Source organism: Sparus aurata, chromosome 10 (assembly GCF_900880675.1).
Source record: "Sparus aurata chromosome 10, fSpaAur1.1, whole genome shotgun sequence".
NCBI lineage: Eukaryota > Metazoa > Chordata > Actinopteri > Spariformes > Sparidae > Sparus > Sparus aurata.
The window spans coordinates 12,206,384-12,350,252 of NC_044196.1; the positions used below are offsets into that span (position 1 = coordinate 12,206,384).

At 39.9% G+C, this 143,869-nt stretch overlaps 9 protein-coding genes across 18 annotated transcripts in view; all 9 read right to left on the minus strand.

Moving 5' to 3' along the window:
• Positions 1 to 1,181: 1,181 nt before the first annotated feature.
• Positions 1,182 to 4,665, minus strand: LOC115589183 (mucin-5AC-like). Of its 5 annotated transcripts, none has more exons than XM_030429933.1 (2): positions 3,999 to 4,665; positions 1,182 to 3,935 (listed from the first exon to the last, which is right to left on the minus strand). In XM_030429933.1, the coding sequence occupies exons 1-2, from the start codon at positions 4,605 to 4,607 to the stop codon at positions 1,362 to 1,364; spliced, it is 3,183 nt and encodes a 1,060-aa protein (XP_030285793.1). In that variant the 5' UTR covers positions 4,608 to 4,665; the 3' UTR covers positions 1,182 to 1,361. The 5 variants fall into 5 exon arrangements, with proteins under 5 accessions (XP_030285793.1, XP_030285797.1, XP_030285796.1 ...); XM_030429937.1 differs by having other exon boundaries at positions 1,182 to 3,620; positions 3,957 to 4,665; XM_030429936.1 differs by having other exon boundaries at positions 1,182 to 3,788; positions 3,936 to 4,665.
• A 9,032-nt stretch (positions 4,666 to 13,697) lies between these two features.
• LOC115590482 (uncharacterized) lies at positions 13,698 to 97,675 on the minus strand. Of its 4 annotated transcripts, XM_030431850.1 has the most exons (11): positions 59,529 to 59,819; positions 59,195 to 59,395; positions 57,591 to 57,938; positions 57,025 to 57,093; positions 55,751 to 55,860; positions 54,866 to 55,618; positions 15,784 to 15,836; positions 14,825 to 15,175; positions 14,645 to 14,728; positions 14,051 to 14,206; positions 13,698 to 13,957 (listed from the first exon to the last, which is right to left on the minus strand). In XM_030431850.1, the coding sequence occupies exons 7-11, from the start codon at positions 15,827 to 15,829 to the stop codon at positions 13,950 to 13,952; spliced, it is 645 nt and encodes a 214-aa protein (XP_030287710.1). In that variant the 5' UTR covers positions 15,830 to 15,836; positions 54,866 to 55,618; positions 55,751 to 55,860; positions 57,025 to 57,093; positions 57,591 to 57,938; positions 59,195 to 59,395; positions 59,529 to 59,819; the 3' UTR covers positions 13,698 to 13,949. The 4 variants fall into 4 exon arrangements, with proteins under 4 accessions (XP_030287710.1, XP_030287709.1, XP_030287712.1 ...); XM_030431849.1 differs by lacking the exons at positions 54,866 to 55,618; positions 55,751 to 55,860; positions 57,025 to 57,093; ... (1 more) ...; positions 59,195 to 59,395; positions 59,529 to 59,819 and adding exons at positions 19,427 to 19,616; positions 20,470 to 20,635; XM_030431852.1 differs by lacking the exons at positions 54,866 to 55,618; positions 55,751 to 55,860; positions 57,025 to 57,093; ... (1 more) ...; positions 59,195 to 59,395; positions 59,529 to 59,819 and adding exons at positions 19,427 to 19,616; positions 20,470 to 20,635 and having other exon boundaries at positions 14,825 to 15,405.
• On the minus strand, positions 24,173 to 38,577 carry LOC115590480 (deoxyribonuclease-2-beta-like). Its single transcript, XM_030431846.1, has 6 exons — positions 38,465 to 38,577; positions 28,067 to 28,205; positions 27,738 to 27,825; positions 27,314 to 27,481; positions 27,044 to 27,226; positions 24,173 to 24,986 (listed from the first exon to the last, which is right to left on the minus strand). The coding sequence occupies exons 1-6, from the start codon at positions 38,557 to 38,559 to the stop codon at positions 24,661 to 24,663; spliced, it is 999 nt and encodes a 332-aa protein (XP_030287706.1). The 5' UTR covers positions 38,560 to 38,577; the 3' UTR covers positions 24,173 to 24,660.
• Positions 64,205 to 65,388, minus strand: LOC115589358 (uncharacterized). The gene is made up of 4 exons (XM_030430201.1): positions 65,037 to 65,388; positions 64,858 to 64,941; positions 64,470 to 64,622; positions 64,205 to 64,376 (listed from the first exon to the last, which is right to left on the minus strand). Exons 1-4 carry the CDS (start codon positions 65,386 to 65,388, stop codon positions 64,345 to 64,347), a joined length of 621 nt encoding a protein of 206 aa, XP_030286061.1. The 3' UTR covers positions 64,205 to 64,344.
• On the minus strand, positions 89,576 to 109,274 carry LOC115590481 (myelin-oligodendrocyte glycoprotein-like). 3 transcript variants are annotated; one of them, XR_003985748.1, is made up of 8 exons: positions 108,352 to 108,491; positions 107,054 to 107,254; positions 104,875 to 105,252; positions 104,455 to 104,523; positions 103,188 to 103,300; positions 102,478 to 103,055; positions 99,960 to 100,940; positions 89,576 to 89,899 (listed from the first exon to the last, which is right to left on the minus strand). XR_003985748.1 is itself a non-coding variant. In XM_030431848.1 (6 exons), exons 2-6 carry the CDS (start codon positions 107,139 to 107,141, stop codon positions 102,999 to 103,001), a joined length of 705 nt encoding a protein of 234 aa, XP_030287708.1. In that variant the 5' UTR covers positions 107,142 to 107,254; positions 109,024 to 109,274; the 3' UTR covers positions 101,526 to 102,998. The 3 variants fall into 3 exon arrangements, 2 of the variants coding, with proteins under 2 accessions (XP_030287708.1, XP_030287707.1); XM_030431848.1 differs by lacking the exons at positions 89,576 to 89,899; positions 99,960 to 100,940; positions 108,352 to 108,491 and adding an exon at positions 109,024 to 109,274 and having other exon boundaries at positions 101,526 to 103,055; XM_030431847.1 differs by lacking the exons at positions 89,576 to 89,899; positions 99,960 to 100,940 and having other exon boundaries at positions 101,526 to 103,055.
• A 5,762-nt stretch (positions 109,275 to 115,036) lies between these two features.
• LOC115589359 (endonuclease domain-containing 1 protein-like) lies at positions 115,037 to 116,897 on the minus strand. Its single transcript, XM_030430202.1, has 4 exons — positions 116,652 to 116,897; positions 116,005 to 116,523; positions 115,146 to 115,268; positions 115,037 to 115,063 (listed from the first exon to the last, which is right to left on the minus strand). The coding sequence occupies exons 1-4, from the start codon at positions 116,895 to 116,897 to the stop codon at positions 115,037 to 115,039; spliced, it is 915 nt and encodes a 304-aa protein (XP_030286062.1).
• A 10,054-nt stretch (positions 116,898 to 126,951) lies between these two features.
• On the minus strand, positions 126,952 to 128,076 carry LOC115589362 (uncharacterized). Its single transcript, XM_030430203.1, has 2 exons — positions 127,843 to 128,076; positions 126,952 to 127,776 (listed from the first exon to the last, which is right to left on the minus strand). The coding sequence occupies exons 1-2, from the start codon at positions 128,074 to 128,076 to the stop codon at positions 127,102 to 127,104; spliced, it is 909 nt and encodes a 302-aa protein (XP_030286063.1). The 3' UTR covers positions 126,952 to 127,101.
• An 8,164-nt stretch (positions 128,077 to 136,240) lies between these two features.
• Positions 136,241 to 137,637, minus strand: LOC115590199 (chitinase 3-like; the record flags this gene model as incomplete). Its single annotated transcript, XM_030431470.1, has 3 exons — positions 137,592 to 137,637; positions 137,346 to 137,424; positions 136,241 to 137,254 (listed from the first exon to the last, which is right to left on the minus strand). Coding segments are annotated over exons 2-3 (1,035 nt in total), but the record flags the coding sequence as incomplete, so codon positions are not given.
• A 4,189-nt stretch (positions 137,638 to 141,826) lies between these two features.
• The window catches only part of LOC115589180 (butyrophilin subfamily 3 member A2-like), a 6,509-nt gene continuing 4,466 nt past the window's right edge, over positions 141,827 to 143,869 (minus strand). Inside the window, exon 6 of the mRNA XM_030429924.1 lies at positions 141,827 to 143,597. Coding sequence (XP_030285784.1) covers positions 142,969 to 143,597 — 629 coding nt within the window. The 3' untranslated portion in view covers positions 141,827 to 142,968. The remainder of the gene's footprint in view (positions 143,598 to 143,869) is intronic.

Genomic DNA, 143,869 nt, shown 5'->3' on the forward strand with positions numbered 1-143,869 from the left:
ACATACAGTTACAGTTTTTCTCGATTGTTTACACACATTTTCAGAAAGCATGCCTCATGCTCTCAGAACTCTACACACAAATCAAAAATCACACACACAACGAGCAAAACCCCTCAATTCTCCTGCAAAATGAAACTTTACATTCAAAACAATATTATTTCTTCTCAAAATGGTGTTTTGTTTTCAAATGACACACACAAACCATCAAATGAATAGACATTTATAAGAACCAGTTGAACACTGATGTGCTCAGTGTAAAACACTATGATGAATGGAAAACACTTCTTCTTCATTCATCATGACTTAGGTCTGTTTTGTTCAGTTACACTTACTACAGTCAGTACATACATAAGTGTGTTGTAAAATATCTGAGAATATTGTTTTTATACTCAGAACACACAAATACACGGTAACAGATATATTTTATTTTTCCCACAAACACAATGTACACAGTGTACATCCCAACCAACACAAAGTGCATATACAACAATATACGGTCTACCTACAAAACAACAGAAGAATTTACTGTACACAGTTACAGTAAAAAACAAAACAAACTATGCTCCATCCTCTCTTCTGTTCCGGTCTGGCCACAGCACCTCATCCACATCACAAGCCATGTTTTCCCTGGCCAAGCAGCAAGAGAAACATCACCTAGCATGGTGAATCCAGCCATGAAAAGCACCAACTGCTATATATCCACATGCGTCTTCCATAGCTTGGAGAAGGGGTATATGCATTTGTGGATTTGTGGATTTGGGTCATACACTTTACAAAAAATTCTCAATAGTATTGAGGAATGGAGAATATGAAGGGAGATAAACAACTATAAAGTGTGGGTGGGCAGTGAACCAGTTACGAACCAGAGCAGCTCAGTGGAAACTTACATTGTCCCAAATGACAACGTACCTGAGCTGATCTGGTGGAATGAGTGTGTTGTGTAGGGTGTCCAGGTGTTTGCCCATGTGATGAGTCAGTGTGCATAGTAGGGCAATTGACATAGAATTTTGAATGACAGTGTGTTCCTTGTGAAAACAAGAGATTGTCTTTATGGAAATTGTGCCAAATGCAGAGAATTGTGTGTAGTGTTTTGAAAAAAGTGTGTTTTAGAACTGCAATTTAAGTGTAAAGCAGGAATTGTGCCTGTAGTTGAGCAGAATTGGTTCAGGGGGTTGGTGCATGAGTTACATGTTGTGGTCATTGTGTCTCAAGTACCAGTTTTTGTGTGAAAACAATTGAGAAAAACTGTTATACAAGCAAAATACAAAAGGACCCTTAGCCCCTAAAGACACCTCAGAATAAAGAGAATATAGGAGAGATTCGGGAGAGGAAACTATGAATATGTCAGCACAAAACACCTCTTAGTTATTAATCTGGTATTGGTATAATGATTGGTAGTAGGCAATGACATTCTGGTAATGGTGAAAAACAGATATGTGTGTAAGAGGCGGACACACAATCGAGGAATTTGAAGTAGGAATAGGGCAGACAGATGGAGAAGTGGTAGTAAAAGGAGAAGATGTGGTACTGACAGGGGAAGATGTGGTACTGACAGGGGCAGATGTGGTAGAAACAGGGGCAGATGTGGTACTGACAGGGGCAGATGTGGTAGTAAATGGAGAAGATGTGGTAGAAACAGGGGCAGATGTGGTACTGACAGGGGCAGATGTGGTAGTAAATGGAGAAGATGTGGTAGAAACAGGGGCAGATGTGGTACTGACAGGGGCAGATGTTGTAGTAAATGGAGAAGATGTGGTACTGACAGGGGCGGATGTGGTACTGGCAGGGGTGGATGTGGTACTTACAGGGGCAGATGTGGTACTGACAGGGGGAGATGTTGTAGTAAATGGAGAAGATGTGGTACTGACAGGGGCAGATGTTGCAGTAAATGGAGAAGATGTGGTACTGACAGGGGAAGATGTGGAACTGACAGGGGCAGATGTGGTAGAAACAGGGGCAGATGTGGTACTGACAGGGGCAGATGTGGTAGTAAATGGAGAAGATGTGGTAGAAACAGGGGCAGATGTGGTACTGACAGGGGCAGATGTTGTAGTAAATGGAGAAGATGTGGTAGAAACAGGGGCAGATGTGGTAGTGAAAGGAGCAGATGTGGTAGTTGAAGCAGTAGTAATGTCAGTGAAAGTGATGGTGGCAGATTTAGGGATGGCAGAAACTGTCGCAGTGACTGGAGAAGGTTTGGTGGAAGTGTGTTCCTTGGAAATCACAGTTTGAGTTGATGCTGTTTGGGTTGACGTCACAGTCACAGCAGACTTGGCATGGTTTGATGTTGTTTCAGGTGTTGCAGGAATAGCCGATGATTGCTGGGTAGTAGTTGCTGGAAGAATAGTAATGTCATTTTCTGGAGTGGTGGTTTTGTTAAGGCTTGTGGGTACAACAGGCATATTGTCTGGCAGAACTGTGGAGGTGCTAGCAGTGACGGCAACAGTACTAGCAGGAATAGTAGGAGGAGTTATAACAGACATAATGGTTGTGGTAGGATACACCTTTGGATGAGGAGTAGTTTCAGTTTTAGGAGCGACAATAACAGGAGGCGGATTGATTGGAAGGACATTTTTTGCCAAATGTGTTGCTCCTGCCACTCCTGCTAAAGCACCACCTGTTGCACCAAAAACACTTCCGAAGAAAGATCCCAGACCTCCAAAAAATGCCGATCCAGCACCTAAGAAAAAGAAAGGTGGAGCTAGATCTCCTATGTTTGGTCGTCCTTCATTTATGTCCTGCTCATTTTCCTCTCCCTCCTCCTCATCGTTCTTCTTTGTAGTTGTAGTTGTGGTTGTGGTAGTCAAGGAAGTTGTAGCAGTAGTAGTTTTGGTGGTTGTTGTTTGGACTGTGGTTGTTGGTGGAGTGGTTGCAGTCTGGGGTCTTGTGGTTGTAGGAAAAGTTGTGGTTGTATGAATGCCAGTGGTTGTGAGTGGAACAGGAGTTGTTGGAGTCTCTGTAGTTATGGGTGTAGTGGCAGTAGTTGAGGGAGAACTGGTAGTTGTAGCATGACCAGTTGTAGTTGTTGGAGATGCAGATGTGGTAGTAAATGGAGCAGATGTGGTAGTAAAAGAAGCAGATGTGGTACTGACAGGGGTAGATGTGGTAGTAAAAGGAGCAGATGTGGTACTGACAGGGGCAGATGTGGTACTGACAGGGGCAGAAGTGGTACTGACAGGGGCAGATGTGGTACTGACAGGGGCAGATGTGGTACTGACAAGGGCAGATGTTGTAGTAAATGCAGAAGATGTGGTACTGACAGGGGCAGATGTTGTAGTAAATAGAGAAGATGTGGTACTGACAGGGGCAGACGTAGTAAATGGAGAAGATGTGGTACTAACAGGGGCAGATGTGGTACTGACAGGGGCAGACGTAGTAAATGGAGAAGATGTGGTACAAACAGGGGCAGATGTGGTACTGACAGGGGTGGATGTGGTACTGACAGGGGCAGATGTTGTAGTAAATGGAGAAGATGTGGTACTGACAGGGTGGATGTGGTACTGACAGGGGCAGATGTTGTAGTAAATGGAGAAGATGTGGTACTGACAGGGGCGGATGTGGTACTGGCAGGGGTGGATGTGGTACTGACAGGGGCAGATGTGGTACTGACAGGGGGAGATGTTGTAGTAAATGGAGAAGATGTGGTACTGACAGGGGCAGATGTGGTACTGACAGGGGTAGATGTGGTAGTAAAAGGAGCAGATGTGGTACTGACAGGGGCAGATGTGGTACTGACAGGGGCAGATGTTGTAGTAAATGGAGAAGATGTGGTACTGACAGGGGTGGATGTGGTACTGACAGGGGCAGATGTTGTAGTAAATGGAGAAGATGTGGTACTGACAGGGGCGGATGTGGTACTGGCAGGGGTGGATGTGGTACTGACAGGGGCAGATGTGGCACTGACAGGGGGAGATGTTGTAGTAAATGGAGAAGATGTGGTACTGACAGGGGCAGATGTTGTAGTAAATGGAGAAGATGTGGTACTGACAGGGGCGGATGTGGTACTGACAGGGGCGGATGTGGTACTGGCAGGGGTGGATGTGGTACTGACAGGGGCAGATGTGGTACTGACAGGGGGAGATGTTGTAGTAAATGGAGAAGATGTGGTACTGACAGGGACAGATGTGGTACTGACAGGGGTAGATGTGGTAGTAAAAGGAGCAGATGTGGTACTGGCAGGCGCGGATGTGGTACTGACAGGGGTAAACGCTGTAGTAAAAGGAGAAGATGTGGTACTGGCAGGGAAAGATGTGGTACTGACAGGGGTGGATGTGGTACTGACAGGGGCAGATGTTGTAGTAAATGGAGAAGATGTGGTACTGACAGGGACAGATGTGGTACTGACAGGGGTAGATGTGGTAGTAAAAGGAGCAGATGTGGTACTGGCAGGGGTGGATGTGGTACTGACAGGGCCAGATGTGGTAGTAAAAGGAGCAGATGTGGTACTGACATGGGCAGAAGTGGTACTGACAGGAGCAGATGTGGTACTGACAGGGGCAGATGTTGTAGTAAATGGAGAAGATGTGGTACTGACAGGGGCGGATGTGGTACTGACAGGGGCAGATGTGGTACTGACAGGAGCACATGTGGTACTGACAGGAGCACATGTGGTACTGTAAGGGGCAGATGTTGTAGTAAATGGAAAAGATGTGGTACTGACAGGCGCGGATGTGGTACTGACAGGGGCAGATGTGGTACTGACAGGGCAGATGTGGTAGAAACAGGGGTAGATGTGGTAGTAAAAGGAGCAGATGTGGTACTGACAGGTGCGGATGTGGTACTGACAAGGGCAGATGTGGTACTGACAGGGGTAGATGTGGTAGTAAAAGGAGCAGATGTGGTACTGGCAGGGGTGGATGTGGCACTGACAGGGCCAGATGTGGTAGTAAAAGGAGCAGATGTGGTACTGACATGGGCAGAAGTGGTACTGACATGGGCAGAAGTGGTACTGACAGGAGCACATGTGGTACTGACAGGAGCAGATGTGGTACTGACAGGGGCAGATGTTGTAGTAAATGGAGAAGATGTGGTACTGACAGGGGCGGATGTGGTACTGACAGGGGCAGATGTGGTACTGACAGGAGCAGATGTGGTACTGACAGGGGTAGATGTTGTAGTAAATGGAGAAGATGTGGTACTGACAGGCGCGGATGTGGTACTGACACGGGCAGATGTGGTACTGACAGGGGCAGATGTGGTAGAAACATGGGTAGATGTGGTAGTAAAAGGAGCAGATGTGGTACTGACAGGCGCGGATGTGGTACTGACAGGGGCAGATGTGGTACTGACAGGGGTAAACGCTGTAGTAAAAGGAGAAGATGTGGTACTGGCAGGGAAAGATGTGGTACTGATAGGGGCAGATGTGGTACTGACAGGGGTAGATGTGGTAGTAAAAGGAGCAGATGTGGTACTGGCAGGGGTGGATGTGGTACTGACAGGGCCAGATGTGGTGGTAAAAGGAGCAGATGTGGTACTGACATGGGCAGAAGTGGTACTGACATGGGCAGAAGTGGTACTGACAGGAGCAGAAGTGGTACTGACAGGAGCAGATGTGGTACTGACAGGGGAAGATGTTGTAGTAAATGGAGAAGATGTGGTACTGACAAGGGCGGATGTGGTACTGACAGGGGCAGATGTGGTACTGACAGGAGCAGATGTGGTAATGTAAGGGGCAGATGTTGTAGTAAATGGAGAAGATGTGGTACTGACAGGCGCGGATGTGGTACTGACAGGGGCAGATGTGGTACTGACAGGGGCAGATGTGGTAGAAACAGGGGTAGATGTGGTAGTAAAAGGAGCAGATGTGGTACTGACAGGCGCGGATGTGGTACTGACAGGGGCAGATGTGGTACTGACAGGGGCAGATGTGGTAGAAACAGGGGTAGATGTGGTAGTAAAAGGAGCAGATGTGGTACTGACAGGGGCAGATGTGGTACTGACAGGGGTAAACGCTGTAGTAAAAGGAGAAGATGTGGTACTGGCAGGGAGAGATGTGGTACTGACAGGGAGAGATGTGGCAGTAAAAGGAGAAGATGTGGTACTGACAGGGGCAGATGTGGTAGTAAAAGAAGCAGATGTGGTACTGACTGGGGCAGATGTGGTACTAAGAGGGCCAGACGTGGTGGAATGTGGGACATATGTGGAACTAGGCAGGGAACATGTGGTAATGAAAGGTGCAGTTGTTGAGACTGGAGGGGTTGAGGCAGTTGTTGGAGCGGCAGAAGTAGTTGAAATGAGTGGTGGACAATTGCATCTGCCCTCAGACTTAGAATTAACTTCTGGGTAAAACTGAGTGACGGTTGTGTGGAGAGGACACTGTGTCCCAGGAAAAGCTTCAAATACTGAGCCTGTGGTTGTCAGTTTATTGTGCAGTTCTTCCAGGGTCTTCGTCGGCAGATATTCATCGCCATTTCGAATGTTCTGGCCCCAGTGGGCACTTGCTAGCCATCCCTTACTGCAACTGTAGCAGCAGAAAGCTGACCAGAGCATGGAGGGAATATTAACCCTATTGTTGAGGGTGTTGATGCCTGGCTGTGCTCCAATTATTAAAAAGCCTTCCACCTGACCATTGTTGTTGATGCAGTAGTCATCCATAACACATTTGATGCACTGCTCCATTTTACTCCAGCTTCCCTGGTTGAATTGGTCTACTTGTGGAACAACATTGGTCAGGGTAAATGTAGATATCCTATCATTTTCAGTATGTCCATAAGAGCTTGGAAATAAATGCCCTCTATCGAGGCGTTGGGGATTATTTCTGTAATCACATTGCCCAGCCTGCTTGATGTAGAGCTTGTCTCTGTGTGATCGCTGCATGTTCTTGTTGCCCCTTGGGTTATCAAGCTGTAATAATTTGAAAACCAAGTTAATGATGCAGACAAGTCAGTTACAAAGTAGGTTAAAAAAAAGAAAACAAGCCTACCTGCGGTTCTATATTCCAGCTGTTCTGAGGTCTCCCACCCTGGCTTCCATTGTATTTGGAAGCAGAAAACACTGGAATCCTGTTTGTGGTGTCATAGAGCGTCACAAAACTTTTCAAGTTCTTCAAAGTCTGGCAAATGGGTTTGTATCTGTTCTGGTCTAGGATATTGCCCCTCTCCAGGATTCCTGGAACACGTGGTGGAGTTTCCTGAAGAAGAAACCCGGTACAGTCCAACATCGACCTCACCACTTCAGCTGTTGTGGGAATGATGGATAGGAGGAGGAGGGCGGCAAAGGGTAGGAGGCACCACATCTTCAGTAATGCCATTGCCAAACACTATTATCAGGTCAGAGGACAGAACAAGAAAAATTAGCAAATATTACAGTGAAATGTGAAACTTCCTGCTCCTAAATTCGGAAAAAAACGAGATGCTGGTCATCGCTCCTGCCAGACAGGGACACCATGTTAATCAGGTGACTGTAACTCTCGACAACTGCGTCATTTCTCAAAGCTCAACCGTCAAGAATCTAGGTGTTACTTTTGATTCTACACTCTCTTTTGATCAGCACATCAAAGAAATTACCAAGATCGCCTTCTACCACCTGCGCAATATAGCTAAAATTAGGTCTGGCCTAAATTAGGTAGGCTGGATTACTGCAATGCCTTATTTTCAGGTCTTCCACGTGAGAACACTAAAAGTCTTCAGATGGTTCAGAATGCTGCAGCCAGAGTCTTAACACGTACAAGAAAATTTGATCATATTACACCAATCTTAGCATCTCTGCAATGGCTCCCAGTGCATCTAAGATCAGACTTTAAGGTGCTGCTGATGACATACAAAACTGTACACGGCCTTGCCCCGTCGTACATGTCAGATCTCATTACACCATATATTCCAACTCGGGCATTACGCTCTCAAAATTCAAGGCTCCTGATGGTTCCCAGGATTAAGAAGAAGTAAGCTGGCTGCAGGACATATTCCTATTGGACTCCTTTCCTCTGGAATAACCTCCCAGCTGACATCAGACAATCTGGCTCTGTTGACGCCTTTAAATCTAAACTCAAAACTCACGTCTTCGATTTAGCCTTTAATTAGCCTTCGATATCAATTGTAAGCTTCTTCAGTGGGTCGGTGTCAGTCTCAATGAGTTCCTATAGTACTAGATTTACAATGTGTTGCCGACGAGAAACAATCTGTTTATTCTGATCAATATCGCATTTCTCTAACCTTTGTTTTTGTTTTCTGTTCTCACAAGCTGCAAGCTGTGTCACTCTCTACACTCTCTATAGCTTCCTCCTCCCCTCCTCCCCCTGCTCCTCTTCTCTCTCCTCCTTCTCTTTCTCCTCCTTCCCTCTTTCTTTCAGGCTCCCTTCTGATGGACCCTGGGACCATCTACCGTTTCCGGGCTCCTGCTGCCTTGAAATACTGACTGATCTGGATCGTCACACCCCGGGCTCTGCTGGATCATTGCTCTCCTCTGCTTCACTATCTCCTCATATCTATATTTCTGTTAATCTTGATGCCTCTTTCTGTCTATTACTAATTATCTCGTGTGGCCTGCCCTCTTCTTCCAGGTCACCATGGTGGACAGGAGGTTGTGTGGCTTGGGCACCACTTGGTGATGCCTCATCCTGCACGGTCGTCTCCTGGATCCACTCACTTTACATAACTTGTATCAGACTTTCTGTTAATGTAACTTGTAAACTGTGATTTGTTGCTCTTTTCTGTACACGCGACATCTATTGCATGTCTGTCCATCCTAGAAGGGGGATCCCTCCTCTGTGGCTCTTCCTGAGGTTTCTTCCATTGTTTTTTTTTTACTCTGTTAAAAGGGTTTTTTTTTCCATCAACATGTGAAGTTTTTCCTCACTCGAATCGAGGGTCTAAGGACAGAGGATGTTGTTCACTGTACAGATTGTAAAGCCCATTGAGGCAATGTGATTGTGATTTTGGGCTATATAAATAAAATTGATTTGAAAATAAAATAAAATTGATTTTAAATGTACAATATGTGACTTCTTTCACAAGAAATGTTTAAAAGTTTTATTAACCTTTAGTCTAGTTCATCCACTTCCTTCCTCACTCTCCCGGAAGTCAACAGTCAACCTAATGAAAGGCACTGTTGCCTTGAGCTACCTACATTGTTAGAAACATTTGTGATAATGTTAGCACACAAATCAACAAAATATATTACAAAAGGTTTTATGTCTAAATTTCAGCATCAAAGTGGAATTTAATTACTTATTCACTGTAACAAGGATCATAAAATGAAATTACTGTTGATGCCTTTAGTTGGTACTCTGTGGTTTCAACAGATCAACAGACCAAAATAATGTAATGCAGGACAACCATTGCAAAGTTATGAAGACGATTAGGGCCACTAGAATGTTTTAGGGGGGATAACAAATAGCCTGAGTCATTCAAGACTAGGTCGATGGTATGAATAAATGAAAATAGTTGCTTTTTAAAAAAATGCATTGTAATCTTAATTTCTGTTTTAAATTACTTACAAATTAATTAATTGCCATATCGTGCAGTATTAACACTACTATATTTATTTTTTTTAAATATATGACATTGAAATTGTGGGATCACTTAAATCTGTTTCAACATGACTGTACACACACACTGGTTCTTAATTTGGCCACTGTGTCACTGTAGCTTCCATTGGATGTTTAGAAAAATGTTTTAACCCAATCCAGTGGAAAAAAGCGATTGATGAGGTTTGGAAGTCAGGAATCACTAAAATGCAGAAATTTAGCTTAGAGGACAAAACTTTAAAAATTCATAAATTCAAATATGTATTTGGAGTACAGCTTGAAGATTTTACAAGCTGAATTAGAAAAAAGTTTCAACACGAATACGTGTGTGTGTGTGTGTGTGTGTGTGTGTTTGTTACTGCAACATTCACAGTGAATTTTGTAAAAGTTCTATAAAAGCTTTTGTTCATTTGTTAAAATATAAATGTAATGCTCTGATAAATATCAGTTGTATTTATTTGGATTTGTGTCCTGGGAAGTTAAACTTTGCATAAATAATACTTTGAGACTAATAAGATGTTGAAATGTACAAATGATTTTTTGGTTCAGATGTTCGGTTTGAAATATGATTTCATGTTGTCTGAATGCATTTAAAGTTAAAAGGTCATTCTCATCACGTGTGAAAGTTCATGAACTTTGAGAGTTTTTTTGCACTTCCGGGTTCCCGGTAAAGAAGGAGAGAGCGGAGCCTCGTGGGCTAACCGGGGAGAAGCTAGCGGACGAGGGTTTGTTGTTGCTGGAGAGAGAGACAGAGCTTCTTGCTGCTACCGAGAGAGACAGAGCTTCTTGCTGCTGCTGAGGGTGACGGAGTTCTTTCGCCGCTGCTGAGTGAGACGGAGTTCTTGCTGCTGCTGCCGTAGGGGACCGGAGTTTCTCGCTGAGAGCTGCTGGGTGCGGAGACGGCCGCCAACGCGACGAGGGAGCGAGTCATCAGCCGCAACCCGGTCCGGCTAACTGCACAGATACACGGAGGTACTGCTAGCAAGAAGGGTTTCTTTCATGAGCTCCAATTAAGCGCGCCAACGAACTAATTAAGAGTGCACTCAAACAAAATAGACAGTTGAGATATAAGAAAACTTATTATTACCTGGGTCTTTCCCCCCCCCCCCCCCCCCCCTTTTTTTTATGTTTCTCTGGTTCATACCTAAGATGTATGTGTTATCATGCACATGTTTAATACATTGTCTGAAATCGCTAATCTGAGTTTGTGTGATTCAATTGTGTTAATTATTTGAGTATTTGAGTCTGTATTGAGTGTTTTCAGGTCAAGGTGTGTTCCCACTTGTCTACACATAGTTGCTATTGAGAGTGAGGATCATACGTCACCCTAGACAGTTATTTACTATTGAAATGTCTCTTTTACCATAAGATATTGAAGAAGAGTGATGCTTCATCTTACAGTAAGGTGGGTTTCTTAATACATGAGCCGGTGGTAAAAGGGTTACATAAATATATCCGTTGGTAAATATCAGAATATGTGTGATAATAAATCTTAAAAATGAAAAAAAGAAAATCAACAGTGGTAGCCATGATGTTTTGCTTTAATGCAAACTAGTCCAAACACTACATAACACACTAACTATACACTCCAAACATGCTAAATGTCACAAATCTCTCAACTCTCAATATCGCTGTCTCTACAAAGACCGTCGCTGCCTGTCAATCATCCGCCTACGTCCCTCCCACAACTTTCTGTTCCTCAACAACCAAACTTGCTGCTTGGACACTTTTGTGACAAAAGCCCGTTTTTACCATTTCTTCTGCACCAGACACAAAGCAAACGTGACGGCAATGTTCGCGAAAAAGCATGGCGGACATTATTTACCCTAAGTCCGGTTTAGGATGTGCCGGTGTGTCCGGTCTGTCGACTCGGGAGGTGGGCCGTGTGGGTTGGCTAGCGGCTAGCAGCTAGCTACAGATGAACATCCACAGATTCCAATTCCACTTTGTTGTCCACACGTCTCCGGATCTCCTCAGACCCAAACAGACTCGGTCAAGACTCGTTTAGTCTCATTAATCCACAACAGTCAGTTTAGATGCACAGAACAGAACGGGACCGAACCGCCGGCAAAATCCCGGTCCAGCTCGCGCCTCTGCAGGTATAAATCCACTTGTTTCTTACCGTATGTTGTGGGCTTGAGCTCTGCAGTGATTGGCTCTGGTGTGCATGTGAGTGTAGTGGCTCTGGTGGACAATGCTCGCAGAATTTGTAAAGCATTTATGAAATAATTTATTCACGATATCATTGCAGTCCAAACAAATGCAAAGTTGCACACCCTTGAACCAAGCAGCAGCCATGTTGAAACTCTCAGGTCAGTCTGATCCTGATCCGCAGAGATATTTGAGGAACACACACACACACAGACAGACAGACAGACAGACAGAGATTCCTTGCTTTTATAGAGAGATTTGTATACACTAAAATGACAAACACGAAGAAGAAAATACATTTTCAAAAAGTAATTACAAAAAAAGCTTACCGCCCCTCAGGTCTCTGGACAATCAGCTGAGCTGGTGTCCTGTGGTTCACAGTGGTAGAAACCAGAAAGTCTTCTTCGAATTTCAACTGAGCCTTTGGAGGAAGTCTGATTTTTATAAACTGCAGTGACTGTGGGTGTGCTCTTACCATCAGTGATGTGTTTCCTCTCCATGAAAAATCATGTATCTGGTAAGAAAGAAGCTGATAGAGAAAAAAAGACCCATCAAAACCAGCAGCACTAAATTTAAAATATAACTGTATAATCGTTTTAACAGGGAAGTTCTGAAGAAATACTGTATAGATAAAGAAGAAATATACAAATGTGGGATCTGTGAGGTTACAGTATATCAGCATGGTAGTTGTTCAGGGTGTATAAGTGAAGAGAAGTGGAGATGTATCATGACAGCAGAGCAAATGGACACAGTGTCAACAGTGTCTAAAGTTGCAATTTAGTTAAAATCGTTTCAGAAAATGACTGAACATGCACCTTATATTCAATGCCTTCAAGTTAGTAATTTAGCTGTACATGACCAACATCAGCAGAGACAGTTTTGTGCAACAAATGTCATGGTAATATGCGATTGTCGAATTGAAACTGTTGTTTTGATTGACTGTTTGAAGAGAAGAAGGACGTGCATGGCCATAGAAGCGTAGCTATTCTATGATGGTGTGGTAATGAAACACATAATTCTCGTACAAGTTACTTCCAGTTGTCCTAAACAATAACTACATTATATGGTTCTATAATGTTAAGACCAGTGTTTAAGACACGTTTAAGACCAGTAAATGCAGACATGGAGTTTCAATTCTGTAATTGTCACCCAATCCAGTTAAAGTGTCAATCTTGTGCATTTCTGGAAAGCAGCTTTCATAGAATCCTCATGTTCCTCTTTCACATGACGACCCGCTTTTAGGGTCATGGCAAAGTATCGACTCAAAGTGCTTAGAAGTTCAGAATGTAATATGCTATATATCTCCTGCATGTATATACATTGAATCGATTTGAATAAATAACAAATTATGTAAAATTGGTAATTGTGCCCTCTATAATAATACTACAACACTGTGCAAAAAGTCAAACCTAATTAGCAGAATAATGTTAGCAAGGCTAACAATGTGCTTTGTGCTCATGTTGAATTACATTTGCAGTAAAAATTCAAATATAAGTGTCAAGCATGAGAATAACCACTGCCAGAATTAATTATTAATACTCAGACACTTTTGAGACACTGTTTTTGTATTTCCATTTTCTGCTACTTTAAACATTCACTCAGAACCAAAGTTGCGCATTTATACATCACTTTATTTGAACTAGCTTTTCACAATAAGGACTAATAAGACTGTTCCCTCAGAATTCTGACCTTTTCTGACTTTAAGGGCATATTTGCAATTAAACTCAGAGTAAAGAACAAAACAGTTCTGACGGATACTTCTCAGAATAGCCATGGAAGTGAAAGATTATGCTGAGGCTGCATCAAGACACAGAAGCAACAAATATCTGCATTTTAGAGAAATGAAACTATATTTTTCAACATCAGATCCTATGTAAAAAGTGTAAATTGCTACACAAACAGTTTTTCATTCACTACCTAGAATCACCCCTGTCTTCTGGAAACTCTGTAATACTGATCTGTTGGTAAATGTAAGACCTGTCTGAATTAAGTTTAGACATTTTCTTCAAATGAAAGAAGCACTGTGTTTTTGTACTGCGCACAATTCACAGGGAGGTGACTTTAAATCAACTCAAGGACTCTGTTTAAGGTTAGGGAAAGACTGGTTTTAGTTAAATATTAATAAAGCAGCATTACAGTGATGTCATTTTCTGAACTTACTACGTTGTTACAATACTTTACCCACAAAGTCAATGTATTCTCATCAATGACGAGTATTGATCAGAAAGCATTGTGTTAGGGTCTTGTGCTCATATTGGAACAGCTTTGGATGAAAGTTGCTCAGACGATGAACTGTATTGATCTCCATTATGAACTCAATGATGGCACGTCAGTCCTATTGATCTGTGTGATTGACGAGAGAGAAAAGTAAGTTCAAACAAAGCACTGACACAAACATAATAGTTCCATTCAGAACAATATGAAGAACAAACACACCTTTATTATATCGGTGAATGAGAGCTGACAGACAACTAAGTAATACACCGATGATAAATAGGATAGCTACAATTATAATAGCTGCACCAGCTGCAACTTCAATAAAATCTACTGACGTCACTTCCTTCTTCAGCCCTCCTGCTGTGAGTTCAGCATCTGCATGAAGACAGAAAACCAGTGTTAGTATCTGATATCAGGAGCATCAACTCATCAGAGTCAAACCAACACATCAACAACATTTATTCTAACTCAGCAAACGTAGAAATGAGACAATAAGTGACTAAATGAACGGGAAACTACAAATAATCATCCGTCTGACAACCAGCTGCTGGTAACACAACAGAAGTTACACTACATGGCCACACGGTGTCACTGTAGCAATGTATTGACTTATTTACCAAAACCTGCTGAACACAAACAAACTTTGTTCTTCTGAATTTTACCTTAGGTGAGATTTATTTCAGCGTGTTCATATTGAATTCTCCAACACGTTGTGCTTCATGTAATGTTCCTGCTTCCTCAGGTTTTTACCACGTGTTTGGCACCAGTTTCCCATGATGCATTATTTCTCTATGAGTAACCATGGTGACCTACCTTCAGTTGATGCTGTTGTGATGACGTTGTGTTCCTCATGTCCTCTGTTTTCTCCACGAGAGGTCACATTCAAGACAAAATGTTCTGTGGGTGTAAATCAGGAGGCTGTTAGATTCTGATGTCTGACCTCGTGTGGCAGTAACATGTTTCCATCCTGCACTGCAGCAGAGTTCAGCTCACCTGTGGTCTGCAGCATCCATCTCCTCGTTATCTTGTTATAATTAGCAGCCAGATCACACCAGTAGTTTCCAGAGTCTTCAGTCCTGAGTCTGGACACATGAAGTCTGATCCGTCTGTCTCTGAGGGCGTCTTTGTCACACTGGACTCGTCCTGCAAACTGTGGATCCTGAGACTCTGGGACATCAACGCTGTTAACCATTTGATACAAAAGCTTCACAGGGTTTGACTGGAGAAAACAAAGCATGTTGGTGAGAGACATGTTGGTTTTGATGGTACTGTCCCATCTGATGGTGATGTCATCGTCCTCCTCTGCCTGATAGAAGGTCGGTGTCTTTTTCCCAGCAGACATCACTGCAGACAAGAGAGAGGACAAAGAGAGACATCATGTGGACTAACATCAAACCTCACCTCATTTCATCCTGAAACACTTTTATCAATGAACTGAGAGATCCTGGAGCCGCCTGAGTGTTCAGTCCGAAAGCAGCAACCTAGATGTTGTCCTCATCGTGTCAAGAAAGTGATAACACCCGACTAGGTGTCCATTATCAGGAATTAAAGGGCCACTTATACCATGTCACTTGCTAAACAAACAAAAAACAAACAAAAAAAACAAACATTATTTTATATTTTCAGACATTTTGGAATCAAAATCTGAAGTTTTTTAACAAACAATAACCTCCTGCAGCACCTGAGGGTTGACTAATAGCTGTAACAATGTATTATATGTATGTAGTTTCACAGGTGTTCATCAGAGGTTAATTGACGCCCTGCAGCCAATCAGAATTAAGAATTACCCCAGACCATGATATAAATGTTCTTAACTTTTAACCAGCAGCCAGAACTGCAACAATTAAGAGATGAGTCAACAAAGGAATATTAATCGTCAACTATTTTGATAATCGATCTACAAAATATCTCTTTCTTTTAATATAATTAAATCAAGTAGCAGGACTACTGACCACAGACAGAGGAGGTCAGAACGACGAGCAGAACCATCAAGATCATCTTCTTCCTGTCAGAGAGGAGACAGTTTTATTACAGGAACAAGATATGACTTCATCAAACATGACAGGTTTTATGATAAACTGGTTTGATCTATTAAACTTAAACTTCTGGCAGATCAATGGACACATTATTACTATAAGTAAGTAAATATACATTATTAACAGGCTCGTTCATGAAATTAACACTTTGTCTCAGTGTCACATGTTGTCATGACTCGAGATTTAATTTAACTTAAATAAAATTTCTGCTGAAAGAAGAGAAATAATTTCGCCCTTAATGTCACATTTTTTTTTTTACAAATAAATAATTGTCTAGATTTATTTCAATGTAATTTGGGTGATTTTAATTAATGGAATATAAAACATGGTTTTGAGACACTTTTCTATTTTTTTATTCCTGCAGTCTTCCATAATTACAACCAATATCGTGCTCACATGCTAATTGTTACACTGTACATACAACTACAGTTGCATACAAATCATACTTAATGCTCATTGTGATCATTTCTGATGACGTCTTTCTATTCTAAACAAAATGGTTACATTAAAATAACAACAACTACCTTTTCTCATTCATAACAAGTCTGTTCAACAACTGATTAAATTTGAACACATGCAATACAAATATAGCAATGCAATATAGTAACAGAAACAGAAGACAAAGCTGCAGCTCCAGAGGAAATCAGACTCAGCTCATCATGGAAGCTCCACCTCCCAAACACCAGACTCCCTTTAAAAGACGCTACATTTTGAGACTCATTGCGTTAGGAGACACTTTATAATCGTCCTGTTAATTCACAACATACTGTGACTTTTAAACTGACAAACATTATGTGTGATTCATGACACAAATGAACCGGGATCAGAACATTATTTGTCTCTCTTCATTCACTAACATACAAAGTTTTCCTGAAATAAGGTCCCATGAGGGAAACTGAAGGGCTGTGACTTCTGCTCTCTACGAATATAGAAAACACTTTTAAAGCAGTTGTGCAACACTGATAATCTAAATTGTCTTTGGACCAAGGCTGCAGATACTACATGGGCTTGTCAGTCTGCACCGCTCCAAACCGGTCTGTGCCTCAAACTGCAGCTAAGCTAAGGAAGGAGGTTATTTTGAATGAAACAAAACAAAGAAAGAGGTACAGACGTTAAAACTTGTCTGTCTTATCTCACACAGCATTTAGAACAAGCTGCTGCATACAGACCAAACGATGAACTGATTAATGAAGAAAATAAATTAAAGTTAATGATTCTTATCTTCAGTCGGAGCTCCAAACTAACCATTTCATTAAGAAGCACCCAATAATACATTCGAAATTAATTTCTTAACACCTTATTTAAGTTACTGTAGAACAACAAACAATGTTTTTCTTCATGTAAATCACAGCTCATACAACAAGAAACTGCGATGACCTTGACTACTTAAACACAGTCAAGTTTGAATCAACAGAACTTGTTATACCTGTGTACACACCCTGTGGATGTTTGTTTAAAAGTATTGTTTGAGATCTTGTCAATCTGACCTGCTTGTGTCTATGACACTCTTTGTTCTGCAGCTTATCATGTGTGTTGAAGCTGCAACAGGGAACTATTCTCTGAGAAAGTACCTCCATTAAAGATTTTGGAGAAGAAATTCAAACTCAGGAGTTCAATGTTTACAATATTCATGAGACTATTCACATGATTTTTTTTTTTTCCATAACTGAATAAAACAAGCTGTTCTCGGTGGAAAATAAGCTCCCCAGAACACTGCTTGAAGCTGGAAAGGTGGCAGGGTCCGCCAGGGGTGGACTGGGACAAAAGTTTGGCCCTGGACTTTTTGGTCCAGACCGGCCCACAATCTGCGCGCAGATATTGTGCCAACTCGCCCCCACTATACTAAACAATATCCCTTTATATTCTGAAGCCTTGAATAAAATAAATGATAACTACACAGTGTGTTGCTGACTTGCTCAAGGGTGTCTGGGTTGGGAAGGGTGAAATAATCTATGGGTGGGCTCACTGGGCTGCTTGGGGTCTCTGGTGAGATCATCTCCACAGGATATGATGTACTGGGCCTGTCGCCTATCACAAACCTGGACATGAATAATAGAGTCCTAGTGTGGAATAGGTTAAGTTTGAACAAGATTACATGCACATAATGAGTCTGCATGCAATCAGAACTTTGGCTAGTTGGCAAACAATAGTATAATGATCTGAAAAATGTACAACTCGTCTAGTACAACTAGACAATGAAGCATGACATAAGAGGAAATACTTGTAATTTGTGTACTGCATCATGAGTAATATGTATGCAGATGTTTTATTGTAACAGTAGTTAATCAGTGTTTTATTCATTTTAACTGTATAATGCTGTAAAACTGTTGAAAGGACAATAAACCATAAACACTGACTGAAATAAATATGTAAAGCATACATATTTGTTAAGTTGTTAGCTCAACATCCTTCATGACCAAATTGGAGTGTGGGCACGAAGAAAGGTGCATGTTGGCACTTTAAACACTTTAACTCTGGTGACCTGATTTGGGGGATGTCATTATAGGTAGAAAGGATCAAAAACTGTGAAAATAGCAGATCTACATGCTCAAAACACATCACATTGCAACATGTGAGTTGTAAGCTTGTAGATCTGCAATTTTGTGTGGCATCCTTTAATGAAGGTATGAAATAGGGCGGTTAAGTGGTTAATAAAAGCAACTAATCAATTAATCATTGTAGTAGGCTATATGAATATGGTTATTGTTTTCCAATACTTTAGATAACTAGATTTAGTTGTAACACACAACACCATCCAGAGTTTGCTATTTATTATGTCAAGTAAAGTTCATAGACAGTTAAGCAACCGTTCTGAACCATTTATTGTGCTGTGAGAGCTTTTTTTTTCTTTCCCTCAATTTTTCCGCACCGCCTTTGCGTTTTTTACTTTCCTTCTCCATTTTTGTTTTGAATTACGGAGCCCTCCGTAGGTTTTTCATGTGTTGGTGTGTAGTTTTTTTTTTTCTCTTGCTCTCTCTCATCATCGACTCCTCATCATTAAAAGTGATTGGACGGGGGGGTCTAGAACATGTGTGGGTGGGACTCCTGGGCCTCTGTAGCCTCTCATAGGGCCATTGGGCCAAGTATTCTTTAGACAGACAAGCCACTGGGCCAATCGTCACCTCTCTGCTGTGTCTGCAGCTGAGCACTGTGGGCCGAGCCGATGCATGTCTCTCTCCCCGGGCCGGGAGAGTTACAATAGTTACCAAGGCAAGCAAGGCATGGCAAGTTAAATAAATGAATAAAAAAATTAATTAAATAAAAAACGGTCGTCCATCGGCCCATTAGTGACCGACCCACCGGGAAAAGTCCCGGTACTCCCGATGGCCAATCCACCCCTGGGGTCCGCCACATATAAGCAAAGTAAAAAGTATGGAATTGAGTTTGTTTGTTTACTCAGTTTGTTCAGTCATGAAAACTAAAATTAGTCACTGAAGATCTTCTTCAAAACTACATAGTGTCTTTTTCGAGAACATATAAGAATTAGTGGACAACATGCAGCTACATGATAACAGACAGTATGAGAATAAAAATAATACTCAGTTTTAGTTGAGTTTACCTTCAGCAGAAAATCAGCAGGAGGACGACGAGAGTTACAGAAGACAGAGACAAGATGTGATTGAGCTCCAGGTCCATTTAAACGAGTCGGTTTAACGAACACAGACAGAAGACTGAAGACAAAACTGCTGCTGCAGAGGATCAGTGTCGACTCATCACAGGAACTCTAGTAATCAAAGTTTTCCCAAAAACTGTGGAAGACATGTTGAGACACGAATCAGACTCCATCACCAGACTCCCTTTAAAAAACACTAAATTCTGAGAGTTATCGTGCCAGGAGACATTTTATAATGACCCTGAAACCCTGTCTATAAAATATCTACAAAATATTGTTACCTCTTTATGTTTACTTGTCAATCCGGCAAACATTATACACGACAATATTTCTTTCTTTGTTGCATCTTGAGCTGCTGTAACAAGTGAATTTCCCTGTTGTGGGATAAATTAAGACCATGTAATCTAATCTAATCTAATCTAATCTAATCTAATCTAATCTAATATTAGTTAGAGTTGATGGTTTTACAGAGACGATGACTAGAACCCTGCTGCTTTCTTTGTATTCTTCCAGTATACTTTAAGTGAAGTGACTCAACTGGCTCAATAAAAACAATACAAACGCTTAAACCTGCCTACATTGTATCACTCAGGAGGCGGTTTTATAAGCTTTTTCCCTTTCTGGATGTAATTTTTTGCCAATATAATAATGAAACCACTCATGTACATGTTCGGTAGAGAATTTGGACTTGTTATAAAAGAGAGACATCTTTATCGAGCATATCCGAAAGGTGCTTCTGTAAATCATAAGGCAATATAGAGTATAGTGACAATCTGTAGAAACATGTCCCCTAGTTTCCCCTCATGAATCGCGTACAAATGATCTCGTGTGATTTCGGAAATTATGCGGAATTTAAGTGTCAGTTATCATATATCAGTGAAGTGACATTTCAAACCAGGTGCAGGTCGCCTCTTGCAGTTACAATCGTTATTATCCAGGAAATAGAAATAGAAGTTACTGACAGCAGACAAGTGGGAAACAAGGCTCACCTGTTGGTCAATGATTGGAGGAGATATATGGAGAAAATATAAAACATCCACACGGAGGCTCCGTTACAGACAGAATACATTTAAAACTGTCTTAAAAAAACAGAAGAGGAACTTAAATAAATCCAGACCATCGTGGTTAAAGTCACATTATTATTAAAAACTCCTTTCTCGCACTGCGACTTCCGTGAAGTCTCGCATCTTATTCACGCGTGCGCGCGCGTGTGTGTGTGTGAGAGAGAGAGACCTCCCATCAACATCCGTCCTCTTTAAATTTGATTTTAATTGACAGCTGACAGTGAAAGTGGAGATAATTAATCGCCAGGGAGATGCTTGGATGCGGGAACTGCAGCACTTAAAACGAGGCTGTAACATATGCCGAATTGCTCTCCCTCTTCATCTCCCTGCTGGTGTTGACTGAACTTGATGTAGCAGAGTGATAAACATTCTCAAAATGTTGCAAATTAATTCCTAACAATGATACATGTTATCCTGGACATTCAAATTAATTCAAAAACCTTCATGTGATTGGTGTGTTAAAATGATACATAGAATATATCTTTGTAAGATAAAGGAGTGAAACTAAAAACAAATTAATTAGAGCTGTGTCTTTAGTCTCCGCCTCTTTATTCCCCTCCAACTGTCAAACTGAGAGCATCATCAAACCAGGAGTCTGTGCAACTTCATTAAACATAACGTGACTTTAAATGTGTTTAAACTCTGGATGAACTTTCTATGAAAATTACGAAAATAAATCAAAAATAAGTGACACACTAGAGCAACACATGTTTATCAATCCACCAATAAAAATAGTCCCCAACAAATGCAAATGTTCCTTTGAGTAGAAGAAAAAGGTTCAAAGCTGGATACGCAACTATGAGGTAAAGAGCTTCTACGTTGAGAAAATGTAGTGCCAAAGAAAGGCCGGACTGACAGCGATGTAAAGCGGTGTGATATTTCCCTATACAACGTACACTTGAACTGATATAGATTTTTTTAGGTGAGCCTTGTTTTAGGTGGTTAATTTCTCTTTTTCTCTGGACCCCGTTCACTGCAGTACAAAGCTGAGCGTCTGGGCTGGAGCAGCTCTCTACTTCTCCAAACTGAGGCTGCGCTGAGCGGTGATTATGGTAGGAAACAGATCGACTATAGATATGTACTTTATATGACCCCACTTCAAAAAACACGAACTATCCCTTTAAGTGTTTGTAATGAGCACTGACCAGTTTTGAGGCACCCTGTCAGGTGCAAAGTCCTTTTTTTAGACCACAGAGTATCTTGTCTTACTATAGATAGACTCAGGTGTGCCTACTTCCTCATTCATGAAGGATTCATTTCATACCTCCTGGTATTTTCCCACTGAGCTGAGACGACGCTCTCATCAGTTTTTGTTTATTTCTGCAGAAACACGTGAGGACAGCCCGGAGGACAGGTACAACCAGTTTCTGTAAGTTTATACAAATGTGGCGAAGCAGCAAGGGTCTACGTTTTAAGTTGATTAAGTTAGCTTAAAAGTTATTTAAATCCAACAATGCCACCCAGGGGAATTTCTGCCCCAGGAAATATTTTAGGTGGACACAACCACTTTGGTATAACACAAAGAAAATCACTCAGCAGAGACGTGCTTCCAAAATATACAAGTTTATTTAATATTTCTCTTTTTAATGAACACAATTCTTTAAAAGTATTATATACGGTCTGGTGCAGATTATTATGTAAATTTTATTGCACAGTTACCGTTTTGGCCCCATAACCTTCACTCGAAAGTATAATCAAAATTAAAGGTGTAGTACACAGGGCTGTGGGCCTCCCAGCGAAGGTGACTAGCTGAAGGAGAGGGGAATGGGTCCAATGAGACACACCAAACATGAAAACCCACACACCGTCAGATCACACCAAGTTACACGAGAAAGCAATGGCTGCAGCCTGCGGGAAGGCTGCAAGTCCAATTCTGCCCACAATACCATTTTAGGATCAGTATGCCGGCTGACTCTGAGGGACACAGAGTCCAACTTCGTCGCTGATTTTCCTCCAAGCTCTCTCCTGTTTTGTTCAAGTCTCTGTGTATCTGTTTCTGTCCCAGAGCTCCCGAGCTCCGGTCTCTGTATGCGTAGTGTGGTAGTATAGTACGGAGCTAACGAGCTCCGGGGCCCGAGCATGGCGCATTGGCCACAGTTAGCACAACAATTGAACAGCTAGCTTTTCTCGCTTGTTGTGTCGTTCCGAGCCGGGGCTGCAGCGCTCCGGGTCTGCTCTCTGAGCTCTGTACCACCATACCGCTGTACATGGAGTGTGGTAGTATAGTACGGGGCTAACGAGCTCCGGGGCCCGAGCACGGAGCATTAGCCACAGTTAGCACAGCAATAGAACAGCTGGCTGTGTATGGAGTGCATACAGAGAGCGGACAATAAAGGAGAGTGCTTGGAGAAAAGTCAGAGAGGAAGTTGGACTACCTGCTAAGTTATGAAAATGTGTGTCTGTAACTTGATTACAGCGGTCTGTTGTACTTTACTATGAACCACAGTAGCACAATCACAGCTGATTTTCCCTCATACTGTCTTGTTGAGTTTACTCGCTTCGACTCAAAGGAGTCATTGTAGGAATAGTGATATATTATTCACATGAACTGAGTTTTCAGGGGAGACAGTGAGTGTAAGAATTACATTCATGTGTCCTTCATTTCCATAACTCTGCCTCATATAGAATCATACAGAATGTAGTAATAACATATTGCATCTTTTAAGATAGCCTACATTGGCTTTAGGTTATGAACAAGATTTGTAAACCATATTCACAGTATAAACTACAACTTCTTGATGGAGTTTTACCTGAAAGATATTCTTTTGTAGAAGTGCACCATTGGGATATTTCAGAATAGCAAAAATCATGTATATAAATATATATGTTATATATTGCTATAAAGTGGTCCTTATTGGATTAAGTAATTTTAATTTGCCTAATACAATCAGATACTGTATTAAAATGATAGATAATGCAGTAGGCATTTAAATGCTGTTGACCTAAGTAGAGAGGCAGGCTTATATATATTACAAAATATAAATGCATTTCTCTTTTTTTTGGCTGATTTAATTATAGATTTTCCTTTTAGTTTTATATATGACAACATTTATCTACATTAAAAAGAAAATTACTAAGTCCTGCAGTTTGCAGGTGTCATAAATGCAGCAAGTTTCATAGAAGTCGGAAATCCCCACTGTCATGAACGAAGCACGATTAAAAGACTGGATGTAGGCGGGGTTGGACATTCCTGCAGACTGCAGCCATCGGTACTTGTTAACTCTATCACTCTGGTACTTGGGGGTGTAACGCAAGTCCTAACCCAACTAACTCCCAGCTCAGGACTACACCAACTTCCGTGTTAAATTCCCTCCACAGGAAGTGACGCAACCCGATGGTCCTTACAAATTAAAAGTCAGTAAACATTTTGTCACAAAGAATGTATATATATTAAAAATTGTCACCACTGAGAACACTATAACAACTCAACCTTAAGACATCATCACCAAACCAATGGTCAATTTTACTGTCCAGTGTGTCAGAAAAGGAACACAAGTTAAAATCTGATAAAATTATATTTGATTTCTGCTGAAGACTGAATGAACTCTGATGGCGGATCAGTTATAAAACCAGTTTACACTTGATGCTAGTGTTACTGGGAATCAAAAGGAGACAGACGGACGTCGGCTCAGTTCACTGACCTTTAATGTGATTGATTATTGATTGGTTGACATGTCATCATCACACAGTGGAATATGTAGGCAAACACATCAGCTCTTTGTTTCCTCTAACAGACTGGTTCTGATCCATTCTGACTTCTCATCAATTAAATTCATCAATACATCCCCAGAACTAACTGACTCATCAGTTATAATGTTTTTTAAAGACAGCTTCACATTTCATCATCATATCCTGTCAAACTCTTCTAAAAAGACATCATCAAACATTTGTTCCATTATAATTATAATGGAACAAATGTTTGATGATGTTTCAATAATTTAGACATTTTACACAAATGTTACTGATGATTTTGTTAGTTTACACCTCGTGAGCTGATTCATTTTCAGCAGGATTCATCAGAGACTCACAAATGTACAACTGATTTAAACAGAACTTTTCAAAGTTGGTCAAAGAAAAAAACAGAACAGAACCACCAGGAGTTACAGGATAACCAGGTCAGAATGATTTCAATGTTATGGTGAGTGTTTGCGCTTTAGAACAATCAATGAAACTCCTGAATATGTTTTTCACTCCCTTGTTGTTGATGCACAGTGCCCCCCCTCGTCTTTCTTGATCTCTATTTAAATCAGCAAAACACGTCCAGTCATTTTCTCTAGACACGCACCACTTGGAATGATCTTTCGTAGGCCCCCAGGATCTCCCCGGAACAATACTGATGCACTTCACATTTTCGACCTCTGTGTCATGTGATGTCTTAGAACACCAGGTCTGAGCATCCACGGTACCGATGTTCTTTCCAATGGTGACGTACAGATCTCCTGCTGCAGGACACAGAATGAAAACACACAAAACCAGCAAACAGCAGTCAGTAATGCGATATCCAGCGAATGAAGAACATTCAACCAGCTGATACCTGAAAATAACATCAGGGAGACATCAACATTCCTGTTCTGTCTTTGGCTGCATGTTTTATGGTTGTACTAATGTCCTGTCCTGTCAAAGTCACATATCTCAGGCTTTGTGCAACAGCGGCTGGTGCTAACTAAACTTGAGTTTGAAGCAGGACCTTGTGTCCCTGCTGCAGGCAGCATCGCTCAGGAGCCTGGTGACATTTTTCTACCAGCACGTCTGGCTTTGCCGAGTCAAACCGAGCTGCAGCAATTAGCTTTTTTCCATTGCTGCTTTTATTGCGCCGAGTTAAGCCGAGCCAGCGAAGGCCCTGCTCTGGAGTAGGGCAAAGCTGCAGCTGCCCCACCTTCAAGCACACGAGCTGACGTCTTGATACTGTGGCGACAAACAAACACCGTCTCCCCCTCAAATCAATACTGAACTCATGTCTGTGCAGGAAACCTGAGAGAAAGAGGTTTACTGTTTACTGATGGTGATTATGATGTAATTTAGAGTGAAACATGTAACTTTGTCACTTTCCAGGATGTTTGGTGGGTCAGTATCTCAATCACTACACATTATAACAGCATCCATATGATTATAAACACCAGCTGGTACAGGTTTCCATTAACAGGAGGACACACCACCAAAAACACAGAGCTGATGATGTGTACCTTCACGCCTCTTTTGGTGCGGCGTGCTGTATGAACTGACCCACTGGTGCAGCTTAAAGCCGGCGCTACTTGGTTCAGTGTGAACAATCAAAGGCGGAGAAATGGCGAGCCTTCACTGCAGATTTAATGTGGTGTCTCTGTGTGAGAAGGGCTGGAGTGAACACAGAGCAGCAGACTGAGTTCAGGCTGCCTTTGTTACCGAACTAATGGACATGACGTCTCATTAACAGACTACAGGTCAAATCCCATAAACAAATTCAATTGTGGATCTTCACCCATTGATGGCAGATCGAAGGGTAAATCTTGTTTTGCTGAAGAGAAAAGAGATAGAAGACGGTGGTTTCGCTGCCTTAAATGGTAAAGTCCACTAGAGTTTTTATATGAACGTTCATCATACAATGAAATCCTGTCCCCCACAAATGTTTACATGCTACAATGGAAAACATGTTGTGATACAAACACAATTCCCCAGAAAAATGTTTTTATTTCAGCCCAAAGAGGAATTTATGTTTATTAACAAATCTTGTAACAACTGTTCAAGCAGTCCACTGCACCTGAGTACAGGCCCAGACAGATGTTAGATCAGTTACTCAACCATAACTTGACGCTTCAGATGGTTTGTTACACAGAACTGAGATCTGAGAAGAAACAGTCTCGAAGAGGACGGGCACTTTCAAACGATGCCTGGCAGGTGACTGGACAAACTATCTGTTTATCAGCGGCTAGCATTAGCTAATTTCAACCAGTGTTACCTCATGCCAATAAAGCCAATTGAATTGAACTGAACTGACACATCATTCCTGTGAGGACAACAATGTGAACATGTTGTCCAGAGAAGACAGATGGTGTGAAAGAGGAGTAAAAGAATCCATCTATGACAAACCGGAACGGCTGTCTTTGAACATAGGAGGTGGACTAAAACATCACTGATGACCACCTAAAATACAGAACTGAGTTCTCTCCACAGACAGCTGAACAACATTCACACCTGGGCTCACCTGAACCCAACGACTCACATGTGACTTTAACAACTCTGTGAGGGTGAATGCTTTCCCACAGGGTTGAAAGTCAGCGACGCACCACCAGCCAGTCAGAACCGAGGGTGTTAGTTATGTTTTTTTGGCCTTTCATGGCTTAATCCCATATGACAGCTGAGAGATGACAGGAAACAGGATGAACGAGAAGAGCAAATGGCCACAGGTCAGACTTGGACCTGGGCAGCTGCAGTGGACCAGGGTTAACTGAAGGAGCCTCTTGAATGAAGCGTTTGTGTTTTTTTTTTTGTTTTACATGTATTCCAAATATATTAATCTCACCTTCATTCTGGTCTTGCACAAAACTTCTGAAGTCATTTCCACTTTTTGATTTCAAGTTCCTGAACGTTGTTTTTGGGACTTCTGGCTCACGGAACATATCTGCAGCTTTGCGGAGCTTGTGATGAACCCAAGGTGGGAGGTAATGATCAAATGAGTGAATGTTGATATCCTGAAGGTGTTCACCTGAAAACAGAAAAACATTTCAGCTCAAACTGTGAAGACTTTGATTATGATGTAAATACAGGATAAAGACTTGACCTGGTACATTACCTATGGCTTGGAACGTGGCATAAGGGAATGTTACACAGATGAATGTCTGCCCATTTGTTTCCCCACTGTCAGGGTAAAAACTGTTGCTTTCTTTTTTGTAGGGAAATCTTGGTGTGCTGTGTAAGAGCCAGATTCCATAGTTTTTGTCTTTGTCAATCATGACGAAACCTGGGAAACATCAACAGTGAGTTCGCTTTAGCAAGTTTAGTTGGTTTCATTTGGAGGGAGTGACTTTACTGTTAGTCTACAAACATGAGCTCATGCCAGCAGCTGAAGAACACAGCGAGTGTCCTCTTCAACAGAAACTGAGCTACAGGACAGTTTCCTGACCACAATGTATGTTTGTGTCTTTAACTAAAGACATGAGAAGGAAAATCTGCCTGTTTTAACATGAAGTAATAATAAAGACGTTATTTCCACCAACCTTTGCTGTGGCCATATTTGTTCAATGCATTACATGTAGGAGGTTGATCATTGTAGGCAATATATCCAACATCTTCAGTACCTGGTTTCTACAGAGCATACAGAGGGAGATGGACACAAAGACTCGTGTTAACACAGACTCTCCTGACTGGTCGAGACCTGCTCATGAGATCACTTTGGTTATGAACTGGTGCTTATAAATAAACTGAGTTGACAGGTGTGATAGTGATTTACATGTTTCAGAATGACCTCATCATCAGCACCAGAACCTCCTACGAGTCAGTGTGAGGATTTAATGCCAAATCGATCAGATCAGAAAAAGGCTCTTACCAGATTGAAGTACGGTGCCAGAGTTTGAGCCAGGACACTATTCTGATGGTTAATGGGATTCTTGCTCAGTTCTGCTTTTTTTGTAGCTGGATCAATGTAATAATAATCAAAACTATCAGGCAGCTTGTACAAAATGAACCTGTTAGAATCAATGAAGAGAAGAAAATAATCAGTCTGTGCAGATCAGAAGACACCGTGACAACCAAACTGTGAAGACCAAACTATCAATAATTAAACACCTGATAAAACATTTAATGGTTCAAATGTTTGCGTTGGTCCGGTTAGGAACAGGACAGACCGGGTCAGGTAGGGTCAAGTCAGGTGAGATTGGGTTGAGTCAGGTCGGGTGGGGTGGGATCGGGTACAGTCAAGACAGGTCTGGCTGGTGGAGTCAGGTCAGCCCCCTTTTAGATTGGGTCTGGAGGAGTCTGGTTGGGTCAGGTTGGTTCCGAAAAACAGATAAAATGTAGATATTTTGTATTTCTAATATTCATGTCATCAAGTTTTCTTGCTATGTTTCTTGATTTTTGCAGAACTCGTTTATAATTTATCTGTTTAGTGGAATCTTAAATATCTAATCATAAACTGAGTAATTATAGATAATGATGCACCGAGAGGAGATCTGCGTTTCTCACACTTCACTTCTGTTCACATTTGACCAGTGGCGTGCACAGGTAGACACTAGGTGGTGCTAAAGCACCTGCCCTTTGCCCTCTGGACCAAGCAAGTGCCCTTTTGAAAGTTTTTTTTTTTTGTGGCCCATGCTTACATGATCATCAATAAGTGCTCGTCGATTAAAAGCGTGTGATAATATTGCCCCAATTAATATTACCTCCACCCCACCCCGCGCACACCTCTGTCAACGTGAACGCGCAGAGCGGACACAAACGGAGGCGCGTTGTAGCAGCAGACAGTGCACAGTAGAGATGGGAACGGCAGTTCTTTTTACTGTACTGAATCTCTAGAATCCGTTCATTAAAATGATTCGTTCAAAAGATTCGTTCACCGAATCGTTCAGTGCTCTCCAACTCCCTGAACTGATAAGCAGCCAAACGATCCATCATTCAGTTCATTAATCAGCCCTGAGGTTCACGTTCACTTACTGAGGGACGGTGCGTTCACGGACTATAGTACACGATTATTCGCGGGAGACGCAGTGCTGCTTTGAGTGGTATACATGCACTAAAACTAAAGTGAAAGTGTCCTTTGTGCACAGTAAAATCACTTAACATGATGCTACACAGATGTTAGCAACACAGCGCTAGTTTTAGCAGTACGGTTACTGAACGTGAATCAACTCCTCTGCCCTGAGTGAGTGAGTGACACAGCACCACTTTCGGCACAGTACGTGAACGAGAATCACGTCCTCAGCGACGCGAATCATGAGTGAGTGAATCACGTTCACCAACGTGAGGGACTTTTACTGTGCAGTTAGATTTATATGATAACAAGTTATTTCTTTGTTACAAGACTTGCAGTAATCTTGTATTTACCTTAATAGGCTATATTCAACCTTAAAAAATAGGCTATTACTAAAACTATTATTATTTTATTCTAGGCAGCTACAGCAGGGAAGCAGTAGGCCATCTACCAGCAAAGAAGTTGAGATAGATGAATCTCCAGATGCTATAATAAGGCAGCCGTCAGTTCTACATGCCGCATAAAGTGCCCTTATTTTTCACTGAGCACCTGCCCCCGAAAATGATTTTTCACATTTTGTACATGTAAACACCACATCCGACAATATCGAAACCAAACAAAGCCACACTAGAAAACAAAAATAAAATACAGTCCTGTTGGGAGTTGCATTCCTTCTTGTTCATTCATTAGTTCTCTCAGTTTCATCCTCTGTATCTAATGTTCTTTCAGTACTCTTTGTCGCTGTTCAAGGTCCTGAAAAATTTCCATTTCAGCCATTTGTCCTCCGGCTGTGTTTCTTGCAATCTTAAGCGACGTGTCAATTTTTCCATTACTTAGATTTCCTCTATTATCTCCATCCATTGTTCCTGAGTCAGAGGATCCACTCTACCTCATTTCCTTGTGATAGCTTTTTTACCAGCTATTAACAGTATTTTTACCAGGTACCTCCCCTGCATGTATGTATGTACAATGTACATTTTCCTCTGTGAGATTACACAAATAGAGATCCTTGCAGCTCAGAGGGATCTCATATCTTAACACCTCTTGCAGAGTTGTATGTACCGTCCTCCAAAGCAGTTGGACCTTATCTCATTTCCAAAATACATGTGCATGATCTGAGCTTAATGCTCCACATTCTCTCCAGCATGATAGATTCACACTCAAATATTTACTCTTGACCTTGGGCATGATAAAGAATCTGACCAAATTTCTCCAAGGGAACTCTCCGTATCCTCGAATTGGTGGATGTTTGATGTATTTTCCACATATTTAGCAAATCTTTGTCTGAAATTTCTATGTTGAACTCTGATTCCCTTTTCTTTTATATAATGAGTTGTATTCTTGTTTATTGTCAATTTTTGGTACAGTGCTGATATCAACCTAATTTTGGTGTACTTGTAAATACTAATTATTGTTTGTATCACACCATTCACTTCCATGGAGGGGTCCGTCTTGATTTCTTTATTGTTATAATCTCTTAGTTGTAAGTACCTGTAGAATTCATGTTTACTCAGATCCTATTTGACCCTCATGTTCTGAAAACTCTCCAGCCCCCCATCTTTTTCTCTAGAGTGCACCATGCCGTAATTCCTTTAATTTCCCACTGTTTGAATCCCTTGTCATAACTGGCTGGTTTGATTGATTTCATTTTTAATAATTCTATACCATAATTCCAGAGCAAACAATGTAATGGAGTCAATTTTATTTTTAATTTCATTGTATGTTTCTTTATCTCTGATCACATTCTGAATTGGGTATCCTCCAAACGCTTTCTCCATTTCTTTCCACTTTGCTGTCTGGTTTTCACCAGCAGAGTGAATATCTCAGCTGGGCTGCAAAGTAATATTCTTTCAGTCTTGGTAGACCCATATCCCCTCTGTCTTTTGGCAGCTGGAGAGTTTCAAACCTTATTCTAGGTTTTTTACCTGCCCAGATAAACGTTGATGTTATTCTGTTCCAGGTCACAAACTGGGTTTGAGGAACCTCTACTGGTAGAGAGGGAAATAAATAGAGGAGCCTAGGTATCACATTCGTTTGGATTATTTCAATTCTCGAGTTAAAATCTAGCAACAGAGTGGCCCATTTTCCAGTGTTTTCTTTTTTGTATCTCTTGGCTAATATTGTCATAAGTTTCTTTATATAGTTTAGATAATCCTTTAGTGATGGAGACCCCCAGATATTTTATTTTCTTTAGGTTCCAATTAAGATGATATAAATCCTGAATCTCTTCATCCTGAGAGGTGCCTGTACGTTTCTAAAAGTCCGATCAGTACAGGGAGTGATTTGTTCGGTTGTTCTAAGAAGGCTATGACATCATCAGCAAAAAGTCCCATTTTGTGTTCTGTTCCGTTCACCATTACTCCCTCCAGTTCTTCATTCTGACAGACTGATTCTGCCAGCGCAGTTCTATGAAAAGAGCGAACAAAGTGGGTGATAGGCAAAAACCCTGTCTGGTAGATCTTTGCAAATTAATTTTGTCAGTCAGACTTCCATTTATTTTAATTTTGGTGGTGGCCTGTTGTTGATATAGAGTCTTTATGCATTGCACTGATTTACTGTTAAATCCAAATTGTTCTAGCACTTGATACAAAAATTGATGCTTACTAATATAATGTTTTGTTTTTACTGTTGTGCTTCATCTACGATATGCAAAGTTCTTCTGATATTGTCCTGCGATTGCCTTCCGCTTATAAATCCTGTTTGATCTTCCTCTATAATTTCTGTTATGAAAGTATTCAATCGTTTTGAAATAATTGTTGTGTTTATTTTATAATCCACATTTAGCAACGAGATTGGTCTGTACTTTCCACAAGTGCTCTTTGTCTCTTCCTTGTTTGTTGATGACTGTAATGATTGCTTCAGTCCAGGATGGAGGTATTTTATTGTTTTGGAGTGTCCAATTAAAAGAAGCCAAGAGCAGTGGTGTGAGCTCATCTTTGAACATTTTATACCGCTCTGCGGGGTAGCCATCACTGCCCAGAGATTTATTATTCTTTTAATGTACTAATTGCATCATTTACCTCTTCCTTTGTAATATCGGCCGTTAGCCTATCATTTTGAATACTACCGATCGATGGCAGGTCCAATGAATTTAGAAACACTCATACAATAATGACATAAAATAAAATAATGACTGTAAAAGTATCGTAATGTTCACGGCAGGGACGTGCACATGATTGTAGAGGGGCAGGGGCTCAAAGTCAGAAACGGGCAGTACGTGCACACGCGTTGCGCACGCCAACATTTTTTTTCAGGCCTTTATAACACAATATGTAGATTAACTTAAAATTAGTAAACAAAGTACTTATAGAAAGCTAACTTATTAACTGTGTATCCTGTGTAGCTGTGACTGATATGTAACTGCCATTTCATTTGTGTCAACATATTATTGTCAACATGAGTTTATTAACATCATCAAAATACTGAGGTTTAGAAGACATGTAATTCAGCTGCGGTTCTTAAAAAGTATTAAAACACTGGTTTATTATTAGGTTATTTATTGGAGGGCAAGTGCAAACTAGAAATACAGGCTACACATCTAAAAATGTGACAAAACCAAGAAATAACTACTGTGACTGTTAGTAGGAACAACAATGTTTAAAACAGCAAAGTCACAGTAAACTCAATATCTGGAACAAGTTTAAGATTTGTGGCAAGATAAACAGCCACACAGACAGCTGTCAGATTATTATTAACTCTCATTAACAAGCAGTTAGCTTAACAAATGGACATTCTTCTGAAATATGACTCTTATTTAAGCACGGTGGAAGGCGACTTGTTAGCCCCGACAAGGAAGTTATGTTGATGGTTTATAATTGACAAAGGTTCAAGTCGCTCCACTGTCACGTCTCATCTACGTGTGTGGTGAAGTTCTGATGAGACAGCTCTCTCCCTACTCCCTATGGTCAGAATATTTGATCATTTCGTTTAGGATGCTGTCGACTCCACAGGCCTTTTTAGCTTTCAGGGATTGGATGCTTTCCGTCAGTTCCTGCTCTGTTATTGAAGCATCTAGAGGGTTTAAGTTGTCTTTGATTACTAATTCTAAAGTTTTCCACTTGGCATGTGTTTTGTTTTGGTCACTGTTCTTTGCAAAATTGCTGTATAATTCAGTGAAATAATTCATCCAAATGCTGCCATTCTGTATTGCCATTTGATCTCGTTGTGTTTTGTTTAGTGTGTTCCACTGCTGCCAGAACTGGTTTGACTCTAAAGTTTCTTCTATTTCAGAGAGCTGGGTTCTGCTGTGTTTGTCTTTCTTTGCTCTCAGTGTGTGTTTATATTGTTTTAAGGTGTCGTGGTAATGAAGGCGAATATTTTGGTTATTTGGATCTCTATGTTTTTCGTTTGATAACTTCCTTATATTTTTGCAGTCGTTGTCAAACCATTTGTTATTGTGTGTTTGTTTTGGTTTATGATTAGATGATTTCAAGTGTGATAACTTAAAAAAAAAAATTGCGTTAATTTTGCCCACAGCAGTGTTTACACCATCATTATCATGGGGAAATATTTCAGAAAGAAATAAATCGATTGAATATTGGATTTTGGAATTTTCAAATGCCTCTGGGTAGCTCTCCATGCTGTCTGGTTTCCATCTGTATGAATGTGGGGTGTTGTACAGTTCACTGGGTTTAGAGGCCTCATAGTTACTGTGTTCCCTCTTCAGATGATCTTGCTGTGGTCTGAGAGGGGTGTGAGTGGGTAGACTGTGAAAGCTCTGACAGACATTGGGTCCAGATCTGTTATTGCATAGTCTACCGTACTACTGCCAAGAGCTGAACTAAATGTGTAACGGCCCAGAGAGTCTCCTCGTAACCTACCATTGACTATATACAGACCCAGCGTGCGGCAGAGCTGTAAAAGCTGGGTACCGCTTGTGTCTTGGGGGGAGTTCGGGGAGAGGAAAGCAGGTTTCTCCAGGTAGGCCTGAGTGCTGATCTCCCTGGATGTTTATAGTTTCAGCTTTCTCTCCAGTTCTAGCATTCAGGTCCCCACAGAGCACATTTCCTAAAGTTTTAAATTGGTTTATTTTCCCCTCTAGAGTGGAAAAAATATCTTCGTTGTAGTATGGAGATTCTGAGGGGGGTATGTAAATAGCAAATAGGTAGACATGTTGGTCTGCACATTTTATTTCTTTGTTAATTTTCAGCCAAATATAGGATTCTACTTTTTTGATAATTTGAATTGAATGGGTTAGTTCTGATCTATACCAATAATCATGCCTCCTGAGTCCCTACCCTGGGCTACTGTTTGGAGTTTAATTGATGGAATAATAATCTCGACGAAACCGTAAGGACAACCAGTGGAACTGTCTCCTCTGTACCATGTCTCTTGTAAGACGGTCATATCAGAGTCTTTTACTTCTCTAATAAAATCTGGATTTTGGCTTTTTAATCCAAAAGCAGATGATCTAAGGCCTTGAATGTTCCAACATGTTATTTGAAATGATTTCATTTTTGAATGTGTTCTGTTTTAAAAATAAGATAAACACTAAAACAAATAATAAATTACCAAAAACAAGAAATAAACAATTAAATTCGATTAAATAAGAGATGTGGGGGGATAGTTTAGAGTGTGTGATGTATGATGTATGTATGTATGTATGTATATGAGTTTATCGCAAACATTTCACGATTCTGTCTCTGCTCATCTATTACTTAGCTATGAGGTTCGAGCAGAGCAGGTGTAGCATGTACTGTATCTCCCTGAGGTCACCAGTGGGGGGTGGGGGTGCCGCTCCTCTCACAACCTCAGCATAGTTCTGTCCAGTAGGCTGGGGTGCCTGTAGAGCTGGCTGTACTGCTGGAAGTAGGCGGGGGGGAGGGGGTCTAGGTTGTGGGGGTCTGTGTTGACTTGGTTGCGGGGTGTGTTGGTGATGCTGGTGATCTTGCGAGGGCCGGGGTGTTCTGGGTATCCTTGCTGCTAATCTGGGCTGGTGGTGTCTAGGAGCTATGGGAGGTCTCTTCTTGGCAGGAGGGTGGAGATGATGATTTTGCTGGTTGGGAAGGTGGTGGAGGCTTTTTCAATAATTCTCCTGAGTGAGTCTGCCACTCTCTCCTGTTGGGACTTTAGGTCGTTGGTGCCTGTGTGGATGATTATGTGGCTGGGGGATCCCAGCTCAGCCACGGTCAAGAGCTCCAGGGCTCTCTGGGTGTTAGGGCACCAGATCTTCTCGACTCTGTGTCTTGGGAAAAGAGTATGTTCATCTAGAAACTTCCCGTTGGAGTCCATGAGCAGGATGATTTCAGCCCTTCTGCCTCTGTGTGCCTGTGCAGTCTCAGTGGAGTGTGGAGTTGAATCCACTGGTGCTGGGGTGTGAGCATGGCTGTGGCTGGAGGCCGAAGCTTGTTGAGGTAGGTGGGGTGAGCTCCCAGGGGTAGGGCTGTGTGGAGGCTGAGCGGGTGCAGGGCTGGTTCCGGTGGGGATGGTCTGGCTCTGAGGGGTAGCTGTGGGTAGACAGCATTGTGTTCTCAGGCTCTCCTGTAGACTGAGCAGAGTTCTGTCCTTCTCCAGTAGTTCTTCTCTTAGTGCTGCTATCTCTGCCTTACAGCTGTCTCTGTCGCTTCTCAGTTGCTTCACCTCCTCACTGAGGTAGTCCAGCTGTCTGTTATGACTGGCTCTGACCTGCTGAAACTCTCTCAACCGAGTGTTGAGTATGTCCTCCTGTTCTCTCCTGAAGATGGTCTGGGTATCCTGGAAGGAGGGAGAGTTAGGCTGCTGTTGGTCCAGCTGCTCCCTGAGCTGTACCAGCTCTATCTCCATCTGGGAGAACTGTTCCCTCATGATGTTCAGAACCTCTCTCTCTTTCTTTGTCTTCAAAATAAGAGCTTTACATTGCACCCCATTGGTGTTTAGAACTGGGTTCTTAGCGGGGGGCTTTTAATTTGAAAGTAGCGACAGTTCGTAGAGAGAGAGAGAGCGGAGCCACAGCGGACAGAGAAGCGGCTTTAGGCTCAACACACACGCACAACACCATATTACGAGGAAATACGTACGGTAGATAACAGTGGCATTTTTATACCACTAGTTTTTTTGACATCCCTTTGCACAACAGGAACTTATGTATTCATTAAAAAACACACAGAAAGGGCACTTTATAATAGGAGGTAAAAAGGGCAGGGGCTCAAGCACCCTTTGGGCCTTATGTGTGCACGTGCCTGGTTCACGGGTCTGATTGTGAGACTGCAGTCTGACCCACAGTCACTACCAGCAGCTCTTCAGAGCAGCTTCACTACAATTACCGTAAATGTTAGTAGATTTGACCAGGCAAACGCGAACCACGGCTGGCTTGACCGCAGTTACTCGACCCTGCTTCTCTTAAATGTGTCTTCAAAGTGTGAACACTCATTGTTATGCTATGAAAGGTTGACAGCATAGCAACTGTCACCTCATATGTCCCCATCAAAATAATCCATGATAACTTCGTCAATGGAATCCATGTTTACCTTACATGTTAACCCTGAACTACCTAGGCCCTGTTTCAGGAAGCAAGTTTAACAAACTCTGAGTCAAAACCTGAACTCTGAGTTGACTTACCCTGTGAAGTGAAACTCTGAGTTTTCAGTTCCAGAACAGCTGATCTGAGTAACTTAAGTCGACTCTGAGTATGTTAACTCTGAGTTGAATTATGAGTTAACTCTGAGTAAAAAAACATCATCAATGGAGCTTCGATACTGTGATTCACCATGGCAACAGGGGAAAAAACAGGAAGCAGACATTTTTTGGGAGAAAAAAAAAGTAACACGGCTACGGCCGTAATAAAAATCACTGACAGAGTTTTAGATGCGGTCGTCTTTTCGTTTTGGATTTAACATCACTTTCTTTTATATTAGCTTTTGAGGAAGTGGTTGAATGTTGTTCAGTGTTTTATTTAATTTTATTTTAGGCTATTTTATTTTATTTAAATCAGCTGAAAATGACATAGAAACAGTCTCACGATGGCTCCTCACTTTGGTTTTATTTCACATATTAAACAAAGTAAAAGTTTATTCAGTGGATATTTTAACTTGTAGTAGCTTTTACCACCAACAGATGCTGTTGAACACACATCTGTGTCCCAACATCCTGCTGAGTAGTTGAACATGAAGTGGTGCTCACCTCCACCTGCAGCACGCTCGACAGAGGCAGAGGAGCTGGTCCTGAGTCAGGTCGCTGGGTGACCAGAGGCTGAGGGCGTCACTCACCCCCGAGGACCCAACATTAGAGGCAGACACACACTTACACCTACAGATTCAACTAGGAATCATTTGATCTTACACTCAATGCAGCTAGAAACACAGACTTTGAAATTACGTTGTTAGAAAAAATACAATAGGCTATACTGATGGTTACTTTCGTAGTTATCTGTGGGAAATAATGAAAGCCAAAAATAAATATGAGTTATTTCTCTTTTTCTGGCTGCTGGGAGGTGATTGATTAACCTGCCAAGTGATTTAAAAAAAACAAAAACAAAAAAAACAAAAAAAACAAAAAACGAAGAGGATTGTTCAGATCTGAGAGCACGTCAGCGATGACGTGTTGCCTGATATTCGCTGTGCAGCCAGAGAACATAAATGACGGACAGATGAGAAGCGGTCTACCGTTCAGTTCAGTCCTCGTCAGGGAGTGAGAGCTCATCTAAATGAATCTAAATTCTCCTCCTGGTGTAAAACTATGTGAATTATTTCTGCTTCAACATGATCGGACTGAGAAGGGAAGGACAGCCGCTGTCAGACAGCTCCGTCACACTCAGGGTTTCTTCAGGTAAACCTGCCAGTGAGCAGGTTCTGTTCACAGAGTCAGTTACCACAGTAACAAAGCAAGAGTTTAAGTTACCTCTCTTTCTGGAACTGAAAACTGAATTTCCCTCATCTCAGGGTTAACAAACTAAGAGTTTTCACAAAACCCGCTTTCTGGAATACCCCCCAGGTGTAGCGTAAAGCAGCACTTCCCACCTGTTAGAAAGACGGATGTGCTTTCATCCAATCAGCATTGATCCGTGTCATAGAAGGTATCTACCTTTTCCGGTAGAAGTTAATGTTGATGTGTTTTTGTTAATGTGGTTGTGTTTTTCTTTTTGTCATTGTCGTTTGCCCTTCAGGGCCACCGTATTTATGGCATCCCACAATATTGTCGGGTCGGCTTTTACTACTCTTTTCTTTCACATTTGACCTTTTGATTAAATATTATTTGATCATTAATATTATTGTAATATTTGACGCTGTATGTAATGTTGGACCTTACAAATAAACCTGACTGAAACTCTGAACGTCATCTCACCAGTCGACATCAACACCAGCTTCATTTTTACAGCTGATCCCAGAAACTTCTGATCCACAGCAGAGCACAGCGACGAAGAGGACGAGCGTCCACATGACTCCCTGAAACACGACAGTCATCTTCATCACACAGAATCATCTTCATCACTCAGAGTCATCTTCATCACACAGAATCATCTTCATCACTCAGAATCAACTTCATCACTCAGAATCATCTTCATCACTCAGAATCAACTTCATCACTCAGAATCAACTTCGTCACACAGAATCATCTTCATCACACAGAGTCATCTTCATCACACAGAATCATCTTCATCACTCAGAATCATCTTCATCACACAGAATCATCTTCATCACTCAGAGTCATCTTCATCACACAGAATCATCTTCATCACTCAGAATCATCTTCATCACACAGAATCATCTTCATCACTCAGAATCAACTTCATCACTCAGAGTCATCTTCATCACTCAGAATCAACTTCATCACTCAGAATCATCTTCATCACTCAGAATCATCTTCATCACTCAGAATCAACTTCATCACTCAGAATCATCTTCATCACTCAGAATCATCTTCATCACACAGAATCATCTTCATCACTCAGAGTCAACTTCATCACTCAGAATCATCTTCATCAGTCAGAATCAACTTCATCACTCAGAATCATCTTCATCACTCAGAATCAACTTCATCACTCAGAATCAACTTCGTCACACAGAATCATCTTCATCACACAGAATCATCTTCATCACTCAGACATGTACAGAAGCAGACTCACCGTCAGTCGACCTGAAGACGAACTGATCTTCTCCTGATGGGACGCTCACTTATATACACACATATTATATGATGTGTGTGACTTTATGGCAGCTGTGTGTGTGTGTGTGTGTGTGTACGGTGTGTGAGTGTGCTGCCTCTCAGATAACAGCTGACTGTTTCTGAACAGACTGATAGTCGTAAGTAACAGCTGTTTAGTTTATTACCTGTACTAACGGCTCTCAGTCATTTTGCATGAAGTCACTTCAGATATTAAACAAACTGTCAAACTGGATCTGAGTACTGGAGTCAGTGGATCCAATTCTGCTGGAGTCACTGTGTCCAGTTCTACTGGTGTCAGTGGGTCCAGTTTTACTGGTGTCCAGGCACGTGGAGAGGGGGCGGTGCGGAGGGTGCTGGAGCACCTGCCCTTTGCCCTTTGATGCCCAAAGTGCCTTTTTGTCAAAGCAGTTTTTTTTTTTTTTGTATGTGTGTGTGTGTGTGAAAGTCTGTCTGTGTGGCCCAAAATGATAAAAACAAAATAATAATAATTTAGATCTACCTTGGTCGGTAACATGATCCTCACTCTGCCGTCACTGCAATGACGTGCCCAGACATGCCCTGCTGCTAATCGCAAAGCTGCTAGAGACGCTGCTAGTCGAAGAAAACCCGAGGGGGTAAACAACTGGTCCAGTGAGTAGGTTTTTCAGCGGTCATCGTTTGTGCACGGTGTATTTTTGCAAGATGACTGATGAAGCGAAGTGAGCAATGAGCATTCTCTGTGTCGTCCAACTTTGCACACACACCTCTTACAAGTTATAGCCGCTAGTTAACCACACACAGCGTGCTGTGGGGGAAAAGTATGTAAGGCTTTTTTTTTTGTTTCTGTATGTTTCTCTTGTCATGGGCAACGTGCATTAGAGAGATATCATGTGCTATTTTACTGTCAAGCTGTTTTTTCTTATGTTTGTAGAAGCAATGAGGCATAGACTATGTTATTTCATTAAAACTATGCAATATGCATATTCACATAATTTTGGACTATTACAGTATAAATACAACAATAACAGAAGAATTTGAATTTTGATTATCTCAACCTCTCATTAAACGTATCAGTACTTGTTTGTTTATAATATTTACATACAAATTAGATATAATATGCATACAAATTATATTACTATTAGGACCTTGCTGTCTTGTGCGATGTCGATAGTCAAACTGAATAAAAGCACAAATGGATTAAATTTGTGGCTATACAGTACAATTTTTTATAAGGTATGAAATGTCACTGTGTGTGTGTGCGTGTGTGTGTGTTTTATGTGCATCAGATTGTAGTTTGAGGATCATATTTCATTCTGCAGAGATGCCTCATAAGGAGAGGAGGTTAAAGAAAAAAATAAAGGAGCTGCGTGAGGCTGCGAAAGGCACTGGATCCCTCACCAGCTGGATGAAAAAGAGCACAAAATGTAAGAATGACACATGTACCAGCTACTTATATTGCAGAGGTATTCAGTCAGAGAAAACAATTAAAAAAACAATTTCAATGTTGTTGTTCTGTTACATTATCTATCATTATGTATGGTGGGTTGATTATTAATTAGGTGTAAGAGGTGTTAATTAGATTAATCCAAGAGCAAATTGTGCCTTGTTTCCAGATGGACAGGGAGTGAGTGATGATAGGTCAGATGAGGAGATGGAAGGAGAGAAAGAGGAAGACACTGTGCCTCAGAGAAATGAGAGTTTGCTGGGAACAGAAAGCCAGGAGGAGACAGAGGTTATTGAGGAGCCCACACAGAATGCTGAGGTGGAGGGAGCAGCTAGCCAGGAGGAGACTGAAACCAGAGGGAGGCAAACATTCTCACACCTACTTGGACTTATCCACCCAAATGCCCATGTCCTGCAATTAAACATCAAATATGATGAGGCCTTCATTCAGTTGTGCAACAGTACTGGACCCTGTCAACCAGTGCTCTCATCCTTTCCAAAAAATGAAGAGGGGCGGTCATTTCAAAAGAAATGGTATGAGAACAACACATGGCTAGAGTACTCCCCAAGTCTTGATGCCATGTTTTGTTTCAGCTGCCGTCTTTTTTTGAGTGAGGAAAAATACACAAGCTGCAAAACATGGAAATCAGAAGGAGTTAATCGGTGGAGAAAGGCTCTGGAGAGAATTAAAGAGCACAGTGCCTCAGAATCACACATGTGCGGTATGGTGAGGTGGAACAACTTTCAGAAGAGATCACTGGAGGCAGCTTTTGAAATGGGTGATCGTGCATCATAAGCTACTAAAGACAGAGAAAGAGAAAAAACAGAGCAATCTTTTCCCGCTTACTATCCACCACTCTTTACCTGGCAAGACAGGGCATGCCTCTTAGAGGAGACGATGAGACTCTGTCAAGCCAAAATCGAGGTAATTTCCTAGAGTTGGTGGAGCTGCTTAGCAAATATGACAGTGTAATTAAATTACACCTGGACTCCATAAAAGAGAAGCAGGGACCTGGTAAAAGACCTCTTGTCTCACTCCTCTCCAACAGAAGTTAGAATGATATGATCGATGCTTGGCCATATCAGTCAAACGAGTAATCCAAAAAGAAATCCAAGAGAGCGAAACCTTTTCAATTCTCATGGATGAAACCACAGATGCTGCACACACTGAACAGGTTTCTTTTGTTATCAGGTACGTGCATAACATGCAAATCAAGGAGCGCTTTCTTCAGGTGTGTAACGTCCATACTACAAGTGGAGATGCTCTTGAAAAGGTAGTGATAGCTCTACTGGAAGAAAATTATCTGAAGTTGGAAAACATCCAGGGTCAAGGGTATGATGGTGCCGCAAACATGAGCGGACGCTTTAAGGGACTTCAGTCAAGAATTCTAAAAAGAAATCCAAAGGCCTTGTACATACACTGTCAGGCACATTGCCTCAATCTGGTGTTAGTTGAAAGTGCAAAGTCTAACATCTGTTTTGTCAGCTTTTTCAACTTAGTTGGAAAACTTTATACTTTTGTGGCCAACTCATCCAAACGACACTCTGCATTTATTGAAATGCAGAAGACGATGTACCCTGATCAGCGTCCACTGGAGCTACATAAGCTGTCAGACACGCGGTGGGCCTGCAGAAAAACTGCCCTTCACACTCTGAGGAAGGTCCTCCCAGCTGTCATGCAGTTTCTTGAGGAAATGACCCACAGCAAGACCCACCAGACTCTTCAGCAGGTGATGCAATGAGTCAATGAGTCAAGAGCATCAACTTTGAATTCTTCCTGTGTCTGCAGATCACCTGTCCAATCTTCCATGTGACTGCAATGGCCTCTGATGCTTTGCAGCAGAAATACATAGACCTGGCTGCAGCATACAACCTTGTTGATGGAGTTTTTCAGAGGCTGTCCCACAGCAGAACAGAGGAGGAGTTTGAGGACATGTATAAACAGGCTACAGAGAAGGCTGCATCAGTGGGCCTGGACACCCCAACTGAGATTCCCGGTCAAGCTAGGAGGAGGAAAATGCCAGCAAGTTTCACGGTCATTGCCACAACAGCTACTGCTGACCACACTTTCCCTACTTTGCAAGACTACTACCTTGTTAAAGTGTATTACGTTTTCGTGGACACAATGACACAAGAGCTTCAGAGATGCTTTAAAGGAGAAGATAACTCCACATGGGAGATCCTGAATGCCCTCCACTGCCTGACAGTTCCAGAGAATTGGAAAACAGCAAAAATTCCAACAGAGGCACTGCAAGCTGTGAAAAAACTCTGCCAGTTCTACAACATTGAAGAAGAAGACAATTTGCAGACAGTACTTAAAGGAGTCATATTATACCCTATTTCTACAAGTTAATCTAGTTCCCTGGTGTCCTAATGAAATGTCTGTGACATGCTTTGGTCAAAATACCATAAGGATGAAGCACAATAGCAGTTCATAACTGTTCAATAACCCTGCCAAAACAGCCCTGTTCAGAACAGTCGGTTTTGAGTGCCTGTCTCTTTAAATGCAAATGAGACACAGGTAATCCACCCACTTCTTCCGGGAGGTGTGACGACGCCGGCACGCTCATGCTACCATGACAACAACTGAGCGTGAACCCTGGGAGAAACATGGCTGCAGGAGGAAACTTTGCTGTCCAACCTTACATGTTTGAACCAGAGTCAGACCCTGAACAAGAAGGAGCTAGCGAATAAGTTGCTCAATGTAGACTGCAACAAGACGTTTCTGAATGGTGAGTTATGATCTTTATTTTACTTTTTTCTTAAAAATGTGTATGTTTGTACGTCGGTAAATACGGTCGCTGACTAAATACGGTCGACCGCTGACCGCTCTATGTGTAACTCACTGCTTATAAAAATCTAGATTTGTGTTGAGTAAACATAAGTAGCATGCTATTCCCGTTACACGAGTAAATTTCGCAAGTCCGCAATGTTTTTTCGGTAGCTACGAGTGGGAATGTAGCACTTTTATTCTCAGCTACGCCATAATAACGTTAACTATTACGTCATTATTTTGTCCGACATCTAACTCACAGCCATACACTTTTCACGTGTGTAGTAATTTTTCAACCAAGTTGTGAAACGGGGGATGTAGTGCGGGCTGGGGCGACAGTCTGCCAGCTCCGTATCCCCCATAGTAATGTCTGTTTATCCGTTTGTACTGCGTTTCAACATAATGCACTAATTCCAATTAATAACGTTACATCGTTGCACATGCTGACCAGTCGTTCTTGTTAACAACATATTCAAATAATACTGCAGGTAACGTTTTGGTATTCTCAGATCGGGTCTCTCATGCAAGCAGCTAACACTACACACGTAGTTACATGAATACTAACACAAAGGAAGTCTTTAGCCTCCTTTAGCACAACATGATAATAAATTAACGCAGCCCACCGTCCGTGAACAACTGAGACCATTTCATACGAGCTAGCTGCTCGGCCTTGAACATGCTAGCCAGCTAGCTAGCTAGCATGTTCACGGCCGAGCAGTTGTTCACCGGCCGATTAGAAGCGATCATATATGAATATCCTAATTCATTTTCTCAATTCAGTGCAATGTTTTAAAAGACTGCTGATTAACATTACAGTGAATCATATGACCAGTAAGCCCAACGTTGCAACTTAACTTTAGTTCAGCCTCATATCTACATCGACGGTTAGCGTTAGCTCATGTGCTAAACGGCCAAAGTAACACAAACGAAACTGTTTTTTTTAAATACTTACACGGACAGTGGGTATGGATCCATCTTCTAGGAACAATCTCGTTGCCAGTCCAGCTTTATACTGACCCTGGTTGCTGAAACAGTCCGGCGTGAAGTGACTGGCACAGACAAAAACACTTTTGCTCACTGAAGCTGGGACGTTTCCCTGAAAAATAAAATTTAGCCACTTCGCTCTGATATCCTCTTTGGTAGGGAAGCGATGAAGGGACACATGAGTATCCATGCATCTCATGACATAGCAGGAGTGCTTGGCTTTCGGGTTGTACATGGTAGCGGTCAGGCTGTCGCGTACGAGTGAGGCGAGAAATGGCGGATCATCGTTCAGGTAGCCGGCGTAATGTGGGAGGAGATATCCAGCATGAGGGTGGGAGTATTCAAATCACCCGCTCTGTTACGTAACAGCGCGGGTGAAATCCAACTGGCTCCTTTAGAGACACATTTCCTGACTGCGTCCGTTTACAAAACATTGACTTAGTGGTCAAAAATCATTCTTAAGGGGTGGGGAGGCACTCCAGATATGCAAATACACACACTAAAGCAACGAAAAAGTGAGTTTTGCATAATATGTCTCCTTTAAGGTCTTCCATACTTCATACTCATGCCCCTCACCAATCAATGTGACATCTATTCTTTCAGTGGTCAAAGAAAACAATGCACATCTGGTTTTCCCTAACTTGACTGAGCTGCTTAAGACATATGGCACCCTTCCGGTGTCTACAGCAACTGTGGAACGCTCTTTCTCCAACTGAAGCTGGTAAAAACAAAACTTCACACCCTTTGCACAGAGAAGAGGTTGTCAGAGCTTCTTTTATCGGCAATTTAGAAGGATATTCCAATCAAACTCTGTGAAGTCATTGACATTTTTCAGAGCATGGGCAACAGGAAGTTGCTGTTACAACTGCAACAAAGAAAAAGAGAGACATATACAGACACAGACAGAAACAAAAACACACACCCCTGAGGTTTTCTTTACAGAGGATAGAAAACAAAAATAAAGCTATGAAATTCAAATAAAGAGGTGTCAGACTTGATTAATTTTTGTCCTCCAATTTGATTAAAACTGAAAATTAATGCACCGCTTGAATTATGGCTTTGTGGATATAGGCTGTATCCAGCCCAATTAATGTTCCCCTTTCAGTTTACGAATGAGCAGCTTGTTCTGTTTAGTTAAAGCAGTCAGCCTTGGCTGCAGCGTCTCTCAGCAAGTAGTCTTCTCCAAACTATCAGCAGTAAGGCAGGTCAGTGAGGATTTTCAATGTTAATTATCTTTGCATCTTGTCATGATCACACAACACTTGTTTAATTAGCTACTATCTCTCCCATGCTCTTTTTAGTGTCTACGCACTTGGATCAATACAGCCCACCTCCAGCAATATCAGCAGCAGCAGCCTCCTGACCAACGCCCTCAACAGAAGCTGCTCAGTGTACCCCATCAGGTAAAACAGACTAATTTTGCTTTACACTGGCCTCTAACAAATATATATAAGGTGTGGACAATCATATGGTATGTTGTGATTCAATGTTACATTCTTTGTGTATTTGGGTTGCAACCATTCAACCGGTTACATTACAAGGTATGTTTCTGTCCGGTGTTTCAAATTTGTGCTCCATGTGCCCCCTTTTAACTTTGAGCACCTGCCCCTCCAAAGGTCTCTGCACGACCCTGCTGGTGTCAGTGGATCCAATTCTGCTGGAGTCACTGTGTCCACTTCTACTGGTGTTAGTGGGTCCAGTTCTGCTGGTGTGGTCTTGTTACCAGCTGACAGTCAATAATAAACTGATCGGCTGATCTGACCAAAGATTAAATGTTGTGTTCGACTGAATCGATTGGCGATCTCAATGAGCTCTTTTCTCTTAAACGTCTAGCAGACTGAAGCCAGACTTTAATATTCTATCAGTAAAACTCATCATTACATTAAAGATGTTCTCTGGATTCCTTTGTCATGTGAAGAAGAACCAGTCGCAGTAATTCATCCAATCACCTGATTCATTCCATCAATCGTTCACATGTTAATGAGCTGAATGTGAAGTCTGGAAACTAAAGGATGAGCATATTCAATATGATCTAAACAGCAACACTCATCAACAGGTATAAAACATCCTGCTGCACCTGAAGACAACACTGATCTACTGCAGTGTTGATGAATATTAAAGGAAACTAAGATGTTCAGTCGTGTCGTCTTCATTCAGACTGATCATCAGACTTTCTACAGACATTTTGAAACTGTTTATATTTAAATGTGTTCTTACTGCAGCTGATTATCTGAAGGAATATAATAAAAACAAATGTAAGGTCAGACTGTTCTCTGTCAGCTCTTTGTCTTCACTCATAACTCACGTAAATTATAACGTTCTCCATCTCACCTAAAGATGTGGATCTCTTTAATCAGCTCATGTTTTGCATGTTTTCTGCTCTGTGAGCTGTAAAATGTAAATGACCATCCTCAAGTTACTGTGTTCATTTATAACCCTGCCTTATATTCTGAAACTAAATATCATGATAATCCTGTTTTATATTTACATTAATCAACGTGTTGATCAACGTTCAAAACAAAAGAATGCACCTGCAGCTGTAACCATGACGACATGTTGATTGACACTTTGAGTCTCTTCAGTCAGTTTGTGTTAATCTGGTCAACAGTCACAAATAAAGAAATGAAATAAAGATTGAGACGAGTCCAGAATGTTCAACATGATTTTTTTTTATGATTTCAGTCTTTAGAAATAAAAACAGCTATATTTTGTCCAGCTGATTAGATTCATAACAAGCACACAAACAACAATAACAACAACAAACATCATTTACAGTTTTCTGATAAAATCTTTGTACAGACACTACAAATACATGAAGAAAAGAAGCTGCTGCGTTTCTGACCCCCGATCGGTTTCAACAAACTGACCCTGGATCAGTATTTAAGCTATCAGCTGTCGTTAATAAAAATGTTCTTTTGAAATAGATGAAAACTGGTTCAAGTCATCAAATTTCACACTGAAGAAGTTCAGTTCAGTCTGTGAAGAAGAAAACTGTGGGAGATCATAACAATCACATGATACAACAAATATCTTTATCATTTTGTTCTCATTCAGATTCTATTAAGTTTAGATTGAACTACATTTTCATTAAAATAGAGTGAAAGAAACTAAGGGGCCGTCCACACGGGCGAAAACGATCTTTTTTTTCTCCGTCTTCCTCGTCATCGTTTTAAGAATATTTGCGTCCATACGGATCCACTGAAAACGACCGAAAAACGCTGTAGTTCATATTCCAGGCCTATAGGTGGCGCTTGACATTCACCAAAAACGGAGAAGAAGACACGGAGCATGCGCATTAAGCTTGTGCGCTGTAAACAAACAGATAGTAGACGGAGAAACCAAACACAACAAGAAGAAGATGAAAATGGCTAGTGCAAGGAAACCAGAATCGTTTGTGTGGACCGGTAATGACGTCGAACTGCTGCTGCGACTCACACTCAACTACAAGGCGAGTAAGTTACAAGAAAGGCTCAATATCTTCTGCGGCACGAACACGAGCATGTAGTCCGCCGTTGTTGTTGTTGTTGTGGGACGTCGCGGGGTGGGGCGATCGCGTCATCGTTTTGGAAAGTATGCGGATTCGCCGTCCACATGAAAACGGGAGGGCTGCGTTTTCGGATTTCTCCACTCTGAGACCCGTTTTCAAAAAAGTGCGTTTCATGCGCTGCGTTTTCAGGATCCGTATGGACGGTCGGCCAAAACGATGCAATACGTGTGCGTTTTAAAAAAAAAACGTTGTCGTCTGGACGGGGCCTAAAGTTAGTTCTGACAATGAAATACCTTCTTATCTCATTAAAAGTGATCAATGAACTCATGACTTAAAACCAAACGTTTCCCATTATTTGATGTCATTAATTTCTGACGCTGCTGTAAGTGTTTCTCTTATCAAATAAATGTTCCTCCTGTTCTGGTGTCGACGACAGCAGTGGAGTGGCAGGAAAAGTTACCATTTCTGGTGTTTCCAGTGACGGCCGACACTCCAAACAGACCAAGAGAAGACATGAAAGTAAGGACAAGGCAAAGAGAGCTGCCTCCAACAAGAGAGGAATGCTAACTGCAAAAGTACAGGAAGTTAGCTTAGCATGGCTAACAGCAGCTTTAACATGTGAATTATTTCTTCTCTCTTTAGGGCCATGAGTTCCTCTTTGACATGCTTGTTTAGATATCAGATTGTTTTTGTATCGTGTGATCTTAATCTTAGTTTTGTCTTCACATGGTTTGATGAATATCAAATATCTGTAGAGCTTCTACCTCAGTGACTCTGATAATTAAATAATCACTTCACACTGAGCAGCAGCAGCTGTTGTCCATCAGGCTGTCAATAAAGTTCTGCTCAGCAGATCAAAGTTTTTTGGTTCAAATAACATCAGAAAGAGTTGACAAATACATGCACAAACAAGCTTTTTTGTTAAAACCAACCGATAAAACGCTGTACATTCAGCTTCTATACAAGTAGAGAAGAAACATGCTAACAGACAGCAGTGATGTCATGTTTTAGTTAAACAGCTTTCTGTTTCTTTAAAACATCACTGAGCTACATGCTAACAAGCTAACAGACGGCAGTGATGTCATGTTTCAGTCAAACAGTTTCCTGTTTCTTTATAACACCACTGAGCTATGCACTAACATGCAATGATCGACTTTGTAGTAGTGTCATCTGACCTCCGGCCACATGTCTTGGACTCTCGGGCTAAGAGAGGGGCTGAGCTGTCAACTGATCACCACCTGGTGGTGAGTCAGATCCGCTGGCAGGGGAGGAAGCTGGACAGACCTGGCAGACCCAAATGTATTGTGAGGGTCTGCTGGGAATGTCTTCAACTTCCACATCCAGGAGAGCTTTGACCAGATTCCGAGGGAGGCTGGGGACATTAAGTCTGAATGGACCATATTTTCCACTTCCATTGTTGACGCAGCTGTTTGAAGCTGTGGCTGTAAGGTCTCCAGTGCCTGTCGTGGCAGCAGTGCCCGAACGCGGTGGTGGACACCGGAAGTAAGGGATGCTGTCAAGCTCAAGAAGGAGTCCTATCGAGCCTGGTTGGCTCGGGGGACTCCTGAGGCAGCTGATGGGTACCGGCAGGCCAAGTGTGCGGCAGCAAGGGCAGAGGCAGAAGCTCTGGTCCTGGAATAGTTCGGGGAGGCCATGGAGGAGGACTACTACTTCTTCGGTCTCAAAGAAATTCTGGCAAAGGATTATATATGTATATGTTTATTAACTAAATAATTCAGGGTAACATAAATGAACTGACAATTTTAGACGAACAACATATAACAGAAAAGGTAAAGACTGTAATAAGCAAAGTAATAAAGTTATTTGACGGCTGGCAGGTTGTGAAGTTAAAGGGTCGGTTTTTTTATATATTAAATATTATGGGATTAATCTTTTAATACTAACGAGACCCTAACCTCAACTTTTTTAATTTCATAAGATAGAAGTTAGAGCTTTAGACAGAGGTCAGAACTTTGGACACCACTCATTCTAAAGTTGTTGTTTTTTTTGTTTTTTTTGTTTTGTTTTTTTCAAATTCAAAGTGTTGCTGATTTATTTCACATTTATAAAATAATAAATTGATTAAGTATTTGAGCTCTTGTAATGTGTTTCAATGTTACAGGAGTTAATACATTAAGAACAGAAGAGACAAACTGTAGAAGTGGTAACAATTTTTTTAAAGGATGGCATATCATGCTCAATAACCAGTGTTTCCCACACATGCAGTTTACTTGGGCGGACCACCCACGTATATTAACAGCCGCCAGAATATATATATACATATATATATATATATATATATATATATATATATATATATATATATATATATATATATATATTTTTTTTTTTTTTTTTTTTTTTAAACAATATTTTATTGGGTTTTACATTTGAGAAAAACAAAAACAAAACAAATAAAAAAACAAAAATAAAAAAAACACAAAAACACATACAGATAATAATTACCATAGCAATAGTGATAATGCATAGATATACTATACAACAAAAAGATCACAGTGGTAACAGAAGTAAATAAACAAAAACACAAAACAAAACACAAGAAAACAAATAACTGAAAAAGCAGCAGCAGTAGTAACTTAAGATCTCAAGTTATTACAAGATTCTCATCCTCCAAAAATTCCAAAAAAGGTTTCCATACTTTAATAAACTTTCCTCTTTTCCCTCTTACAATATATGTTATTCTTTCCAACGCAAGATATGTCGCAACCTCTTTCAACCATAGCTTTACAGAGGGCAATTGTATATTTTTCCAGAAGAGAGCGATCAGTCTTCTAGCCTGGAGAAGTCCAAAGTCAATCAAAACTGATTGTTTAGAATTGACGACCATCGTTTTAGGGTATATACACACTGTAAATACATCTAGATTTATACCAGAGACGTTGTTTTGATTGTTGTGTAAGTCTTTTAATATCAGACACTCAGAAGACCTCAAAGAGTTTATCAGCCACAAAGTTCAATATAATGAACTTTATTAACACACAGTAACAGTTACAAACTGACTCAGTACAATCACTGTGAGATGAAGAGCGCCCTCTGCTGACCTTTATCTTTAACACCAGCGTGAACAGATGACAGCTTTTCTTTCAGTCACAGTAACAGACAGTAAATAACAAACACAAATCAAACAGCAGCACTTCATTTCAGTTTAAATTCAACATTACAACCAGAAAAGGTTAAAGCTCCACAGAGCTGTTTTCAGATCAGTGAGGTGAAGAACAACGTTTCCTCCGTCAACTCCATTATTGTTGTTCATCACTTGTTCCCTCTGACTCTTATGACTCTAGATTCAGTTACAGATCAAACTGAAGTTGTGGCATATTTCTCAAATACTGTGAGAATGAACTGAAGGATTATGATTGTCCTGAATTTATTTCATAAATAAGAAAAAAAGCTGCATCCCTGCCTGAGACCCACACAGAATTTAAATCCTGAAACTCTCCTCCAGTCAGTCAAAACTATCAGATAATAAAAAAAGACACAAAGGAGTTTGACACTAGACATTTTTTTTATTTCAGCATCATATAAAACAGTCACAGTTCATGTTTAAACACAAAGTTAGAATAAATGCTTCAGAGAGTCAGAAGTGCTTTGCAGAAGATAAAATATTCAGTTGGTTTTGACATCTAAACATAAAAAAAATTAAAAAATAAATAAAATCCAATGGTCCGTGTTTTAGAACCGATCGGCACTTTGACCTGATGGCTGCAGTCCAACATGATGAGACCTGACATTCACCGACTCCAGTTTCATTGAACATCTTTGAACAGACTAGGTGGTCTAAGACATCACTTATCACCCACCTACAAGCTGAACAACCACTCACACCTGGGCTCACCTGGCTCTAAGAACCACCTGTGGGTCTTTGGTCCAACAGACCTTCATACAGGGTTTAAAAGCATGTGACTCCCCTCCAGTTAGTCAGAACTGAAGAAGCCTCTTGAATGAGAGGTGAAACATCTTCAATTAACATGTATTGTACTAAATATGAAATATATACTTACCACTACAGTGTACTTAGAATAATATGCAAGTTGAAGTGCAGAGAGTGTGCAAATGTAAATTACTAAGTCACTCTATTCTCATTTATGATGATTATTGATCAGAAATCATCGTGTTACTGTGTAGCCCCACATTAGTCGCCCCTACCTCGAGTTATTTGATAAAAAATATTGTGATATTTGATTCTGTACATTTATGAAGAGTGTTAGAGGAGATTTAATTTTATTGTGTAACAATATCAAAATATTATTTTAAGGCTGGATCACCCGGCCCTTGTTACATAACAATTAATTAATACATTGATGGTGAAAACTGAAGGTCTGGTATTTACTAAATCTCTCCTGATCAGCAGGGAGTTGGCTAAAGTAAATCACACAGCTTTCAAGCCTATCACAGTATTATTTTAAGGCCTAATTCACATCGGAGCAGCTGTGGATGTTAGTTGGTCAGAAGATGAATCCTATTGATTTCAGTTAGAACGAGGAGGTATATTAGATTAACAACTAAGGAAGTTCTAAGGGGACTCCATCTGAGAAACATTTCAACTGTGCTCCGATCGACTGACGTCACTTCCTTCTTTGGCCCTCCTGGTTTGTGTTCAGCATCTGCATGAAGACAGAAAACCAGTGTTAGTATCTGATATCAGGAGCATCAACTCATCAGAGTCAAACCACCACATCAAGAACATTTACACCAACTCAGCAAACGTAGAAATGAGACAAAAAGCGACTGAATAAACAGGAAACAACAAGTTAACATCTGTCTGACAACCAGCTGCTGGTCACACAAGAGAAGTTACACCACATGACCACATGGTGGCACTGTAGCAATGTGTTGACTTATTTACTAAAACCTGCTGATCAGAAACTCATTTTACTTGGAGATCAAGTGAGATTTATTTCAGTGTGTTCATATTGAATTCTCCAACATGTTGTGCTTCATGTAATGTTCCTGTACCTCAGGTTTCTTATCACATGTTTGGTACCAGTTTCCCATGATGCATTATTTCTCTATGAGTAACCATGGTGACCTACCTTCATTTAAAGCTGTTCTGGGTGGGATGGAAAATCCTGTATGTGTGGGACAGGGTACCGGTCAGGGGTCCTTGCATCATTAAGGCAATGGTAGAGACCACATGTGTGCCACCTACCCCCGGGCTTCAGGGCAATGTGGAGGGATGAAGCCCGGGTTCTGTTACAGTGGCATATGATGCCGAGCTGCACCATGTTTTCAAACTCTGCCTTGGCGACGGTCACTTTGGCCAGATCGAGACGTCGAACCTAGCGTAGGCTGGTGGGTCGGTGTTGGGCGATGTGGTGCTCTACCCCATCCTTTGTAGCAGAAGATGAGAAGGTGGGCTGTGTGAGGTCCAGAAGATGGAGAAAATAGTCTGTGGCTGAAGGCATACGAGACAACATGATGGAGCTTGTTCCAATAAGGGTACATGTGTATAAACAGAAGGTGGCAGCGCTGATCAATCTGACATCCACCAGCAGGCCATAGGTGCACAGGATATCCACGCCAAGGATAACGAATGTTACCTTGGCCGTGACAAAGTCCCAGCCAAATGTCTGTCCATCAAAGCACAACTCCACATAACTCATGCCATAAGTGGGGATGGGGCTGCCATTTGCAGCTTCCATGGGGGGCCGTGTCCGTCACCCAGGATGTCCACAGTCGATGCAGGTAGGATGCCCCGCTGCGCACCAGTGTCACACAGGAGCCCCCGACAGGAGATTATGTCTTTGATAAACAGCAGCCTGACTGTATGGCCGGCGCTCATGGCTACTACGTCGGCCACTGCGTTTTCCTGCCCCTTCAAAACAGCAAGGGGATCGGCACCGCTTGGCTTTGGGACCAAACTATGCGTGGTAAAAACACAGTCCATTGGGTTGCCGCGGTGGGGGCCGTAATGTGTCCTGTCACCATCGAGAGGGTAGCTGTTGCAGAAACAGCTGGATGCAGAGGAAATCTGTACTGATGCTCACTAGGGAGCCTTGCCCAACAGTCAGTTGTCAGTAAGAGGGAAACTAACCAAATGGAGAATTATGTCCGTTCAGTCCACTACAATACTGTACATAGTTACAGTTACATACAAATTATACTTCATGTTTGTTCTGATCATTTCTGATGACATTTTTCTATTGTAAACAAAATAGTTACATTAAAATAATAACAACAGTGACAGTTTCTCATCCATAATAAGCCTGTTAAACAGCTCATTAAATTTGAACACATGCAATGAAAAGCTCGATTGATGAAGATTCAGGATCAATAAACTCTTCTGACTGAGATAAACAACAGTGTTAATGACACTGATGAAATACAAAATAAATGATAAACAGAAATAAGTAAAAATGTAAAGATAGTAAAAATGTTAGTTGAGAGGTTAAGGGAGCCAATCATCATGTTGAAGCTTCACTTCCTTGTTCTTGTACCTGCTGACTGTGCACAGTATCCTGTCAGATATCAACTCTCTGAACTCTCAATATTTAATCCTCCTGAAGGAGGATCAGCAGACATGTAGAGGTGAAAGTAAAGTTGGATCAGCTGAACTGGCTATAAACTCAGAAATATCAATATTTTCCATAAATGAATAAACAAGCTGTTAATATAAAATAAGGTCCCATAACACTGTTTGAAGATAAAATGGTGGCAGGGTCCGCCACATGTAAACAAAGTAAAACAGTATAAAATGGGTGCAATCCAAATGTCCACAGTTAGCTTGGCGTCATTCTGTTTCTGTTTTTATCATCTCCTGTGCTTCCACCAGGTAACAGTCGGATTAAGACTCCAAACTAATGTTCATTCAGCCAGTCCAACCAAGGCTACAGGTTATAGTAACAGAAAATATGAGAATAAAAGTAATCTACTCAGTTTTAGTTATGTTTACCTTCAGCAGGCATGCAGGAGAAAATCAGTTAAGAGTTACAGAAGACAGAGAAAAGCTGTGATTGAGCTCCAGGTCCATTGAAACAAGTCGTTTTCACAAACACAGACAGAAGACTTAAAAACGCCAAATTTTACACTTTATAATCGTCCTGGAACCCTTTCTACTACACATTCTTACCAAATTACGCCCAGGTTGTCCTTTTTCATGTCTTGACTGAACATGTTTAGGAAGAAAGAAAATGTCTGGCACTCAGTTTAAAGCCTGATTTTAGATAAAGAACGAGGTGTTAGATTCTGGTGCAAAACAAGGAAGGAAGTTTAAATTTATCCCGGTTGCAAATTCATCACTGTCTGCAGCAGAGAGGGGAACCAAGATATTCATAAGACTACATCTCTGATGCCAAGTTATGAAAATAGAAATTAGTTGCTTCTTTGTGTCCACATCTAATCAGTGCACATGCGAGACAGATGGAAATCCAACTAGGTCCAAGTTTTAGTGAAGAAATCCACAGCTGAAGGTCTCCAGACGTCACATGGTCAAAAGATTTTAAAGCCAAAGAGTCAAAGTTCATGTTCAACTCAAAGCAACAGGATTTCCCTCCGTCCTCCCTCCAGTGTGTACATCTGTGGCTGGAGGTGGTTGCTGTTGTAAATCCTTGCGCTAACTGGTAAGATCCAAACTTGTAGTGTTCTCTCTGCTAACATCTGTAACCTGCCCTTCGAGCAAGGCACCTTAAATGAGTTCCCTTTTGATCTGGATGGACAGTTAAAAAGGAAAACGATGAATCAGTCAACTGTCTCACAAAAAGCAAATTGTATGTTTTGTTTCCAGAACTCAAACATTAAGAAAACACAAGAAAACATTCAATTAAAGGCTCTCACATACTTTTTGTTTTTGAAGCTTGTGTCTCTAATATACTGCGAATACAACAGCCGACAGGATCGTCAACAAAGCGCTGACACACACCGCTGTGATCAGTATGATTTCTCCAGCCACTAAGTATACAAATCAAACAAGAGATGATAAGAGTGACTGAAACTGGAATAAATCACTTAAACAAGATGGCAATTAATCAAATGGATGGGTTTAATGGGTTTCATACTTATTATTTATGCACTCAGAATCCCTGATTTTATTGCAGTTTATTTGGTTTATTTCTCTATGATCCACTAGCTGTGCCCCTTTATTTCCTCCATTGTAACTCAGCTTTAATTAAAGTTGAATATTTTGAAATGTTTTTTGGATTTGAAAATTAAATAACACCTAGTCTAGAAAAGACGCAGGACACAGGAGGTCAAGATGTCAGAGGACGATTAACGGGGACAAAATAATTCGGGATAACGATATTATAGCGATGTCTCCACACATTTTGACTAAAAACAAAAAGGTCTCAGTCAAATCCTTTGTCTTTTTCTGTTGTATGGTGGTTGGCCACCATATAGCCTAACTGTAATCTACTTTAACAAAGCAAGAATACAAAGAAAAAGAAACGCTTAAAAGATATTTTATATGTATGTTGATGATATCATTATTTCATCTTTAAAAATCACAATTATTGTAAGTACCACTTAGCAGCATCAGAATACAAAAAAAACCTAAGTGGGATATTTGAATGAAGTACCTAGATGGAAAAACTGCTAAATTATGCTAAAGGGGGAAAATTTGACACAAAACACTGAATATTTCAGAAAGTGTGCCAGAAATGTATAAAAAACATTATCAGCCGTTGTTCTCCTCATGGAGCCGAATGTTTTAATGTCTGAATGAAGATTGTACGTTGGAAAATGCAGCAGGAGTTACATGTCAAAAATCACGATGGAAGAATAATAATATGCTTTTATACTGTAGATGAACAAATGTTCCATTGAGGGCACATTAACCAGTCACATGCTCCCACGCCATGTCCATTTTCACACAGTGAAAAACACATTTATGAGTGATAACAGTGCAACCACTGTCTCTCAGTCTCGTCTATGCAGACTCACAAACAAAGAAAATCTTCAGTTACCCTGGGAATGTTTGCTGTCCCATGGCTAACCCGTGTTTCTCTAGTGGAACACTTTGGGCAGTAGAAAATGTTGTGTTTGAAAAAACAAGCTTTTATCTGTTAGATGAGATAAAAAAAAAAACAATTTCAGATGAATTAATCATGTTCTCACCATTGACATGTGTTTCCTCTTTAGGATCAGGAGTCTGCAATGGCGTCTCTGTTGTGACAGACTTTGGCACTAAAAAAAACAGATGACTCAGTATTTAAAGCAGACAGCAGCAGCTTCCTGTGGGGGAAACAGCAGCTAAAGTTGTTGATAAAATCAGCCAGCGAGTTTCAAAGCTATTCGAGGCACTCATCAATAAGGTGCAGTATGTAAGAATTGGCAACTAACTGCTGCTCACTGTAGCTGCCATTAGCTCAATTAGCTGTGCAGCTAGCAGTCCAGGCTGAGGGTTGTGAGCACCGAGATAGTGTTTGCACACGAGCTTTTGGACGTGGCTGTGCTAGCTGGTTAGCATGCTAACTTCGGTAGATGTAAACCCATTAAATACATACAAAACTGTATTTCCAAAAATTCTGTTGATAATTTTTGTTACTTTTCGGATGTTTTCAACTAAAATTCTTACATATTGCACCTTTAATTTGGATATCTGGATTAGCGACATTAGCATCAGCGTCTGTCACAAGTATAATGCAGTTCATCTGGACAATAAACAAGATTTTAACACTCACCAACAGAAAGGTAAATGATTGAAGACTTAAAATGGCTCTTTAACTTCGGGATGAAACACTGATATCTCCCTTCATCTTCAAACGTCACGTTGGTGATCTTGATCTTCAGCTCCGTCCTCTTGACGTACTCTGCGATCTTCATGTCCAGGTCCTCTCGGGCGTCTCGATACAGATGGACGTACTCGACCCGGCGCAGGCGATCATTGGGGTAAGGCTTAAGGTCGGGCTTGGACCACTCCACTGTCAGACCAGTCACGTCAATCTGAGGCTCCACGTGACACGGCAGGATGATGTCATCACCCAGAGCAGCGACAATTGTCTCAGCTGACCCGATCAACCTAAAATTCCCTGAGAAATAGAGGAAAACTTTAATATTAACAATTGAAACTTTAACATGAACTCATCGCTTATCTCCAGCACATTTACAACAACTTCATGACTTGGTCTACAAAATGTCACCAAAGTGATGTCTTCAAATATCTTGATCCAAAACCCAAATATATTCTATGATTTGAAGTTTCTGAGCCCAGTTGGCTCCATGTCGGTGTGAATCAACAGTACACAGTATTAAAGGCTAATATTTGTTTAAAGACTTATGTATACACAAACTGTGGCTGTTTGTTAAAAAAGTATGAGTATCTATGGCCTTGGCTTTGTTCTGTGGCTCTTCGTGTGTTAAAGCTGCTATAAGGAACTCTTCTCCTCTTAAGCACACCTACAGGATGTCTGACAGTGAGGTCATTTTTTGTTTGTGACTTTGGATGACTGTTATGATGTGATGATGGTGAGACAAAAGAATGTTTAGAGCAGTAACACCAGACAACGGAGCAGCTTCTGAGTATTTTAAGTGTATATAACCACCTGTTGTATTGACAGATAGCTTGGCTACATTGTGTTCCTGTTTTCATCATCTCCTGTGATACCACCAGATGTTTGAACGGTTAACTGCACTGTGCTTTGCTGTTGCCATAGTTGACTTAACGACTGCAAACTAATGTTCAACCAGGCTTCATTAACTTGTAGTCATGGAGACTGATCAAGTTAAAGATTAATCAAAGAACAAATGTGATGTTAGATTCTTTTCATTTTAGTCTTATCATGTTCTTGGCTTTGTATGTGTAGTTTTTACTTTTACTTATTCAGAAATCTGGTAGAAATACTTAGATTTGATTTTATTTGCATTGCTTTTTAAGCACAGTGGAAAACTCAAGGCTTTTACAATAATACCAATATCTGACATCTTTATAGGACCAATATCTACAATATCAATGAGAATATTAGCTCAGAAATATGTATTTTTTCCACAACTGAATAAAACAAGCTGTTCTCAGAGGAAGATAAGGTCCCCAGAACACTGCTTGAAGGTGGAAAGGTGGCAGGGTCCACCACATATAAGCAAAGCAAAACAGTATGAAGTTGAGTTTGTTTGTTTATTCTGTTTGTTCAGTCATGAAAACTAAAATCAGTCACTGAAGAGCTTAAAATATCTTCTCCAATACTACATAGTGTCTCTTTCGAGAAAATACAAGAATTAGTGGACAACATCCAGTCTGTGTGAGGCTACAGGTTATGGTAACAGACAATATAAGAATATGGGAGTTTACCTTCAGCAGGTGTGCAGGAGAAAATCAGCAGAAGGACGACGAGAGTTACAGAATACAGAGAAAAGCTGTGATTGAGCTCCAGGTCCATTGAAACGAGTTGGTTTAACAAACACAGACAGACTGAAGACAAAGCTGCTGCTGCTGCAGAGGATCAGTGTCAACACATCACAGGAACTCGAGTCATCAAAAATTTCCCAAAAACTGTGGAAGACATGTTGAGACACGAATCAGACTCCGTCACCAGACTCCCTTTAAAAACACTAAATCATGAGACTCATTGCATTACCAGACACTTTATAATCACCCTGAAACCCTGTCTATAAGATATTGTTACCTATTTAGGCTTCCTTGTTAATCCAGCAAACATTATACATGACAATATTTCTTTCTTTGTGTAATGCCTGTTATGTATTTATCTACCTCCTCTTCCTGTACTTGTTGCATCTTTAGCTGAATTTTCTGTTGTGTGATAAATAAAGCCCATCTAATCTAATATCAGAGTTAGGGGTTTCACAGACTCCCACAGAGAATATAACTAGAACCCTGTTTATATGCTGCTTTCTTCGTATTCTTTCAGTAGCAACTCTGGTTATGCTTCAAGTGAAGAGTAGTCATGAGCTCATGTGCTTTTGGGAATTACGTTTTCAATCGCACACAAAGACCCCCTTCCCCTAAAACAGTCTCCTGATAGAGAGCCGACGCCACGCCCATAAACAAACTAACGTCTCTGTTGCCATGGTTGCAGGTAACCGTTAAAACAGCTGACAGAAGCACAGCAGGTGATAAAAACAGAAACAAAATGCAGCCAAGCTAACTGTGGACAGTTGGATCACATCTATTTTTTCTGCCTCATCAAACTAAATATACAAACAAGCTCCATTTAATACCATCATACTTTGTCTATATGTGGCGGACCCTGCCACCTCTCTATATTCAAACAGTGTTCTGAGACCTTATTTTCCTCTGAGAACAGTTTCTTTATTCACTGATGGAAAGAAATACACATTTCTGAGTTTGCTACTGTTTCCCCATTAATATTGTATTATATACGATATATACGAGTTTGAATTTCTTATATACAAAACCACACAGTGCGCCTTTAAGAAAAGAGACATTTACAGTTTAAATTGTGCAGCTTTATTCGATAAACTATAGTTATAATGCTGATTTTACCTTCAACAGGCGTCAATGAGAAGAAAAAGCAACAGGACGACAGAGAGGATGAAACCAACCAGTCGAGGTGAGACACACAGGGAAATTTGAAATTGTTCACCAGAGCTGACTCACCCCAACTGAAATCAACGCTCGGTTAATCCCGCCTACGCTTCATTTAAATTCAGGAGGCGGTCACTTTCTCGGTGTAATATTGTACCCACATTATAATTAAACCACTCATGTACATGTTCATCAGGGGAGAAGTTGGACCTCCGTAAATCGAGCCAAAAGACGGGAGTATAGTGACAATCAGAAACATGTTCACTAGTCACATACAGAGCCAGCTGTTGTTAACATCTGGGAAAAATCACTAAAGAGAAATTTCAAATCCGGTGCAGGTCGCTGTATGCAGTCACTACCGTTGATAGTTTATTATCGCGGAAATAGAAATGTGAGTCACCGACAGCAGCAGACACGTGGGAGAGTTTTTAAAATAAATCAAGGCTCACCTGTTGGTCCATGATTGGAGGAGACGGAGTTATTGTTGTTATTGATGCGTTATGGAGGGCGAATATAGGCTACTTTACAGAGAATATAAAACATCCACACGGAGGATCCATTGTGGGAACACAACTGTAATCCGCTCTCGTTACAGATAGAACACCTTTAAAACTGTGTGAAAACAAGAGGAACTGTAATAAATCCATACCATCGTGGTTAAAGTCACATTATTATTAGACCTAAAACTCCGTTCTTCAGCAGAGTGACTTCCGTGTCTTCACCGTGTGTGTATGAGAGAGAGGGAGAGAGAGAGAGCGCGCTCCCATCAACATCCGTCCACTTTAAATTTGATTTTAATTGACAGTAAAATTGAAGATAATCAATCACCAGAGAGATGGACGGTTTAATGAACGATTTCGTAAATAGTATATTTGCACCAGGGAGATGCTTGGATGCGGGAACTGCAGCCCTTAAAACGAGGCTGTAACATATGCCGTAACATATGCCGAATTAACAAGAAGGTTTAAATATTCAATAATTTGTGAGAAACCACGCTTATTAAAGGTTATAAAGTTTCTCTTAACTCGACGACGCACAAAATCTAAGTCTGGTGAATTTCTCTCCCTCTTCATCTCCTTGCTGGTGTTGACTGTAGTTATAGGTTGGTTTTGCAATTTGCAAGTATAGACCTGAGTGTGTTCTCCACGAACAAACATAATAATCTTTTCTTTTTAACTTTAGTAGTGACTAATAAATATAAAGGCTTTCTACTGACATCAGTGGAATCCTGTACTTCTTGTATCGGGTATCACGCCATCTGTGTAGAGAAGGCAACATGCTGCTAGTCAAATAGAACATATCTTTTTGAGATAAAGCAGTAAACCTAAAAACAAATCATTCTCCAAACACAAAAGTTTAAATCTGTCAGGCTTCACAAAATGGCAGGCAAGAACCCAATAGCACGACACAAAAACAGTTCAGGTGCAAAAACAGGTTTTAATACAAAGCGAAGGTCAAACCAGGTGATCAGTCAGCGAAGCAAACAAATCTATCTCTAAAAGGAGCAGGCAAAAGGTAAAGTCCGAAGTCTAAAAATGCAGGTCAAATCAGGCAGGATGAGGATCAGAATCAAATGACAGAACGCTGGAGAGCTAGGCTAACACACTAGACAATCTGGCAAAGAACTGAGGGAAAAGGATCTGTACAAATACTGAGGGCTGATTAGCTGATGAGGAGCAGGTGAGTATGGGGTGGGGCAGGCCAGGTGGATCAAACCAATAGGTAATGCAGAAATCAGCCCACTTTAAGTTCTCTTTTGTAAATATTGCATGATGTCCTCGCTGACCTTTATCATTATTATTTATCTAAATTCAGTAACTTATTGATCAAACTGAAGTTGTGACATATTTCTCAAATACTGTGAGAATGAATTGAAGGATTGCGATCGTCCTCAATTTATTTTATAAATAAGAAAAAAAGCTGCACCCCTGTTTGAGACACACACAGGGTTTAAATCCTCAAGCTCTCCTCCAGCCAGTCAGAACTGAAGAAGCCAAAAAAAGACACAAAGGAGTTTGACAGTAAACATTTTTTTTTTATTTCAGCATCATAAAAAACAGTCAGATATCATGTTTGAACACAAAGTCAGAATAAATGCTTCACAGAGTCAGAAGTGCTTTACAGAAGATAAAATATTCCGTTAAAAAGCATCAATAAAAACAACACATCCAATGATCCCTTTAGAACCGATCTGCACTTTGACCTGACGGCTGCAGTCCAACATGATGAGACCTGACGTTTAATGTATATTCACTAGGGCTGTCAAACGATTCATTTTTTTAATCACTATTAATCACATTTTGTCCATAGTTAACTCGCATTTAATCGCAATTCTTTTGGCACATTTTTTTCTGTTCTAAATGTACCTTAATGTATATTTTTCAAGGAAAATAAAAGGCTCAAAAAATATCCCCTTTACTATAAATGGAATCAAAACATGGTGATGTCTGCTTTTGGCAAGGGGGGAGGGGGTGGGCTCTCTGCATCTGCCGTATTTGGCTTGCAAATGATATTTGAGCCTCGACGTACTTAAATGTTAACTCATTTCATGTCGACAGTACGTGCAGATAACTTTTGTCCTATCGACCGAACCGTCTGGCAGTGTTTTGAAAGTAAATTTGCCGCTCATAAGTCCTTTCTCCATTTCCTTTCACTTTCGCTTTTCAGTCCACCGTGTTTTTCCCGAACGCCAACCCTGCTTCTTCTTCTTCTGACTCCCTTTCTTATTCTTCTGCCACCCTCTGGATCAAGACTACAGGTGCCACCGACGGCCATAAATCAAACAATGAGCATTTCTTTTTTTTTTTTAATACCAAGCGTTAATCGGGCGTTAAAAAAATGAACGGCGTTAAGAGGATGTTGCATTAACAAGTTATTAACACGTTAACTTTGACAGCCCTAATATTCACATATACATGTTTGAAAGAGGACTAAAGGAATCCATCTGTGTCAAACTGGAACGACCGTCTGTGAACAGATGAGGTGGTCTAAGACATCACTTATCACCCACCTACAAGCTGAACAACCACTCACACCTGGGCTCACCTGGCCCTAACAACCTACATGAAGGCCGGTTGGACCAAAGACCCACAGGTGGTACTAAAGACTCTGAAAATCAGAGGTCACGCATGTCCTTAACGACTCTGTAAGGACACTCCCAAACTATGTAATGACACATCCACACTTTGTAAGGACACTCTCACACTCTGTAAGGACACTCCCACATTCTGTAAGGACATTCCAACACTCTGTAAGGACACTCCCACACTCTGTAAGGACACACCCACACTGTGTAAGGACACTCCCACACTGTGTAAGGACACATCCACACTCTGTAAGGACATTCCCACACTCTGTAAGGACACTCCCACATTGGGTTTAAAAGCCTGTGACTCCCCTCCAGTTTGTCAGAACTGAAGAAGCCTCTTGGATGAGACTTGAAACATCTTCAAGAAACTGAAACAAGTCCAGTTGCTTACGATACAGAAAATAGAATTACCATCACCTGGATGACTGATTAACTTCTTCAACATGTATTGTACTAAATATGAAATACATACTTACCACTACAGTGTACTTAGAATATTATGCAAGTTAAAGTGCAGGGAGTATGTAAAAGTAAATTACAAAGCTTTAAGAGTAACTTAGCTGAACTGATATTTACAACTATCAGTATTGTGAAGTGAAGCTAATTAGCATTTAGCCAATACAATATTAGTTTCCAGGTTTTGAAGCAGCATTACAGTGATGTGATTTTCTGAACTTACAGCATTGTTACAATACTTTATCCACCAAGTCATTGTATTCTCATTGATGATGATTATTGATCAGAAAGCATTGTGATTCGGGGGTTACGGCATTTACATGTGCTCACATCGGAACAGCTTTGGATGTAAGTTGCTCAGACGATGAACTCTATTGATCTCCGTCAACAACTAAATGATGGCAGGTCTGTCCTGATGTTGAACTGTGTGATTGACAAGAGAGAAAAGTAAGTTCAAACAAAGCACTGACACAAACAAAATAGTTCAATTCTGAACAACATCAAGAACAAACAAACCTTTATTACATCGACGAATGAGAGCTGACAGGCACCACTGAGCTGCACCGAGGAGACATATTATAGCACCAAATAAAAGAACTGCACCAGTTGCAACTTTATTCGGATCTTGTGATCTCACTTCCTTCGACCCTCTTGGTGTGTGTTCAGCATCTGCATGAAGACAGAAAACCAGTGTTAGTATCTGATATCAGGAGCATCAACTCATCAAAGTCAAACAACCACATCAAGAACATTTACACCAACTCCAATAAGTGAGTAAATAAACAGGAAACAACAAGTAAACACAGATGTTGTGCGGTTCAGGTGTCGGACGGCCCTCAAAATCAGATTTGGCACCAGTTTCCCATGATGCATTATTTCTCTATGAGTAACCATGGTGACCTACCTTCAGTTGACACTGTTGTGATGACGTTGTGTTCCTCATGTCCTCTGTTTTCTCCACGAGAGGTCACATTCAAGACAAAATGTTCTGTGGGTGTAAATCAGGAGGCTGTTAGATTCTGATGTCTGACCCGTGTGGCAGTAACATGTTTCCATCCTGCACTGCAGCAGAGTTCAGTTCACCTGTGGTCTGCAGCAGCCATCTCTCTGTGACCTGGTCATAATTAGTAGCCACATCACACCAGTAGTTTCCAGAGTCTTCAGTCCTGAGTCTGGACACATGAAGTCTGATCTGTCCGTCTCTGAGGGCATCTTTGTCAACCTGGACTCGTCCTGCAAACTGTTGATCCTGTTGAGACTCTGGGACGTCGACGCTGTTAAACATTTCATACAAAAGCTTTGAAGGGTTTGACCACAGAAAACAACGCATGTTGGTGAGAGACATGTTGGTTTTGATGGTACTGTCCCATCTGATGGTGATGTCATCGTCCTCCTCTGCCTGATAGAAGATCGCTGTCTCTTTCCCAGCAGACATCACTGCAGACAAGAGTGAGGGCAAAGAGAGACATCATGTGGACTAACATCAAACTTCACCTCATTTCAGCCTGAAACACTTTTATCAAGGAACTGAGAGATCCTGAACTATAGCAGCAATTTAGATTTAGTTATTACTGTGTGTCCACCAGGTGAGGGATAATGCCTGCCTAGGTGTCCATTATCAGGAATTAATGGACGACGCAGAAGCCTGAATGGACACTTTGACAGGCTTTATACTTATACCATGGTGAATTGCCAAAGAAAAAGAAATAAGATCATTAATTTCTATTTTCAGGCATTTTGTGATCAAAATCTAAAGGTGTCCACAAGAAATAACCTCCTGGCAACACCTGAGGGTGTTAATTATACAATAGAAAATCAAATTAAATGTGAGTAGCAGGACTACTGACCACAGACAGAGGAGGTCAGAACGCTGAGCAAAACCAAGATCATCTTCATCCTGTCAGAGAGGAGACAGTTTTATTAGAGGAACAAGATTTGACTTCATCAAACATTCATTTCAATGTTATTTCGGTGAATTTAATGATATGTACATTTTTTTATTCAGCCGCTTTTCTATTTTTTGTTTCTGCAGTCTTCTTTGATTACGGTCAATGTCGTGCTCACGTGCTAATTGTTATATTGTACATGCTAGTTACAGTTACATACAACAATAACAACCTTTTGTCATTCATAACAAGTCGTTAAACAGCTGATTACATTTTTTTGAAGTTTTTTAAATTGTTGAAGATTCAGGATCCATAAACCCTTCTGACTGAGATAAACACCAGTGTTAATGACACTGATGAAATACGAAATAAATGATAAATAGAAATAAATAAAAATGTAAAGGTAGTGAATATGTTAATTGAGAGGTTAAAGGGAGCCGATCAGCAGGTTGAAGCTTCACTTACTTGTTGTTGTTTCGTTCTTGTCCTCTGCCCAGTATCCTGTCAGTCCATCAACTCTCTGAACAGTCAATATTTAATCTTGAAGGAGGAGCAGCTTTAAGTCGAATTGAAAGTAAAGTTGGATCAGCTGAACTGGCTATAAAATGGGTCTGCCACACATGACAAAGTTAAACAGTATGAAATGGATGGGATCCAAATGTCTACAGTTAGCTTGGCTTCATTTCGCTTTTGTTTTTATCAGCTCCGCCAGATGTTTTAACGTAACCGTTAAAAACATCTGGCAACAGTTGATTAAGACTGTAAACTAATGTTCAATCAGCCAGTCTGAATGAGGCTACAGGTTATGGTAACAGAAAATATGAGAATAAAAATAAGGCGTGCTCCAGAGGTGTCAGTCCTGACATATCACAGAACCTCCGCCTCCCAAACACCAGACTCCCTATAAAAAAAGCCAAATTTTGACACTTATCGCGTTGGGGGACACTTCATAATCGCCCTGAAACCCTGTCTACAACATACTGTTATCCTTAAGGCAAACATTATACATGACAACATTCTTTCTTTGTATAATGCCTAGTATGTATTTATCTACTTCCTCTAAATTGCCTGATTCTTTTTCCTGTACTTGTTGCATCTTGAGCTGTTGTAACAACTGATGCCGACCAGCACATCAGGAGCAGTTTGGGGTTCAGTATCTTTCCCAAGGACACTTCCACATGCAGATTTGGGTATTCCAACCAGCGACCTTCTGATAACAATTGATCAACCTCTATGACTACAAGTCGATAAAGCCTGGTTGAACATTACTTTGCAGTCTCAAGTTGCAGGTAACTGTTAAAAGATCTGGTGGAAGCACAGGAGGTGATAAAAACAGAAACAAAACGAAGCCAGGCTAACTGTGGACATTTGGATCACATCCATTTTTCTGCCTAAACAAACTAAATATACCAACAAACTAAATTTCATACTGTCTTACTTTTTCTATATGTTGCGGACCCTGCCACCTGTCTATATTCAAATATTGTTTTGGGACTTTATAGTCCTCTGAGAACAGCTTCTTTTATTCACTTGTAGAAAAGAGACATTTACACATTTTGATTGTGCAGCCTCATCATCATTCCATAAAAGTTATAATGCTGATTTTACCTTCAAGAGGCGTCCAGGAGGAGAACAGCAACAAGACTGGACGACAGAAAGGATGAAACTAACTGAGCTCCTCCAGCTTTATTTGTTCACCTGTCCAGGTGAGTCACAAGGTTAAATGTGTTGACCAGGAACTGACTCAATAAAAACAATACAAACACTTACTTAGAAAAACCCGCCTACATGTGAGAGCAGTCTTACAAGCCATTTCACTTTCCAGATGTAATATTTTGCCAACATAATAATGAAACCATTTATGTACATGTTCAACAGGGGAGAAGTCTGACTTGTTATAAACCACAGAGTTTCTTGTTTATGATAAATAGCGTCAGGTGTACTCCGTCCTTCATGGATGATTCACTCCCACAGAGCTGAGACGAAACTGTCAAATCATCACTTTATACTGGGTTTGTTTTGTTAATCTCTGCAGAAAGTGTGAAGACAGTCCGGGGGACAGGTACAACCTGTTTCTGTAAGTCTATACTGAGTTACATTAGTGTCTGTTGGCTGTTAGCTTCATATTTAGTGTACAAACAATCTAACTTTCAGCTGAAAATATGCAAACATTCCTGAAAATGTCATCATTTTTCTTTAACTAGATGCCTGAAACATATCATATCTATACAATCTTTCCTAGCATCACCATAAAAACAATTACCTTTTTGTACAAGAGCCAGTTTATTACACTGGATTATTTCATTATATTTCTCCCCTGACACTCAGCAGAATGCCTTGAGAGTTTCCTCTTAAAGATAACACATGCTACCTGTACATGCGGCTGTGAATCTCCAGGTGCTGAACAAATGAGCGACAGTGACACCACCGAGTGGACATTTTCATCTAAATATTTTTCTATTTCATACAGAGAAAGTTTTCAACTCCGATCTATACCCTGTACCACTTAAATACATCAGCTGGAGAAAAAAAAAGATGCACTGACACATGAAAGTCTTGATCTGTCTTTTTTAATTAAATGAAATAGTATAGTTGCAGGCGAAAGATAATATTGATCGTACAGTTGTAATGTGTGATTTATCCTTCCAAAACCAAATTAACAAAAACAGAAAAACTGAGCAGGAATGAATGACAGTTGATAATACTATACATTATCACTTCTATAAATTTTATGACAATACTCAAGAAAGATGCTTAATGTTGATTAAAAAAACAAATTGAGATTCTTTCTTTCTGGATTAGAGTATGACCGGCTGTTTGAATCCTCTGACTTCAAACAGTTTTCACACACAGTCTGTCTCATTCATATTAAATAAAATATTGAGCATTTGGGTGGCTACAAGGCAATCATTTTTGCATGGCACCATTAAAACACACAATCAATTTGAAACATGGTATATAAGGCAAATAAATGCATTGTAACATAATTCAAAAACATAGTCAGTGCCAGCCTGTTCTCACTCCCAACACATTAAACACAGCAGCCTGGTCAGAGGCCCTACACTTATGGATTTGATCCTGTAGTCACTCTGCTATAGCTTCACAACCTAACCATGTAGTTTTAGTGCCGAATCCAAATGCATAGTCTTTGTGCTTAAACTTACCCAAGCAGTTTTGGTACTTAACTCTAAGTACGTTATGTGTTTTAACCTAGCCATGTAGTTCTGGTGCCTAAACCTAACCAAGTAGTTTTGGTGCAAAAGTCAGACAATGTCAAGAATAGCCAAGAAATCCAGTTTTGAAACTTGCAACCTGATGTTACATGTTACTTACAGTATTATCTCGGGGTAGGGGTAGGTAGAGGGTCATAGTTTAAAGCCTAAGGCTACTTACCAAGCTGCTGTATTTGATTAGTAGGGTCTAACAATAGGTTGTCAAGACATATAGTTAATACAAGCAGAATCAAATCAAATCAAAATACAAAGGACCCTTAGCCCCTAAAGAGACCTCAGAATAAAGAGAATATAGGAAAGATTCGGGAGAGGAAATGTTCACAGTGTTGAAAGATTCTAAGAGTTAATTACGTCATTGCTGTGTGGAGATGTAATGCAAATGATGGCTATTTCAGCGGAAAGCACCTCTTAGGTTTTAATCTGGTATTGGTATAATGATTGGTAGTAGGAAATGACACTCTGGTAATGGTGAAAAACAGATGTGTGTAAGAGGCCGACACACGATTGAGGAAGTTGAAATTTGAAAAGGGGAGACAGACGTCATTGGAGGATAAGTGGTACTGACAGGTGAAGATGTGGTAGTTGAAGCAGTAGTAATGTCAATGAAAGTGATGGTGGCAGTTTGAGGGATGGCAGAAATTGTAGCAATGACTGGAGAAGGTTTGATGGAAGTTTGTCCCTCGGAAATGATATCAGTTTGAGTTGACGCTGTTGGGGTTGATGTAACAGTCACAGTGGAGTTGGCAGAGTTTGATGTTGTTTTGGGTATTGCAGGAATAGCCAATGATTGTTGGGTAGTAGTTGCTGGAAGAATAGTAATGTTAGTGTGGTTTTGATAAGGCTTCTGGGTACAACAGGCATATTGTCTGGCAGAACTATGAAGGTGCTAGCAGCGACGGCAACATTAATTGCAGGAATAGAAACCTTGGGTGGATTTGCAGGACTTATAGAGGAATTTCCTGATCCCTAGGATACATGTTGCGATGAAGGATGGCACGAACTATTGCAACAAAGATGTGTACTATCGTAAGTATATTTGTTGCAATAATTTGTCTCCTTCTCTTATCTCTAATATATATGACAGAAGCAACTATTAATACTATAGTAATACCACTACTATGACTAAAAATAGAATTGTGGTGGTTATAGAAGTAGTTGTTGGAGCGGCAGAGGTAGTTGAAATGAGTGGTGGACAATTGCATTTTTGGTTTTCCCTTTTCTTAGAATTAACTTCCGGGTAAAACTGAGTGACAGTGGTGTGGAGAGGACACTCTGTCCCAGGAAACACTTCAAATCTTGAGCTTGGGGTTGACAGTGTATTATGGAGTTCGTTCAAGGTCTTCGTCTGCAGATATTCATCGCCATCTGGAATGTTCTGGCCCCAGTGGGCACTTGCTAGCCATCCCTTACTTTGATTGAAGCAGCAAAAAGCTGACCAGAGCATGGAGGGAATATTAACCCTATTGTTGAGTTTGTTATTGCCTGGCTGTGCTCCAATTACTAAAAAGCCTTCCACCTGACCATTGTTGTTGATGCAGTAGTCGTCCATAACACATTTGATGCATGTCTCCATTTTACTCCAGCTTCCCTGGTTGAATGGTCCTGCTTGTGGAACAATGTTGGTCAGGGTAAATGTAGATTTTTGATCATTTTCAGTATGTCCATAAGAGCTTGGAAATAAATGCCCTCTATCGAGGCGTTGGGGATTATTTAAGTAATCACGTTCCCCAGCCTGCTTGGTGTAGGGCGTGTCTCTGTCTGACACCTTCATGTTCTTGTCCTCATGGGGGTCCTCAAGCTGTAATAATGTGAAAGCCAAGTTAATGATGCAGACAAGTCAGTTATAAAGTAGGTTAAAAAACAAAACACGCTTACCTGCGGTTCTATATTCCAGCTTGTCTTGGGTCTCCTGCCTTGGCTTCTTTTGTATTTTGAAGCAGAAAACACTGGAATCCTGTTGATGGTGTTGTAGAGCGTCACAAAACTTCTCAAGTTCTTTAAAGTCTGGCAAATGGGTTTGTATCTATTCTGGTCCAGGATATTTCCCCCCCTCCAAGATTCCTGGAACATGTGGTGGAGTTTCCTGAAGAAGAAACCCGGTACAGTTCGACATCGACCTCACCACTTCAGCTGTTGTGGGAATGATGGATAGAAGGAGGAGGGCAGCAAAGGGCAGGAGGCACCACATCTTCAGTAATGCCATCATCAAACACTATTATTAGGTCAGAGGAGACAACATGAAAAATGTGCAAATATTACAGTGAAATGTACTATTTGTAACTTCTTTCATAAGGAGGCTCTTTATCAAAACAGAAGACATTTGTTAAGCGTTTTGTTGTGAGCGCGGCGCTGAGCGGGGAGCTCCTACTTTATTCACAAATGAGGTCATGTTTCAGAGTTTATTCATCTGAAGTTTAGTCTCTTTCGCCAACTTCCTTCTTCACTTTGCTGGAAGTGACAACCTAATGAAACACACCGTTGCCTTGAGTTACCTACATTGTTAGAAACATTTGAGATAATGTAAGCACACAAATCAACAAAATATATAACAAAAGGCTTTATGTCTAAATGTCAGTATCTAAGTGGAATTTATTTACTTTTTCAACATCATTTACTTTGGAAAAAAGCAATTGATGACAAAAAGTGTCAATCCCCGAGTGCGTCCTTACAGGAAGGAGAGTAATCGTGGACCACTCCTCAAGCCTTACTGTTAGGTCGCACTTGGGGGTCGACACTTTTTGTCTGCCATGATGAAGATGCAGCCCCTAACGTGACTTGTTCAGAAAGCTTCTTTTTAGTAAACTCTGTGTACACAATGTTCTCAATGCTCGTGTTCATGTGTTGAGACCCTGGTGATACTACGAGCAAAGTTTATTGTTGTGTTGAGCCTTCTTAGTTGTAAAGGACATCAACATAGTGCATGTTGTTTTTAATGTACTATGTATTATTTTAGGTACTTTATTTTGACAATTCCGGTTAAACCGATGTATTTTATTTTGAAAGACTTTGTGCGATGTATTTTATTTTGAAAGGGTTGTAAACGGAAAAAAGGAACTAAATGACAGCAACAAATTTGATAGAGAAAGGTCAAGGAGCATTACGGACAAGAGGAAATTCACGGATAAAGGAAATTAACTACGGTGTTGAAAGTTAACTTCATTACTGATTTATTAGCCCGATTGAAAGTGGCAACAAGGTAAGGCTTTTGTGTGTGTTGAAATTTGAGTAAATTTCCATTAACTACAGTAAAGCTAAATGCTACAAGCTAGCGACTGATGTGTGAACTAATGGCTTTGTATTTGTTTCTGTTTTAGCTCTTACGGTGGTGTTGTTGTTGTTGGTCAGATTGTAAAGACAAGGTCACAAGGAATTGCATAAAGGAATAAAACACTTCAGACCACCAGTAAAGCTTGATTGATTTTCAACTGGCGCTACATTATTGTTTTAAAAATAGAGATTTTGATGCCATCGTAAGAGTGCCCCATGCACTCCAGTGAAAATGAGCTTGCCCGAAAACGAAACTATGGTAAATCTTAAAACTGCCTCTTTCATCGTAATTATGCTTTTACACGAAGGTTTTACTCAATATACATTGACAAAAAAAGCCTAGGTTAGATGTTGGTGAGATTTTCACTTTAAGGGTACATTTGGCATTAAAGTCAGAATTCTGTAAAAAATAAGTCCAAGTTTTTTTTGTTTTGTTTTTACAGAGTATAAAAAATAGCCTCAGTCATTCAAGAATAACTGAATAATTGAAATGATAGCTTTTTAAAAAATGCATTGTAAAAATTACACAATACAATCTTATTCATAGAACATACTATACCCCTGACAGATTACATAAAATAAAGTCTCAGTACTCCCAGTTTTGCCCAAGATGCAAATCGGGAATAGGAACATTGCTACATATGTTTTGGACTTGCCCTTGTCTTAATTCATATTGGGTGTCTATACTTAAAGTGCTTAATGATATCACAGGACTAACCATTCCTGCGGAGCCAAGAGTAATTCTCCTGGGTGACACATCCATGATGAAAGTTAATAAAAAGCAACTCAAATTTATAAGAATTGACACAGAGTCAACAATATAGTAATTCTTTATATTTAAACAATGTGATGTGATTGTTAAACTTGCTTACTCAACATTTGGTGCTGTTTCTAGCTATATTTTTGGCTGTTTTAATTTCCTTTTCTACCTCTCCCTACTATTTATCCCTATTCGCAACAGTTTGTTCTAGGTGATTTTTGTTTTGTCTGTTTTATGATATACTGAAGGCTTGTATTTTGACTAATGTGTACTAATTTGACTTAGTAAACACTCGGTAGGAATGTATGGTTGGACCTGTAGGGGTGGGTTGAGTGGGAGGGAGGGAGGGCGGGATGGACTGACATGGTACTTTTTTGATATATTGTTGTACATTGTCCCTTCATTCAGCTCTAGGGCTGTTATGTAAAAAATCCAATAAAGATATTGTTGAAAAAAAAAAATGCATTGTAATTTCAATTTCTGTTTTAAATTACTTACCCTGCAGTATTGACACTTCTATATTTATTTATTTTTGAAAAACATAACATTGAAATTGTGCGATCAGTTAAATTTGTGTCAACATTACTGCACACACACAGAAGATAAGAAAGTGAAAAGATTCGTCATTCTGGTTCTTAATTTGGCCTCTGTGTCACTGTAGCTTCCATAGGATGTTCAGGAAAATGTTTTAACCCAATCCAGTAGAGAAAGGCGATTGATGAGGTTCGGAAGTCAATAATCACTAAAATGCAGAAATTTAGCTCAGAGGACCAAACTATAAAGATTCATAACTTAAAATGTATTTGAAGTACAGCGTTAAGATTTTACAAGGTCAATTTAAAAAAAGTTTCAACACGATAACATATGTGTGTGTGTGTTACTATAAAATTCACATCGAATTTTGTTTCTTTTATTTGTTAAAGTATTAATATGTCTGTTGGTAAGTATCAGAATATGCGTGCTAATCAAACTTAGAGATGTAAAAAACAAATCAACAGTGGTAGCTGTGAAGTTTTGCTTCAGGCAAATTTGTATACACTAAAATGACAAATACGAAGAAGAAAATACATTTTCAAAAAGTAATGACAAAAAAAGCTTACTGCCCCTCAGGTTCCTGGGCAGTCAGCTGAGCTGGCGTACTTTGGTTCACACAGTGGTAGAAACCAGACAGCCTTCTTTGAATTTCAGCTGAGCCTTTGGAGGAAGTCTGATTTTTATATACTGCAATGACAATGGATGTGCTCTTACCATCAGTGATGTGTTTGCTCTCAGTGAACCTTCGTGTATCCGGAAAGAAAGAAACTGATGGAGAAAAAATATCCATCATAAATCAGCAGCACTGAATATAAAATATAACTGTACAAGCAGTTTTAATAGGGAAGTTCTGAAGAAATACTGTGTAGATAAAGAAGAAATATACAAATGTTTGATCTGTGAGGTTACAGTGTGTCAGTGTGGTAGTTGTTCAGAGTTTATAAGTGAAGAGAAGTGGAGATGTATCATGACAGCAGAGCAAATGGACACAATGTCAACAGTGTCTAAAGTTGCAATTTAGTTCAAATCTTTTCAGAGCACGGCTGAACATGCACCTTATATTCAATGCCTTATATACATGACCAACATTAGCAGAGACAGTTATGTGCAACAAATGTCATGGTAATATGCGATTGTCGAATAGAAGCTGTTGTTTTGATTGACTGTTTGAAGAGAAGAAGGACGTGCATATAGCGTAGCTATTCTATGATAGTGTGGTAATGAAACATATCATTCTCATACCAGTTACCTCAAGTTGTTCTAAAAACAACTACATGATATGGTTCTACAGTGTTACTTTAAGACCAGTAAATGCAGACATGAAGTTTCAATTCTGCAATTTTCACCCAAGCAAGTGTCAATCTTTCATTCATTTTGGGAAAACAACTTTCACAGAATCCTCTTGTTCCTCTTTCACATGATGACCCTCATTTAGGGTCAAGTGCTCAGAAGTTCAGAATGTAATATGCTATATAGCTCTTGCATTTAGAAACATTGTTGGTTAACAATCATTATGTAAAATTGATAATTGTCCCTTTTATAATAACTAGTGCAGTGCCCGTAAGAAAAATGTATTCCTATAGAAAAGTGGGAGGTTAAGTTGCTTTTCATGGATGGCCAAGTGAGGCTGTGTTTGAAGTTGGGACGTCAGGGATATTTAGGTGTGTTGTGAAATCCGATATTCCAGGGTATTATTGGCTGTTATTGACTATTTTAGATTTTGCCATTATATTTCACCGTAAAAATTATTTACTTGGTGTCATTATTTTCAGCACAACCTCACATGTGTGACTGTGCAGTTATTTTTTTATTTTGACATACTGAATTAACACAATGGACCTAAAATCACACAAAAAACCCATAAAATCTGAGTAGAAAAAGTTAGATTTTTTTACTTTAAACCACAAATATGTTTAACAAACCATTTTTTATTACTTATAATGCAAATATAAATTGTTGTTTGCTAAATATGTGCATACATTTTAAAAATTTACAAAGTTATATGTAACTATTTACATTTAAATGCAGGCAATGCTCATTCAGCTGTCTCCTCATTGCTTTGACTCATTAAGCAAAAAACCGACTCCACTACACACTAAATACACTACACCAAACACTACATAACACACTAACTATACACTCCAAACACGCTAAATGTCACAAATCTCTCAACCCTCAATATCGCTGTCTATACACCGACCGTCGTTGCCTGTCATTTATCTGCCTACGTCCCTCCCACAACTTCCTGTTCCTCAACAGCCAAACTTGCTGCTTGGACACTTTCGTGACAAAAGCCTGTTTTTACCGTTTCCTCCTGCACCAGACACAAAGCAAACGTGACGGCAATTTTCGCGAAAAAGCATGGCGGACATCATTTACCCTAAGTCCGGTTTTGGACGTGCTGGTGCGTCCGGTCCGTCGCCTCAATCGGGAGGTGGGCCGAACATCCACAGATTCCGATTCCACTTTGTTGTCCGCGCGTCTCCGGATCTCCTCAGACCCGAACAGACTCGGTCCGGACTCTTTTAGTCTCATTAAAACACAACAGTCAGTTTAGATGCACAGAACAGAACAGGACCGAACCACCGCTCTGCTTGTTTCTTAAGATGGGGGGTCGCAGTGGGCTCTGCAGTGATTGGCTCTGGTGCGCACGTGACTGTGGTGGCTCCGATGGACAATGCTCGTGGAATTTGTAAAGCATTTATGAAATAATTTATTAACGGTATCATTGCAGTCCAAAGAAATGCGAAATCGCATACCCTTGAACCACGCAGCAGCGATGTTGAAAGTCTCAGGTCAGTCTAATCCTGATCTGCAGAGATATTTGAGGAATACACACACACACACAAACACACAGACAGACAGAGATTCCTTGCTTTTATAGAGAGATAGTACAACACTGTGTAATAAACCTAATTGGCAGAATAATTTTAGCAAGACAAACAATGTGCTTTAAGCTTTGTTAAACTGCATTACAATTGCAGTAAAAATTAAAATGTAAGTGTCAAGCATGATAATAACCACTGCCAGAATTAATTATCAATACTTGAGGACACTTTTGAGGTACCCGTATTTCCTTTATCTGCTACTTTATTCTTCCACTCAGAACCAAAGTTATGCAATTATAAATCACTCTATTCTATAAAGTAAACTTTTCACAATTAGGACTAATAAGACTGTTGTCTCAGAAGTCTTTTTCTGACTTTAAGGGCACATTTGTAATTAAACTCAGAATAAATAACAAAACAGTTCTGACTGATAATACTTCTCGGAATAGCCATGGAAGTGAAAGATTATGCTGAGGCTGCATAAAGACAAAGGAGAAACAAATATCTGTATTTTAAAGACTTCAAATCAACTTAAGGACTCTGTTTAAGGTTAGGGAAATATTGTGGTTTTGGCTAAATGCTAATAAAGTAAATGTGTCATGGCAAACTGCAAAAATCTTGATGTGGGACAGTTCCAGTAAAACACACAGCTTCTGGAAAACAATTTCATTACAATTCAAGTTGTCTTGTTACTCAGTTCTGTGATGCCAGAAATCATTGTGAGACCAATTTCCACCACTCTAAAACCCTTCCTGATACGTTGATAGATAGACCTTATTGACGAATGCACAAGCAAATAGCAAACACAAGATTAAAAGCTCTTTGTTATTCTATATATCTTTGATACACAGCTCTTCTTAATGCTGTAGAATGCTCCATTCACTTGAATGGGCCTACCCAACATTCGGTGGTCAATTATTTTCATATAAACGACCGCTGCTATGCATTTTTGACCGTCGTCAAAGAAATTGGCCTTCTTGCCTCTGATTCACGTATTTATTGAATCTTTGCTCAGCAAGTAGTCAGGTCACTTATCACTCCAGCAAATTCGGTCGACGTCAGCTGATCTGTAGCCTACTTCGTATTGGAGAAAACGTACTCCTATGCCACTAGTATGGATGAGTTTCACATTAACTTTAATATTTTTGGAAAATACAGTGATTTCGACTCTTGGCAAAAGGCTGACTTGTCGTCACCGGTCCAGAAAAGAAAAAGAGAGGAAAGCAGCGAAGAGGGAGAAGTGAAACGGCACAAAGTTTTGGATGACAGAGACGTTGATAAAATAGGAGGATCGACACGAACTGAACACAAAAAAAGAGCACAGTATGGGCCATGTCAGGTTTAAAAGACTGGTTAGGGGACTTGAATTTCAATGGATGATTGATCAGCTGTGTTATAAAGAATGTTCTGTTCAACATCTTTGTCGTCAGTTTGGCGACCTATATTTCTCTGCTGAAAAACACTATAAATGGTAACAAATAAATTGTAAAAAGACACACTGTGTGAAGTTTTTTTTCGAATCAGACCTCTCTGTTTCGTGTCGGGGTCCGGTTCGTCCTGTCTGGATTTATTTTCCCGATAATGACCACCGTTCTATACATTATCCCGTACTTCATTCAAGTAACTTGTTGACACTGTTTAAAATTTCACAGTAGATTTGCAGCAATAATCAGTTTCAAGGTTTATCATGGTATGACTATTGATGGTTTCTGTACCTTAAACATTTGTTTATCAATGGTAGGTAATCCTACCATAGTAGTGTTTTTCCAGTTTATATCAGCAAACCGCCTGTTTTCATTCCTTTGAGGCTCTTTGTTGATAATAATAACAATTGTGTAATCTCGTGAAATTGATTGTACCGTAAACATCTCATACCATTGCAACCCTATTACAAAGATCTTGAATTTAAGGTTGTGCAACAGACAATGTGTACAGAAATGAACAACAACCTAACCCTAACCCCTTATGCATTTGTGCCCAGGGGGACAGTAGTTCATAATCCGTCACTGTATTAGTACAAATCATAATGTAACACTATAGTGTGACATTTGTGTCAATATTTGTCAAGCACAGGTGACTCTGTGGTGGCGGGAGGGGGGCCCCAATTCAAATTCTCCTTAGGGCCCCCAAAAGGATTGGGCTGACCCGGCACTGCATCCAACACTGGATTTTGTCCCCTCACCGTCCGCCCCAATTTCCTCCCCGTGATGACAGTGCGATTTATAATTTACGTGTTTATTTTAGTCAAATTAATGTGGTGCAGGCAAAATCTTTACTGTATGTTCCGTTAAAGGGATATTCCGGTGTAAATTTAATCCAACACACCGTGAAACTGTGTTTCCTGTTATCTTTTCTCTTCTACCTCAGTGTTTTATTTAATTTGATTTATTTTATTTGATATACTTAAGCGTTTTATTGTTTCTATACTTGTCCTTTTGTATTTTGATTGTATTGTAAACTCATTTGTGTCTCTCTCTCTGCAGCCGACACAGAGACCAGCTGACAAGCAGATCGGAACTGGATTAATTGTCAGTGTAATCTTCAACGTGCTGCTCTTCACAGCCGCAGTTACCTTCTGCGCTTTGTGGAGGGTCAGTGTGAGGAGGGTCCGCAGAGCTGGAGGGCCGAGACCCGCAGAGATGAAATCTCTGGAGGGAAGTCGTCACATATCGAATGGAGTGACCTTATAGGCACTCAGTGGTGGTGACAATCACAGTTTATCTGTGAAATGTGTGGTTTGTGACGGAGATTATTTTCTGAAATAATCCGAATTTAGAACAATCAATCGGGAGTCACCTGTATGAATTTACACGTGTCACTTAGCTTCACAACACAGCTCATATAATTCAACTTTTTGTTCATCATTATCAGTATTATTATCATTATTATCAGTATTATTGGTCGCTTGCTTTTGATATCATATGTTGTATCTGACTGTCGCATTTTCTGCTTCTTGAACAATAAAAGTGCTTTGAGTTTAAAAATGTGACCATCTTTTGTTCATGTTTGCGTGTGTGTGTGTGTGTGTGTGTTGTGTTGTGTGTCAATTGTTGCGCGTGACCTGTTACAAAGTAATCAGTTACTTGACGCGATGTGAGGAGACATGTGACTCAGAACAGCACCGGTTCCTGGTTTCAGTGGTTTCGGGTCTCGTTGTTGATCACAGGGAGAATCAGCGTTTGGATCTGATGTGTGTGTTCATCACAGTCACGTTTTTCAAAATAAAACGAGTACCGTTTTTTTTCCTCTTGATTTATTTTGAAAATATACATTTTACAATAAAGTCTCGCAGGTGTTTAATTCTTTCACTCTTCATCACTCTGATTTAATTTAAAGACAACATGAAGACGATCACATGTTTATAATCAAGTCAGCGGGTTCGTTAGAAATATTACATTATGATAACCAGTTACTTTCAAAATGTACTCCGTCAATGCTGACAGAAATAGATTACTGTAACGCGTTACTATTGTAACTAAACACTGGTGACGACGCCTTCACGTCCTGCGGCCCTGAAGGCCTCACCGCTGCACAGAGAGGGCCGGAGATCGATACACTGTTGATAACTGCTCGTTACGTCACGTTAATCTGAGAAGTACTTCTATTACTATATAATATATTGATATTTTATATATTAATAATATGTCACATTTTTAAAATTAACACTGGTTTTCATCTTGTAATATTTCTAATGGGACTAATGGGGCATTTTTTTCTTTACTTTGGCTGATTCGGATCAGATTTTTTAAAAATTTTAGAGTGTAGTGGATGAGGTGCTGTTGTTATTGTTTTTTTTACTCACATCTAGAAAATGAACCTGACATTCATACCAGTAAAGCAAATTGAATTGACTTGAATTGAGAGTGCGCGCGTAGAGAGAGCAGAAAGGGACGTGATATCCTCCACATGGACCAGCTGCTCCTCACTGGGTTCTTACCTGCACACTGATATATGGTCAATTAGCTGATTATTGTACTGTAATTGCTACCTTTATATGAGACACACTAACACGCACGCACGCACACACAAACACACACACACACACACACTTTCATTTTTTAAAATGCATTTATTTTTATTTGTATCATTATTATTAATCATCTATTCTTTCTCTGTAGTACTAACGCGTATAACGCTGTGTTCACCTGCTGAAGCTCACAGGTGTGTCTGTAAAAACCCTCCGGACTGCTCTTCTTGTCACTTGTCACTTACTTTTCTTGTCTTATAATAAATTCACATGTTAGCAGGTGTTAGTGGGTTATTTGTCTGTATATTTTGTCTGTAATGAATCCGTCTCCAGCCATGTTTGTGGTGACAAAACATGTTGGTGTGAAAACAGTTTCAACTCCTCACCTGGTGTTCAGCTGTTCAGTGCCACCTCGCAGCTCTTCCGCACGGCTTATTTCTCACTGCGTGACAGTCGTCTTTTGATAAAGGATGATGAAAGCACCAAATGTGTGGGCGATAATTAAGCAGGTGGCTGAAGACAGGAGAGAGAAAAGAGCCTGAAGCTGTCCTCCTTTGTCTCACAGTACTAGAACTAACTGCCTGGGCCTGCACAGTGACATCACTCACTCAACCTGCTTTCATCAAGCTCCATGGCACAAACCACAGAAGATTACACTCCGTCAACTCTCCGTCAACTCTGATTTCTCACTGTGATTTCTCTCCAGACATTTATCTGCCCTATATACATGTCGTCTGTCCTCTTTGCAAATTGAACATATTTACAGGCCACTTGAAGCTGCAGGATGAAAACATCAAGCAGAGCTACTGAGGCTGGTTGTTGAGGCTGTCATGAAGCCTGATGTCAGCGCTTGTACACAGCTGCAGGGACTGGGCCTCACACTCCAGAGGAAAACAGTCTGATGTTGCATTTTAGAGTAGAAGCGTCCTTTAAGACTATTTAAAGGAGAACTTCGGCCGTTTTAACCCATATCCCCGTTGATCGAGGTTACCGAGTGCTGTCAGGAAAAATAACATGAATTTTTTGCACAATATTTATCAGAACGGCAGCTAAAGCGAACCTACGGGGGCAGACTCTCTTGTAAATGAGACCCTGGGTCTCAATGAGATTTTACCTGTATAGATAAAGAAAGAACACATATGTCTGGCCCCATAGGTTCGCTTTCGCTGCCGTTCTGATACTCGGTAAATATTGTGCAAAAAATGTTTCCTACTGACAGCACTTGATAACCTCGATCAACAGGGATATGGGTTAAAAATGGCCGAAGTTCCCCCAACTTTAAATCCAGGTAACTTTATCAAGATATTATGCAGCCGTAGGCGCCGATCCCGGCGATCCTCCTTTGCTCGAGCACCCACTGACGACATTGAGCACCCCACTGGCCAATCGGGATGGCCGATCACAAAAAAAAGTGAATAAATGAAACTTGTGGTGAAACTGTATCTTTAACCCCTGTATTATGTTCGTTTCTCCCCCCTTACTTTGGTGTTCACATTTGACCGGCCAGGTTTAACTGCTCTTACATCAGAAATCCTTTAATGTCCCGCAGGCGGGGAAATGTGTTTGTCACAGCAGCGACAGAATATTACAAAAACAGAAACATATTATAAGAACAGAAACAATTGCAAAAATAAGCATGTGAGAAGGTGAGCACCCCCCCCCCTTCTCACCGTCTCCTCGGGGGAAACGCCGATGTGTAGCGTGGCCCACGAGGGAGCGAAGAGAGACTTTACTCGGACCTTTGTACACACATACACGCACATTCCTACACCCGCACACACTCCCGCATATGATGCTAAGGGCTCTATGAGCAGTGTTGGGGAGTAACGAATTACATGTAACGACGTTACGTAATTTAATTACAAAATGTACGTAATTGTAATCCGTTACATTACTGGGAGAAAATATGTAATTAAATTACAGTTGCTTTTGGAAATTTCAATGATTACAACTTAAGTTACATTTGAAAAATCGCTGCAAAAGCTCGGATTTATCAAATAGTTTTTCGCCCCCCTGGATTCATGTTTGTTTTTAGTTTTTTTTATATCAACATCCTCCTTCCAAAACTGATGCTTGTGATTGGCTCTCTGTGCCATTCGACTCAACCTACAAACCGTACGGCGGCAGTCAGACTCAGCAGCAACAGTGTCGGCGGCGCACCAGATGTTCCAAAGCTGGAAATACAAAAACACTTAATACAGACAGAAGCCAGGCTTCCCTGTATTACAAAGGTGGCTCTCTTTTAACCCGGCTAGATCACCATGGTAACTTGTGCTTAGCTCATAACCTGGTCCCGACCAGGTTCTGTTCAGAGTTTAATCATAAAATCGGCTATAAAAGCGCCGCTGTGGCACTATTTAACTCATTTACAGCTGACGTCACCTTTACTTTGAAAGTCCAGTGGAGCTGGATCAGAACGGAGCATTTGTACGGAGGGAGAGATCGCGCTGATCCGCTGCTGTTTACTTTCTCTCTGAGCGTCTCCGCCTACAGATGTTCAGCTGAGGGGATACGCTGCTCAGCCGATGATCCGACTCGCGTCAGGAGGTCATTTATTAGGCTATAGCCTATTTACTTTTATATACAGTCAGTCACCTCTGAAAGTTGTGCGCTCGCAGCAGGACAGATAATTTAACTTAATGTGGCCATGAATAAATTAATTGTTTCGCCTGTTATGTGTTGCCCAAACGCAAATCTTGAGTAGGTCTACTCTGTTTTCTCACATTTAAAAAGGTCTTTGTACAGAGACAACATGAGATTTGCTTTTAGCTAAAGCACCTAAAAAACCCACTGTAACCTATTTTCATACGCTCACCCAGCCTCGCTTTCAATAAAACACACACTGGCATTTTATAATTGCGATCAGTGAAATATATGAAAACAATATAAAACACAGTTTAAAACAACAGTTGTTGTTGCTCTAAAGCTTCATATTTAAAAGCAGCTCAATGTAGAGCTGTCAGAAATTAAAATCAGCCTCCTCTTGTCATATTTGCAGCAACACTGTTGCTTCAGGCTGTGATCAGGCTTTTTTGTATCGCTCATACTCTCTCCATTAAAACAACCTGCTCCTGTTGGCTGAAATCAGCCCGTTGTCGCTCCATTTAGTGAGGAGGTGAGCCTCCTTCGCCTACAGGCCTAAGGTCAGACTCATAATATATGGTTAAACCTTTGAACTGAAAGGTTTATCACACTATAGGTCTTAAAATGTGAAAATGGTTAGCAGTTGAGAGATTTCATTCAAAATTAAGAAAAGTAATCATAATGTAACCAAATGTAATTAGTTACATTACTTTGAGAAAGTAATTGAAATAGTTACACTACTATTACATTTTCAACAGGGTAACTTGTAATTGTAACCAACTACATTTCCAAAGTAATCTTCCCAACACTGTCTATGAGAATGTTATATTGATGTGTACGGTTATGAAATGTGTGTATTGGGCCGTGCGGGGTTATCGTATGTGGCGTGAGCCGGGACCGGCGTCGGGAACGCAGTGCGCCGTGGCTCGCATTCACCACACCCACAACTCACCGGTGACAGTTTTTCACTCCTCTCTATCATCCTGGCGTGTAGTGAGGTACCCACTACTCGTCCCGCTCTTCATCTGTTCACTGGTAAAGACTCTGGTCCTGCAGACATTCACGTACATTCAGCATATTCACCTCCACTCCCGGTCTGGATCCACTGCTCCTCGGCGGAAGCGCGCGCCGCTGCAGGGGCGGTCTTTATCGAGCGAGGGGCAAGGGGGGCATAGCCCATGTCACCCAGGGGTGTTTGTTTTGTTATTATATATTGGTTTGTGTGATTCTTATGCAGAGAGGTTGGTTTGTCAGGTTAAATATTGTCTGTATCACAAGGGGATTTTGTATTGTTTGTTCTGGGATATATTTATGTATATAATGTTATGGGTGGACCACTATGATTTTGGTGTTCCCCCTCATTAATGGTTTGCCCCAATTGGGCTTAGCAGGCTGCGTTATTTAAAGGATCTTCATTCAGCTCTCTGGGGCTCTGAGTGGAAGTAGCCTGGTGTGAGGCTATGTTCCTGCCATTTTTGTTTGCCTGACTTTGTCCTCAGAGTTTGTGTGTATTTTTATTGGGTTTTTGTTGTAAAATAAAAAGCCTGTTCTTTTGGCACCTGACGCTTTGCTGGCTCTGTTTTCCACCTCCACCATCTGAGTCTGGCTTGCCCTGATCCCCTTTTTGTGGGGAGAACACTCTGGTCCCTCACAAAGCAATACAATTAAAAAGGGACGAAATAAATAGACATATATACATATTTACATGATGTAGTGCAAAATTAACAGCATTTTTTGTTTTGTTTTGTTTTTGTAAATGTAGATTTTAAATACAGATAATAAATATGGGTGTTAAGGAAATTGACCAGATAGTGCAAAAACAGAAGTGACCTTTGTGCAGACATACAGAGGTCTGTAGGCTACTGGGAGCAGTGCTGGTTTTACAGTCTGACAGCAGCAGGAAGGAAGGACCTTCGATACCTCTCCTTCACACACTTAGGGTGTATCAGTCTGTTGCTGAAGGAGCTGCCCAGTGCTGTGAGAGTGACCTGCAGGGGGCGGGACTCCTGCATCAGCAGCGATGACAGCTTGTCCATCATCCTGCTCTCTCCCACCACCTGCACTGAGTCAAGAGGGCATCCCAGGGTGGAGCTGGCCTTCTTGATAAGTTTATCAAGTCTCCTCCTGTCTGCTGCTGAGATGCTGCTGCTCCTGCAGACTACTCCATAAAATGGCTGAGGCCACCATAGAAAGTCAGGAGGTACCCTGCACGCAAAAGGACCTGAGCTTCCTCAGCAGATACAGTCTGCTCTGACCTTTCTTATATGTAGCTGCTGTGTGATCAGTCCAGTCCAGTTTATTGTTCAGGTGAACTCCCAGGTACTTGTAAGATGTCACCATCTCAATGTCCGTTCCCAGGATGTTCACCTGTGTGAAGGGTTGTTTGTGCCTGCGGAAATCCACCACCAGCTCTTTGGTCTTCCCGGCGTTGAGCCGGAGGTGGTTCCGCTGGCACCAGTCTACAAAGTCCTGAATAAGTTCTCTGTAGGCTCTGTCGTCCCCGTCCCTGATGAGGCCGACGATAGCAGAGTCATCAGAGAACTTCTGTAGATGGCAGTGAGATGATTGGTGGTAGAAGTCTGCGGTGTATAGGGTGAACAGGAAAGGGGCCAGGACTGTTCCCTGTGGGGCCCCTGTACTGCAGATTATTGTGTCCGACACGTAGTCCCAAGTCCTCACATACTGTGGTCGGTTAGTGAGGTTATCCAGGATCCAGGATGTAAGGTGCTGGTTCACCCCTGCAAGCTCCAACTTGTCCCCCAGGAGTGCAGGCTGTATAGTGTTGAAAGCACTGGAGAAATCAAAGAACACGATCCTCACAGTGCTTCCAGACTTCTCCAGGTGAGTGATCTGTCCAGGAGGAAGATGATGGCGAAGATACATTACCACAAAAAAACATAATTAGAACATAATCATTTACTAAATGTTATTTAACACCCTTTAATGCTGTAAACAATGTTTCCAACTAGTTGTGAACATGCATAACTGCAGTGAATATACAAAGTATAGACACTGAAAATGATAATAATAATCAAAACGGAGACCAAATTCTCAGAACATCAGAAAAAATCACCATGAATAGTCATCTGTGTGTGTGTGTGTGTGTGTGTGTGTGTCACACAGGAGTGGCATTGTACAATCAGGTTGGAGTGTGCCTTGCAAACATAGGCATCACGTTTGTAGCTAACTTGTTTTATTTATACTCTCTTGGAGGTCTATACCTGGTCCAACTCTCTCCATGTGTCCTCAAACACACGCTTCCCCTCCAGGTTTGTCATGTCCAGTATAATTTCCTCCATGGACTCTGGTAAACAGAGTTGGAAGCTGGACTTCATGTCATCCACAGGAGATGTTACGTATCGTGTTGGCCCTGGCGTCATCCTTACAATGTTTTCCACTCTTTCTCTGCCTCCTCTGTCCTGGAAGGAAGAATACCAGAGCAAGTTGCCACCGTTGGACTGGAAGGTCACCTCAGGGGCCTCTTCTTCTCGTGCCTCTTCCTCTGGAGCCTCTTCATCTGTTGACTGGTCAGTCTCATAAAGGTCCGGATCAAAATCAGGATGAATGTTGTCTTCCATTACTGACACATCTTCCTCTGTCTCCAGTTAAACTTCGATCTCGTCTTCAGCTGATTCAAAAAATCGGTCCAGAGCCTCTATGACAGTAAATTTCCTACTCATTGTGGTCACAGAGTCAGATGACAGAAAGGCACAAATAATGTTTTACATAGGTTGTCTATGAGAAGATAGTCTATTCTGTAAAGTGTGGTTCACATGTAGGGATGGGCACATATGGGAAAGAGATCGGTTCCTATAACAAACAGCTAATTGTTGAGTTTGAAATGTGTAAATCGGTACATATTGGGCCTTTGAACAGGTATGATACATTGTTAGGTCTGGAGAGTGTGTGTAGCTCCCAGGTGGGCATATAAGCGCGAGAAAAAGACAGTTTCCCATAAATGACATCTAATTCTTCAGTCTGGAATGTGTGGTACAGGTGGGGGAATATATACTGTATGTGTGTGTGTGTGTGTGTGTGTGAGGGTGGGATCTAAGGAATGAACATAATCTAGTATTACCCATTCATTTCATATGCCGGTCAATTTTGACCGGGAACACCATGGGTGTTACAAAATTGATTAGATGACTCAAAATTCGTTGAAAGTGCTGATCAGAAATGTTATATGTTCAAATGCCTAGTGTGGAGGATATCATAAAGCCTCGAGACAATCTTGTGCAAATGTTTAGGATCTTATGAAGTTGTGAATCGGTCAGATTTGAACATCATAGGAGGGTTAAAATACAGCTGATACGCAACTCCCCAAAACGACTGACTTGGTTTCAGGATTTCCAAAGCGCAGACGGGCCGTCTCTGCGCCCTCTGTGCCCGACGCGCTGGACAGTAAAAGCTGCTTCGCTGCAGTCAATTTCTTCAAATTACAGCGCACTACTAGAGTTTCTTGACAACCTGTCTTCAGAAGATCAAGGTGACGCAGGCGGCAAAGCAAATGGTTTACTTCAGCACCTGCAGCTGCTGATATCCATAACGTTGAAAGCCCAGCCCTGCCAAGGCCAAGAAAAAACCCACATCGACTGCCATCACACAGTTTCCAGTCACCAGAGGCCATGTACAGACAGCAGTTTTACCAGGTAATGGACACTGTAACTTCATCTTTGGATTGCAGGATAAGTCAAGCTACATTCAAACACATGTGCAGTATTGAGGATTTTGTGACGGGAAAAGGTGACTGTGGGAGCATCACAGAGTTTCATGGAGATGATCTGGATAAAGGCAGGCTGACACTTCACCGTGACATGTTCATTGACACAGCTAAACAGAGGGGTGTTTGCATAAAAACATTTCGAGATGCTGTGGATTTCCTGAAAGGAGAGCATGGCGAGCTCTGCGGACCCTGCTGCTGCCAGGACTCACCAAACTGATCAGACTTGGACTGACTGTTGCCGTGACCTCTTGCACATCAGAGAGGTCTTTCTCAGGCCTGCGGAGACTTAAAACTTATCTACGCGCCACGATGGGACAGGGAAGACTCAGTCACCTTGCGGTGTTGAACTGTCACAAAAACATTACAAGGAGCCGCAATCTGGATGCTATAGCTGATGAGTTTATCACGCGCACAGCTGTCAGGAGGAATAGACGACAGCAGACAGTGGTTGAGTGACTGACTCAAATATTTTCTTTCGTTTCCTTAACAGTAAGCTGGAGATTTCATGTGTCAAAAGTGTGTTTTGCGAATGGATGAACTTACTTTCATTGTTTCCTTGGTTGTACTGAAAAATACACACTGTGATATTGTAAAGGTGCCGAGGTTGTAGTGCTCTGTGGCGGAGGACGGGGGTTTGGATATACATATCTGAAACGCGTTTTGTTTTGTTGGTGGTGTTTTGGTTGTTGTTGTTGTTGTTGTTGTTATCCTGAAGTAAATGAACGAGTAATTTTTTTTGCTTCTTGAAAAGGCTCCAAAAAAAAAAAATAATGTGCCGAGTGTAAATTAATACTGTGTAATGTATATTTGTTAATGTGGTCCATTTTTATGTAAATATATTACGTGATGAACTGGGGCGCCGAAAAGGGGGGGATAAGGGGAAGGATTCTAGGGGCCCATCATTGACAGGGGCCCAGAAAGGCCCCTAATAAAATTATAATACTGACAAAAAAATACGACACTAATTTGTTAGTTTATAATTATAAATATGCATCACTTAATGCACTGATAATAACACTTAAGTTTATTTTGGAAACATTTTTTCCGTGGTTTTTAAGCTAGCTCACTTTTCTCCCCATATTAGCTCATATTTTGGAAGAAAACTCTGGATTTTTTTAGATTTCACTGTTCACGTTTAGCAAGCTGCCCATATTTAATCAGTTGACCACCCCTCCTGTCAAAAATGATGCATGTTTGAACAGACACGTCAAGTGCAGCAGCAGCAGCCGCAGCTGTCTGTGAGCCCTGTGAGCCCCCACCTACCCCTGAACCAGCCCCAGTACCCCCACCTACCCCTGAACCATTCCCAGTAGGCCTACCCACAACTGAGGAAGGAGGTGAGCAGCTCTGTGTTGAATTAATCTATTATTATTGAAAAAAAGATAAATTGAAATTAATGAATAAAGATCATTCTGAAATAAAAATACAAAGTGTATTTATTTCAGAATGATTTAAATGGTTTAAAAAGCATAACTTTTTTTTGTTTTGTTGAAATTTAGCTATCACTGAAACTGAACTATAAACTCACTGAAATACTGTTTGGTCAGTAGTTTGGGACTCTCACCCCTTGCTTTGCAGTAGGAAAAGAGGAGAATAATCTGGTGCTTGCAGACTAAGTGACTGCTCTCAATCCAATCAGAGAAACGTTACCAATATTAAATTGCAACGACCATAGAGCCTCATTTATGTATGTAATTCCACCACGTACAGTTTTGGAGATCAATTATTATTATTATTTTTAATAGATTTTTTTAACAAAATATAAACGTATATAACAAACTTAATAAAAACAACAACAAAAACACAATGTAACAATAATACACAAAAAACACAATATATGATAGAAAAAGCAGAAAGTGGAATGATATAAACTGTGTTGATCTAAATCAGGTCGTAACAATCACAATAATTAACATGTGGGTCTGATTTCTGGGTGTCATGGCTCCGCTCTGTGGGCCCCTCCATTAGGAACGTGATCAGGATCTCCACCCAGAGGCTCCATCTCTGTATCTGCGGGGGGTCTGACACCTGCAGCTCTGCGGGCCTTACAAACACTGACCCCCAACAAAGCGCAGAGGAGAACTACAGCTAAGATCAGCTGCAGCACATTAAAGACTGATGATGAATCCAGTTCCGATCTGCTCCTCAGCTGCTCTCTGTGTCGGCTGCAGAGAGACAAAGGGGAGTTTAGTTAAAAATGGTTGCAGCGGGAACTTTAAATACAATAGCCCACATCATCAGTCATTTCTGTCTTTCGGAAATTTCTGCGAGACAGAAATGACTACAAACACTCACACTAGTCAATGATTTAGTCACTAGTCACAGACTGTAGTCATTTCTGTCTGCGGTGGCGCAGTCAGTGATATAAAGCGCGTAAACACTGCCCGTTTATGCGATCTACACTGTAAAAAAAATTCTGTAGAATTTACGGTAAAATACTGGCAGCTGTGGTTGCCAGAACTTTACCGTAGAAAATACGGTCACAATGTAACTGTAAATTTCACATTAGAGAACTGTTATTTGTTTACGGTAATTTGCTGTAAAAATAACAGTTATCATATAAACCTGTTTACGGTAAATTCTTTTAAAAATAACACATATAATGTAAAACTAATTACAGTCCATCAGTGAAAAAACAAGGTAAAACTGTAAGATATATTACGGTATTTTATTGCAAAGTTCAACTACGGTAAAATACTGGCAGCTGTGGTTGCCAGAATTTCACCGTAAAAAATATGGTACAACACACATGGAATTACAGTTTGTTGGCGTAGATTTTACAGTCAGCAAATGCAAATGGTAAATTATAAAGGAAATAACCAATTAAGCCCATTGTAAACCAAAGTACAGACTATAATTGATAAACTTTAAGAACATCTCTTTGCATATACACATTCTCTTTGAAAAACAGAACTTGTCCAGTATACTCACAAGGCAGTGTTGACATCTTCAAAAGACAGTGTGTGTCCATACATATGAAGGATAGTCCATGGTAGAAGAAATAAACGTCATGAAAAAAGGAGCCACTTGCCCTGTGTTGATCAACACTAATGAGTCACTGAGTCCAGACTTGGCTGAAGAGGGCTCTTAACATGGACATGGTGTTCAAGAAACTGGAACTTAAAGCATTCAGCAGTCACCAGTTCTGCTTGAAGACTCATGTGTTGTCCATCTGGTGTCCACTGTAGACTGGCATGATCCTCTCTGCAGCCAGAAAAAAGAAACAAAGCAAAGGTTAGATTGATGCAGTGCCTGAGCATGATGCCTACAGAGATAAATTCAGCCTTCTGCTGTTAAACTGAGCTCCAATGAGCTATACATAGAATGAAACCAGCACTCTGGAATATAGTTTTGCAGGTCATCAGGAGTATTTCATTTATTTTATTGTATTAGTGTGAAAAGTAGAAACAGTCACTTTTTTTAGGACTAAGTGATCATCACTATTTGTTTCACCCTTGTCGAATTGCAGCCTAAATCCTGAATCCTGTCCATAATACTGATTTTTTTTTTTTCTACTGTATGTTTGTATGAAGCTGTTGGCACCGTTCACTTGAGGGAGATCGATTGAGTGTAGTTTGAGTGCTTGCATCTACTCATTTGCTACACTGACATAAACCATAGCTTACCTCTAATTAGCCTTGACAAGACTGGTGTTTGAGTCATTGGGTCCAGACTTGACTGAAGACAGGTGGGACAGAGTCTCATACAGACATGTTACAATGTTAAGGAAACTGGAACTTTGGGCAGATGTTGTCATCATTCCTGCTTGAAAATTCACCAGCAGTCTTCAATCAGGTGTTTACTGTGGACTGGCATGAATCTCACTGCAACCAGACAAAGAAAGACAACAAAGAAAACATTGTTAATGATAATAATGATAATTATTATTATATAGCACTTACACTGTTGCAAAGTGCTTCCCGCAACAACAACAACAAAAAACAAAACATTAATTAAAGAAGTTGGAACAGAAAAAAAATTAAATGGTGAATGAAGAGTAGGTTTAAAAAATCTCATAAAAAGGCCATCCTATAAATATGATTTCAGGAGGCGCTTAAAACGGTTAACAGATTTAGCAGATCTAATAGATTGAGAGAGACTGAGGGAGAAACTGTGGAGAGTGACTACAGCTGAAAACACACAATCCTTTGGATTTGACATCGAATCAGTGATTTTGATTTTTTTAAGGATAGTTCCGAGGATTTACCCTTAAGGAACTCCAGATAACAGGGTAGTAGACATATATGGGAGACATAATTATTGATGTGGCCATGTAAGTATTTGACAGGTATGAAGAAACAAAAACATTTAATGGCAGCACCAGTTCAGAAGCCAATCTATTTAAATGTACTCACTGAAGCTGAGTGCTGATAACGATGACGACGAATCAGAGTACTGGCCATACCGCATTCCTGCAAAGTTGATTGCCTTACATTATCCAGCTGCACCCTGCTGTGGAGAAGGCTAAATTATTTGTTAAAAAAAATGTATGTCTAAGGTGTTAAAGGGATCATTCTCACTTGTTATGTTATCTTTGAATTCGCCTAGATCAAGTGTCAATAAATGTTTCCTTCGTAATACATCCAAGTCTCCTTGTATCATCTTTCATTAAGAGTAAACCAGTTTCTCCATTATCAAAGTCTTAACCGACTTGCTACAGAAGTTACAGCTAAACATTTTTCTAGCATTAGCAACGTTAGCTGTAACGTTAGCGACTTCTCAGAGCCCTTAAGTGACTCTTTTATTCGGCAAAAAGCAGATAGTGACATGTCCAGCAACCTTTAAGATATAGCTACCTGAACTCCTCTGCTTGAAAGTCAACAAATAAGAGCTAACGTGGCTCTGCGGCTAGCTAACGTTAATCAGACAGTCTCAATGAGCTGTGAATGTGCTTACCTGAAGAAGAGACTCTGCTCCTGTGGGCGCGAAGAAATGGCGGTGACCTGAAATTCAAGCTTCCGTTAACTCGCGGTCCTCTCTCTCTCTCTCTCTCTCTCTCTCTCTCTCTCTCTCTCTCTCTTCTCTGTCTGTCTGTCTGTCTTGTCTGTCTGTATCTATCTATCTATCTATCTATCTATCTATCTAGCTAGCTATCTAGCTGTGTGTCTGTGTGTCTGTCTCTCTGTCACAACAACAAACACTGCTCCTGTGGGCGCGAAGCAATGGCGGTGAACTGAAATTCAAAATTTCTAGCTTCCGTTAACTCAGCGGTCATCTCTCTCTCTCTCTCTCTCTCTTTCTCTCTCTCTCTCTGTCTTTCTCTGTGTCTCTCTCCTCTATTCAATAAAGCTTTATTGACACGAACAACTACAAACACAACAACGTTTTCATTGTCATGTTTTACATATAATAAAAAAAGGACATGTACAAGAATAAAATAAAAATAGAAATCGTGTTTTCACTATACAAAAGAAAGATATAAAATAAAATATACTATTTTTTTATGGAAGCCCATTTCCGCCAATTGACAAAAATTATGAGATACTTTGACTTAGCTATCTCATAATTTTGACTTAGTATCTCATAATTTTTTTTCATCAAGTGGCGGAAATGGACTTCCATATTATTCAAAAAGGATGTGTTCACAATGCTGCAATAAAACTCTATATGATAAACTCTAACGATTGTTGTAGGCCTATGTTTTCCTGTGGGACAATAAAGTTAATCTTATCTTAATTCACTGTGTTTTGACAATAATACAACATTTATAGTTTTCTATTGCATTTAGTGCTTTGTGTCGGCCCGAACAATGCCCCTTAACTGTGATATAATAAGCACATACCACGGCCTGTCATGATGTATTGCTTAAATATACCATACTTTTTAACATTCTACTTTCTATACAAATGATGGTATGATTTAATGGTTGTGTACCGTAAATTTAAACGTAAACATCAGCAAAATCTGTAATTCAGACAGAATGATACCGTCAATTTTAGGGTAATTACACGCTTGTGACATTATGGTATTTTACCGTGAATTTAGCAAACTTTTTATAACATTCACAGTAAATTCCATATTTTCTACTTAGTAAGGCCGTAAAATTTAAGTTATTTACTGTTTCTTGATTTACGGTAATTCTTTGTGTAAATACATTTCTTTAATGTATTTACTACAGTGATATACAATTTTTTATTTTACGGTATTTTACTGTTGCTATTGACAGTTTTTTACCGTAATTTCTACAGACATTTTTTACAGTGTATTCTACTCACACAGATGAAAGTAGATTAAAGGAAAAAAGGATATGACAGTAGCAGCACTGTGCTCATTGTGACGGCGACCTTCTGTTATGTGGCTCCGAAAGAAAAAAAAAGAGGCCGCTGTGAGTCACGGCCTGCTCTGAAGAGAAGTGTGTGTCTGTCTGTGTGTGTGTGTGTGTGATGGTAGTACACTGGTGATACTGGCAGGACTGAGGATTGTGTGAGGCTTTGCCCCAGATCTCTTTCTCTCTTTCTCTCCCTCATTTTCATTTTCTCCCTCATCTAAAGAAAACATTGAGACCATCACATGTTTATAATCAACTCAAAATGCAATATTACATTTTACTGGTTAACAGTAATATATTTAAGGAGAACTTTGGTCGATTTAAACATGCAGCTTCATTGCTCAAGCTACCCTTGACTTGCCAGTACCCAAGACGCGAAAACATTTGGTCCAACCATTACAGAGCTCCGTGAACGGAGACTTAGCATTGACAGCTAACAGCATGGGGTCAGAACTTTACACTGTGTTTTAAGCGTCTTAACATGCTCCACATCTCACACCAAAAGTCATGCAACATCAGCAGACACCTTACAACACAGCACTGTAGCGTGTATGACTCAAAGTGAATAAAAAAGTAGTTAAAACAGTTTGTTTGTGCAAGGAGCTCAATGCTTAATCTCGGTTCACGGAGCTCTGTAATGGTTGGACCAAATGTGTTCGCGTCTTCGGTACTGGCAAGTCAAGGGTAGCTTGAGCAATGAAGCTGCATGTTTAAATCGACCGAAGTTCTCCTTTAAGTTACAACATTACTGTATGTGTGGAGTAATAATTACCCACGTTTTAGTTGCTTTCACAAAATAACCTCTACAGAACATTAAATTACCTTTCATTAATTATAGGCGGTGGAAGGTCGCTGTCTTTATCATTAGTAACGCACTACATTACTCCGTTACCAATGACATTAATAGATTACTGTAACGCGTTGCTTTTGTAACGAAACTCTGCTGATGACGCCTTCACGTCCTTATGCTTTCTAGCGGTGAAAATAAACCGGCGGCCCTGAAGGCCTCACCGCTGAACACAGAGAGCCGGATCACTGTTAATTCGGCAAACATCATACATGACAATCTTTCTTTCTTTCTTTCTTTCTTTCTTTCTTTCTTACTTTCCTGTACTTGTTGCATCTTCAGCTGTTGTAACAAGTGAATTTCCCTGTTGTGGGGAAAAAAATCAAGCCCATCTAATCTAATATTGGAGTTGCTTTTGTTCTGCTTTTTTCATATTCCCCCAGTAGTAACTCTGCTTATGCTTCAACTGAAGTGTAGCCATGTACATATAACGTGCGTTTGGGAATTACGTTTTCAATCGCACACAAAGACCTCCTTCTCCTAAAACGATCCCCTGATAGAGATATGTGCTCATCAAATCAAAACTAAAGCATTTCTACCAGATTTCTAAAGAACATGATGAGAGGAAAATTAAAATAATCTAACATCACATTTTCTTTCCTTGATCTGTCATTAAATGTATCGATCTCCATGACAACAAATCATTAAAGCCTGGTTTTAATATTAGTTTACAGTCTTAAACCAACTAACGCCTCTGTTGCCATGGTTGCAGGCAGCGCCGTCGTATAGGGGGGAAAGGTGATGACAATTCTAAGGGCCCAAAGCCCGCTATAGGGCCCACACACAGCCCCCAGTAGCCTCTATGACAAAATGGTTATGCATACACTGAACTAATATATATTCATACGAATGAATCCGAATTAAAACAAAGCCACAAGTCATACAATATTCAAATTTTAATCATTTCAATAACCCCCCTAGCCCCTTCTTAAAAAATGGTTTGGTCCACACCGCGGTTCGTTCTTCCTATGGTTCTTCCTCATCGGAATTAAGTGAGCGCGAGCGAACTCCAGCAGGGTTAGGATGCCCCCCAAAAAGCACAAGTCCGGACACCAGAAGAGAGTTGAGAAGGAGGCCAGGAGCAGCAGAGCAGGAGCAGCAGAGCAGGAGCAGCAGAGCAGGGGCCCTGGACATCAACAACTTATTTTCTAAGAATGGTGAGAGTAAAACTACCGAGGGCGGCTGAAACAATTAGCCTACTTGTTCATTAATTTAATGTCTGTAACATTACCTTTGACGGGGCGCAGGCTGGAGCCTACGTTAGCTGTCATCTGGCCGCGCTACACTCTGGACAAGTCGCCAGTTCATTGTAGAGCAACGGTTCCTAGAGTAACTATAACTGAACGTTACTAATTTAGGGGCTACTACAGTGTGTTTCACACATATCACTGTCGGACAGTGCTCCAGTATGCGCCCATTCAGAGGCTGCATTGAATTGTATTATGACGCATTCAAGTTCTACTCAGTAGTTAGGAGCATCTGACGAAGGTCAGTTACGTTATCATGATGTGTTCAATGTGGTCTTCTAAAATGTGTTATTAGTGGGACATTTGAATATACTAAATACAAATAAGTTAAATGTTCAAAGATTTATTTGTTTTCATAGCAGTATAAAATAAAAGACACCATAATAGCTGACAACAACAAAGTAAAAAAGACTATTTAGAGTTGTGGACAGTTTACACCGACTTTTGAATGGTCTAACAATATTTTTTGCCTGGTAAAGTGAAGCTGTCCACCTAGAGCTATGGTACTAAGAAGCCCATTTAGATTTTGTCCAAGAATAGGTTAGTTCTGCATCATTTTTTCCATTAAACATAACATATAATGTTTACAATATATATAATGGAACAATAAACCTTTATGCTCTGCTGCTCCAGAATCAGCAGTGGCTGCTTCATCTGAGTTTGACCCACACAGCAGACGCTCAGCCCAGCAGTCCAGTGATGCCTTTGATGGTAAGTGAGGGATGTACACACTGGTTGGCTGTTTTGGTTTATTAGTGACCCACTACCTATTTGTTGAGTGGTTAATTGAAAATGTATTTGCAATCAGAGGTGTAATAACGTGTTGCAAATCAGTGAAATGAGAATAAGACAACTAATTATACATCATTTACATAATCATACTCTGACTTTTTAAGTCGTTAATCGTAAAAAAAGGAAACAAATTGGGTGTTAAACACCAGGCACCGTAAAGAATACTGAAAAACAAGAAAATTGAAGGTGGCAATGAATGGGGTAGAGGGGCCCACACCGATATTCTTTCAGGGGGCCCAGAATTCCTAGCAACTGCCCTGGTTGCAGGTAACCGTTAGAACAGCTGACAGAAGCACAGCAGGTGATAAAAACAGAAACGAAATGAAGCCAAGCTAACTGTGGACATTTGGATCACATCTATTTTTTCTGCCTCAACAAACTAAATATACAAACAAGCTAAATTTAATACCGTCTCACTTTGTCTATATGTGGCGGACCCTGCCACCTGTTTATCTTCAAACAGTGTTCTGGGACTTTATTTTCCTCTGAGAACAGTTTCTTTATTCACTGATGGAAAAAATATGCATTTCTGAGTTTACTGTTTCCCCATTAATATTACATATGAGTTTGAATTTCTTATATGCAAAACTACACAGTGCCCCTTTAAGAAAAGAGACATTTACACATTTTAAATTGTGCAGCTTCATCATCATTCGATAAACTCTAGTTATAATGCTGATTTCACCTTCAACAGGCGTCCAGGAGAAGAAAAAGCAACAGGACGACAGACAGGATGAAACCAAATGAGTCGAAGTGAGACACACAGGGAAATGTGAAGCTCACCAGAAGTGACTCACCACAATATAAACCGATTCCAACGCTTAGTTTGAACCCGCCTAGCATCCTTGAAACTCAGGAGGCGGTCTTACAAGCCATTTCCCTTTCTCTGTGTAACACTGTGCCAACATAACAATCAAACCACTCATGTGTTCATCAGAGGGGAAGTTAGACTTGTTATAAAAGAGAGACATCTTTATCGAGCATGTCTGAAAGGTGCTTCTGTAAATCAAGTTAAAAGGCGGAAGTACAGAGACAATCTGCAGAAACATGTTCACTAGTCACAAACAGAGCCAGCTGTTGTTAACATCTGGAAAAACCCGACTAACACTCTTACAGTACAGACAGTCTGTAGCTACATTTTAGTCTTCCTGTGTGCCGGATGATCTCGTGTGATTTCGTAAAGTACGCGGTATTTAAATGTCAGAGCTCTGACATTGCGACGATGTCACCATCGGACTAACTGGGGTTATATTTATTTATTTGTTCATTCATTCATTTATTTAGTCTGTGCAAAGCATACAGCAGCTCATACTGTGGTACTTCTATCATAATGGGACATAAAGTGCAGGTGACACAAAAAGCAGTAGATGATGCTTGGAAGAAACTACAGGATCTTCCTGACATTGCCTCGTCTCATGGTGATATAAAGTAATATACATATGTCATATATCAGTGAAGTGAAATGTCAAACCAGGTGCAGGTCGCTGTATGCAGGTACCGAGTTCTTAAAAGAAAACCAGCCTCACATGTTGGTCCATGACTAGAGGAGTCGGAGTTTTCCCAGCCGGTTGGTTATTTAGGGCGCATACTTTACAAAGAATATAAAACATCCACACGGAGGATCCATTGTGGGAACACAACTGTAATCCGCTCGCGTTACAGATAGAATAATTTAAAAACTGTGAAAACAGAAGAGGAACTTATATTAATCCAGACCATCGTGGTTAAAGTCACATTATTATTAGACCTTCAACTCCGTTCTTGCACTGTGACTTTCGTGTCTTCACCGTGTGTGTGTGTGTGTGTGTGTGTGTGTGTGACCTCCCATCAACATCCGTCCACTTCAAATTTGATTTTAATTGACAGCTGACAGTGAAGGTGGAGATAATAAAGCGCCGGAGAGATGGACGGTTTAATTAAGGATTTCGTAAATAGTATATTTGTACCAGAGAGATGCTTGGATGCGGGAACTGCGCCCCCTAAAACAAGGCTGTAAATTGACGAGAAGGCTTAAATATTTTGAAAATTGTCAGAAACAGCGCTTAATATAGTTTATAAAGTTTCTCGATGATGCACAAAATCAAGCCATTTTTTAAGGGAGTCTGGTGAATTTCTCTCCCTCTTCATCTCCTTGCTGGTGTTGACTGTAACTGAGCCAGCAGCTTTGACCTTTTTAATGTTGGTGTTGAAGTTTGATGCAGCACCCCCTACAACGAGCAGCCATAATGGCAGTGGCGGGGGTTCAGTATCTTGCTCAAGGATACTTCAGCATGTAGCTCAGTCCCACCCCAGGGGAGCCGGGGATTCGAACCAGCGACCTTCCGATCACTGGTCCACCAGCTCAACCCACTGAGCTACAGCCGGATTGTGATTGTCCTCAATTTATTCTATAAATCAGAAAAAAAGTGGTATCCCTGCTTGAGGGTTTAAATCTTCAAACTCTCCTCCAGTTAGTCAGAACCATCACCTGGATGACTGACGACCTCCATCAACATGTATTGTACTAAATATGAAATATATACGTACCACTACAGTGTACTTAGAATAATATGCAAGTTAAACTGCAGGGAGTATGCAAAAGTAAATTACAAAGCTTTGAGCATAACTTAGCTGAACTGATATTTACAACTAGAATAAATAATGAACTAAGTGAAGCTAATTAGCATTTAGCATTTTCTATGTTTTAAAGCAGCATTACAGTGATGTGATTTTCTGTACTTAGTCTATCTGTACTCTATGGATGTTAGTTGGTCAGATGATGAATCCTATTGATTCTAGTTAGAACGAGGAGGTGTATTAGATTGACAACTAAGAAAGCTCCAAGGGGAATCCATCTGATAAACAACATTGTGCTCCGATCGACTGACGTCACTTCCTTCCTCGGCTCTACCTGCTGATCAGAAACTCATTTTACTTGGAGATCAAGTGAGATTTATTTCAGCGTGTTCATATTGAATTCTCCAACATGTTGTGCTTCATGTAATGTTCCTGTACTTCAGGTTTCTTATCACATGTTTGGTACCAGTTTCCCATGATGCATTATTTCTCTATGAGTAACCATGGTGACCTACCTTCATTTAAAGCTGTTCTGGGTGGGATGAAAAATCCTGTATGTGTGGGACAGGGTACCGGTCAGGGGTCCTTGCATCATTAAGGCAATGGTAGAGACCACATGTGTGCCACCTACCCCCGGGCTTCAGGGCAATGTGGAGGGGTGAAGCTCGGGGGCTGTTACAGCAGTATATGATGCCGAGCTGCACCATGTTTTCAAACTCTGCTTTGGCGACGGTCACCTTGGCTGGATCAATATGTCGAACCTAGCGTAGGCTGGTGGGTCGGTGTTGGCGATGTGGTGCTCTACCCCATGCTTTGTAGCAGAAGATGAGAAGGTGGGCTGTGTGAGGTCCAGAAGATGGAGAAAATAGTCTGTGGCTGAAGGCATACGAGACAACCTGATGGAGCTTGTTCCAATGAGGGTACATGTGTATGAACAGAAGGTGGCAGCGTTGATCAATCGGACATCCACCAGCAGGCCATAGGTGCACAGGAAATCCGCGCCAAGGATAACGAATGTTACCTTGGCCGTGACAAAGTCCCAGCCAAATGTCTGTCCATCAAAGCAAAACTCCACATACCTCATGCCATAAGTGGGGATGGGGCTGCCATTTGCAGCTGCCATGGGGGGCCGTGTCCGTCACCCAGGATGTCCACAGTCGATGCATGTAGGATGCTCCGCTGAGCACCAGTGTCACACAGGAGCCCCCGACAGGACTGCCTGTATGGCCGGCGCTCATGGCTACTACGTCGGCCACTGCGTTTCCCGCCCCTTCAAAACAGCAAGGGGATCGGCACCGCTTGGCTTTGGGACCAAACTATGCGTGGTAAAAACACAGTCCATTGGGTTGCCGCGGCGGGGGCCGTAATGTGTCCTGTCACCATCGTGAGGGTAGCTGTTGCAGAAACAGCTGGATGCAGAGGAAATCTGGCCTGTGCTCTCCCATGAGATCCAGCATCCTGTCCATGAGTTCAGACGGCTTGTTGTTGCTGAGGCCCTGGATAGAGAAAAGCCAATCAGCTTATTCTGTGTCAGAAAGCTCAGAGGCTTCCAACAGTTAAGTGTTGAAGGTTTCATATTTCTCTTACTACGGAGGGTTTTTCCTCAGTGCCGACACCACATAATAGTATTTCATGGCATTGGCTGTAATCTCCCAGAGTGCAAACTGTGCTTCTGTTTAGGTGAACCAAGCTGTGGCAGACGATTCCCAGAAGTGACCCTGCTGTAAAAATCAGCATAGACCAGCACTAAAACACAATACATGCTGGCAGTGACCAGCTTGACCAGCATATGTTTGGTGTTTTGGTGCTGGTCTATGATAGTAGCACCAAAAGACCAGCACCAAAACACAACATATGATGGTCTTTCTGATTGTCACCAGTAGTCACTAGAAAGACCAGCATATGTTGTGTTTTGGTGCTGGTTTTGGTGCTGGTCTATGCTGGATTTTCCAGCAGGGCGGGCAGCTTGAAGGAGACGGCGTTAGTCGACTTGTTTGTAGAGATGTCTGTGGAGACTTCCAGCAGACAAACATTGGGGTCACCGGTGAAGAAGTTGTGGAAAATAGGAAGCGAACAACCTCTCTCTTTGACTGCTTTATCAGTCGTTTATTCACAAAAAACTAAAGACACTCCAACAGAGGGAAAAACACTAACTCTCCTAGCCCCTCCCAACTCCGTTGCCATGGTTATTAGCTTGATTGTTGAGGACTCAGGATCGTTAAACTCTTCTAATGAAACTGATGAAATACAAAATAAATGATAAACAGAAATAAGTAAAAATGTAAAGATAGTGAAAATGTTAGTTGAGAGGTTAAAGGGAGCCAATCATGTTGAAGCTTCACTTCCTTGTTCTCGTACCTGCTGACTGTGCACAAAATCCTATTAGTCATCAACTCTCTGAACTCTCAATATTTAATCCTGAAGGATCAGCAGACATGTTGAAGTGAAAGTAAAGTTGGATCAGCTGAACTGGCTATAAACTCATAAATATCAATATTATCCATAAATGAATAAACAAGCTGTTGATATAAAATACGGTCCCATAACACTGTTTGAAGGGTCTGCCACATGTAAACAAAGTAAAACAGTATAAAATGGGTGCAATCCAAATGGCCACAGTTAGCTTGGCTTCATTTCGTTTCTGTTTTTATCATCCCCTGTGCTTCCACCAGATAACAGTCGGATTAAGACTGCAAACTAATGCTCAATCAGCGAGTCCAGCCAAGGCTACAGGTTATAGTAACAGAAAATATGAGAATAAAAATAATCTACTCAGTTTTAGTTGAGTTTCCCTTCAGCAGGCATGCAGGAGAAAATCAGTTAAGAGTTACAGAAGACAGAGAAAAGCTGTGATTGAGCTCCAGGTCCATTAAAACAACACAGACTGAAGACTGAAGACAAAGCTGCTGCTGCAGAGGATCAGTGTCGACTCATCATGGAAGCTCCGCCTCCAAACCACCAGACTTCCTTTAAAAAACACCAAATTTTATACTTTATAATCGTCCTGGAACCCTTTCTACGACACATTCTTACCTAATTATGCCCCGGTTGTCCTTTTTCATATCTTGACTGAACAGGTTGAGGAAGACATAAAATGTCTGGCACTCAGTTTAAAACCTGACTTTAGATAAAGAACGAGGAGTTAGATTCAGGTGCAAAACAAGAGAGGAAGTTTGAATTTATCCAGGTTGCACATTCGTCACTGACTGCAGCAGAGAGGGGGAACCAAAATGTTCAAACGACTTCATCTCTGATGCCAAGTTATGAAAATAGACATGAGTTGCTTCTTTGTGTCCACATCTGACCAGTACACATGCAAGACAGATGGAAATCCAACTAGGTCCAAGTTTTAGTGAAGAAATCCACTGCTGAAGGTCTCCAGACGTCACATGGTCAAAAGATTTTAAAGCCACATGGTCAAAGTTCACGTTCAACTCGAAGCAATGGGATTTCCCTCCATCCTCCCTCCAGTGTGTACATCTGTGGCTGGAGGTGGTTGCTGGTTTAAATCCTCACGCTTACTGGTAAGATCCAAGCAGTTAGTGTTCTCTCTGCTAACATCTCTCAACATGCCCTTTGAGCAAGGCACCTTTAACGGGTTCCCCTTTGATCTGGATGGACAGTTAAAAAAGAAAACGATGAATCACTCAACTGTCTCACAAAAAGAAAATTGTATGTTTTGTTTCCAGCACCCAAACATCAAGAAAACACAACTAAACATTCAATTAAAGCCTCTCACATACTTCTTGTTTCTGAAGCTTGTGTCTCCAATATACTGCGAATACAACAGCCGGCGGGATCGTCAACAAAGTGCTGACACACACAGCTGTGATCAGTACTTCTCCTGCACAGACCACTAAGGATATAAATCAAACAAGACATTGTAAGAGCGACTGAAGCTGGAATAAATCACTTAAAAAAGTTGGCAATTAATCAGCTGATGGGAAAAGGCTGACAATGAGAAGATGGGTTTAATATTTCTTATTCATGCACTCAGAATCCCTGATTTTATTGCAGTTTATTTGGTTTATTTCTCTATGATCCACTAGCTGTGCCCTTTTATTTCCTTCATTGTAACTCAGCTTTAATTAAAGTTGAATATCTTAAAATGTTTTTTGGATTTGAAAATCAAATAACACCGAAAGTCTAGAAAAGACGCAGGATGACATAGGAGGTCAAGATGTCAGAGGACAATCATCGTGGACAAAATCATTCAGGATAACGATATTATAGCGATGTCTCCACAAATTTTGACCAAAAACAAGGTCTCAGTCAAATCCTTTGTCTTTTTCTGTTGTATGGTGGTTGGCCACCATATAACTGTAACCTACTTTAAGAAAGCAAGAATACAAAGAAAAAGAAATGCTTAAAAGATATTTTATATGTATGTTGATGATATCAATATTTTATTTTTAAAAATCACAATTATTGTAAGTACCAGTTAGCAGCTACAGAATACAAAAAAAACTTAAGTGGGATATTTGAATGAAGTACCTAGATGGAAAAACTGCTATATTATGCTAAAGGGGGAAAATTTAACACAAAACATTGAATATTTCAGAAAGTGTGCCAGAAATGTATAAAAAAATTATTTGTTCTCCTCATGGAGCCGAATGTTTTGATGTCTGAATGAAGATTGTACGTTGGATAATGCAGCAGGAGTTACATGTCAAAAATCACGATGGAAGAATAACAATATGCTTTTATACTGTAGATGAACAAATGTTCCATTGAGGGCACATTAAACAGTCACATGATCCCACGCCATGTCCGTTTTCCCACAGTGAACAGTGTCCCTCAGTCTCGTGTATGCAGACTCACAAACAAAGAAAATCTTCAGTTACCCTGGGAATGTTTGCTGTCCCATGGCTAATCCGTGTTTCTCTAGTGGAACACTTTGGGCAGTAGAAAATGTTGTGTTTGAAAAAACAGGCTTTTATCTGTTAGATGAGATTAAAAAATTAAAAGATTAAAAAAAAACAATTGCAGATGAATTAATCATGTTCTCACCGTTGACATGTGTTTCCTCTTTAGGATCAGGAGTCTGCAGTGGCGTCTCTGTTGTTACAGACTTTGGTGCTAAAAAAAACAGATAACTCAGTATTTAAAGCAGACAGCAGCAGCTGTGCAGCTAGCAGTCCAGCCTGAGTGTTGTGAGCACCGAGATAGTGTTAGCACAAGAGCTTTTGGACGCGGCTGTGCTAGCTGGTTAGCATGCTAACTTTGGTAGATGTAAACCCATTAAATACATACAAAACTGTATTTCCAAAAATTCTGTTGATAATTTTTGTTACTTTTCGGATGTTTTCAACTAAAATTCTTACATATTGCACCTTTAATTTGGATATCTGGATTAGCGACATTAGCATCTGCATCTGTCACTAGTATAATGCAGTTCATGTGGACAATAAACAAGATTTTAACACTCACCAACAGACAGGTAAATGATTGAAGACTTAAAATGGCTCTTTAACTTCGGGATGAAACATCGATATCTCCCTTCATCTTCAAACGTCACGTTGGTGATCTTGAGCGATATGTTGCCTTGTGTCAGGCTGTCTGTGAACAGCTCTGTCCTCTTGACGTACTCTGCGATCTTCATGTCCAGGTCCTCTCGGGCGTCTCGATACAGATGGACGTACTCGACCCGGCGCAGGCGATCATTGGGGTCGGGCTTAAGGTCGGGCTTGGACCACTCCACCGTCAGTCCAGTCACGTCAATCTGAGGCTCCACGTGACACGGCAGGATGATGTCATCACCCAGGGCAGCAACGATTGTCTCAGCTGACCCAATCACCCTAAAATTCCCTGAGAAATGAAGGACAACTTTAATATTAACAATTGAAACTTTAACATGAACTCATCACTTTTCTCCAGCACATTTACAACAACTTCATGACTTGGTCTACAAAATGTCACCAAAGTGATGTCTTTAAATATCTTGATTCAAAACCCAAAGATATTCTATGATTTGAAGTTTCTGAGTCCAGATGGCTCCATGTTGGTGTTGGTGACGTGTGTTGAGTGAGACGATGTCTTATCTGAGTGCTTGAACACAAAACTACATGAGATTTTACCCTTAACTTATGACAAACTGTGACTTTTAAACTGACAAACATCATAAGTGTGATTCCTGACACAACTGAAGCGGGATCCAAACATTATGTGTCGCTCTTCATTCACCAACATACAAAGTAAACTAGAAACTGGTTTTAGGCAAAACCACAGGCAGGTGATACCATAATGGGGTTTTGGATGTCTACCGGTTCAACTTGTCTGTCTAATCTCACGTGGCGTTTAGAACAAGCTGCTGCATACAGAACAAAGGATGAACTGATTAATAAAGAAAATAAATTGATAATGATTCGGAGCTCCAAACTTACTTTTTCATTAAGAAGCACCCCATAATACATTTCAATTAATATCCTAACCCCTTATTTAAGTTATTGTAAAACAGCAATTAAAGTTTTTTTTCCATTTAAATCACAGCTCATACAACAAGAAACAGCGATAACCTCGACAAATCAGTCTTAAATATTACTGTGCTATTGTACAAACCAGTTATTGATATCAAAGTTTATAGGTGAATCAACAGTACACATTCTTAAAGGCTAATGTATGTTCAAAGGCTTATGTGTACACAAACTGTGGCTGATTGTTAAAAAGTATTAGTATCCATGGCTCTCTTTGTTCTGTGGCTCTTCGTGTATTAAAGCTGCTATAAGGACCTTTTCCCCTTTTAAGCACACCTGCAGGATGTCTGACAGTGAGGTCATTTTTCTGTTTGTGATTTTGGGTGATTGTTATGATGTGATGATGGTGAGACAAAAGACTCTATAGAGTCCGGACGACAGAGCATTTTCCGAGTATTTAAGTGTATATAATGACCTGTTGACAGGAAATTGACAGATAGCTTGGCTACACTGTGTTCCTGTTTTCATCATCTCCTGTGATACCACCAGATGTTTGAACGGTTAACTGCACTGTGCTTTGCTGTTGCCATAGTTGACTTAACGACTGCAAACTAATTCAACCCAGCTTCATTAACTTGTAGTCATGGAGATTGATCCATTCAAAGATTTATCAAAGAAAAAATGTGATGTTAGATGCTTTTAATTTTTGTCTTATCATGTTCTTGGCTTTGTATGTGTAGTTTTCACGTTTACTTCTTCAGAAATCTGGTAGAAATACTTAGGTTGGATTTTATTTGCATTGCTTCTTAAGCACATACACAGTGGAAAACTCGGGACTTATATATTGATACCAATATCTAAAATCTATATAGGACCAATATCTACAATATCAATGAGAATATTAGCTCAGAAATATGTATTTTTTTTCACAGCTGAATGAAACAAGCTGTTCTCAGAGGAAGATAAGGTCCCCAGAACACTGCTTGAAGGTGGAAAGGTGGCAGGGTCCGCCACATATAAGCAAAGCAAAACAGTATGAAGTTGAGTTTGTTTGTTTATTCAGTTTGTTCAGTCATGAAAACTAAAATCAGTCACTGAAGAGCTTAAAATATCTTCTCCAAAACTACACAGTGTCTCTTTCGGGAAAATATAAGAAGTAGTGGACAACATCCAGTCTGAGTGAGGCTACAGTTTACCTTCAGCAGGTGTGCAGGAGAAAATCAGAAGAAGGATGACGAGAGTTACAGAAGACAGAGAAAAGCTGTGATTGAGCTCCAGGTCCATTGAAACGAGTTGGTTTAACAAACACAGACAGACTGAAGACAAAACTGCTGCTGCTGCAGAGGATCAGTGTCGACTCATCACAGGAACTCAATTCATCAAAAATGTCCCAAAAACTGTGGAAGACATGTTGAGACACGAATCAGACTCCATCACCAGACTCCCTTTAAAAACACTAAACTATGTGACTCATCAAGTTAGCAGACACTTTATAATGGTCCTGAAACCCTGTAAAATATTCTTACCTATTTAGGCTTCCTTGTTAATCCAGCAAACATTATACATGACAATATTTCTTTCTTTGTGTAATGCCTGTTATGTCTTTATCAACCTCCTCTTCCTGTACTTGTTGCATCTTCAGCTGAATTTCCCTGCTGTGTGATAAATAAAGCCCAACTAATCTAATCTAGTATAAGAGTTGGGGGTTTCACAGACTCCCACAGAGAATATAACTAGAACGCTGTTTATATGCTGCTTTATTCGTATTCTTTCAGTTATTACTCTGGTTATGCTTCAAGTGAAGTGTAGTCATGTATATATAATGAGCTCATGTGCGTTTGGGAATTACGTTTTCAATCGCACACAAAGACCCCCTTCCCCTAAAACAGTCCCCTGATAGAGAGCCGAGGCCACGCCCTTAGTGAGGTCACAAATCAAAATGTTATTTTTTAAATCTCAAGCATATATATATATGTACACATACATACAAAGACAAGAACATGATGAGAGGGCAATTAAACAAATCTAACATCACATTTCTTTCCTTGATCTGTCTTTAAATGTATCGATCTCAGTGACAACAAGTTAATAAAGCCTGGTTTAATATTAGTTTACAGTCTTAAACAAACTAACACCTCTGTTGCCATGGTTGCAGATAACTTATAAAACAGCTGTTAGAAGCACAGCAGGTGATAAAAACAGAAACCAATTGAAGCCAAGCTAACTGTGGACATTTGGATCACATCTATTTTTTCCTGCCTTTTTATACTTTGTCTATATGTGGCGGACCCTGCCACCTCTCTTTATTCAAACGGTGTTCTCATATTCAAACGGCTTGCTACTGTTCCCCCATTAATAATTACAAATATTCGAGTTTGAATTTATTTTAGGCTATATAAAACTACACAGTGCCCCTTTAAGACAAGACACATTTACACAATTTAAATTATGCAGCTTCATCATCATTCGATAAACGTTATAATGATTATTTTACCTTCAACAGGCGCCCAGGAGAAGAAAAAGCAACAGGACGACAGACAGGATGAAACCAACTCAGTCGAAGTGAATCAAAATTTGAAGCTCACCGTAAACTAAATAAAGCATAATAAAAGCCTTAGCAACGCTCGGTTAGAAACCCCCGCCTATGGTTGGGTTGATGGATCATTCAAATCCAGGAGGCGGTCTTAAAAGCTATTTCCCTTTCCGGATGTAATATTGTGCCAACATAATAATTAAACCCCTCATGTACATGTTCATCAGGGGAGAAGTTGGAATTGTTATAAAGAAAGACATATTTTTCAAACATTCAAACACCATCGTACTAACTAGGTTTAAGTATTTATTTATTTATCAATGTATTTAGTTAGTTAGTCTGTGCAACGCGTACAGCTGCTCATAGTGTGGTACTTCTATCATAATGGAACCAAAATTGCAAGTGATACTAAAAGCTTGGCAGAAAGAACAGCGGCTTCCTCACACTGACTCGTCTTAAGGTAGCCTAATATTAAATTCAATATAATATAGGCAGTGAAGTGAAACTATAAACCAGGTGCATGTCGCTGCTTGCAGTTACTACCGTTGATACTTTATTATCCCGGAAATAGAAATGAAAGTTACCGACAGCAGCAGACACGTGGGAGAGTTTTTAAAAGAAAACAAGGCTCACCTGTTGGGTTATGACTGGACGAGACGGAGTTATTATTGTTATTGATGCGTTATGGAGGGCGCATATACTTTACAGAGAATATAAAACATCCACACGGAGGATCCATTGTGGGAACACAACTCTAATCCGCTCGCGTTACAGACGGAATATATTTAAATCTGTTAAAAACAGAAGCAGAACTTCAATAAATCCAGACCATCGTTGTTAAAGTCACATTATTATTAGATCTAAAACTCCGTTCTTGCACTGAGACTTCCGTGTCATCGCCGCCCGTGTGTGTGTGTGTGTGTGTGTGAGAGAGAGAGAGACCACCCATCAACATCCGTCCACTTGAAATTTGATTTTAATCGAAGAAAAAAATCGAAGATAATCAATGACCAGAGAGATGGACGGTTTAATCAATGATTTCGTAAATAGTACATTTGTACCAGGGAGATGCTTGGATGCGGGAGCTGCAGCCCTTAAAACGAGGCTGTAACATATGCCGAATTTACAGGAAGGTTCAAATATTCAATGATTTGAGAGAAACAGCGCCTAATGAAGTTTATAAAGTTTCACTTAACTCGACGATGCACAAAATCGAGCGATTTCTTAAGGGAGTCTGGTGAATTTCTCCCCCTCTTCATCTCCTTGCTGGTGTTGACTGTAGTTATATGTTGGTTTTGCAATTTGCAAGTATAGACCTGAGTGTGTTGTCCATGAACAAACATAATAATCTTTCTTTTTATCTTTATTAGTGACTAAAGGCTTTCTACTGACATCAATTGAATCCTGTAGCCTACTTTTTGTATCTGGTATCACGCCATCTGTGTAGAGAAGGCAACATACCGCTAATCAAATAAAATATATCTTTATGATAAAGCAGTAAACCTAAAAACAAATCATTCTCCAAACATAAAAGTTTAAATCTAATTAAACTAATTCACGCTACCCTCACAGATCTTCTCTATATTTTTTGTTTATGCAAAACTGTTGTGTGAATGTAAATTATATCAGAGTATCTAACGTATACAATATGTTATACTTTGTGTTCAAAAATATCCTTAACTGGCTCTAAAAGCAGATAAAACAAATTCCTATTCACAAGAAATCAGCCCACTTTAAGTTCTCTTTTGGAAATTTTGCATGATGTCCTCGCTGACCTTTATCATAACTTTAATACAATCCTCATATGAAAAGTGTTTTACAGCATTTAAAGGGTTAAAAATCGATCGGTTGGCAATAAACAAAATCAAAACACAGACAGAAGTATGAAGACACAGCTGACTGAGACTGAAACAAACTCCACTCAGTACAATCAGTGAGATGAAGAGCGCCCTCTGCTGACCTTTATCTTTAACACCAGCGTGAACAGATGACAGCTTTTCTTTTAGTCACAGTAACAGACAGTAAATAACGAACACAAATCAAACAACAGCACTTCATTTCAGTTTAAACTGCAAATTACAACCAGAAAAGGTTAAAGCAGATTTCATTTCAGACCAATAGGAGACAGAGTTTGATGAGACGTCCTGTCAAAATAATGGACGTCATGAAGGTGAAGAACAACGTTTCCTCCTTCAGCTCCATTATTGTTGTTCATCACTTGTTCCCTCTGACTCTTATGACTCTAATCTCAGTTATTGATCAAACTGAAGTTGTGACATACTTCTCAAATGCTGTGGATTGAAGGATTGCGATCGTCCTCAATTTATTTCAAAAATAAGAAAAAAGCTGCATCCCTGCCGGAGATCCACACAGGGTTTAAATCCTGAAACTCTCCTCCAGTCAGTCAGAACTGAAGGAGCCAAAAAAAGACACACAGAGTTTGATAGTAATTTTCTTTAAAAAGAATTACCATCACCTGGATGACTGATGACCTTCATCAACATGTATTGCACTAAATAGGAAATGTATACTTACTACTACATTGTACTTAGCATATTATGCAAGTTAAAGTGCAGGGAGTATGCAAAAATAAAATACAAAGCTTCAGCATAACTTAGCTGAACTGATAATTACAACTATAAGTATTAATCATGAGCTAAGTAAGTGAAGCTAATTAGCATTTAGACACGACAATATTAGTTTCCATGTTTCAAAGCAGCATTACAGTGATGTCATTTTCTGAACTTACTACATTGTTACAATACTTTATCCAACAAGTCATTGTATCCACATTTATGATGATTATTAATCAGAAAGCATTGTGATTCGGGGGTTAGGGTATTTACATGTGCTCACATCGGAACAGCTGTGGACGTAAGTTGCTCAGACGATGAACTATATTGATCTCCGTCACCAACTAAATGATGGCAGGTGTGTCCTGATGTTGAACTGTGTGACTGACAAGCAGTGTTGGGCACGTTACTTTAAGAAAGTAATTAGTTATAGTTATTAGTTACTTCTCCCAAAAAGTAACTGAGTTAGTAACGGAATTACTCCACTATAAAAGTAATTAGTTACCAGGAAAAGTAACTATTGCATTACGTTTATTTATTCCCCCTTTTGAGCTCGGCAGTCATTTTAGCGTACTCGGCTCATATGTATTTAGAAAATGTCTCTCTGCATGGCGGACCGGCACCTGCTCTACCCGATATTTTGCAAAAGAGTGCTCTGAAGGAGTCTGAGTCAACTGTTGATAACAGCAGCAAGTTCTCAACAACATACCTGCTTATCATTACATTCAGTTCAGTTGGCGTCACAAGTTTTTGTGAAGCTCTTAGCGGAGTTCACGTTAGCCACACCTGGCCTGCTGTCATCATCAACAGTGTCAACAACGGAAGTTTTTGGCCAGTGTTAGTTTTGTAGAAGCGTGTGCCACTGAGAGATGCTTCATTAGATCAGAGTTGCTTACAACGGACGTGGACGAAGGAGATTAAAGTCGTGTCTGTACTTCCACTTTGAAAACGTTAACTTCCCCTCCTTACCCGCCATTGCTACAGTTCACCTCTGCTAGTCTGTGTGTGTGCGAGGCTGCTGTGTGTGTGTGTGGCTTGTGTGTAAACTGAACGTTGCTACTGATTGGCTTACGACCTCTCACTCAACATTAGAGAGCGATTCATCATCACTTATGCAGTTGTCTTGCTCCTCCCTCCTCCCTCACCAGAGGAAAATAAAACAGCCTGCTGCTCCGGTAGCTGAGAGCCAAGTCGGATAACAACAGCTTCAATGAGCAGCTTCAGTTTGTAACGTGCCACATTTTATAGTTGGTAACGGTAACGGTGTTGTAACGATGGAAATAGTAATTAGTTAGATTACCCGTTACTGAAAAAAGTAATGCTGTTAGTAACACCGTTTATTCTAACATTGTTATTCCCAACACTGTTGACAAGAGAGAAAAGTTCAAACAAAAGCAGTAACACAAACAAAATAGTTCCGTTCGGAACAATATGAAGAACAAACAAACCTCTATTAAATCCACAAATGAGAGCTACCAGACAACTTTAAACCATCGCCGTCTTACTTTTTCTATATGTGGCGGACCCTGCCACCTGTCTATATTCAAATATTGTTTTGGGACTTTATAGTCCTCTGAGAACAGCTTATTTTATTCACTTGTAGAAAAGAGACATTGCACATTTTAATTGTGCAGCCTCATCATCATTCCATAAAAGTTATAATGCTGATTTTACATTCAAGAGGCTTCCAGGAGGAGAACAGCAACAAGACTGGACGACAGAAAGGATGAAACTAGCTGAGCTCCTCCAGCTTTATTTGTACACATGTCCAGGTGAGTCACAAGGTTAAATGTGTTCACCAGGAACTGACTCAATGAAAACAATACAAACGCTTACTTAGAAAAACCCGCCTACATGTGAGAGCGGTCTTACAAACCATTTTACTTTCCAGATGTAATATTTTGCCAACATAATAATGAAACCATTTATGTACATGTTCAACAGGGAAGAAGACTGACTTGTTATAAATGAGAGACATCTTTTTCAAGTATTTCTGAACGGTGGTTCTGCAAATCAACCCAAAAAGCAATTAATAAAAGTGATTTTCAAAGGGAGTCTGGGGACTTACTGTTGTTGACTGTAATTCATTAAGCTGCTTTGGCAGGTCCGACACCATCTTCTGTGTTCGTCTGATAACCGACTGCTCATAGATTTACTTGATCTAAATGATGGTGTGTGGAGGCATCGATAATGAATAGTTGTGTCTCTTAATTCTTTACAATTTGCATGAATAAAACTGTGGAAAACAGTCCATACTTAAATACACAAAAACACATGTTTAACTGTTGATTTCAACAATAGCTGCAGTAACATGGACAACATTTACTCAACATGAGCTCTGAAGTGTAAGTTGCACAGTTTAAAGTCCTGTGTTCAGACCAGAATATTTGATTACATTTAAGATTTGGCTTCTTTCTAGACAAGCTGTTTGTGTCCATTAAAAGTCAATTCCCTAGACCACAGAGTTTCTTGTTTATTATAAATAGCATCAGGTGTACTCCCTCCTTCATGGATGATTCACTCCCACAGAGCTGAGACGACAGTGTCAAATCATCACTTTATATTGGGTTTGTTTTGTTAATCTCTGCAGAAACGAAAGTGTGAAGACAGTCCGGGGGACAGGTACAACCAGTTTCTGTAAGTCTACACTAAGTTACATTTGTGTCTGTTGGCTGTTAGCTTCATATTTAGTGTACAAACAATCTGTGTGTCAGTATGTCTGAAACATATCATATCTATACAATCTTTCCTAGCATCACCATAAAAACAATTACCTTTTTGTACAAGAGCCAGTTTATTTACACTGGATTATTTCATCATATTTCTCCCCTGACACTCAGCAGACTGCCTTGAGAGTTTCCTCTTGAAGATAACACATGCTACCTGTGCATGCGGCTGTGAATCTCCAGGTGCTGAACAAATGAGCGACAGTGACATTTTCATCTAAATATTTTTCAATTTCATACAGAGAAAGTATCAACTGTGAACTATACCTTGTACCACTTAAATACATCTGCTGGAGAAAAAAAGATGCACTGACACATGAAAGTCTTGATCTGTCTTTTTAATGAAATGAAATAGTATAGTTGCAGGCAAAAGATAATATTGATCATACAGTTTATTATGTGTGATTTATCCTTCCAAAAACAAATTAACAAAAGCAGAAACTGCATGGAAACACTGAGCAGGAAAGAATGACAGTTCTATGCATTATCACTTCTATAAATTTTATGACAAATCCAAGAAAGATGCTAAATGTTGATTAAAAGAACAAATTGAGATTCTTTCTTTCTGGATTAGAGTATGACCAGCTGTTTCAATCCTCTGACTTCAAACAGTGTTCACACACAGTCTGTCTCATTAATATCAAATAAAATGTTGAGCATTTGGGTGACAACAAGGCAATAATTTTTGCATGGCACCTTTAAAACACACAGGCAATTTGAAATATGGTATATAAGGCAAATGAATGCACTGTAACATTATTCAAAAGCATAGTCAGTGCCAGCCTGTTCTCACTCCCAACACATCAAACACAGCAGCCTGGTCAGAGGCCCTACACTTTTTGATTCAATGCTGTAGTCAGCCCGCAATAGCTTCACAACCTAATCAAGTAATTTTAATGCCTAAACCCAACTGAGTAGTGTTCGTGCGTAAACCTAACCAAACAGTTTTGGTGCCTAACTCTAAGAAGTTTATGTTCCTAAACCTAGCCATTTAGTTCTGGTGCCTAAACCTAACCAAGTAGTTTTGATGCAAAAGTCGGACAATGTCAAGAATAGCCAAAAAGTCCAGTTTTGAAACATGCAACCTGATGTTACATTTTACTTACATTATTATCTTGGGGTAGGGGTAGGTAGAGGGTCATAGTTTAGAGCCTAAGGCTGCTTGACAAGCTGCTATATTTGATGAATAGGGTCTAACATTAGGTTGTCAAGACATATAGTTAATACTAGCAGAATCAAATCAAATCAAAAAACAAAGGACCCTTAGCCCCTAACGAGACCTCAGAATAAAGAGAATATAGGAGAGATTCGGGAGAGGAAATTTTCACAGTTAATCTGCTATTGGTATTATGATTGGTAGTAGGAAATGACATTCTGGTAATGGTGAAAAACAGATATGTGTGTAAGAGGCAGACACCCGATTGAGGAATTTGAAATAGGAAAAGGGGAGACAGACGTCATCGGAGGAGAAGTGGTACTGACTGGGGCAGATGTGGTACTGACAGGGGCAGATGTAGTAAACGGAGAAGATGTGGTACTGACAGTGGCAGATGTGATAGTGAAACGAGCAGATGTTGTACTGACAGGGGCAGATGTGATAGTTGAAGCAGTAGTTATGTCGATGAAAGTGATGGTGGCAGTTTGAGGGATAGCAGAAATTGTAGCAATGACTGGAGAAGGTTTGATGGAAGTTTGTCCCTTGGAAATTACATCAGTTTGAGTTGACGCCGTTGGTGTTGACGTAACAGTCACAGTCGAGTTGGCATGGTTTGATGTTGTTTTGAGTATTGCAGGATTAGCCGATGATTGTTGGGTAGTAGTCGCTGGAAGAATAGTAATGTTAGTGGTGGTTTTGCTAAGGCTTCTGGGTACAACAGGCATATTGTCTGGCAGAACTGTGAAGGTGCTAGCAGCGATGGCAACATTAATTGCAGGAATAGAAACCTTGGGTGGATTTGCAGGACTTATATAGGAACTTCCTGATCCCTAGGAAACGTAATGAGATGACAGATGAAACGAACTGTTAAAACAAAGAAGTATACTATCATACGTATATATCTTGCAATATTTTGTCTCTTTCTCTTATCTCTAAGAAATATGACAGAAACAACTATTAATACTATAGTAATACTACTACTTCTACTAAAAATAAATAACCATAATATTCCTTTATTATTGTCCAGCTCAATTTCCTTTCCCTTATTGATCTTCTTTGTGGTTGTGATGGTTATAGAAGTAGTTGTTGGAGCGGCAGAGGTAGTTGAATCGAGTGGTGGACAATTGCATGTTCGGTTGTTCCTTTTCTTAGAATTAACTTCTGGGTAAAACTGAGTGACAGTGGTGTGGAGAGGACACTGTGTCCCAGGAAAAGCTTCAAATATTGAGCCTGTGGTTGTCAGTTCATTGTGGAGTTCTTCCAGGGTCTTTGTTGGCAGATATCCATCGCCATCTGGAATGTTCTGGCCCCAGTGGGCACTTGCTAGCCATCTCTGCTCAGTGCGACTGTAGCAGCAGAAAGCTGACCAGAGCATGGAGGGAATATTAACCCTATTGTTGAGTTTGTTGTTGCCTGGCTGTGCTCCAATTACTACAAAGCCTTCCACCTGACCATTGTTGTTGATGCAGTAGTCATCCATAACACATTTGATGCACTGCTCCATTCTATTCCAGCTTCCCTGGTTGAATTGTTCTCCTTGTGGAACAGCATTGGTCAGGGTAAATGTAGATTTTTTATCACTTTGAGTATGTGCATAAGAGCTTGGAAGTAAATGCCCTCTACTGAGCTGTTGGCCATTATTTCTGTAATCACATTCCCCAGCCTGGTTCTCGTAGCGCTTGTATTTGTGTGATTGCCTCATGTTCTCGTCCTCATTGGGGTCCTCAAGCTGTAATAATGTGAAAGCCAAGTTAATGATGCAGACAACTCAGTTATAAAGTAGGTTAAAAAACAAAACAAGCCTACCTGTGGTTCTATCTTCCAGTTTTTTTGCTTTTTTTTGGGTCTCCCGCCCTGGCTTCCTTTGTATTTGGAAGCAGAAAACACTGGATTCCTGTTGGTGGTGTCATAGAGCGTCATAAAACTTCTAGATTCATTGAAAGTCTGGCAAATGGGTTTGTATCTGTTCTGGTCCAGGATAATCTCCCCCTCCAAGATTCCCGGAACACGTGGTGGAGTTTCTTCAAGAAGAAACCCTGTACAGTCCGACATCGACCTCACCACTTCAGCTTTTGTGGGAATGATGGATAGAAGGAGGAGGGCAGCAAAGGGCAGGAGGCACCACATCTTCAGTAATGCCATCATCAAACACTATTATTAGATCAGAGGAGAGAACAAGAAGAATTAGCAAATATTACAGTGGAATGTACAATATGTAACTTAATTCAGCTCTCTATCAAAACAAAAGATTTGTTGAGAGTTTTGTTGTGAGGGCGGAGTGGGGAGCTTCTACTTCATTCACAAATGAGGTCATGTTTAAAGATTTATTCACCTTAAAGCTAAACACTCGCCAAAATGCATCCTAGGCTTTTTTTGTGAATGTATATGAGTCAAACCTTTGTGTAAAAGCATAATTACGACTAAAGAGGCTCTTTTAAGATTGATTGTATTTTCGTTTTTGGGTCAAAATAATTTTCAATGGGAAGTGCAAGGGGCACTTTTACGATAGCATCAATATCTCTATTTTTAAAACACTAAGAAGACTCGACACAACATGAAACTTGCTCGTAGTATCACCAGGGTCTCTACACATGAACACGTGCATTGAGAACAATGGGCCTCAACAATGGGTGGCATTTCTCCATCCAAGGCCCGCAAAACAATGGCATATATATTGCACCTGCAGCTTTCATCAATGTAAGAACACAGCTGCGAACAATTCTGAGGCTTATGAACGAGTTGGTGAATCTGACGTAGGGTTTTCTTAAGGAACCTCTTAAGAACAACTTAAGAAAGAATCTAAGAAGATTCTTAAGAAGATATTGGTGAATGAGGTCCAATGTTCTCAATGCTTGTGTTCATGTGTAGAGACCCTGGTGACACTACAAGCAAAGTTTCATGTTGTGTCGTGCCTTCTTAGTGTTTTAGAAATAGCGATTTTGATGCTATCGTAAAAATGCCCATAGCACTCCCATTGAAAATGAGTTTGACCCGAAAAAGAAAATACGGTAAATCTTAAAAGTGCCTCTTTCGTCGATTTATGCTTTCACACGAAGGTTGGACTCATATACATTCACAAAAAAAGCCTAGGATGCATTTTGGCGAGAGTTTAGCTTTAAGTTTAGTCTTGTTCGCCGGCTTCCTTCCTCACTCTCCTGGAACTGACAACCTTATGAAATGCACCGATGCCTTGAGTTACCTACATTGTTGGAAACATTTGAGATAAAAAAAGCACACAAATCAACAACATATGTAACAAAACTATGGATGTTTTTAGATCTTTTAATGCAGAATTCGTACACATTTGGAGGATGCATCTCCATTTGATTTAATTTGGTTTTTAACAACAGTAATGAGTCCACTGTTCCATGTCAAGTCTAAAAAAAAAGTTACTGGCTGGATTTTAGTTTAAGTTGTTCAGGTCTTCATGTCTAAATATCTCAGTATCAAAGTTGAATTTTATTACTATTTTATTGTAACAAGAATCATAACAATAAATTAAGATTGATGCCTTCAGTTGGTGCTCTGTGGTCTCAATAGATCAACAGTTCTAACCAACATCATGTAACGCAGGAAAATCATTTGAAAGTTACGAAGAAGATTAGGGCCAATGTTTTAGGGGGGACCCTAACTTTACTTTCAGAACTCTTTTTTTTCCAACTAAGTTCTTACTTTCCCCTCAAGATTCTGGCTTTTTCTCAAAATGACTTTTTTCTCAGAATCGTGATATTTGTCCTTTTTTTCTAAGAATTCTTACTTTAAAGCTAATTTTGGAATTAAAGCCTGAATCCAGAGGAAAACAATGTATTGCCTTAATCCTCTTTTGTTCAAAATATAGAAAATAGTTTCAGTCATTCAAGACCAGATTAATGGTATGAAACTAAATAATTGAAAAACTGATTTAAATGTTTTTTATTAACATTTATTTCAGTTTTAAATTACTACTTAAGATTCTAAATATATAATATGGAAATTGACAGTTTAATTTGTGTCCACATTACTGCACACAGTTCCTTCTATGGTGTCACACTTCTGCCCTCTTCTGACACACACACACACACACACACACACACAAACACACACACACTTCTGCTCTCTTTTGACACACACACACACACACACACACACACACACACACACACACACACACACACACTTCTGCCCTCTCTTGACACACACACACACACACACACAATGATTTTCTTAAATGCCAGATTCTTCATTCTGGTTCTTAATATGGTCACTGTGTCACTATAACCACTCAGCAACAACCATTTAAACGAAAACATGGTTCTAAGTTTTCTTGGATGTTCAGGAAAAAATTTAACCCAATCTAGTGGAATAAAGCGATGATGAGGTTTAGATACACACAGGTCACATACACAGAATCACTAAAATGCAGAAATTTAGCTCAGAGGACCAAACTTTAAAATTAAGAACTTAAAAAGTATTTGGAGTGCAGCTTTAAGATTTTACAAGGTGAATTTAAAAAAAGCTGCTGGGAAATAATGCATGTTAAAAAACATAGAGATGCAAAAAGCAAATCAACAGTTGGGTCAGTTTACATGTTCAGCGGCAGCTGTGAAGCCGTGGGCCAGAAGTTTTGCTTTGATGCAAATTCGTATACACTAAAATACATTTTAAGTAATTACAAAAAAAGCTTACCACCCGCAGGTCTCCGGACAATAAGCTGAGCTGGTGTCCTTTTGGTTCCCACAGTGGTAGAAACCAGACAGTCTTCCTCGAATTTCAACTGTGCCTTTGGAGGAAGTCTGATTTTTTTAATGTAGTGCAATGACAGTGGGTGTGCTCTTACCATCAGTGATGTGTTTGTGCTCCATGAACCTTCATTGGTCCGAAACAAAGAAGCCGATGGAGAAACCCAACCCAATGACTTTTTAAAATGGAATTAATGTCAGAATTGTGAGAAATACAAAATAAGTGTTAACTTTTTTTTTTTACTTCCTTAATCAGCAGCACTGAATGTAAAATATAACTGTATAATTAGTTTCAATAGAGACATTTTGAATAAATACTGATCATATAAAGAAGAAATATACAAATACGGGATCTGTGAGGTCTCAGTATGTCAGTGTGCTAGTTGTTCAGCGTGTATAAGTGAAGAGAAGTGGAGATGTATCATGACAGCAGAGCAAGTGGACACAATGTCAACAGATGATCATTTTAGTTTTTTTCTAAGCTGCAATTTAGATCAAATTGTTTCAAATTATGGCTGACAGTAGTGCATAAGAAATGATACGACTCAGAATGACAGAGAAAGATCACACTGTGATTAAAAGGAGCCACACATGATGTCAACAGCGTTCTTTTCTGGACAGCAGCTTTGGCAGAATCCTCTTGTTCCTCTTTCACATGAAGAACCGCTTTTGGTGTTGTGACAAAAATTCTCCGAAAAAATTGATGTAGGTTTCTGTAAACGTTACATGTCAGTTTGTTGTGTCTTTTGCTTTAAGTTCAGTTTTCAATTTTATGTTTATTTTATTTTATGCAACAATGTCCTTTGTGCTCAGTTTTGGTACAAAAACATTCGGTCAGGGTCCGGAAAATATCATGAATTTGGCTTACCTGTTTTGGTCAGGACAAACACAGCTGAGGTCAACATGAAAATATGCAGTGGTGTCATGCTTATGAATGTTTAAATACTGTCCTGAACAGTGGTCACTGGTTTGCCAGCCATGTCACCTCTATCCCATTCAGACTCCAGACATCACAGTCAGGTCAAAAACATAGAAAAATAAAGATGATATGCAACGTTTTGTAGGAAAATGTCAATATGTCTTATATGACGTTTAAATTTGAACTGCCTACTATTTTATTTTGAATAATAGAATATTTACTATAAATAAATCTGTTTACCTATAAGGATGTCTGGAGTGTTTCAGCAGGCCCCAAAAAACTTTACTAAGAGTCTTTACACAGAAATAAGTGAAGGAGACTAATTATTAATACAGCATTGATAAAGTTTATTAAAACAGTTTTTACTTTTTACAGTTAGGATGAATAAGACCTTTTTCTCAAATTTCTGACTTTTCCCGCAAATTTTGACAATTTCCCCCAAATTCTGACTTTTCCTCTTAAAATTCTAACTCTAAGGGGCAACTTTGGAATTAAAGTCAAAACGAAGAACAAAACAGTTCAGACTAATAATGCTTCTCAGAATAGCCATGGAAGTGAAATATTAGGCACAAGCTGCATCAAGTCACATGAACAATACATGTCTGCATTTTAGAGAAATGAAACTATACTCTTCATGGTCAGATCCGATGTTAATTCAGAGAATTTCTTTTTCAGACAAGAAAGTTGCTTCACAGTTTTTTCATCCACTACCTAGAATCTTCCCTCTCTTCTGGAAACTGTCACACTGATCTGTCTGGAAATGTAAAAGCTGTCTGAATTACATTCAGACATTTTCTTAAAGAGAAAGAAGAGCCATGATTTTGTACTGCACACAATTCAAAAATGGAAAATAAGCCATCGTGTTTTGAACATCAGAGCTTCAAACAAACATCTGAGTCCTTTTAGTAATTCCTTCTTCGTCTCTCGATATTCTCTCAACCTTATTGATGAATGCACAAGCAAATAACAAACACAGGAATAAAAACAACTCAAGTTTCAAATAATTTACTGACGCAGTTTAAACTTCATAGAAGAGTTGCCGCAGTAATCAGTTTCAAGGTATATCATGGAATGAAAATTGATGGTTTTGGTACCTTATACATTTGTTGATCTACAGTTTTTAATGTTAATGTTTTTTAGAATATATATTGATCATATTTCCAGTTTATGTCTGCATTTATTCATCTCAGAAAAACCTTCTGTGTTCACAGTACCTTTGAGGCTCTTTGTTGACAATTATAACAATTGTGTAGTACCGTGAAAATTATTATACCTTGAAGATCTCATTACGTTGCAACTCTTTTACAGATCCCTTTTTAAATCACCCTCACCTGTATATAAACATTCTGTAAAACATGTGCAGAAATGTGCAAAGATCTTGTAATAAAGGTTATAAAACAGACAGACGGAATATGTACAGACATGAAAAACAACAACTTGTGTTACAATAAAAAATACAATCACTCCCATAAAAAAGCTCAAATAAAGTGTACAATTTCAGAAACCCACGCAAGTGCACACTACATTTTAGAATTTTTTTAAATTTTAAAACGTTGAAGTTGGTGCTACGTTAGCAAAACTTAACACACCACTGGCTACAATATATGTTAATGTCTCTATCATAACATCAAAGATTAACGTTAAACAAGAGAAGTAACATGGCTACTATAGCTAGCTGACTGCACAATCAACGACAGCGTATCTGTATCAAGAAATCGCTGCTGCAACAACCACTTGATGAAAATGCGGTAACCAAACTTGTAACAAAAAAAAAAAATATGTGAACGTATTGCAGATTAAAGATGTAAGGTTAAACTTAAACATGATAAAGTAACATGGCTAACCTTAGCTCGCTAACTAAACACTCAACCACAGTATAATTCGAGATCCCAGCGCTTCATCATGTGACTAATCTTTCTCAGACTTATGTAACTTGTTACCGCCCGCCCCAGAACATATTTTACATAAAAAACAAATCTATCTCAAAAGTCAGAAAAAAAAAAAAACGTATTGATCTTTAAAGCCCAGAAACCTCAATCCATCAGAGATAACATTTGGTACTTAATTAGCATGATGATTGTAAAGCTTATTGTAACAGGTTAAACAAAGTGTATAAGTTGAAGTGAAGGCACGTTTGCTGATAGACAGCTGAGTTTATTGGGTCAGTTCAACCCAAAAAACATACATACGAAATATTTCAAAATATGTTCTGATCCCCTTCTGAGTTGCTGGTCGGGGAATCTCTCATCACCAAATGGTTTGACAGAGTTGTTAAATAATGCATCTACTTACTTCAAGACCAGTAAATGCAGACATGGAGTTTCAATGCTATAATTGTCACCCAAGCCAGTTAAAGTGTCAGTCTTGTGCATTTCGGGAAGCAACTTTCACAGAATCCTCTTGTTCCTCTTTCACATGACGACCTGCTTTTAGGGTCAAGTGCTCAGAAGTTCAGAATGTAATATTCTATATATCTCCTGCATGTATAAATATTGTTGTTTAACGATCATTATGCAAAATTGGTAATTGTGCCTTCTATGATAATAGTACAACACTGTGTAAAAAATCAAACCTAATTGGTAGAAAAATGTTAGCAAGACTAACGATGTACTTTATGCTTTGTTGAATTACATTACATTTGCAGGAAAAATTCAAATATAAGTGTCAAACATGAGAATAACCACTGCCAGAATTAATTATTAATACTTTAACACACTTTGGAGGTACCAGTATTTCCTTTTTCTACTACTTTATACTTCCACTCAGAACCAACGTTGTGCATTTATAAATCACTTTATTCTATAAAGTTTAAACGAACTTTTTTACAATTAGGACTAATAAGACTGTTGTCTCAGAATTCTGACTTTTACTGACTTTACTGGCACATTTAGTAAAGAGAATAAAGAACACAACAGTTCTGACGGCTGTGTTTTTGTACTGCACACAAGTCACAGTTAGGTGACTTCAAATCAACTCAAGGACTCTGTTTAAGGTTAGGGAAAAATTGCAGTTTTAGCTAAATGCTAATGAAATAAATGTGACATGCCAACCTGAAAAAATATTGATTTTGGACAGTTCCAAAAAAAAACAGTTTCTGGAATACAATTTCATGATAATTCAAGTTGTCATGTTACTCAGTTCTGTGATGCCAGAAATCACTGAGTCCAATTTCCTCCACTGGAAAACCCTTCCTGATATACCGTGAAATTCATTTTAGCGTGAAGATCTCATATCATTCCAACCCTATTACAAAGATCTTGAAGTAAAGGTTGTGCAACAGACATATGTACAGAAATTAACAATTTGTATTACAAAAATCCATGGTCTGTGGCGACAGGGCTGTAATAACTTCATCCAATCTGTTTTAGTGGTCCGAAGATATTGTATGGTCAGACTACCTGTCTATCAACCTGTCCTTACCTGCCCATCCTGCGTTGACTTCACCCATCACTCATGGGCATGACCAGAGTATACGCAAAAAAAGTAAGACCACGCTTGAGAAGGCTACAAACAAAAATAAATTGGAAAGCTCAAGAGGTGAAACAAGATACAAGTGATCGCCGGCACGAGGCATGATTGAAGGAAGCGGCTATTAAATGAATTTAACAAGTGACATAAATTAATATATGAATGAATAATTCAAAGCAAGATTCAAGACAGGATGGATTACTGAATGAGCCTACTGGGCCCAAGAGGTCAAGGGAGCCTGAAACACAAGTCATTGCATGAAGTCACTACCTCAATAAGTCAAAAAGCAAAAGGCCATGAATCTGAACAAATTTAGGTATTGCCCTTCTCCTAAAAATGCACCAGAATACAGGAAATCACATCTAAGTAATTCAGAACTTTCTGGGGAAGGACCCCTAGACCCCCCTTCCCCCATTTGCACCCACTTTTGTACAAATAAGGAAGGGGGGTCCTTATGCATCTGTGCCCAGGAGGACAGTAGTTCACTATAGTGTGACATTTGTGTCAATGATTGTCGAGCACAGGTGACTCCGTGGTGGTGGGAGAGGTTCCCCAGATCAAATTCTCCTTAGGGCCCCCAAAAGACTTGGCCTGGCCCGGAACTGCATGCAACACTGGATTTTGTCCACTCACCATCCGCCCTAATTTCCTCCTCGTGATGACACTGCGATTTACAATTTACGTGTTTATTTTAGTCAAATTAATGTGGTGCAGGCACAAAAATATAGTCACAAAGGCACAAAAATATGTAAAAATCTTTACCATAGGTGATGAACATTGAAATGTTGAGGAGAACAGACAGCAAACACAAGCAGCAGATTCTGGCCAGAGGAACCATACAACCTCAACTCAGCAATTTAATGATGACAACAAATTGCCTCATTTTTTCTAGCTCTGTGCACTCACATCACCATGCAGACAGATTTCCCAGGATCTGTTCCAAATGAGAGACAATTACGCCACTTAGTGGCCATTTTGATTTAAATGAATTTTTATTTCATTCAGGGAATTTTTTGAACTCTGATCTATATATTGTACCTGAGTACACAGTTAAAGACATCTGCTGGGAAAAAAGATGCACTGAGTCTTGATTTGTCTTTTTAATTACATCTTGTTAAATAGAACAGTTGCAGGCAAAAGATAATGTTGATTGTACATATTACAGTTTGTCGTATGCAATTTATCAAAAAAAAAAAAAAGACGAATCAACAAAGGCAAAAAATGCAGGGAAGCATTGTCAGAGCAGGAAAGAATGACAGTTGATTATATTATGTATTATCACTTCTATATAGTTTGTGACAATACTCAACTAATAATCTTATGGATTGTTGATTAAAAGAACAAATTGAGATTCTGTCTTTCTGGGTCAAAGTATGAACAGCTTTTTGAATCCCCTGGCTTAAAACAGTGTTCACACACACTCGCTTTCATTAATATTAAATAAATTACAGCACATTTGGGTGGAGGCAAAGCAATCATTTTTACATGGCACCTGTAAAAATACACAGGCAAATACAAATACATTGTATTGTAACATCACTCAAAATCATAGTCAGTACCAGCCTGTTATCACTCACATCAAACACAGCAGCCTGGTCAGAGGCCCTACACTTATAGATTTGATGCTGTAGTCAGCCTGTTATAGCTTCACAACCTGACCATGTAGTTTTAGTGCCTAACTCTAAGTAGTTCATTTAACTAAAACTAGCCACTTAGTTCTGGTGCCTAAACCTAACCAAGTAGTTTCGGTGCAAACGTCTGACAATGTCAAGAACAGTCAAAAAGTCCAGTTTTGAAACGTGCAACCTGATGTTACATATTACTTACAGTATTATCTTGGGGTAGGTAGAGTGTCATGGTTTAAAGCCTAAGGCTGCTTACCAAGCTGCTGTTTTTGATGAGTAGGTTTTAACAACAGGTTGTCAGGACATAAAGTTAATTAAAGCGGAATCAAATCAAATAAAAATACAAAGGACCCTTAGCCCCTAATAAGATCTCAGAATAAACACAATATAGGACAGATTTGGGAGAGGAACATTTCAGCATTGAAACATTCTAAGAGCTAGTTACATGATTGCTGTATTGAGATGTGATGCCAATTATGAATATTTTAGCGCAAAACACCTTTTAATTATTAATCTGGTATTGGTATAATGATTGGTAGCAGGTAATGACATTCAGGTAATGGTGAAAAATAGATATGTGGGGCGGCGTTTAGCTCAGTTGGTGGAGCGGCCGACCCATGTACAGAGGCTTTGTCCTCGCTGCAGCGGACCCGGGTTCGACTCCCGGCCTGGGTCCCTTTGCTGCGTGTCACTCTCCCTCTCTCTCATCCTGTTTCCTGTCACCAATTCAGCTGAACTATCAATAAAGCCATAAAAGGCCCCAAAAAAATCTTAAAAAATAAAAAATAGATAGATGTGTCTAAGAGGCGGACACACGATCAAGGAATTTGAAATAGGAAAAGAGGAGACAGACGCCATTGGAGAGTTTGAGGTTGGAGAAGGAGCTGAAAGTGATGGTACACCATGAGTGAAGATGATGTGACGAGCGGTTGGAGTTGGAGCTGGAGAAGTTGGGTGAGTAATATTCATGGTTTGAAAGGCAGATGTGCTTGTTTGATTAGGAGGAAAGCTGAAAGGAAAAGCGGTATTTGACTGAGTTATAGCAGTGCCTGAAGGAACAGACAAACTTCTCTGTGACGTTGGAGAAGTTGACGGCTCAGTGGGGATTTTTGCACTATAATTGAAGGAGTTATAACAGACATAAGAGTTGTGATAGGATGCAGCATTGGATGAGGAGGAGTTTCAGTTTTAGAAGAGACAATAACAGGAGGCAGAATGATAGGAAGAACATTTTTTTGCTGAATGTGTTGCTCTCCCCACTCCTGCTGAAGCACTACCTGTTGCACAAAAAAATTTTCCTAACACAGATCCCAGACCTCCAACATAAGAGGATACAGTACCTGACATAAGGAATGGTAGAGCTAGAGATCCAAGGGTTGTTGGTGTTTCTGTGGTTGTGTGTGTAGTGGCAGTAGTGGCCAGCTGTAGTTTTCTGAAGATGCAGATGTGGTAGTAAAAGAGCCAGATGTAACAGTTTCAGATGTGGTAGAAAGTGGGACAGATGTGGTATTGAAAGGTGTAGTTGTTTAGACTGGAGGGGCTGAGGTGGTTGTTGGAGCGGCAGAGATAGTTGAAATGAGTGGTGGACAATTGCATTTTTGTTTTTCCCTTTTCTTAGAATTAACTTCTGGGTAAAACTGAGTGACAGTGGTGTTGAGAGAACACTGGGTCCCAGGAAACACTTCAAATCTTGAGCTTGGGGTTGACAGTTTATTATGAAGTTCGTCCAAGGTCTTCGTCTGCAGATATTTATCTCCACCTGGAATGTTCTGACCCCAGTGGGCACTTGCTAACCATCCCTTACTTTGACTGTAGCAGCAAAAAGCTGACCAAAGCATGGAGGGAATATTAACCCTATTGTTGAGTTTGTTGTTGCCTGGCTGTGCTCCAATTACTAAAAAGCCTTCCACCTGATCATTGCTGTTGATGCAGTAGTCATCCATAACACATTTGATGCACTCCTCCATGTTTTTCCTGCTTCCCTGGTTGAATCGGTCTGCTTGTGGAACAGCATTGGTCAGAGTAAATGTAGATTTTTTAACATTTTGAGTATGTCCATAAGAGCTTGGAAATAAATGCCCTCTATCGAGCTGTTGGCTATTATTTAAGTAATCACATTCCCCAGCCTGGTTCTCGTAGAGCTTGTATTTGTGTGATTGCCTCATGTTCTTTTCACATTTGTTGTTAAGCTGTAATGATGTGAAAGCCAAGTTAATGATGCAGACAAGTCAGTTATAAAGTAGGTAAAAAAACAAAAACAAGCATACCTGTGGTTCTATGTTCCAGATTTTGGGTCTCCCTGGCTTGCTTCCTTTGTATTTGGAAGCAGAAAACACTGGAATCCTGTTGGTGGTGTCGTAGAGCGTCACAAAACTTCTCAGGTTATTCAAAGTCTGGCAAATGGGTTTGTATCTGTTCTGTTCCAGAATATTCCCCCCCTCCAAGATTCCCGGAACACGTGGTGGAGTTTCTTGAAGAAGAAACCCTGTACAGTTCGACATCGACCTCACCACTTCAGCTGTTGTGGGAATGATGGATAGAAGGAGGAGGGCAGCAAAGGGCAGGAGGCACCACATCTTCAGTAATGCCATCATCAACCACTATTATTAGGTCAGAGGAAAGGATACGAAGAATTAGCAAATATTACAGTGAAATGTACAATATGTAACTTAATTCAGGAGGAAGCTCTCTATCAAAACAAAAGCCATTTGCTGAGTGTTTTGTTGTTAGAGCAGAGTGGGAAACTTCTTTGGTCACAAATGAGGTAATGTTAAAAGTTTTATTGACCTTAAATTTAGTCTTGTTTGCCGGCTTCCTTCTGCACTCTCCTGGAAGTGACAACCTAATGAAACGCACCGTTGCTTTGAGTTACCTACACTATTGGACACATTTGAGATAATGTAAGCACACAAATCAACAAAATGTAAAACAAAACTCTAGTTGTTTTTATGCAGGATCTTTACATATATTTGATTTCATTTAGTTTGAACCACAGTGAAAAGTTGACTGTTGTTTATCAAGTCTAAATAAAAGTTACTGACTGGATTTGAGTTGAAGGTGCTCAGACTAAATATCTCAGTATCAAAGTGGAATTTGAATACTATTTTACAAGAATCACAACAAGAAATTAAGATTGATGCCTTCAGTTGGTGCTCTGTGGTCTCAACAGATCAACAGTTCTAACCAACATCATGTAACGCAGGGAAATCATTTCAAAGCTACAAAGAAGATTAGGGCCACCGCAATGTTTCAGGGGGGATTCTAACTTTTCTCAGAACTCATTTTTCCCACTAGATTCCTGCTTTTGCCTCAAGATTCTGACTTTTTCTCAAAAATTAATTTTTGGGCAGAATTCTGAAATTTGTTCTTAAAATTGAGACTTTTTTAGGTAAATTTTGAGTTAAACACAGAATTCAGACAAAAAAGTCAGAATTGTGAGAAATACAAAATAAGTAATAACTCTTACTTCTAAAATTGCCTTAACCCGTTTGTGCCCAGATTTTTTCTGGATTTGTAAGGCATATTATTTTATCAGTTGAGTCCCTCTGAATCATGTTATGTATTTATTTTTTTCCATTTTGTACTTAGTTTTGAAGAAAATAGCATTTTTATGACTGGCAACAATTGTTGACCATTCCTTTGAAAAGTCATAACCTAAAAAGTTATTTGGAGTCCATCTTTAATATACAAGTTGAATTTATAACAAGTTTCAACATAAATACATATGCTTGTCTGTGTGTGCGCTACTGCAAAATTCACACAAGATTTTCTAAAATTCTGTTAAATATGAATTAATCTGTTGTGAAATAATGTGTGCTAATAAAACTTAGAGATGCACAAGTTTTGCTTTGATGCAAATTTGTGTACACTAAAATGAGCAGAAAATATTTTTTAAGTAAGTAATTACAAAAAAAACCTCACCACCTCTCAGGTCTCCGGACAATCAGCTGAGCTGGCGTCCTTTGGTTCACACAGTGGTAGAAACCAGACAGCCTTCTCCGAATTTCAACTGAGACTTTGGAGGAAGTTTTTATATATTGCAATGACAGTGGGTGTGCTATTACCATCAGTGATGTGTTTGCTCTTGATGGACCTTCATTGGTCAGAAAGAAAAAAGCTGATGGAGAAAAATCTAATTATTTTAAGATATGGCTGCCAGTCGTGCATAACAAATGATACGACTCAGAATGAAAGAGAAAGATCATGCTGTGGTTAAAAGGAGCCATGTGATGTCTACCGCGTTCTTTTCTGGACAGAAGCTTTCGCAGAATCATCTCGTTCCTCTTTCACATGAAGACCTGCTTTTAGTGTTGTGAGAAAAAGTCACTCAAGAGTTCTTCAAAAAAATTGGTGTATTCGAACCTTTAACCCTAAAACAGACTTAAAATAACCATTTTTAATTTGTATAATAACTAACTGTATCAATTGAAATTTCATCTCACTGTAGGGTTTGTTTCAGAAGTTCAGAATCTGAATATACTATTTGTCTCCTGCTTGTATAAACATCAAATCAATTGATTGAATAACTAATTACTTAAAATTGGTTATTGTGTCATCTTTAATAATAGTACAACATTGTGTAAAATTCAGACCTAATTTGCAGGATAATATAAGCAAGGCAGGCCAAGTTTCTGTAAAAGGTACATGTCAGTTTGATGATTCTTTAGCTTCAAGTTTCAATTTTATGTTGTGACAACGATGTGCTTTGTGCTCAGGTCAAGTTTCGGTACAAAAACCACTCGGTCAGGGTTCATAATTTGGCTTGAAATACCTGTTTTGGTCGGCACAAACAGCTGAGGTCAATGTGAAAATATCCAGTGATGTCACACATATAAATGTTTAAACACTGTCTTGAACAGTGGTCACTGGTTTGCCTGCCATGTCGCTTCCATCCTGTCCACCTCCTGACATCAAAAAACATATAAAATAAAGATATGCAATGTTTTGTAGAAACGTGTCAAAATGGTTTATATGAAATTGAAATCTGGACTGCATATATTTTATTTTGACTAATACATTATTTACTATAAATAAATCTCTTAACCTACAAGTATGTCAGGAATGCTACAGCAAGCACCAACAAACTTTACTAAGACTTATCACACAGAAATAAGTGAAGGAGACTAATTATTAATACTTTATTAATAAAGTTTATTTATAAAGTTTTAACTCAAATTTCACAATTTGAATAAGACTTTATTGTTAAAATTCTGACTTATTTCTCAAAATTCTGACTTTTTCCCTTAGAATTCTCACTTTAAGGGGCAACTTTTGAATTATAGTCAGAACTAAGAACAAAACAGTTCAGACTAATATTACTTCTCAGAATAGCCATGGAAGTGAAATATTTGGCACAAGCTATATGGAGTCACATGAACAATACATATTGGCATTTTAGAGAAATGAAACTATACTCTTAAAGGTCAGATCCGATGTTAATTCAGAGAATTATTTTTCAGACAAGTGAAAATTGCTTCACAAACTGTTTTTCATTCACAACCTGGAATCAACCCTTCTTCTGGAAACTGTCACAATGATCTGTCTGGAAATGTAAGAGCTGTCTGAATTATGTTCAGACATTTTCTACAAGAAAGAAGGGCTGTGTTTTTTGGCTTGGGGGGCAGGAAGAGGGGAGTATGTGCCAGGCTCTGGTCTTAACACAACTAGAGGACTTTGTTTAAGGATGGGGATTGTGGTTTTAGTTAAATGTTAATAATAATAATGGATTGGAATGGCGCTTTTCTAGGTACTCAAAGCACCTCACAGGGTTCCAGGTTCCTACGGAAGCCCTAAATGGCCATGCATTCATACATTTTATTTCCTTCGTTTTCCCGTGATAACGAGTACATTTTTTTGAGATCTCGTGATAACGAAACTTTGTTTTCCCGAGATAACGAGTTAATTTCCTCCATTTTCCAAAGATAACGGGATCATTTTCTCGAGTGTGGTATATTAAATCATTGCAGGAAACATCATTCAGTGTAGCAATGTCAGAGGAGCAGGAGCATATCGATCACTGCGTCACATATATTTTCAATCAAGGCCTGACGCAGGCTGACATAGCATTATTCCTTGCTATTATAGATAATATTCACATTAATGTGCGTAATCTAAGAAGGCGGTTGGCCATGCTTCAGCTATATCTAAGTGGGCCCTAAGTGTAGAATCCCCGTTGAATGATGGTCAGACTCTCTAACTGAACCTTGTACACTCGAACACACCTTCGGACACACCGTAAGAGCTTGTACCCTTTATCGGCCAGGTGCACAGTAAATCATTTCATCACGTTCAGCAAAAATCATGCAGGCACACTTCAAACACGCACACACACGATTCACAGGAACACAGATGTTCTCGCTTCACAGCGAGACGCTTTCAAAATAAAGGTCATGCATTTAGTGTCTAATATAATTAATGAAATAATAACCTGGCCTTAAAGAATATCAGTTAACTAAATGAAAACAAGATGTTCTTATTAACAATTATCACATTAAAGGTCATTTACAGTCGTTACACTAACTGACTGACTCATTCACACACAAACACACACACACCATATATCGTTATCTCGGGAAAACAAAGTTTCGTTATCCCGAGATCTCGAGAAAATTATCTTGTTATCTCGGGAAAACGGAGGAAATGAAATATATGAATGCATGACAGTTTAGGGCTTCCGTAGGTTCCATTCATTCACACACACAGTCATACTGGTAGTGGTGAACTATGATAGTAGCCACAGCTGTCCTGGGCCAGACTGACGGGAGCTTGGCTGCACATTCAGTACCCCAGCCACCACCACAAACATACAACAGTCATACACATTCCCAGAAGGCAAGGTGGGTGAAGTGTCTTGCCCAACGGTCGCCCCAGTTAAGGTCAAATGGCAACCTGCAAAAATATTCATGTTGGACAGTTCCAGGAAAACACACAGCCTCTGGAAACAATTTCATTACAATTTCAGTTTTTCCAGTTACTCAGTTCTCTGATGCCAGAAATCATTGTGAGACCAATTTCCACCACTCGAAAACCCTTCCTGATACGTTGATAGATCAACCTTATTGACGAATGCACAGGCAAATAACAAACACAAGAATAAAAGCTCTTTGTTATTGACATATCTTTATTTTATTCAAATAAATTGTTGACGCTGTTTAAAAGTTTCAGCAGTAATTAGTTTCAAGGTATATGTATGACAATTGTTGGTTGCTGTACCGTAAACATTTGTTTATCAATGGTAGGTAATCCTACCATAGAAGTGTTTTTTATAGTTTATATCAGCATTTATTCAACCCAAAAAAACCTTGTGTTTGCATACCTTTGAGGCTCTTTGTTGATAATAACAATTGTGTAATACTGTGAAATTGATTTTACTGTGAAGATCTTATACCGTTGCAACCCTATTACAAACATCTTGATGTAAAGGTTGTGCAACAGACAATATGTATAGAAATGAACAACAACAACTTGTATTAAAAAAATCCATGGTCTCTGGCAGCGACAGGGCTGTAATAACTTCATCCAATCAGTTTTAGCAGCCCAAAGGTATTGTATGGACAGACTACCTCTGACAGGTAGTCTGTCCATACAATATTGTGATATATATAATACTCTGTTCTTTATTTGTACTTGTATCGCGCTTATTGGGCAAAAATGGGACATGAGTCCTGTCAAAGTAAAGATGCTATCATGTCGACAAGACTAGACAAAAGCACTTCTATATTCATAACTTGTGCTGGATTTAAATTGTTGTGGTTGTGCATTGTTTTAAGAGAAATGCACATCTGCCTAGATATTTGTCTAGATTATACTGCAAACCTTCTATACATTTTGCTCAGTTTCATCTTTTGGCACCTGGCATTAGGCCATGTTGCTGTCCATGGTGCTGAATGGAGTGTGTTTGTGTGTCTGTGCAGGTGCATGTGATTGGTTCACAGGGCCCGCTAAGGCCAGAGAAGAGGCTCCTACTTTGATCTGTTGCTGTTCTTCGCTTATGCTGTGATAAGTTATTATCAGTGTTTGTGCAGACAGGTGATGGTTGGTGATGTTTTTCATTATATCGTTTGAAATCATACTTTCACACATGTTGATTTTATTATCACCATAAGTTGCTGTGTGTGGTTGTTGTGTATTGTGTTTATGCTCAAGTGGGCTCAGTGATATGTTAATAACAATATTATGGTGTTTTCTGGCTCAAAGAGGGAAAATTTGCTGTTGTATGTCTTGAAAGAAACTACTGCATTTTGTGATGTAGATTACCTAGATATTATGCTTTTTTAAAATGAGACTCTATAAATCGAGGGGATGGAGGGCCTACAAAACCTCTTAGCCCTGGGGCCTAACATTAGGTTAAGGCGGCCCTGTACCTGTCTATCAACCTGTCCTTACCTGCTCACCCTGACTCCGCCCATCACTCATGACGCATGACCGACGCATGCTTTTGTTGCTAAAACCTGAACACAGAACATCTTTTTCTAACCCTTTACCACACGGCTTTTTTTACCTAAACCTAACCACAGATTGGATGCAAACCTTGATTGCAGGCATCCAACACTGGATTTTGTCCGCCCACCATCCGCCCCAATTTCCCCCCCGTGATGACAGTGCGATTTATAATTTATAATTTACTCGTTGAAAATTGAAACGTTGAGGAGAAAGACAGCAAACACAAGCAGCAGATTCTGGTTAGAGGACTATACAACCTCAACTCAAAAATGTATGATGACAACAACAAATTGCTTCATTTTTTCCAGCTTTAATTAAGCACTCACATCCAGTGGCAGTTCTGCAAATAGAACAGTTGCATGCAAAAGATAATGTTGATTGTAAATTTTACAGTTTACGTGATTTACCCAAAAAAAAAGACAAATCAACAAAGGCAAAAAATGCAGAGAAACATTGTCAGAGCAGGAAAGAATGACATTTGATGATATTAGGTATTATCACTTCTATATAGCTTATGACAATACTCAACAAATAATCTTACGGATTGTTGATTAAAACTCTATTTTGTTAAAGAACAAATTGAGATTCTGTGTTTGTGGGTTGCTTCAAACAGTGTTCACACATTGTCTCTCTCATTAATATGTACAATCATTTTTGCATTGCACCTTTAAAACACAGGCAATCTGAAATATGGCATAGAAGGCAAATAAACACATTGTAACATTATTCAAAAACATAGTCATTACCAGCCTGTTCTCACTCCCAACACGTCAAACACAGCAGCCTGGTCAGTGGCCCTACACTTAAAAAATTGGATGCTGTACTCAAATAGTCTTTCCAGTCTAACAACAGCTCTAAGCACTTTACAATGCATGCCACATTCTCACATTCATACACTAATGACAGAGGCTGCCATGCAAGGCTCATCAGGAGCAATTTGGGGTTCTTGCTCAAGGACACTTCGATGTGCCAAGATTCGAACCGGTGACCTACCGATCACAGACAACCCGCTCTAGCCACTGAGCCACAGCCGCTACAGCTTCACAAATTAACCAAGTAGTTTTAGTGCCTAAACCCAGCTGAGTAGTGTTTGTCCTTAAACCTACCCAAGCAGTTTTGGTGTCTAACTCTAAGAAGTTTATGCACCTAAACCTAACCAAGTAGTTTCGATGCGAAAGTCAGACAATGTTAAAAACAGTCCAAAAAGTCCAGTTTTGAAATGTGTAACCTGATACACCGTATTACTTACAGTATTATCTTGGAGTAGGGGTAGGTAGAGTGTCATAGCTAAAAGCCTAAGACTACTTACCAAGCTGCTGTATATGATGAGAAAGGTCTAACAACAGGTTGTCAAGACAAAGTTTATTAAAGCAGATGTGCTTGTTTGATTAGGAGGAAAGCTGAAAGGAAGAGTGGTATTTGAATGAGTTACAGCAGTGCTTCAAGGAACCGAAAAACTACTCTGTGACTTTGGAAAAGTTGATGGCTCATTAGATATTTTTACAATGTAATTGGTGACGGCTGCTAACGTGAGTTGAGGCTCTAATTGTCAGTGAAAGTGGTGGTGGCAGTTTGAGGAATAGAAGAAACTGTAGCAGTAGCTGAAGAAGGTTTGGGGGAAGTGTGTTCCTTGGAAATGACATCAGTTTGTGTTGAAGCTGTCAGGGTTGACGTAGAGCCACAGCAGAGCTTGCACAGGTCGGTGATGTTGAGGGGAGGAATAGCTGTTGATTGCTGGGTAGTATTTGCTGGATGAACAGTAACGTCTTTTTCTGGAATGGTAGTTTTGTGACGGCTTGTGGGTACAACATGCATATTGTCTGGAGGAGCTGTGGAGGTGCTAGCAGTGACGGAAACACTAATGCCTGGAATAGTAGAGAGAACCTTGAGTGGAATTGAAGGAGTTATAACAGACATAATGGTCGTGGTAGGATACAACTTTGGATGAGGAGTAGTTTCAGTTTTAGGAGCAACAATAGCAGGAGGCAGATTGATAGGAAATACATTGTGTGCCGAATTTGTTGGTCCTGCCACACCTGTGAAAGCACTACCTATTGCACCAAAAAGACTTCCTAATAAAGATCCCAGACCGCCAAAAAAAGAGGCTACAGTACCTGAGATAAGGGATGGTGGAGCTAGATCTCCTATGTTTAATGGTCCTTCATTTATGTCCTGCTTAGTTTCCTCTCCTTCCTCCTGCTCCTCCTCCTCCTCCTCCTCATCTTTCTTCTTTGTAGTTGTAGTTGTGGTTGTGGTGGTTGTGGAAGTTGTAGCAGTAGTAGTTTTGGTGGTTGTTGTTTGGACTGTGGTTGGTGGTGGAGTGGTTTCAGTCTGGGGTCTTGTGGTTGTAGGAAAGGTTGTGGTTGGATGAATGGAAGTAGGGGTTGTTGGTGTTTCTGGGGTTGTGTGTGTAGTGTCAGTAGTTGAGGGACTACTGGTAGTTGTAGCATGGCCAGTTGTAGTTTCTGGAGATGCAGATGTGGTAGTTTCAGGTGTGGTGGAAAGAGGGACAGATGTGGAACTAGGCAGGGCAGATGTGGTCGTGAAAGGTACAGTTGTTGAGTCTGGAGGGGTTGAGGTGGTTGTTGGAGCGGCAGAGGTAGTTGAAATTAGTGATGGACAATTGCATCTGCCCTCTGACTTAGAATTAATGTCTTGGTAAAACTGAGTGACGGTGGCGTTGTTAGGACATTGGGTCCCAGGAAACACTTCAAATTCCGACCTTGTGGTTGACAGTTTATTATTGAGTTCGTCCAAGGTCTTCATCTGCAGATATCCATCGCCATCTGGAATGTTCTGGCCCCAGTGGGCACTTGCTAGCCATCCCTTACTGCGACTGTAGCAGCAGAAAGCTGACCAGAGCATGGAGGGAATATTAACCCTATTGTTGAGTTTGTTGTTGCCTGGCTGTACTCCAATTACTAAAAAGCCTTCCACCTGACCATTGTTGTTGATGCAGTAGTCATCCATAACACATTTGATGCACTGCTCCATTCTATTCCAGCTTCCCTTGTTGAATGGGCCTGCTTGTGGAACAATGTTGGTCAGGGTAAATGTAGATTTTTTATCATTTTCAGTATGTCCGTACGAGCTTGGAAATAAGTGCCCTTTATCGAATTCTTCCTTTATATTATTCTTTTTCTTTTTTATTCTGTAATCACGTTCCCCAGCCTGGTTTCTGTAGAGCTTGCATCTTGTTGACACCTTCATGTTCTTGTCCTCACTGGGGTCCTCAAGCCGTAATAATGTGAAAACCAAGTTAATAATGCAGTCAGGTATAAAATCGGTTATAAAGTAGGTAAAAAAAACAAAAACAAAATAAGCATACCTGTGGTTCTATCTTCCACATTTTTTTAGGTCTCCTGCCCTGGCTTCCTTTGTATTTGGAAGCAGAAAACACTGGAATCCTGTTGGTGGTGTCATAGAGCGTCACAAAACTTCTGGAATCATTCAAAGTCTGGCAAATGGGTTTGTATCTGTTCTGGTCCAGGATATTCCCCCCCTCTAAGATTCCTGGAACACGTGGTGGAGTTTCCTGAAGAAAAAACCCGGTACAGCCTGACATCGACCTCACCACTTCAGCTGTTGTGGGAACGATGGATAGAAGGAGGAGGGCAGCAAAGGGCAGGAGGCACCACATCTTCAGTAATGCCATCATCAAACACTATTATTAGGTCAGAGGAGAGAAAAGGAAATATGTGCAGCTTTTACAGTGAAATACAATATGTAACTTCTCTCACAACGAGGCTCTCTATCAAAACGATATTTGTTAGAAATATTTGAGAAAATGTAAGCACACAAATCAACCCAATATATAACAAAAGGTTTAAGGTCTAAATGTCTTAGTATCAGAGTGGAATTTATTTACCATTTCACTGTAACAAGAATCATAATATGAAATTTCTATTGATACCTTCAGCGCTCTGTGGTCTCAACAAATCAACAGTTCTGACCAACATTATGTAACATAGGAAAACCATTTCAAAGTTACTAAGAGAATCAGGGCCACTGGAAAGTTTTAGGGTGGGGTTCTGACTTTAATCTCAGAATCACGTCTGTTTTCTCCAAATTCTTTCTTTTTCTTCTTAAAATATGAACTTTTTGTTTTCAGAGCTCAATTTTTTTTCCACAAAATTCACATGATTGTGACTACCTTAAAATTCTGATTTTTTTTCTTAAAATTCAGAAATGTTCTTATAGTACTGACTACTGACTTTTTCTGTGAAATCTTGCTTTAAAGTAAAATTTGGAATTAAACACTGAATTCAGAGAAAAAAGTTAGAACTATGAGAAAAACAAAAGTCTTTTCATAAATTGCCTTAATCCTCTCTTGTTCAAAGTATAAAAAATAGTTTCAGTCATTCAAGATCAGAAAGATGGTATAAGACTTAATAATTGAAAAACTGATTCAAAACATGGTACATAGTTTTCTTGGATGTAAAGGAAAAATGTAAACCCAATCCAGCAGAAAAAAAGATTTATGAGGTCTAGATGTCAAGAATCACTAAAATGCAGAAATTTAAGTCAGATGGCCTAACTTTAAAGATGCATAACTTCAAATGTATTTGGAGCACAGATTTAAGATTATACAAGGTGATTTTTAAAAAAACAACATGAATACATATGTGTTGTGTGTGTGAGCTACTGCAAAAGTGTGCTGGGAAATATCAGAATATGCATATCAATAAAACTTAGAGATGCAAAAAGCAAATAGTTTGGTCAGTTGTAATTTACACACTCAGAGGCAGCCATTAAGTTTTGTTTTGATGCACATTTGTACCCACTAAAATAAGCAGAAGATAAGCTTTAAGTAATTAATAACTAAAAAAGCTTACCGCCCCTCAGGTCTCCGGACAATCAGATGACCTGGCGTCCTTTGGTTCACACAGTGGTAGAGACCAGACAGTATTCTTTAAATTTCAACTGAGCCTTTGAAGGAAGTCTTATTTTTATATTGTGCAATGACTGTGGGTGTGCGCTTACCATCAATGATGTGTTTGCTCTTGATGAATCTTCATTGGTCAGAAAGAAAAAAGCTGATGGAGAAAAAAGACCCATCATAAATCAGCAGCACCAAATGTAAAATATAACTGTATAATTGGTTTTAATAGGGATGTTTTGAATAAATACTGATTATATAAAGAATAAATATACAAATGTGGGATCTGTGAGGTCTCAGTATGTCAGTGTGGTATAGTTGTTCAGGGTGTATTAGTGTAGAGGAGTGGAAATGTATCATGACAGCAGAGCAAATGGACACAATGTCAACAGATGATCAATTTAGGTTAAAGCTGCAATTTAGTTCAATCGTTTCACATTATGGCTGCCAGTTGTGCATAACAAATGATACGACTAAGAATGAAAGAGAAAGATCACGCTGTGGTTAACAGGAGCCACATGACGCAACCACTGGACAGCCGCTTTCGCAGAATCCTCTCGTTCTTCTTTCACACAAAGACCTGCTTTTAATGTCGAGAGAGAAATTCACTCGAATCAATTGTTTGAATAACAAATTATGTAAAATTGGTTATTGTGTCATCCATAATTACAGTACAACACTGTAAAACTCCTAATTGGCAGGATAATGTAAGATAGGCAGGCCAGCTTTCTGTAAAAGTTATATGTCGGTTTGATGATTATTTAGCTTCAAGTTTCAATTTTAAATTGTGACAACAATTTGCTATTTGCTCAGGTCAAGTTTCGGTACAAAAACCACCCAGTCAGGGTTTGGAAAATATCATAATTTGGCCTAATACCTATTTTGGATGTCAGGAATGTTCCAGCAGGCCCCAAAAACTTCACTAAGAGTCATTACATGGAAATAAGTGAAAGAGACTAATTATTAATACAGTATTGATAACGTTTAACAGTTTTAACTTTCCTTTTTACAGTTAGGATGAATAAGACCTTCTTCTCAAATTTCTGACTTTTTCCCCAAATTTGACTATTTTCCCTCAAATTTGACTTTTACCTCTTGAAATTCTCACTTTAAGGGGCAACTCTGGAATTTAAGTCAAAACTAAGAACAAAACAGTTCAGACTAATAATACTTCTCAGAATAGCCATGGAAGTGAAAGATTAGGCACGGGCTGCATCAAATCACATGAACAATACATGTCTGCATTTTAGAGAAATGAAACTATACTCTTAAAGGTCAGATCCGATGTTAATTCATATAAATTATTTTTCAGACAAGAAAAATGCTTCACAAACACTTTTTTTATTCCACTACCTAGAATCTCCCCTGTCTTCTGGAAACTGTCATACTGGTCTGTCTGGAAATGTAAGAGCTGTCTGAATTATGTTAAGACATTTTCTTCAAGAGAAAGCGCTGTGATTTTGTACTGCACACAATTCAAAAATGGAAAATAAGCCATCGTGTTTTGAACATCAGCGCTTCAAACAAACATCTGAGTCCTTTTAGTAATTCCTTCTTCGTCTACCGACATTCTCTCACCCTTATTGATGAATGCACAAGCAAATAACAAACACAAGAATAAAAACAACTCAAGTTTTAAGGAACTTGCTGACAATGTTTATACTTTCACAGAAGAGTTGCAGCAGTAATCAGTTTCAAGGTATATCATGGTATGAAAATTGATGGTTTCGGTACCATGTACACATTTATTGATCTCCGGTTTTTAATATTAGTGTTTTTGAGGAATATATATTAATCATATTTCCAGTTTATATCCGCATTTATTCCACCCAGAAAAACCTTCTGTGTTCACAGTGCCTTTCAGGCTCTTTGTTGATAATAACAATTGTGTAGTACCATAAAAATTATTGTACCTTGAAAATCTCATACCGTTGCAACCCTTTTACAGATCCCTTTTTAAATCACCCTCACCCGTATATGAATATAAACGTACTGTACGACGTGCAGAAATGTGCAAAGATCTTGAAATAAAGCTCATGAAACAGATGAGATATGTACAGACATGAAAATCAACAACTGGTGTTACATAAAAATACAATCACTCCCATGAAAAAGGCTCAAATAAAGTGAATATCAGTGTACAATTTCAGAATCCCACTCATGTGCACACTACATTTTAGTATTTTAAAATTAAAAACGTTGACGTTGGTGCTGCAATAGCTAAAGTGCTTAAACTTAACACACCACTGGCTACAATATATGTTAATGTCTCTATCATTGCATCAAAGAGAAGAAGAAGAAAGAACAGGGCTAACATTAGCTAGATGACTACACAATCAACAACAACGTATCTGTATCAAGAAGTCTCTGCTGCAACAACCACTTGATGAAAATGCGGTAACCAAACTTGTAACAAAAAAAAAATATGTGAACGTATTGCTGATTAAAGATGTAAGGTTAAACTTAACATGGTTTAGATTAACCTTAACATGATAAAGTAACATGGCTAACCTTAGCTCGCTAACTACACACTCAACCACAGTATAATGGGAGATCCCAGCACTTCATCATGTAACTTATCTTTCTCAGACTTACGTAACTTGTTACCGCCCGCCCCAGAACATATTTTACATGAAAAACAAATGTATCTCAAAAGGAAGAAAATAAAAGTATGTATCTTTAAAGCCTGGAAACCTCGATCCGTAAGAGTAAACATTTGGTATGTAATTAGCATGATGGCTGTAAATATAATAAATGTAAAAAAAACACTGCTTGTAAAGCTTATTGCAACAGGTAAACAAAGTGTAAATACTGAAGTGATAGGATAGAGATAAAGAGGTAAAAAGGCACCTTTGCTTATAGACAGCTGGGTTTAAAGGGCCAGTTCAACCCAAAAAACATAAATACAAAAGGTTTTAAGATATGTTCTGATCCCCTCTGAGTTGCTGGTCGGTGAATCTCTCAGCACCAAATGTTTTGACACAGTTATAAAATGATGCATCTACACTTTTGATATCTCTACATTTATTTCTTCTCACTGTATGACTCCTTTTTAAAAAATAGCATACTTGTAACAATCCCTTATTGAATCTAATTAAGGCCTCTGTATTTGCATCTGCGCACCAGTTAAGTAGCTGTTCCTGAGTTACGGTGTTGAGTTAAGTTGACCTTTTTTGATATAAAATGCAGTGCACGTTCCAGCTGGTTTCATGACTGTCAAGTTTTTCAGTAATTCTGGAAAGGCTTTCAGCTGATACAGTATTCAACTGTTCTCTTCTCAGTCGCAGTTGGTTACATTAAGGAAATAAAACTCCTCGGTTATGTTCAGGAGAATATCATGGTCTGGATTCAACCAATAAATCAGCGTTCCCTTTTGGGTTTACACTCAACAGGAGCATGCAAAGACAGGCAATGTTCGGCAAAACTAAATATCATCTGCTTGAAATTACGAGTGTTGAGACGCCGAATACAAGCCGACACACTCAGTTCACCATTTTATCCTTTTAGACATTTGTGTTAAATTGTGAAAATGCATCTTGTGAGGTCACAGTCACCTTCGACCACCAACTTCCAATGATTTCATCTTTCAATCCTTGTGGACGTTTTACTCCAAATTTGAAGAAATTCTGTTAAAGCATTTTCAGAAACTGTGTTCATGAAAATGTAACAGATCCACAACCTGAAAAACTATTGTCAGCACAGACGGGGAACTTCCTCTCCAAAAATCAAGAAGTAGCCTAGCTTATAACGTAAACATGGCACAAATGTTTACGTCCAATATGTTTCACCATTCAATTAAAAAGTACGGCCCAGTACCATAAAAATACATAATGTCAAAATCATGATGTGCAGATTTTGGTTGTAAATTCCCAATTTTTTCTTCGAGACTAAAACACATCGTGTTACTGTGGGTTCAAGGTTTTTTGTAAACATCTGATATGCCAATCTTTTTTGTGCCAACACAACGCAAACTTCTGTCCAGCTGACAGACCATGAGTTGTTCATCTCAAATTTAAATTTCAAATTTAATTTAATTTCTGACAAACCTGATCCCATCTCTGCTCTGCTCTAATCACAACAGCGCTTGTTCATCATCAGATAGATGTTCCAGAGGGCTGAAGCGGTTGCTGTACATGGTGTATCTACGTTGGGGCTTGGTAACAGGTTTCAGACGAAGCTGAGACTCGGGGAGGCTCATCGTACGCTTAACAGACGTTCCATCTGAAGCGAAGGCTGAAGAAGAACTGGGCGGAAGAACAGCCGAGGTGTCTGTGGGAAGAGTGGGGCTGCTGGGGTTGTGAGGGCTGGATCCTGGATCTGAGACATCCGGCTTTGGGACAAAGCTGACAGATTTTGGACGGCTCCTGCTGGTCGAGGCTGCTGGTTTTGGGTTGTCGCTGTGGGGAATGATGGAGGTTGGATTAACGGGTGGTGGGGCGACTGGAGAGGATCGGGGAGGACTGTCGTTTATTGTAGCCTGGCTGCGCTGGCGCATGACAGCGCTCCTCTCAGAGACGAGGTCATTCAGGTGTTGAGTTAGTTTGCGGACGATGTCTTCTTTTTCTTGAGGACTCAACGGAAGCTCATCTAATTTCTTCAGAAGCTCAGTGGTGGCGGTTCCCTGAGAGTAGACGTCTACATTCCTGCTTGTTGTACTCTGGTCTGATGATTGTCTGGACAGTGGCAACTTTTGTCCCTGGACTGTGTGAAGAAAAGATAAAATGGAATTTCAGTTTCGGTACTAGAAAGGGCTCAATCAGAAATAAAAACATATTTTAACTGAATGTTTCCTGATGTGCTGCAAGTCCAGTTCTAAGAAAGTGTTCCCAGATGGTTCTGTGCGACAAAGCACCTTGAACACCAGGTTCATCGGTTAAACCTTCAAGTTTCTTCAGCTATCAGGAACAAAAACTGGTTTAAGTGGTTCAGTAAACTCTGATCTGATGGGAGCTGATCTGCCCTCAGTGAAGCCT

What these genes read in the sequence shown, in the direction of transcription:
- LOC115589183 (XM_030429933.1), bottom strand. Translation starts at nt 4,607, where the DNA reads ATGTGCTCCTGTCAGTACCACATGTGCTCCTGTCAGTACCACATCTGC. An exon ending in TCCGCCCCTGTCAGTACCAC is followed by an intron (nt 3,936 to 3,998) that starts ATCCGCCCCTGT and finishes TGTCAGTACCAC; the next exon opens with ATCTTCTCCATTTACTACAA.
- LOC115590482 (XM_030431851.1), bottom strand. Translation starts at nt 15,829, where the DNA reads ATGATCTTGATGGTTCTGCTCGTCGTTCTGACCTCCTCTGTCTGTG. An exon ending in ATGGATGCTGCAGACCACAG is followed by an intron (nt 14,729 to 14,824) that starts GTGAGCTGAACT and finishes TTACACCCACAG; the next exon opens with AACATTTTGTCTTGAATGTG. An exon ending in CACAACAGCATCAACTGAAG is followed by an intron (nt 14,207 to 14,644) that starts GTAGGTCACCAT and finishes GTCTTCATGCAG; the next exon opens with ATGCTGAACTCACAGCAGGA.
- LOC115590480 (XM_030431846.1), bottom strand. Translation starts at nt 38,559, where the DNA reads ATGTGGACGCTCGTCCTCTTCGTCGCTGTGCTCTGCTGTGGATCAGAA. An exon ending in GCTGGTGTTGATGTCGACTG is followed by an intron (nt 28,206 to 38,464) that starts GTGAGATGACGT and finishes TGATTCTAACAG; the next exon opens with GTTCATTTTGTACAAGCTGC. An exon ending in TGCCACGTTCCAAGCCATAG is followed by an intron (nt 27,227 to 27,313) that starts GTAATGTACCAG and finishes TTCTGTTTTCAG; the next exon opens with GTGAACACCTTCAGGATATC.
- LOC115589358 (XM_030430201.1), bottom strand. Translation starts at nt 65,388, where the DNA reads ATGTCTGCTGGGAAAGAGACAGCGATCTTCTATCAGGCAGAGGAGGAC. An exon ending in ATGGCTGCTGCAGACCACAG is followed by an intron (nt 64,942 to 65,036) that starts GTGAACTGAACT and finishes TTACACCCACAG; the next exon opens with AACATTTTGTCTTGAATGTG. An exon ending in CATTCGTCGATGTAATAAAG is followed by an intron (nt 64,377 to 64,469) that starts GTTTGTTTGTTC and finishes TCAATCACACAG; the next exon opens with TTCAACATCAGGACAGACCT.
- LOC115590481 (XM_030431848.1), bottom strand. Translation starts at nt 107,141, where the DNA reads ATGGACCTGGAGCTCAATCACAGCTTTTCTCTGTCTTCTGTAACTCTC. An exon ending in AGAGGAAACACATGTCAACG is followed by an intron (nt 103,301 to 104,454) that starts GTGAGAACATGA and finishes TTATATCCTTAG; the next exon opens with TGGTCTGTGCAGGAGAAGTA. An exon ending in ACAAGCTTCAGAAACAAGAA is followed by an intron (nt 103,056 to 103,187) that starts GTATGTGAGAGG and finishes CTGTCCATCCAG; the next exon opens with ATCAAAGGGGAACCCGTTAA.
- LOC115589359 (XM_030430202.1), bottom strand. Translation starts at nt 116,897, where the DNA reads ATGTCGGACTGTACAGGGTTTCTTCTTGAAGAAACTCCACCACGTGTT. An exon ending in ACTGGAAGATAGAACCACAG is followed by an intron (nt 116,524 to 116,651) that starts GTAGGCTTGTTT and finishes CACAAATACAAG; the next exon opens with CGCTACGAGAACCAGGCTGG. An exon ending in TCACTCAGTTTTACCCAGAA is followed by an intron (nt 115,269 to 116,004) that starts GTTAATTCTAAG and finishes TGCCCCTGTCAG; the next exon opens with TACAACATCTGCTCGTTTCA.
- LOC115589362 (XM_030430203.1), bottom strand. Translation starts at nt 128,076, where the DNA reads ATGTCGAACTGTACAGGGTTTCTTCTTCAAGAAACTCCACCACGTGTT. An exon ending in TCTGGAACATAGAACCACAG is followed by an intron (nt 127,777 to 127,842) that starts GTATGCTTGTTT and finishes AACTTGGCTTTC; the next exon opens with ACATCATTACAGCTTAACAA.